The following is a 127,849-nucleotide window of genomic DNA, read 5'->3' on the forward strand; positions in this document are numbered from 1 at the left end:
CAGTGTACTCTTCTCTATGGGAGGCTAGCTCTTACAGCAGCTCCTCCAGCACCTGGAGCATCCCCAATATCGGCTGGCGTTGAGGGTAAATTTTTGCAACCGGAAGTACATGAAGAAATTTTCTCGTTTTGGGAATGTTATCTGTATTTCTGCTATTCAAGTTTTAACTTGACTTCCAGCTTTCGGGTTCATAATATTAGTTCGGCTTATTTTTGTGCTGAAAAGTCAGAAGAAAGTTTAATAATTAAAAACTTACTCAAACTTTTAGAAACTCACATTCACTGTTGTCAGATCCACCAAAGATACCGTCACTTCAAGATAAAGAAGTGGGCTTTGCCGCGAATATAAATTCTTCTATATGGATATTCGATGTTCGCAACGCCATCTAAAGAGTTGGGGCAACAAAACTCACCCATGTTACTAAGGATACCAAAGTGTGTCTTGGGAAAACAAATCGCATTCAAAGTTATTATGGTTGGCAGCCAGTACAATAGCGACATCTACATGCTTTACAAGCTGAAGAATATTTTTGATTATTTTGTTGAGTTAATTGAAAATCTGTTAATCAATTAAATTGAAATAAGATTGTCTGGATTAAAAACTATCATTAATCTTTTTCGAAACTATCGTGGTTTGTAGAAGAAGAAAAGTATTTTATTTTAGTAAATTTTGAAAAAGGCTAAAAATCATAAAATGATTGTCGTTGTTTCTTCGTACAAAAAAACTACCTACCCTTGGGAATGGTTGGATTTATTAAAAAAATCATCCTCTGAGAAATGATTCTCGCAGATTAAGTGGTGAGGCTTCATGTCTGGATTGCCGCTAAACTTTTTCCAGCACTCAAATGATCTGAAATGTTCGAGATCATTCAATGTAACCGAATCTTATCAATTTTGAAAATAGAACACTTACCTGCCTTTACCAGATGTACGAAAGAATGTTTTCTTTGCTATTCCGGACTTGGAAGCAAAACATCCTGCAACTGCATCCAAACAACTGCACAGTTTTTGCGGCCCATTTTGGTTGAATGACTTCTTGAAATTTATGCTACCAAAACGAATTCAAACATCGGCTACTTTGATTTTTTTAACCTTTTTTTAAGTTTACGCTATCAAAGACTCGAACTATTAGGTAGTAAAGAGGGTGTACAAGCTATTTTCGCCGCCTGTTATGATACCCCCACTCAGAAGGGAGCAGCACTGAGCGTATAGAAAGGATTTTCGATAAATTACATGGGTGTGGATCCACCATGAAACTTTTTTATGCACCGTTCTGTGAAATACAAATGTTTACATTTTTCATTGTTCTGCCTACTATGAAAAGGTAAATTCAAAAAATAATTCAAATTGATGTTTTGAAATCGCACAAACCAAGCACCGCCTATGGCTCAAAGGTAACGTGTTCAGCTCTCATCTGACGGATCCGGGTTCAAATCTTACAACAAAAAAGTTTTTCAAGTAAGTATAGTATTTATCAACAGTAGGAATATGAAAGATATATCAAATTTATAAATAAAGGGGAAGCTAGAGATAATTTATTTTTTTGTTTTTTTTTTTAAATCTCATGCATTGGCTGAATAGCCTTCTACTCAGCTTTGACTATGGAACTTGAAAGTATCGATAAGAACTTAAATTTCAAGCTTAGTAGAATGCTATACTGTCTTAAAACAGGGCTGAGTAAGCTTTTAAGAGAACGTTTTATGGAACTTTTGGTTACTTGGGATGTTTCGATGAAGCACAAACCAGACGATCCATGATTAAATGGAAATCATTTAAAATATCTAACCGGGAATTAATCAGAGAATTTTAGTTAGTGATAAGGGTATTAAAAAAATGAGAATTATATTTTGCATTTTGCAGCTTAAATCAAAGCTTTTATTTTTGAAAAATTTCTTAACTCTTCCGCAATGTTTGCAAGTGGTTTATCAACAGTTTTTATTTGAAGATCCCACAAACTATCTACTACGTACTCTCTGGGATAGAATTTGAAAAAAAAACGAATCATAGGGGCCCCCGAAAAAAATTGCCCCGCCCCCCCGATGGCTGCCCCTAACCCATCGTTGCACAGAATGACTTAAATTGTCAATATTTCAGCTGTTTTTAAACTTTTCCTCCAAAATTATAATGAATCATGTAATTCGAAATGTTTTCTGATGAAATGAGAAACATGTGCTAATTGTTTGCAAAAACCTTGACATTCCTTCTACACAGCAAAAAATTTCGAAAAGTACACGGAATCTAAAAAATGAGTGATCTTTTTTTTTCTTGAGTGTAATTACGAAAAGATGTAAATTTTAAACTCCTTTTGATGTAACATTAGTTTTAAAAATGGAATAGAAATAAACTGTTTTGATTTAATTTTACATTGCGTCATGCAAAAACTAACCGGTCAATGAAATTTATATCACAAACAGTGAAAAATTATATCTTTTTGATTTAAAATTGGATGGAAATATTTAAATTGTGCCTTTTCATATTTCAAGTTAGTTTGCGCGTCGGGCACAAAGTAAATAAGTCAGAAAATTATTCGGAAACGAGTCTCTCAAAAGCGTAGCTACAGTAGCACTTCTATAGAGCCTTTTAAAGCAGTAAGTTTACCGGAAATGAAAAATGTGGTTGAAACTGATAAGTTTTCTTTCCATTTCAGCAAGGTCAGATTTTTTGCAGTGGCTGGTATCTGGACAGTGATTATCCGGAGAAACTTTTGGTGATGCTGACCGAAAAATCATGATGTTCCAGAACCATTCGAGGATACTGATAACGCTGATCTGTAAACACATCTCCGTGATGAGAATCATCGGATGCAACAACAATTCCAGCCTGACGCTTTCTGTGATGGTTTTTTTATGTTCAGCTTCGGAAATAAATATTAATTAAAAATGAAACATGCGGCGCATTCATTCAAAGACAAATCCAAAAACCTGAATATTTAGCAAAAATATCAATATTTACGATAATAAATTTCAAAATTTACATCCCTGTGTATTTTTACACGACGGCTTTTGTGATCCGATCTCGTGCATTGATTTCGATCTAAATTTACACGCCTCAAAAATAACATCCCTGAAAAAAATACACCGTGATAGAATTTTACATCATAATCGATGTTCCGTTTTCGTGCATCGTTTTCGATCTAAATTTACACGATTTTTTTTTGCTGTGTACCGCAAATAAAGTTTTCCGTCAGAACAAAACATTTTTCGTATCAGTTTTCTATACGAAACGTTTGTTGGGTAATTTTAACACCATGATTTTGAAAAAAAAATTATGATCCATGCTTAATCAGAAAAAATGTTAGATCGTGCAACAATTAGTCCGCTCAATCTCCTCCTGCCCCATCGTTGTACATAATTCCGCTGCACAATTTGTTTGGAAATTTCAAATTTATAAATTCGTACACCTCCAATAGCTTTGATCAGTTGTTTTTACAGCCAAAAATAGCAATAAAATTTTTGGAAGCGATTGATTAAGTCCTGAATTAAGTAAGGAGGCTTGTACGGAAAAATCTATATTTTCATTCAAAAACCAACAGAGACGTACTGAAAGTTCAAAAAACATAATTTTGGATTTTTAAAATATTTCTTGGTTCTTACAATACATTTCACTAAACCTAACTTGTACCCCAGAAATGATATTCGTTGTTATACAAAAAATTCAAAAAAGGTAAATATTTTTTAATTTTAGTATTTTGACAGCTAATTTGAAAGCTGGTTAACCGTAGGATGGAAACAAGAACCGCATTATACTGCTTTGCAAAGCCAATAAGTGTGTTGATTTAAAACTTTCGCAAAAACGTGTCATGAAATTATTGAAAGCTCCAGAAAGCAAATCCTGCAATTTTACAATACTTTTTAATGGTTTCCGATTTTATTTATTTTGAAATCGTTATAACTATTTTCATGAAATACTTTGCTTCTTCTCATGTTGGCAAAAGTTAAGCTTAAGAATGGGCAAAATCAATAATTTAAAACAAACTTCATTTCAAACTTATTTGAATTTCTTAGATATGCGAAAATTTCTTCTTCCATACAAATTGTCATGCAGAATTGAACTCGTTCATTGACTACATGCAATTAAAATAACTCGAATTGTCTATTGATATGACATGTGTTTTCAGAATAAGTGGATATTTACGTTTAACTAGTAATTTTAGTAATTTCTGTACTCTAATTTCTATTATCCACTCAGAATTTTCATATTTTTTGCACTCAATGTTGATTTTTAATATTTTATTCAATGTTTCAAAAACACTTTATATTTCGATAAGTTTATTTTTTCCACCGTCAAATCCTCAAATTGAAGTTTTGAAATTATTAAACTCGTTGAAAAAACATATGAAAGTCGGGCAACTTGCATTGTCTGAAAAGTGTCAAAGTCACCTCAACTGCATTGGCTTTGAGGACTTTTTTTATCAGATTTATTTTGAATTCCTTTATCCCGACCATTTACTCAACATTTTATGCAAAGTATCTAAAAATTGTTCTGAAAAAAATCTGTTTCTCAAATTTCGCGACAACAAATCTTAAAGAACTGTATTCCATGTCAACAGCGGTCCCTTTGATATTGTTAATAATTTCGTCAAAATATTGTGCAGTAGGAAAACTACGACCCTTAATCCCAAAAAATCGAAGTCGAAGGATGGAAGACCCGAAATATCACTTATCTGATGTGCAATTTTCTCAGAAATTCGAATCTGCCGTCGAGTTGCTGTCACTGGAGACATCTAAGTTAAGCTTGCCAGATTGCCCGGTTTTATCCGGGTTTGCCCGGATATTTGATGCAAAATTTCGAGAAAGTCCGGTCCGGCCCGGTTGCCCGGATATCGTGAAAAAAGTTCGGATATTGCCCGGATTTTTCCACAATTTTTACAAAGAAACCAAAAAAAATCAAAGTTTTTGTGTAAGTTTCAGCAAAATCGATTAACGGTATGGACATTTTCAACGATTGTTTTAAATAATTTCGCTGATTTACTTTTATAAACCTTTAAATATTTAAGTGTTCCAAAAAGTTTTTGGAGTTCTGTTTGGCCCTTATCATCCATAAAAATGAACAGTCATAGCTTTGTGAAACTTAATTTGATCCATTTAATTTTTTCAGCCGGAAAATTCTTGGGTAACATTTCTATGTGATGTGATTGATTCCTGAAGATTGATGAAATGCTACTGAGGTTACATTAAATACAAATAAACCCACTTATATGAAAAAGATATTTAAATCAATTAACTTTTCGAAAAGATAAATTCTTATACAAAATTGTATATGATGAGCATAAATCAGTCATTTTCAAGTTTTAAATAGATTTTCGTTATGTAAAAATCGATCGACTTCCAAGTGAGTCCTAAAGCAATTGTTTTATAAAATCACATCTTCTTCAAAAGGTAATCTTCTTTAATCTTATCATCTGTAAATAGGCACTTAAAAATTAAACATTAAATACCTTTTAGTTCAATCTATGGGATTTTAAAGACATAAAATTTTATGTTGGTAGGACATATAAAGAAAAAAGCTGGGCAAATTAGGTCAAACCAATTAGGACACTCTACTCATATAGCTTCAGTTAAGTTTAGAGGTAGATTTGAATTTCTGAGAAAACTTCACGTGTGATAAATGCTATTCCAGATACTCAAACCGGCGGTTTGTGTTTTTATTAGATTTTGAGTCCTAATTTTCCAATTGTGCATTGGACGGTTTATATGGAAGACCCCCCCTCCTCAAGAGGGACCGTCTCCAAATTAGATTGCATTTGAACTAGAAGTTCTCAGAAAAAGCTCTCGTTACAAATATATTAAGCCTCTTCGACCACATGGTGCCTGAGCCTTAAGAAGATTTTTAAAATGTGCAACCATTGGATAAAAAATTGGACAACACTATGCACGACATAAAATTTGCCTGTGCAACTATTGGGCACAGACTAGCTGATTTTTCAAATTTTAATGTCACTTTTATCAAACACTTGAACTTTTGGATCTTGTTGACCAATCTTGCATGAGTGCATCGACAAAAAAATCGAGTGGATTTGATTGAAATGACTTAAATACAGCATAAAAACCAAAATCTTGTGCTTAGCTGTGCAATGATTGGCAAATCACCTACTTCATGATAGTGAACTATCACACAAATTAAAAAATCTGACATGAAATTAAGATGTTTCAAATTGAATTATCGCATTTCCGCAAGCCCGGATTTATTCAGTTTATTTGGAAAATCGAACAAAAAATTCCAATTGAGTTAATTTAATTTTTTGCGTTCAAAAACGATTTTTTTAAAAGAAATTTCATCAAAATAATCGTGGAGTTTGTTCAAAAGACTAAAATACAATTTCAATTCTACTGATGTGTTTTGATGGATAAATTTTGTAGTGTTTCACTACTTGATTTTTGTTGAATAATTCTTGGGTAGTTAGATATGAGGCCCTCAGAACCAAAGGGGTATAAGTGACAAAATGGTCGATTTCGAGTTAATGATGCCAAACGATTCTTCACATTTCGAACTATATATGATGATTTTTCCAGATTTTTAGAATTTTATTTTCATACTTTTACATTTGAAAGAAAAATACAAATTTACGAAAAATATATGAAAATGGCTAAACACAAAAACTTTAAAGCGTGTTTTCTCGAAGTATGGTTTTATGCACCTATACACCCTTGGCTCCAAGGACCTCATATGTTGATACCGGCAATACTTTGATGGAAAAGGTATCAGATTGAATCATACTCCAAGATTGAATTTGTTGATTGATTATAAAGATTTTATATGTAGATCAATAATGTGGCCGATATCACAACAACAAATACATGGAATATATTGAAAATAAAAGGAAACAAAATGATCTAAATAACACAAGGATTGACATCGAGGAAACCCTCAATCTACATCCCGGAGAATCCTGAAAGCAGCTGGGACCGCTGTACAGGAATTTCAAAGGAGTAATGTCTCGTTTTTTCAAGATCTGAAGTGGCAATAGGTTCCTATATCCCCCATGGTTGTCACTATCATCACAAAACATTGGTGAGCTCCTTCCATTTTGTTTGTTCATATGTAAACATTATATTTCTTTATTCATCAATCCTATCTGTCAAGTAGGATTTCCCATCAAAACAAATAACCCTTTCCTTTCCTGTCTGAAACAGCATCTTTAAAGGGTGATACGGCCAAAATTGGGCAATATAAACATGACGTATTTCTTTCAATTTTGCATTTAAAAAACCTGAACACCCCTCATTTTGAAGGTGTGTGTGTGTGTGTAGAATGTTGCTTCTATTTTGATGTTGGAATTCACTCTTCAGTTGTCAAAATGCCGTCCAAGGAAGAAGAGCAGCGTATCAAAAATTTTGCCCGCGCATCGCGAAAATCCGAGCTACTCGCACGCAAAGCTGGCAAAATCGCTAAAAGTTGCCAAATCAACCGTTACAAATGAAATTAAAGTGTTTGGGGAACGTTTGTCGACAGCTAGGAAGTCTGGATCGGGGGGAAATCGAATACCGGAAGCCGCTGAGACGACAAAGAGAGTTGCCGGTAGTTTCAAGCGAATCCCTAACCTCTCTTTCCGAGATGCCGCAAATAAGCTGGGTGTATCGTCTACAACCGTGCTTCGAGCCAAAAAAACGAGCCGGACTATCGACTTACAAGAAGGTAGTGACTCGAAATCGCGATGATAAAAAAAATACGACGGCCAAAGCGCGATCCCGGAGGCTGTACACGACGATGCTAACGGAGTTTGACTGCGTGGTAATGGACGACGAAACCTACGTCAAAGCCGACTACAAGCAGCTTCCGGGACAGGAGTTTTATACGGCAAAAGGAAGGGGAAGGGTAGCAGATATTTTCAAGCACATGAAACTGTCAAAGTCTGGTTTGGCAAGCCATCTGTACCTGTGACTTGAAAAGCAGCATTTCCATAGCTTCCGGGACTGTCAACCAAGAAATTTACGTGAAAGAGTGTTTGAATAAACGTCTGCTGCCTCGTCTGCCATTCTTTTTATTTCCTGAAGAAACACGGTTGTTCCGTACTGTTTTGGCTGGATTTGGCATCTTGCCATTACGGTGTAAAGGCCATGGAGAAGTACGCCGCCAACAACGTGCAAGTGGTTCCCAAGGACAAGAACCCTCCCAACACGCCAGAACTCCGCCAAATTGAGAAATACTGGGCTATTGTCAAGCGGAAACTAAAGAAGACCAAAAAAACTGCTAAGGGCGAGCAGCAGTTAAGCAGAAGGTGGACAAGGTGGCTGTACAAAATCTGATGGCAGGGGTTAAGCGTAAGGCCCGGCAATTCGGATTTGGAAAAGCGGAATATTATTCCAGAATTTTATACTAATTAAACTTGAAAAGGAAATTAAATTTGATTTTTTAAATAAACGATTTCACCGATTTACACGCGTTTTCCCTTGGCCAAATTTCGACCGTATCACCCTTTATGATAAAACACGTGGAAACTAGTTTGCAAGCTAGTAGCCGCAGCCCGTGGCGTAGAGGAAAACCTTCAAGTCTTCTAAGCCAGCGGGCATGAGATCAAATTCCGGTCACAGCATACATAGTACACTTTCAATGGAATTGTGGTTTTAGCATTTGTAAGATGCTAGCCATCATATTCTCGAAAGATGTACGCTTAGAGTTAAGAAAAAAGGAATCTCTTCGAGGAAACATCAAGTTTAGTTGAGATCCTGTATGTGTTTGTGTTCGTTGTATTAAAAAAAAAAAAGCTCGAAGAACCAAAAAAAACTTGTTTAAGTAGCAATTTGACCCATGTCGAAAATAGGTCCTACTTAATTCCTTGGGGACTTGTTTTGGACCACTCAACGTAACCTGGGTATAAAACTTACTGTTAAATGTTCATTGACGTAATAAGACGTTGTACGAAAACATGAAAAGAATCATACACACTATTTCAATAGCTTATTATAAATGAAATTTGAATTTTTGCCTTATTTTATTCAATAACCTCGTCAAAGCTCAAATCCGCGTTTAGACGGGATTAACTTCAATCGGCATAAAACCAAGCCGATCATTGTTTTAACTTACATCTTGTGCACTTTCCTACTTCAATCTAACAATTCACATTAATGGCAACTGTTTGATTAGCAGTTGTCAAAAGCTACAGCTTAAGAATCTTAAAAACATTTAAAAAACTGGACATGCATCAAATTTTATAAAGTCATTTATTTTAATACTGCATGAAAAATTAAAAACGGGTTTGTCTAAAAGTTACATCCATTCAGGGTTGATTTTCGGGGAAAAAATATATACTTGGTTAGGTAGAAGAGTCAGCATTTAAACTCTGTTTAAAGAAATGTTTAGGAAAAGACGACAACAAATCAGCAAGTAGGGGAGATGAGGGCATAACGAGCACCCAGGGCATAATGAGCACTTCTCTTTTCTACGAAAGTACGTATTTTCTTAAATAAATTTTCATGAGGATTTGTTTCGTACTTCCTATAGTATTAATTTTTCACAAAAAAAGGAATCTCCTTATCATCTTTACAGAGATATTTTAAAAAAACTAGCTTGGTTCTCAAGTTACGAAAATATTATAATTTTTGAGCACCAAGAAATAACCCTTATGATCTTAAAATAACCTTGATCTATACTGTACGCACTGCAACATGATGTACACATTGTTTCTCAATTTTAACCATCATAAAACTTTTGATTTTTCACATTTATCAATTTTAAAACACGTTTTTACTTAAATTTATTGACTAGGGGCATATAGAGCACCATATTATCGAGGCATATTGAGCATTTTCTGCCGTAGAATCTAGCAGCGAATTAAAATTGATCTATAGCGCCACACCTTGACTAGTTTTCATCCGACGATTTAGTCTATTGGTAAGGAGTCGGAGAGGTAATCAAAAGACTAGCGTTAGATTTCTGTTCGAGGTGATTTTTTTCCATTTATAATTCATGATCGATTTTTTATTGTTACATTATACGGCTAGTAGCATCATCCTCCGAACAAAGCACATAATGTATGAGCGTGCGTGAATTGTTTGTATTCTACAAACAGACCTAGATTATTTTGTTATTACTTTTTTTGATGAATCTACGACTCACCTGACTTCATTGAGTTGAATTCGCTGCTAGATTCCCCGGCAGAAAACGCACATCTTGCCCTGATTAATGGTGCTCATACTGCCTCAGGGTGGGTTCTCTTTATGCCTCCACAGTGGCTGGTTTTCAGCTTTTGGCAAAAAAATTTAAAAGGCATTTTTTAACGTTTTCTTCTAGTTTTTCACGTTTCAGCCCGTTGGGGAATAGGCTTTTCAAGTGTCTGAACACGAAACAATAAGGCAACCTCCATATTATAGCTATTTTCTATGGTTAAATAACCGTTTTCCTTAAGGGGGGGGGTAGGGTCTAACGGGTATAAAAAAAACACCATTTTCACGATTTTTTTCTAGAGCTATCGTTCAAAATAATGTATTCAAATTTTTTGCATTATACAAAGCATTGTTAAAAGAACATTTAGTAATTTTTTCGTAGAAAAATATTGAAAAATGAGCCGGTGACGGAGCATTTTCGAGGATGCCTTTTAGAAAACAGGATTTGCGGTGGACACTGTATCTCAGCACAGAATCGTCTGAAGTCAAAAAATCAAAGCAAAATATTTTAAATAGATGTTTTTCTGGACCTCAACGTTTTTATTTAACTTTAAAAAAATTTTATGAAATTTTTGTGGCTGTTTGAAGTAAAAACTACGATTTTTAACTTAAAAATCCGCCATTTTTCACCTCTAAAATCACCCCAAAGTAAAAAAAATCAAAACAGAAAAACGTTGGGGTCTGGTATTTTATATGTAGAAAATATGTTCCAAATTTGAAAAGAATCGGATAAGTAGTTTTCAAATGATGATGTCCACGGACTTTAAAAATGTGCTTTCGAGAAAAACGCGTTTGAAGTTTCTGCTCTTGCTTTCTTGCAGTATTAGATAGGAGGAGATAAAGGCCTATAACTTCTACAGTTTTGCTTCAATTGACTTGAAAATTTGACACAACATTCTTGAAATGTTTTACAATAAGAAAATAAAAAAATAAAAAAAACGATTTTTTGAAAGTGTTAGACCCTACCCCCTCCCCTTAAGGTGGCCATTATGCCCCCATCTCCCCTATGTAACGAGTTTAATTTTCTGTAACAGTTGATATCTCAGTTACTAGTAGAACAATTTTAACAAAAAATATATTCAACTTTAGCTATAAGATAATGCTAATATGTTTCTGCGATTTATTATTCAATTTTAGAAAAAAAAAAAAAACTGTTGAAAAATTTACTCCAACGATATTTTTTTTCGTATAAGAAAATTTGTTTTGAAGATAAAAATGAACTTTTGTGAATTTTTCAGCGAAAAAAATCTGGCTCTTAGATGGTTGAAAAAGCATAATTCTTGCATATGTTTATCTTTGGAAGTCAAAAGGCATAAGTCAACTGGCCAGTATTTAACACTGCAGAAAAAAAGTTTCGTCGAGATTGCAATGTGCTGTCGAAATTTTTAAAATATTTTAAACACACTGTATAACAAAGTAGTTTCTCTGCTTTTACTCTATTATTTTTGAAAATTACTGTTTTAAAGCATAGGAAGTTGTAGAAAAAAGGTTGTTGTAAGACATATTCAACAAACGAGTGTACCCAAAAAGAGGCTGCGATAAAAGTTGAAGAAAGTTAGTTCAGGAGAAAATTAACGTGAACAAACAAAACTAAGCTACAATAATACGAAAGAAAAAAAATTAACTGAATTATTCGTATAATTGCGTATCAATCGCTGTCGTAAATATAGCAAAATTCAAAAAAAAAACTTATTTAGTTAAAGGATGGTCAACGATAGGTCCAGCGGGTGGTCCAAAATATAAACCTGGTGGTCCAAAATACCGACCAGAGTAATGATTTTTTTAGGCTTAAATCTGGATACATTGCAACAAAAGACGATATGTATCGATATAAAAAGCCTTGATCTTCGTTATGAAAGGATGAAGCAGTAAAAAATTGTAACACGTACTTTTTTATTTCAGAAAATAGCATTGCCCCTTCCCAAAGCGGTCCAAAATAGGTCCGTTACCCTATATGTATATTTTTCACACTCTTAGTTATCACTGTGGTAAGCTCCAGAAGTTTTTTTAATGGAATTGATGACGAATAGTACCATCGGTTTAAAAAAGAATGTTTTATTAACGATCGTTAGTCAAGAAGTACTATTAAAATATGAGAGAATTTAAAAATGACAAAGCTTTAGTGATGTACCTTTTCAATATCGGGTATTTAAAAAGTTGTGTTGAATTTCTGTTTTTAAACATTTCCGTATAAAGAAGCAAATCTAAAATATGAGCTGAAATATTGAACCTCTATAAACATACTTTAAGCTATGTCCGCAAAGTTCAGATCGTTGGCATTAATATTCTTTTCATCAAGAAAAGCGTCATAATCCGTTTCTGAAGCGTCATTTTTATTTTCTATTCCAGCTCAAATCGTAAGATTCTTTACGGCAACAGCTCGACAACTTGCACAGATGACCGAACGGCTAGTAGTGTAGCGGAGGAATATGGTTTTCATGCTGAGTTAGCTCGAATAGAAAAGCTCCGGGAAGATGATGGCCGGGGACAAGAAATGAAACGGAGAAAAATGAAAACACTAAACGGCTCAAACGGGTGTAAATTTATGGCTTTCATTATATCTACTTGAATTCAGTTTCCTGCTGGTGAGAATATTTTTACACTAGATGCTCGATTTTTTAATGAGCAGTAAACCAGCTTCTACCGTTGTCGGATTGAAGAATGTATAGAAAGGATGACCTGGTTGAGAAATTTGCTGTCGATCGATAAGTTTGAATTATGTTCAGGATGGCAGAAACACATTTTCAAAATTGAATACACTTTGATTTTACTCCTTAGACCTAGAAACGATATTTCAAATTGACTTTGCTGATGCTACATACATATTAATCCTGATATTCCGATCAAAATTATACCATACCTTCGGGCAAGCTACATTTTTTTCACGATAATCCAAAGTAACCTTTTTTTTCAGTGTCTCTAAGTCGGTTATGTTTTCATTAAATAACTTTCCCCAAAGACGCAACTCAGGAAATTAACTGCAACGGACAATTCTACCGAAATAGACTTTATCAAAGTGATTATCCCCAATCCCATCTAAGCTTCTCGTTTACCATCCATTGGATAAAATCATTGCCAAGGGCCTAGAAAGGTTCCACGATGAACTAAAAAAAATAACTTCCAACCCGCTGACACCAAGTAGCGTAAATTTTTCCTTCCACTATATTTACCACCTTTGGGCACTTGTTTCATTTCCGGTTAAGCGACCGGGCGCCTTAAGAAAAAAAAACCCGGCCGGCAGTCGACACTTTTCCGTTCGGCCTTTCCGTCAGTTAGCTTTATCTGGATCTGGATATACTATTTTCCCACGCGCGTTTCCTTCCAAGGCCACGCTTTCCCGAGGCCACAAAGCGGAGTCTGTCCGTTCCCTAGACTAGTAAATTAAATCCGCTCGAGTTTCCGGATTTTTTCCTTACTTCACTGTATCAGCCATCAGCTTCCGCCAATGGCTTTCCTCGTGGCATTGTTGACAGAAAAAAAATGAACGGAAAATTTCTAACGCACTAGCACTTCTACCAAAGCCAGGGGAAAGTTTTCTGTGTGTAATTGTTGGAAGAGAGTTTTTCATCAACGCGTGTTGCGCTGACTTTGTTAGAGCCAATTTAACGCTGGACCAGCTAAACGGAGCCAATAGGACTTTTCACACTTCGGAGTGTAAACTAATATAGAGGCAACAAAAGCAAAGTAATACCTCCGGGGTGTGAAAAAAAACTTCAGTTTGCGAATCGACTTTCAATCTATGAGACGAATCAGAATGGGACATGATGCTTTTTTCGGGATTTTAACTCCACAGGAGGCATACGTCCCTGTTAGTTATTAATGTAGTATTTGGCCAGATGAATTCCTATGAGAATTTAAAAATATCTCAAATTAAGAGTTAGTTAACCAATAACTCAGCACAAGATTCTTCTTTTTTCACGATTTTCAAAACGTCACCTTTTTTTAAATCGCAATATTTCCTGACTTAGAAGTAAAAAAAAATCCAAATATTTATTTAATAAATACTCATAAAATCTTTTACGCATCATATCTCACTATCAAAACTGTCGGACCAAAGCTTTTAAGATTTCCTATCAAAAGAATTTATCCTTATTTTCAGTCGATTGCTTAACCCTTCATTTGATGATTTTTTATTTTACTCAAAAATCATTTTAAATAGTTGGAAATGATGTGTACATCAATAAAAAAATTAAAGTAAAATACGATTTTTCATTTTTTTCAATCATTAACTGTTGCAAATTTGTTACTTTATGAAACGAAGGGTTAACTAACTCATTCGTCTTGATTGACAATTTGCCACTATTAGAATATTGAAAGGAATTCAGGAAATTTTTAATCTTCAATTATGTATCATAATTCTAATTCTAATTTTCTTTATTTATAGAGGATTTTAACCATTGCAGTCATTCGTCCTCTGTTTGAATATTTTACATTACATCACATTCATTAGATTTTTCGAAGTAAGTTCGAGCTTATTAAAAATTTTAAAAGTATTTCTTCGTTCGCTGGATTTAAGGCTGCTTCCACGTTGTGTCCAATTTCGCTTCTTTGCCGCTCTGTTGCGTGTTCTCTGCATTCTCCGATGATTATGCATCATAATTTTTTAAGGCCGCCTGAAAGACCAGATAAAAATCTTTCTCTCGAGCTCTGGAGTGTCAGTTTGAGGCTACTTTCTGAAAACCGCTGAACCTCTCTTGTTTTCGAACATCTGTACAGATTTTATTGTGATGAACTCCTTGTACAGTATGTCCCATAAAAAATGCGAAAATTTTTTGGCAGTCTGTTTTGAGCTCTAACCTTCATCTGTCAAATGATGTAAACAATGCAGTAGCAGGGGAAAGTGCTCCTATATACGCCCATCAAGTTAAATGTGTCTAAAGCCGTTCGACGAAATGGCTCACAAAACAAGATATCTAATTGTGGGATATCGCAAGACGATCTTACTTCCGTAGCATAGATATTATATCTACAACATATCAGAATAGTCATCAGAACACCCCTCGTCAGTAAACGATGCGTTACCATCTGTCATCCGTCACTGTCAGGTCACAGGTCAGCAGTTGCGTCTCTCGCGCTTATGCCGTCTCGCTTTATCATCTTCAGTCGAGTTTAAACAGGTTTCCCGAACGCACGCGCGGCGCCCCACTTCGCACGCATCGTCACCGATTTCCGCCTTGACGACTAGCTTACTCGAGGTAAGAACCGAGTTTCCCTGATCGCATACTCTCTAACAGGATCAGGCCACACAATTAGCGCTCCTGCCAGGAGCTGTTACATTGACTAGAAACAGCGGAATTTTAAGAACCAATCGTGGCCGAGAGAAGGTATATTTTTTTCCGCATTCAGCAGCCATTTTTTTTCTATGCAACTCCACGCGCAAGCTATGCAGCTTTTGCAAAGTAGTGAAATATGCAGTTATCATTTATGGTTAATTTTTAAATTGTGTAAACTCGCTGTTCTATATTTATGGGCGTACGTCTTCGAATCACATTAAACAATAATAAAATCCAGTTCGATCAGATAATTTATTTGCTTGTTGTTGAATTATAGAGACTTTAAAATCAGCTAATTTGGATCGATCCAAATAAATGATAAAATTAAGTTCCAAATGACAGATGTTCCTGAGTTTAAAATGCTGACCACATATTTCAGCAGGGTGGAATATCTTTTGATGTCTATCATATTCAAACTAAGAGTTTTCGTGCCTCATGAATGGGAGACTGATTGTTTTCTTTGATAAGCACCGGTGATACACTTTTCAAAGTTCTATTGCTTATGGAGTTCCTTTGAATATTATCTGTTGAAGTGTCTCCATCGACACAAACCATACTTCTGTGCTTAAATTGAAAATGAGCTTAATGATGGTATGAGCTGTTGGGCGCGACGAAGACCTCCGCCTATTAGAACATGAAAATTTTGAATGATGGTGCGATGCAGACTTCCACCTGATATAACGCGAAATTTTCAGATTTGGCACGATGCAGACTTCCGTCTGAGAAAATTTGCCTTATTGATTCAGACTAGTGGCGCGATGCAAACTTTCGCCTGATATAATGCAAATCTGAGCGATGGCGCAATGCAGACTTCCACCTGATATAATGCGATATTTTCAGAGATGACGCGATGCAGATTTTCGCTTGAGAAAATAAGCTCAATTGATTCAGACAAGTGGCGCGATGCAGACTTCCGCCTGATATAATGCAAATCTTGAGCGATGGCGCAATGCAGACTTCCGCCTGACATAACGTAAAATTTTGAGTGATGGCGCGATACAGACTTCCGCCTGATATGATGCGTAATTTTCAGAGATGGCGCGATGCAGACTTCCACCTGAGAAAATAAGCTCAATTGATTCAGACTAGTGGCGCGATGCAGACTTCCGCCTGATAAAACGTAAAATTTCGAGTGATGGCGCGCCTGAGAAAATCAGCCTTAACCTGTCAGAACAAGAATGTTTCAAAGTTGGCGGATGTAGACTTCCGCCTTAAGTTGATTTAGGTTATCTGGCATGAAGCTGGTACGAAGCACGCTTCCGCCTACGAAAGGAATTTGTCTAAGTTTTAATTTGGGATAGAGTTAACAGGACGAATAAGTTTTGAATGATAAAATTTGCATAGTTGATTTAGCTTTGCTCAGGCGACTATTTTTTCTCTGCAGGTAGGATTACATCTTTACAAGACATGCCTTGGTGCACACTGCGTGCTAGAAAATGTTTATTTTGTCCGATAAATTCGACATGTATGATGCTGCCTTAGAACGATCTAGCTATATCAAAAAAGGCTATTCCTGACTTAAAACCGTAAAAAAATCCCTTGTTTCCCTTGAAGTCATTTTTTTTATCAGCACCATTAGCGAGTTCTGTGATATTCCAGTCGACCGGTCCACATTAAGAATAAATTAATCCAAAGATCAATTTAAAATTTCTTCGCTCAGATAACCTCATAAATAATGTCAAATTGTCCTGTGAGACTAAGAATTACTCTCCGATGAAACTTTTACTGGTAATGGAACGGAACATGCATTTATTTCTGTACAGCCTCAGAGAACTTTTGATACGGTTACACCTACGGTTTTGATCGGTTGCGATTCGGAGCGGTGAACGATTTGTTGTTTACCTAATTGGTCATTTGGCACAAAACTCGTTTTTATTTTTCTTTCCCTCCTGCAGTGTGGGGAGGGTCTACGAACTGCCATAACAACATTATTCGTAACCAAATCATATAGCATTTTACATATGGCTCTATTTGCTTGATAAGTTTTAGGAACTTTCCTTCTTCCCATTTCTTCTCTGGAAGAAGGAGAGGTCTTGGATCTTAAAAATACCCTTTCCTGTGAAATGTGGTTTCATTTGCTTGAAAATTTTTAAAAACCATGCAATAAAACCTTCCCAATTCTCAGCCCTGTTCTGTATGGAATATTACCTTTAAAAAAATAGAAATATGGTTCGTGCTCGATTGCGTTGGATAAGTTCTCTTTTTTCTCTCTCTTATTCCCCACTGGAAGGATAAAATGGTTTTTTTAAACCATAGAACCATTTTTTGTACCCTTATACTCTCCTTTGTAAAATTTGGTTGAATTTATTTGATGAGCTCTTGAATTTATCAAAACAAACGCATGATACCTTTTTTGTTTTTCCTATCGCGTGAGAGGGACAGAATCATCTTAGAAATATTTCTTGTATTTAAATACTCTTCCCAATTTGTTAAAATCTGCTAGAAATAGCACATTAATTTAAAAAAAATGTATGAAAGCTCCCCTTCCCCCTTACTATCGAATCAGTGGAAGGAGAAATAAGCCTTAAACTATCATAGAAAAATATATTCTACTCAAATACCCGTTGCTATTTAATTTGAATAATAAGTTCTAGCGTGGTCCAAAAGTATTGTATGAAAACCTAACTCTTTTTTCTCCTTTTCCCGTTGAAAAGAGGGAGGGGCCTTGAAACATAAAAAAAACATTTCTCGTACTTGAATAAACTTTGATGATGAATTTGATTTATTTTATAGATAAGTTCTCGAGTAATGCATACAAGAGAGACCCTCTCCCCCCTTCTTATCCACCCAGTGGAAGGACAGATATGTTTCAAACATCGTAGAAGCTTGGCTCATTGTCTTATGCCTTCCAATGTGAAATTTGGATTCATTTAGGTGATTAGTTATCGCATAATGCATTAAATTATATTATTTAACCCCCCCCCCCTTTGTATGTCCCCAATTGAAGAGAGTAGATATCGTTTCTCGAACCATAATAACCACCCAAATTTGGCTCCATTTTCCAGATAAGTTATCGAATTTTTCAAATAATTGTATGGGAAGCCCCTTCCCCTTTTCTATCTCCACACTGGAGGAAGAGAGGAGTCTCAAACCATCTTTAAAATATTCTTCCTACCCATATACCCAAGCATGAAAAATTTGGTTCAGCTTGCTCGAATTGTGCTGAAAATTGTATGGGAGCCCCCTCCCCGCTTACTAAAACCTTTTGGAAAAAGGGAGCGGTACCAAACCATCATAGAACCATTCCTAGTAGAAAAATACCCTCCCATGCCACGTATTGATACCATTTGCTTGATACCATTTGTCTTTTGTTTGCGAGACCCCCTTCCTCCTTCCCGTTAGGGGGAGGGATCTCAAACCATAATAAAAACCTTCCCCGGCTTCCAATTCTCCCACCTGCCAAGTTTCACGTTAATCGGTTCAGTAGTTTCCGAGTCTATAGGGAACAGACAGACAGACAGAAATCCATTTTTATATATAAAGATAAGAGCTTTCATTAATGAAAATTGGAAGCGTCTATCATTTCAATATATCAAAAATTTTGTTAAAACCTATTTGTCAATATCATTACGTCAAAAAGCTTACGTTTATCAATTTTTAACAAAAATCAATCGAAGTTGGTTTAATTTTGTATGGGAGCTCCCCTCCCTCTTGAATAATTGAAGAGTTTGGAAGTGTTTTTAAAACCATTCTCGGTCTTGAAAACGGCTAAACACAAAACTTCACGTTGATCAGTTCAGTAGTTTCCGTAAATTGTTTGAAATTTGTCATATTTCTGTTAATTTTGTATTGGAGCCCCCTCTTTACGGATTTGGAGCGGTTTGAAAGTAGTATCAAAAACATTCTCAGTTTCGAAAACGGCTACACACCCAAGTTCACGTGGATCAGTTCAGTAGCCTCCGAAAATTGTATGAATTTTGTCAAATTCCTGTTAATTTGGTATGGGAGCCCCCTCTTTTTGGATTCGAAGAGGTTAGAAAGCATAACAAAAACCATCCCTGGTCTTGAAAACGGCTGCACACCAAATTTCATATTGATCAGTTCAGTAGTTTCTGCAAATTGTTCAAATTGTGTCATATTTTTATTAATTTTGTATGGGAGCCCCAAACCTCCCCCCCGCCCCCCCCTAAAGTCGGAGCGCTGTGAAAGTATTTTAGAAATAATCTCCGACCCAAAAAACCGAATTTCACAATGGTCGATTCAGTGGTTTTCGAGTCTATAGGAAACAGACAAACAGACAGACAAACATTCATTTTTATAGATAAACCGATTCGCATGCCTACACTCATCCGAAAAGAAAACGTTAAATTCACCTGGATTTTCACGTAGGCGCTCATTACGTGAATTTTTGCTCGACTTACGTGAATCACTTATAAGCTAATACAAACTCGCATGATCCTTACGTGAAATTCACATAACCGTTTGCTGTCACAACCAAGGTCACATTTGATTCACGTGAAAATCCAGTGATCCACAAAGTACAAAGAGGTTTGGTGCATTCTATGTGACGTTCACGTAGCTGTGAATAGCTTATTCACGTAGATCTAAGCGAAAGAATACAGTACTCAATATGGCCTCCATCCAATCGTTTGTGATGGTTGTTACAGAAATTACGTGGTGATGGAGAAGCTGATTTTCCGTAAGTAATTAAAATTTTGTTGTGTGGTTGTTTTAATCATCTTTTCATTTTCAAACAGGATTTGGAATTAGGTAGCTTGTACGCAAAGGCAAGGCTAACAAGAGACATCAAAAGGAAATCTCCCGGCGATATTGATGTTAATGAAAATAAGTGAAATGTAGTGCTGTGTGAATTTTAAAAAGTTAGTGTGTTATGTTTTTAAATTGGTCAAAATAATAAAATGCCTCTGCTAATTCGAAACAATTTTATTTTTATACTGAAAAGAAACTCACTACCTTCATATTTTAATAAAATCTACGTGAATCGCATGTAGCAGAACGAATACCTTTCCACATCCGCTGTACGTTATTTTCACATACAACTCATATGAAAATTACGTGAATTCTGCTTGCTGTGCGAGCTCTGTTTGCTATACTTGAAATTCACGTAGGTTCCACGTGATTTTCATGGTGGCAAAAATCCATGTACATTTTCACGTAGCGTTCATGTGAAAAGTTTTTTCGGTGTACTGAATATTCTAAAAATAATTTCATTTGATTCTTTGGGTCATTTCGGAGGGGTAGTGCTACAAACACCGTTACAAGAGAATTTTATATAATAGATGTTAAATATTGTTTTTATGAAGCGCTGCTGTGCTCTAGCGGATAGACTGGCGCAAATCTAGTAACTCTAGCGTACTGGGTTCGATTTCCGGTATCGGCAAGAAAACCTTTGGGTTCGAATCCCATAAGTTTCCAAAAGGTAAGATGCGTTTTCAATGTTAAACTAAATAAATATAATAATTATTTCAGAGAGAATGCATTTGGAGTCAATCTGAAGAGACTATTGCAAGCCATCAATTGTAGTTTTCTGAGGGCTGGATGCCTTCCCTCGACGAACCATCGGCCGCGAAAGCCCTAGAAGCAATTCGAAAGCCAAGTCACACACACTTAAGCAGGACCTTGCTACCGATGGGGGAACCATACATACATACACACATACATACATGTTGAATACTGTTTTTATTTCAGGAATTAAACACATAAATTAAAATCCATAAAAATCGATCCCTATCGTACGAAAGTGACAGTTATGTTTTACAAAATATTGCATCTGAAGAGATATGATTAAACTCGCTCGAAACATCACGTGAGCAATGACTTTCCGAGCCTACGAGACCGATTGCTTACTTTGTGTTGTTGTACAAACAAGAGGTGATGATCTCTTAACTGGCGAGTTTTAAAGCAATTTCCTATCCATTATATCAGGATATTTTTTCAACCCTGCATTGTTTATTTCACTGTAATTCGAAATATGGAACCTTAAATCAAACTACAAACGTTGCACTTTTTCTCTTTATTCAAAGAAACTAACAATCACATGTTTTGATGATTAATCAAACCATCGATGCAAGCAACAAATTCCTGGCTCTTCCTTCCGGAGTAGCGGTCACTACATTGTCGATCAACTCGTTAGGATCACAGCAGTAGCTGTAGCCTCGCGCGTGATTGGCATAATCAGCATGGCCCCAGCCGGTCTCAGCGCAAATATCAGTACAGATGAATTCCATCGGATGAATGCTGGTTTCGAATGGATTATTCGAAGTAACGAAGGCAATTGCGGCGTCCAGTTTTGGTGATTTGATGATCTTCCAGAGCCATCGAGGAGCTTCCAACCCTCCGTCCTCTAAAGAAATTGGAATATCTCGTCCGTCTTCGTGGGGCAAATGAAGAACCCCATCAGTTCCCTGGATGATAATCAGATCTTCATGGAGACTAGCTGCCGTATCGCGTGTAACCCGTTCAATTCGAGCCCAGTTTCCGTTGTTGACCACTTGCCATTTGGGAACGGCATTGGTGAAGAAATAGGTCGTGAATTGCCAGCTTCGATAGATTCCGTCCGCATCGGGAGACATGTGACCACGAGCCATGAAAGAGTTAGGAAACACAAATCGAGCAGCTTGCTCAGCAGACCCCAGCAGATGAGTCAATCTTTCCAGCTGTGATGCCTGGGTGTAAGACGTGGCAGGCCTCACATGGGATGGCATACCTGCAACCTTCCATGCTGGTCGACTGGACTCAACCATTGATCCTCGAACGGCTGCCCCCGGAAGAATGTGTCTGGTCCACAGCAAAGCTGCTCGAACCATATCGAAACATGAGTGGATGTACGGAATAAATCCATAAACCTGGGAGTTGAATCCAAGATACAGTAACGTTCCTCGTCCACCGCACGATTGACCAGTGTTTATGGTATCACCAGTGATCTGATTGCGGCACTGTAACTCTTGAGAAGTCACTTGGACCGAATCCTCAACCAGGAAAGTAGTTGAATCGATGCACCTTTTATGGCTGGTTACTGCATTGGTTGCTACGAGAACGTTATTACTTCCGGAACAAACCAATGCCGTTACTTCCTGAGTTGAGTTCCAGATCAGTGCTGGGCCATCTGGAGCCCACAGGTGGGCCTGGCCATTCTCAACTCGTACATAAACAGGATCACGAGCAGGGATATCTGTACGTAGAACCACCGTACAGGGGCCTGCCAGACAAACTCCCACAGCGAGTGCAAAGATTAACCAAACTCGTCGCAGATTGACCATTGCGGCTGAACTTTACTAATCGAATAGCAATCAGCTTGTTTTAAGGCTACTTAAAGTAGCCAAAGTATGTTAAGATTGGTAATCTTATCGTCGCACTAGATCATTTTATGGCGGGCCACATATGTAGTCTGCTGAAGGCGTGAAACAATCGTCAGCAATGACGCTTTTTTGCAGACTATTCCTCATCAGGTTATCGGTAGGTGGCTATCGAACGGGTAACGCATGAATTATATACCTCATTATAAACATGTATAAGTTAGTTTTCAGCAGAATTGACTAAGTACAGTTTAGAAGTCCTGGAATGGGCACCTGAAGGCATTTTTAGGGATTGAAAAATACCGTCAACTGGGGCAACATGCAACATTTTTCAACCTCAGTGGCTACTAAAATCTTAATGTTTACAGATAATCATACTTCTGGTACATCAAAAGTTTTAAGGTTGATGAGACACCAAATTGACGTAGTCAGAAAAATTATTGTTTTTACCAGTTATTTTTAAATTAACAAAAACGTGCGTTTTTCACCTTACTAAGAAAAAGGGGTAAGTTGCAACAAACTCTGTAATTGATGAAAAGTCTAATGAAAACGTTTGAAAATTAAACGTTTTGGATGCCTTTTTTTATGAGAATCAAAAACTTTAAAAAACTCTTTCACGATGTTCAAAACTATGTCATCATCAATTTGTTATCATTCAATGAAAACTTTATTACAGTAAATTGAAATAACAATTGAATGAGTGTTCGGTATACAAATGTTGCATCTACCCCTGCTTTTGCATGATGCCCCGTTTGACGGTAACTATTAAACTTAATTTTACCATTTTACACGTATTTAATTACAGTCCATACGCCAATGCTTGCACCTTGGCCTTAACCCCGGCCATAAGATTCTGCACAACCTGTGAATCAACCGTTTTTTGCATGTAAACGCATACTTTCTTCAGTTCTTCGACTGTATTCACTACCTTAGGTCGTGCAAGAAGGTGCTGCTTCATAATCGCCCTGTACTTCTCGATGGGCGGAGCTCCTCAGAACGTCCTTGGAGTTGTGGCATGAGGCCAAATCCGGCCAGAAGATTGTTGGAACGTTGTGGGCCATCAGGACAGGAAGCAGCCGCTTCTGGAGGTACTCTTTCACGTACACCTGTCCGTTCATCATGTCCTGGGTCAAGAATAAATTCCTGGCTTACCAAACCAGGAATTTATTCGCAAATTTGCACATCATCTGAGTGCGGACATGCTCCGGAACGCTGAACTTATTCTTGGCCGCGAAAAACAGGTTGCCAAGGATCTATTTGAAGTCGGCCTTCACATATGTTTCGTCGTCCATGATGCAGCATTCAACTTTCGTCCGCATGTTGAGGTACAACTTCCTGGCACGAGTTTTGGTGGACTTGTTCTGCTTCTGGTCACGATTAGGGGCCTTTTGTACCTTGAACGTTCGACGCTCAGCGGTTGTGATTTTTGGTGTTTTACGGAATACTTTTTCCTTCACTTCTGGGCTTCCGATCGGTGGTCAATCGTTCCTAGAACCTGCTTAATCACTCGCGACATCGTGGAATTCGTGATTCCCAACGTTTTAGCGTAGGAACGATGCGGGAGATCCTTGTTCTCGTGATGAATGCGCAAGATTTTATCAAGCACGAGCTGTTCTTTCGACTCCATTTCTGCGAATGTTGATCGCAGGACTTTCAAACTTGCAGGATGTTAACAATACACTATGAATTAAATCCACCCAAATTTTCATTAAATTTTACCCCACGGTTAAAAAGTAAGAGCAATTTCATCGTAAGCCTTTAAGCTTACTTCACCCTTTAAGCTTACTTTGAGTGTTTATGTTTGTTTGAACCCAAACCTGCTACTACATTCAGTGAACCTGTGTAAAGCATATTTTGTGTGTCGAACAGGCAAGAACATTTTTAAATCATCGGCATATATCAAACCGACCACATCAGACAGCACTGCAAGATTACATCAGTGTTTAAAAGGAGGGGTCCCAAGAGAATTTCTTATGGTACAGTACTGTTGACCTAGAATGTTCTGGATCTCACGTTCTCTACACCCAAATAAGAGGTTGCCGAATTTCAATGCACTCGGCGCTTACTACGCCAAAATGCGCTGAAATATGCACTTATCCGAAGATGATATGAATGGTAAAGTACTACTGGCATAAAGACTTGAGCTCCTAAGCAAAATGACGCATGACCACTACATTTAAATGAAACAAGAAAAACATTTAATGGGATTTTCATCCTGTTGGATAATTCATCCCAAAAAAAAAATTAAATAAAGTGAATTGGGAATGGGAATGGGAATGGGAATGGGAATGGGAATTGGAATGGGAATGGGAATGGGAATGGGAATGGGAATGGGAATGGGAATGGGAATAGGAATGGGAATGAGAATGAGAATGGGAATGAGAATGAGAATGGGAATGGGAATGGGAATGGGAATGGGAATGGGAATGGGAATGGGAATGGGAATGGGAATGGGAATGGGAATGGGAATGGGAATGGGAATGGGAATGGGAATGGGAATGGGAATGGGAATGGGAATGGGAATGGGAATGGGAATGGGAATGGGAATGGGAATGGGAATGGGAATGGGAATGGGAATGGGAATGGGAATGGGAATGGGAATGGGAATGGGAATGGGAATGGGAATGGGAATGGGAATGGGAATGGGAATGGGAATGGGAATGGGAATGGGAATGGGAATGGGAATGGGAATGGGAATGGGAATGGGAATGGGAATGGGAGTGGGAATGGGGAAAAAAACGGTAATCAACAGAATCAACAAATTTTCGGAGAAAAACAACTTCATTTATAATTTGCAACATGGATTTAGAGCATGGTCTATCACCTTTATAGCAACCTGTTAACTAATGGACACACATAGAAAATTTTGACTCGAAAAAACTAGTAAAAACTAGTAGGAGCTTTGTTTTTAGATCTGAAGAAGGCGTTCCATACTTTGAACCACGATATTCTGTTGCGTAAACTTGAATTTTATGGGATTCAGGGTATTGCGAATGATGTCATTAGTAGATACCTAGCAAGTGGGAAACAATACATTTCTATTGGTAACACTTATTGTTCACTAAGACATATGGACACTGGAGTCCCTCAAGGGAGTAATATCGGCCCTTTGCTTTTCTTACTTTATATGAACGATGTACAAAAACTTCCTCCACATGGTGTCACAACGCTTTTTGCAGATGATACTGCACTCTTTTATCCAGCAAACAGTCCCTTGCATATCGTTAGGCAAATTGAAAATGACCTCGAAGTTCTCTCGAAAAATTTCAATGCTAATTTGCTCACCTTCAATTTCTTAAAGACAAAATATATAATAATACACTCTTCACGAAAAATTGTCCCTTCTCACGGAAATCCTGTAGTTGTTAACAACGTTATTGAAAAAGTGACAAATTTTAAATATCTTGGGCTTCTAACAATCTTAGATGCAACCTAATCTTAGAAAAATCATATCATGCATTTGGAGAGTGAGATTTCTTCCCTTTGTGGAATTCTCTGGCAGATTAAGCAATTCGTACCGCGTCACATTTTATTAAATTTTTATTACCTACGTGTTCACATACATTCTCTCTTTTCAATTACTTGATTGCGCTATGGGGACGCGCCTCGATATTACTCCTAACACGCCTTCAAACATTGCAAAATTGTTGCTTGAAAATTATGTTTAGCTTTCCGTTAAGTAACAAAATAATATTTTTTTCTGGGAGCTTATGGAGCTGTCAAATTTTGAACGTTTTTTTTCCTCGAATTAGTGATGTTGGCGCATTCGCCGTATTCAAAACTCGATACTGATTTGTTTTGCGAAGACCGGCTGTACGCCAATCCTCCACAAATCTCATAAGAATCACCTTGGTAAGCGATGTGTCCACAAAAAAAAACTATGCTCCTGAGCTTCTGAAACTTTCCTAACGAAACTCCTGTTGTGTACTATGATTCTAAAAAATACTTTGATTAGTAAAAGTTTTGAAATATTTTCGATTTTTTAAATTTGAGCCTTTCAACTGATTTACCTTTAAGCTATATCTCATATCATTACCATTATCATTATCATTGAAAATTCATTAGATTTAGCTCGCAAAATTTTATAAGCTTTTAAAAATTCTAATCGTGTATAATCAACCAAAGCCGTATTTAGTCCAGATCAGGGTTGATGCTGGTATTTCGTCCAATGCCAGAGAGCACAGCAATATTTTGAAAGACTTCTTCTCTGAATGCTGCCCTTCTATGCATCTGAGTCCCATGTGTAAAAACTGCAAACTCAGGAAAACGATCGAAAAGTTTGAAACTTGTGCATCTTTGTTGGTGAAATTTATTGATAGCTCAGTTAGTAAACATCTCAAAGAATAATTTTGATGTGGTTACGAACAAGCTGTTATGAAGAAATTAAAATAAAATACACATGTGACATGTGAATTTACGCATATATTTTTAACCTTGAGCAGAGATTTCTACGCAAATGGGTACCAAGTGTAAAAGTTATCGGCGATATGGCAAGAACTTTTTTAACATATTTTTACATTCATTTACCTTTCCTACTTATTAAAAAAGTAAATTTGAAAAAAGGTTCTGGTTACTAGTGGTAAAATTATAACATACTAGCTGATCCCATACGAACTCCGTTTCGCTTTCAACTTGGAATATGTCATGAACAGTTTGTATGAAAGTCAATTGCCAAGCATTTTCCAGATGCACTTCTGAATTCATTGTTAAGTAATAATTGCAAAAATATTGGACGATCACTTTGTCTGTCGTCTGCTGCTAAATTTGAAATCAGGAATCAATTGACCGTGTAAAAAAATCACGTGTATAAATTTCGACTAAATCATTGCATAACAACGCAATTATTGCCAAACAGCTAAACGAAATTCGGGGGCTCTTATACAATCTTTGATAACTGAAATCAATGGCTTTTCCCTTAAAACTCCCGAGTGCAAATTTTCATAGTAATCCATTGTATCATAACGTCAATATTGCTAGAAACAGCGAAAATTTAATTTAAATAGACGACCCCTTTCGTCGACCCCTGGCAAAACCGTTGGCATCTAAAATCGATTGCCCGTCCCTGAAAACTACCCTGTGCAAATTTTCATCCCAATCCTATGTATAATAACGACGATATTGCAAAAATATTGAAAGGTTAATATGGACGACCCCTTTTGCCGGCCCCTTACACTAAAATCTGCTCAGGAGACAACAGACTTGTCAACTGAGCTATATCACAAGCCCATTTTTACGATAATATTGAATAAAATATAAAACAGTATTTTTAAACACATCCTTTATATTGTCTATCAAACTATCAAACAATTATTGCAAATGCATGAAACATGATATGAAATCAGGATTTGTTTGCCTTTCTGTTAAATTCTCAAGAATAAATTTTTGTCTCGATCCGATGCATAAAAAAGAAATTACTGCAAAAGTTTTGAACAGGACGACCCCTTTTTCTGTCATTGATACAAAATTTGAAATCAGAAATAGATCATCCGTGCTGTGGAACTTGTATGAAACGTGTATGAATTTTCACATAGATCCGATGCTCAATAACAGAATTATGGATGAAAAAAAATTTATATGGATAATCCCTTTTTTTCGTTTGATTCAAAATTTGAATCCAGGAATCGATTGTCCATTTTGTAAAACTCGCGTGCATAAATTTCCGCCTCGATGCAATGCATAGTAATATAATTATTGCAAAAACATAGAACAATTAATAGGGACGATACCCTTTGCTGACCTCTGCCCAAATTGTGCCTTCTAAATACATTTGTCCATGCTGTAAACCTCTCATGTATCTACTTGTATTTATTACAACTAGATGTTCAATCACGACAATATTGCGAAAATAGTAAAAATTTCGTATGGATGATCCTCTTTTTCGAACCCTGATTCAATAATGGGCACCTGAATTCAATTGCCCTTCTCTCAAACCTACCCTGTGCAAAATTCGATCTCAATCGGATGCATAATCACGGCGAAATAGCAAAAACAGTGAACAGTATATATGGAAGACCTCTTTTGCCGACCCTTGTTCCAAAATTTGACCTCTGAAATTCATTACTCGTCCCTTAAAACTCCCATGTGCAAATTTTCATCACAATCCAATGTGTATTAGCGTCAATATCGCAGAATCAGTGAATAGTTCATATGGACGACCCCTTTGGCCGACCCCTCACCCAAAATTAGATTCCTGAAATCGATTGCTCGTTCCTCAAAACACTCATGTGCCAATTTTCATCGTAAACCGACCTATAATAACGCCAATATAGCCAAAACATTATTTGTGTTGTATGGACGACCCCTTTTGCTGACCCAATATACAAAATTTGATAGTTGAAATCGATTGCTCGTCACCTAAAACTGCTTTGTAGAAATTTTCATCTCAATCCAATGTATAATAACGTCAATATCGCAAAAGCAGCGAACAGTTAATATGGACGACCCCTTTGGCTACCCCTTACACAAAATTTGACACCTGAAATCGATTGCTCGTCATTCAAAACACTCATGTGCAAATTTTCAACACAATCCGACGAAAAATAACGTCAATATCGTGAAAACAATATTTGTCTTGTATGGACGACCCCCTTCAGAAAGGGTCATCGAAAAATCTGAAAACATTTTTCATCCTTCCTGGTCCTAATGAGTATCCATGCCAAATTTCAGCTCTCTAGCTGTTAAGACGGCTGAGTCTATAGAGGACAAACAAACAAACAAACAAACAAACAAACATACAGAAATTGCTTTTTATATATATAGATTTTTAGAAATGGAATCTTTGGGGAAATTGTTTATTCTTTCCTAAATTGTGGTTGATCGAGTTGAGAGCATGATTTAAAAAAAAAAAAAGCTGAATCAAAGCAATCAAAAGACTCCATTTAATTCAACCACGGTATCGTGGTCGAATTAAAAGGAATCTTTCGATTGCTTTGATTCAGTTGAATCATTCAACCAAGTAGGCTCACAACACAAATAGAGCAAAAAAAGCTATATGAATTCTGCAATACGGCTTAGATTGTATCAGTTTTGAACTCAATTAAATCGTGCTATGGATATGTGAATAGTTGTAACGAACGATTGCTGTATTGAAATACGAAATGAAAGTGATTCCAAGAACATCTTTCCAGGTGATTACTGAACACAGATTAGATATTATTACTGAATCACCAGTTGAATATAGTTAGACAGATTCTGATTCAGACTCTTATTTTCACAGTTTTTAAAATCGGCAGAAAATGTGACTGAAAAGTCTAATCATTTGAAAGTCACCGAAAAGCATTGAAGAATAATATTGTAAAAATATGAATCGTCAATTTACGTTTAATTTATATGTAAATCGATGTTTTCAACATAATATTATTGATTTTTGTAATTATTCTTCTTCAGATTTCTTTGGTTGTATTGAATAGCGCTAAGCGTGGCACATGGGATCCATATGCCAAAATTTCTTGCATGTGACCCACCATGGGTAACTTTTTTCAAAATTTTGTGAACAAACTTGGAACACGAATTTGTTTCAAAGATAATTTGAACCATAATAAGCGTTTTGGATCAAAAGACACATGGGCCTGTACTTGAAGTCTGTAAATGGCAGTTTCAAAAAGATTCCTGAAAATGTCATTATTGATTTTTTTTTTTGCAGCACCCTCCAGTCATAACCGTAAGTCTGAGATTTCTTTCTTCATGCCTCAACAATTTTTTGAGCTTCTTTGAGAATAAAGAAATAAACACATAGTAAAACTATGTTTAACGATTTAAAAAGCTAAAAATTTGTATGGTACATTGCCAAACGAATCAATTGCATTGCAATTGCCAAGCTATTCAAGGTCCAGGATCTCAAAATCAGAAACCAACGCTCTTTTTGTATCATTCTAATTTTTAATTTTAATTGTAAGTAAATAATTGAAGTGTAACATGTCGCTTCATTTGACTTCCGTATCCTGTTTAGTTTCGAGCAACAGGTTTAAGCTCCACCAAACTATACCAACACACTGAAATTTAAACTTGTTACTTATCAATTCTTCGAAATGGTTCCCGATTTTAAACCTGTGAGAAACTGTCACAAGAAGATTGATGTATCCCAGTTTTGAATGCTAGAAATAGAACGCCTACAGGAATATTTAGCAAATATGAAAACTAGACAAATAAGTTTCCCATCAGAAGAAACTTGTTTTCTAATCTACATTTTTCTGTTGTTAGCGCTATTTGACACCGTTTTAATAGTCGGGAACGTACCAGTGCAGAATATCTGCATAAAAATGAGTATATAAACCGCCTGTAACATGTGGTAGTTTGTCAGTTTTAAATTACAACTCTCTCCGCGACAATTGTAGAAATCATGAACGTATTCACCCGTTGCTTAATAGCTGGTACGAGGCTTAGCGCACCGGAATCGATGCAAGTGACTAATTAGTTGTTATTTTTTGTTCTCTCTCCCTGACGTTATCACCTTTTGTGACAGTTACGGTCCTAAGTGTCATCCTACTGGAACCGATCGCGGCCGAGGAATGTGACTGCGTAAAGCCCTGCCCGCATATCTACGATCCAGTTTGCGGCACAAAAGATGGACAAACTTACCGGCATTTCGCGAATCGTTGCATGATGGAAGCACAAAACGAATGCGACTGCAACACTGCCGGAGGTGAGTTTTGCGAAAGCTTAATAAGGTTTGTTTGTTATACTAAATAATTGTTTACTTGCTTAGAATACCTGGAAACATCGTACAGCAACTGTGGCAGTGAAGATGACAACTGGACTGAGCCAGACTATGAATAGTTAAATTTATTGAGTGATTCATAGGTAATAAAAGCTCTACAAACGCCAAACGTGGTGTCATCAGCGAGGAAAATCCGAACGTCAAGCCAGACTCTTTGAACGAAAACAATAAAAATCGTCTGTCATTAAAGAGAAAATTACTTAAAAATCACACTAGACTGAATCTAACACGTGCAACTAGCGATTACGAGCTCGTTTGTTTTTCGTCTAGGCCTAGCTTCGGAATAATCAGCTTCAGTCGTAGTTTTTTAAAGAGCTTAATGGCACCAAATATTGTGACAGCTGAAAATGAACATACATACGTGGGTACATTTTAGTCGTGTTTCAGATAGTTTTGAGTTAGAGTCTGCATGTATACGCTCGCCAACTACGCTCAGAAAGTTTTTTTGATTATACCGATTTTTTTACGCACTTTGGAATTGAAGTTTGTATTAATTTTAAAATAATCATTACATAAGTTGGTTGGTCTGCTCAGAAAAAGATTCATTTTCCTGTAAAAGCCATCGGAACTAAGAGCTTTATTATTTGTTCACCCTTTTTAGGGCGCGATTGAATCCGGTAAGAATGTGAACAAGCAAGTTTCCGTAAATGTTCATAAACTTCAAGCTAAAAACCATCAGAAAGATATTTTTAAAGATAAATTAATTGAAAGTATGTTTCAAATAAGCCAGGAGCTGGGATTAGATACAAAAGGCTAAAAACCATAGCGGTTCAGCAAGAGATAATTCTTTTAAATCTTAGTTTTTTTCATTAAAAAAATAATGGATCTCTTAAAAGGAATTTCTTCCACTGAGATTCATTTTAAAAAATATTGTTATATTCCCTCATTACATTTCCTCGCATTAACTAATCACTTTGAAAGTTCTCAGCATTATTAAAACTTTGCTCGCGTTTTCAAGTACATATTAGGTTTTTTCTTGTTTTGCTGCCAGACATGCTGAGAACAGTTAGCGTCTATTACCAGGGGGCTCAAATCGAGCTTTTTGGTGTGGGGGAGTGTGGTGGGCCGCTAAAAAAACAGATGAACTAACTGGAAGTTTACAACCAGTAACTGCCGAATTCAGCCAGATGTTTGTGGCCTAGAGGATAGCATCCTTGTCTACTAAGCCAATGGTCATGATATCGAATCCCGGTCTTGGAATAACCTGGCACACATAGTATGATGAAGGTTGGCGGTTTTAGCATTAGTGCCGGTTGTACTTTGGAATTGTACGCTTCAATGATGCAGCACCTGCATTTAGATGGTCGTAGTGGACTTCTCCCCCAACAGGAAAAAAACTGACGAATTTTTCGAGATGGCTAAAAATCTATGTTTCTATCATCCATAGCAAAGTTAGATGAAATCGGTTAAAAGAATGAATTTGGCCAACAAAGACCATTGGTTCAATATGTTGACAGATTTGATTACTTTTCATTCAGTATACAATTTGTTCATTTAAGACGCTCTAATCACCTCAAATTCGCTCAAAATTCATTGATAAGCTCATAACTCTAGAACAAGGTAAACCACCAAAAAACGAGCATGAATATGGACGACTTCTGATGAATAACTTTCGGATAAAGAACACTCAAAACGTCAAAGCAAAGTGCAGTGTAATGGTGTGAGGTGCTTTTCTTGTTCCAGACATCTATAACCCTTAAAAAAATTATGGATAATATGAAAGCAGATTCAAAAATCAGTAATCTGAAAATAAATTGAGACAAATATTCGAAGAAGTTATAACGTGAGGCCCCACACGCTTCCGTAATTAAGTGGGTGGCTTAAGCGCCACTTCCGTATGGAAGACCACCTACCCTGTCTTAATATGTCCAGCTGATGAGACTCGGTCGCTCGGTCGTTTCGATTCCCTATTTTGGGGAAGAAACTGAAGGGTCTCCAGAAAGGGATTCGTACTTCGACCCTTGTGAGGTTGCCCCGGAGACGAGACAAAACCTGGAAGAAATTCGTGGAACGTGGAGTTAGCTGTTGTGCGGTACGAATGAAAACTACCAGAGTACAAGCCGTCGTACAGGACTTCGTCCTTTTACCCTGGTTCTGAAAAGGAATGATCGTGACTGGATTCGCGGCCAGTAAAAAAAATTTAGCTGGAAAAACGCAAATAAAAAGAACAACTTTGTAACTCCCTTTCCCAGCACCCCAGTTATTTACTCATTACTGTTTCTTTCGAGATTTATTGGAGACGAATTTCATTTATGCTGAAAAATTCCGTTCTGGTCTCTGTTGCACACCGTTTTACAATTGAAGTGTGAGTTAGGCCTAACTGAAGCGTTTCGTTACCCTCCTCTGGTAGTGCATGCGGTAGAGAAGCTAGGTATCTCGTATCGTGGCTGATTCTTCCCGATTTCAGCCCATTCTACTGAATGTTTTCATTCCGAAAAATGCAAATTATGCGAAAAGGGACACTTTGGCTCGCCAGTTCGACAAATTTATGGTCCGCCGATTTAAAGATGTTGACCAAATGCTCGTGCTCGCGCAACATAAATTTTGCAAATGTTGCGGGCCGAAGAAAAAGCGGTTGAAAAGCGATCGCTACAACAACATGTCGTTTATATATGTCTAGTACTTACATTTGCCGGAAACTTGTTATGGTGGTAGCTTTGCTGCTATGCTAAGCGATGGTTGATGTCGATGCGATGTCGAATTTTTGAACGGCGGATAACGGCGCAGCTAGAGAGGATAGTCGTCGTTGTCTGCTGTTGCTGATGGAGGTCGAAAATCGCGGGCAATCCGTGAATGCTGTCGGCGTGTGAACCACCTGTTAGAGTAACGGACTTATTTTATACCAGCGGACCTATTTTGGACCATCTTGTCTAGCGCTCTTACAAAGCAACTAATTATGAAAAAAAAATTAGTGCATTAGAATAAGTGCCCGGGCTTTAACTATATTTGTTGAAAAATTTCATGAATAGTTGCTTTATAAGAGAGCGAGACGAAGTGGTCCAAGATAGGACTGCTGGTACAACGTAAGTCCTTTACGCGGCGGGAATGGATGCTCGCCTACGCTTAGGAGTGGTGAAGTGGGTAAATCTGGTGGCGTTAACCGTGGTTTGATGACCTCGGATGCTGCTTGTGGAGAATGCCGACGGGGGTTGACTTTCTTCGGGTTAGCTGCAGTGGGCGTGTGGTGGAATCTTTCAGGGCTCTACAAACCTTGCAGTTTGTCGCACTGCACTACCACTATCCTACTCTTTGGATCTAGTAATGACAAGTCAACTTTACTCTACTTTGAATCGCGATGATAAGATTTAAAAGTAAATAAATGTAGGTATCGATAAGAATAAAACTAATATCAAATCCACAAAACTATAAAACTAAGCACCATCACCAAAACACAACATTAATCTCGAATTCAAAACATAAATCACAAGTTCAAGACATATTTTAACTTTAACGATAGCATAGTTTAGTGGGTTTTGTGTTGGTCGCCAATGAAACAAGTTGAGCACCACTGACTTTCAGTTTGTGCTGCACGGCTAACTTTTACCAAAAACACAAACACTCAAAACCCAAAACTTTGTAGCAATAACCACAATTTACTCTTACGACATTCTCAAAGCCTAAGCTAGCTTAACATAATTTCTACTCACGGGCCCGTTTCCTGCCTTGACATCCATCCATGTTGTTATTAATCATATCACAGCTCGGACGGCACAGGTTTATCACAGCTGAAAATCACGGGAACATCTGGCAACCCTGCCTGGTTGCACTGCTCCACGGGCACGCATCACTTCACAGAGCACCTCCGCTGTCTGCTTCCTGTTGGTTCTGTTCCGGCCTGGCCAAAAGAATGAGCTGGGCACCATAGTGCGTTAAGTTCCCGAACAACGGCCCTGCCCGCATGCTAAAAAACTATATCTTGAACAGTCAGTACGATACATCTACAGTTCTAGAAAAAGTGACTGTCTTTGTAAACGTAGCTGTTGTATCAAACTCCATTTCGATAACGATTAAAACCAAATTATCACGTTAATGAGAAAAGTAATGATCTCAGAAAAGGTGGATGAATAATACGAACGATTAACTTCAGAAACAGCAGTAAGAGGTGCCAGTGTTATTTTGATCTGCAAAAAAAATCGGCAAAGTTTTTTTTAGCAAAATGATAGAACTACTATAATCAATCCAGCTTCCAAAAAAAAACTTCAAGTTTGTCTATGGAGTTTGTTTTCTATCTAAATTCATTAGATGTAACATAATAAAATGAAATGCTACAAATTATTGCAGTTATGTACGTTTAATTATGTCAACTTAAAAGAAGTTATTTGGACTACAGTTAGTTTATAACATATTGCTTTTGCTTGTAAAAGCCCATATGAACTCATTAAGTAATTACATGTGGGGCACGTATTTTTCTTTGGTATAAATTTAATTTTTTGCATATAATATTTATTGTGCAAAAAAACACAGAAAAAAATCGGTTGTTAATTGGCTACCTACTTGCCAAAAATACTAAAACTTTATTTAGACAACAATAAATTTCCGAAAAAAAAGATTACATTTTTTTAAGTTGCACGAATTAAATTACTGGTACGCTTGGCAACCCTGTTAAAAGAAGCGAAAAAAGGAGTAACAAAAACTAGCGTGTTGTTAAGTTTTTGCGACGCATTCGGTTTTTCTAAGTTTTTATTTACGCGTAAATAGATTTCGAAAAACTTCGACAAATCGGCAATGAACGAGGAATATGGATTTTGGCGGCCACCACCCTCATCGGCAGCACATCCAAATGGAATCATACCCGTTCAACATCATGAATTTGGACCACCCCTGGGAAAAGCTGCTTCCGGCTTTTCTTGCATAACGAGCATCGAGTATTCCGGTAATTTGTTCGCCATCTCGTCGTGTCCTTTCAAACAGCATGCGGTGCTGAAAATCGCCCAAAACACCAAAGAAAATCCGTTCCCGGACTTCAACGAACTACGACTGCTGAGCGAGACGAATCACCAGCACCAGTACGTCAACATACCTTCTGCAACCCCGATTTACCACTGACCATACTGACTGGACACTCGATTTCGATTTCTGGATAATTTTTCCAGAAAAAAAAACCAAAAAAATCATTTTTCCAACAGTACGCAATGTCGATTTCAGAGTGCGCATCGATCGATTTGAAGAAATGCTATCCCAGTTAGGAAATGCCACCCAACTTTAAAAATAAAACACGCAATTTCTACGATAAAATCGGGCTAAACAGGACCATTTTTCCTACAGGGCATTTTTTGTCAAATTTTTCAGGTTCGCCACCTGCCGTCGGTATTGCGAACCTGCAAAAGCTGACAACAAAAAAATAGACAGAAAATGGTTGAATTTTTGTTCCAAGAGTCAAGTCAGTGTGGTCAGTGGATTTACCACGGTAAGTTCAGTCTGGATCGGTGGGACGTCAAGCCGGATGTGTTTAATCGTAATCCGGAGGATGCCGAGAAGAAACAGACTGTCCTGGAAGCCGTCCGTTCGCCGTTGATCTGTACCCGGAGGAACCGTTTGCTTCGCTGTTGGACAAATCCATCTGGGCCGGCACGATGGCCGTTGGCTCCGATTGCCAAATATGTGTAAACAAAAGAGAATCTAGTAAACTATAGTTTACTATAGGCTCGTTAGTGTAAACTAATAAGGTGATGAATAAAAATAAAATTTCAGCAAATTATAAAAATAAATACATATGGATACTGGAACCGAAAGCGTAATTATTTTGGCCTTAATATGACTGTTCGTATTAAGGTAATTAAAACCATTTCTATAAAGATCTGCTTATAGTTTTTAATGGTTAGAGCTACAAATTGAACCGTTAGAAAAACAGTATTTAAGATACAAACGATAAGTGTCTCTGTTCTCTATCGTTCTGTTTACCGTATGCTAAACATAAGAATAACGCTACATAAAATCATCAATTTTAACGCAAACCTGAACAGTTCGAAAAGCTGAAAACGTTGTTGATTAGCGTTTCATGAACTTAAAGCAAACTGTCTATAGAACAGTCTTCCCATACATTAGTTTTAACAGTTCTAAACAGTAACATAACTTAACGCCATATTCAACAGACCGTCGTTTTGGAATTCAAGATAAGTGCAATGTTTTTTATGATTTCAGATATCATTTTCTAAACGTTATTTTACGCTGTTTCTAATCGTTTTATAACTACAACAGGAACTGTTGTGTTACAATATTTTGTATTCGGGTGTAGAAAACAAACATTGTTTCTCCTTTTCTCAAAGGTTTCCTTCGCTATTTTGTAGCTCACCCTGTCGAGGCCGTTTGCAATGGTAAACCGGTTCTACCAGCACCATCTGAAACCTTCGGCTCTGTTTGGCTTGACGTGTTCATCGTCGGGGCTTGATGTAAAGCTAACCGTTGCCTGGGTGTTAAAATAAACGAATGTTTATCCGATCTGTTTTTATCCGAAATGTTTTCGCTCACCTGTCGCCGATGCGGACCGACCTGGTCCTTTATAGGTTACATCTTCGGGATGCAACACGACACCAACAGAAATGGTGAATTGTTTAGCTGTGAAATGTTGTACTGTTTTTTTCTTTTTTAACGTTAACACATGTGTTTTCGTTTGACTGGTTACATTTTTAATTATAAACATCAAATGTTGGCTCGGTTTAACCCAATAATTATACGCTCAAAATTAAACAACTATAAATACTTAATTATAACGCTACAATAGTTTTGGTCCAAACTTTGTATGGAGTTTTTACGTAGATTCCTGAGCAAAGTATAAAGATTCCCTAAATATATATTCACTCGCATGAAGGTCCAGTTGCTAAAATAAAAACAAACTATTCGTTAGGGTCTTTTTCTGTTGATTCTCAGAACTGAGTTGCAACGTTTAATCATAAAACTCACTTGCAACATTTAATCATAAATCTTAACGCTGAAGGAGTTGAGTATTTTTCCAGAGAAAATGCGCAAACAAATTTGGCACCCTTTCTTTTTGAGTGACTCTAATTTTTTTCAACTAACAAAATACTGAAAAAAATTCATTGTAAACTGGACACTTTCAGCTACTTTTATGCAAATTTTCCAGCAAAAATTCCCAATGAGTTATTTTCTACAGCCATTGCAAAGTTATGCAATTTGATGTGCGACACCCTTTGAAACCCTTAATGTCGACGGATTTTGCATGGAATTGAATCCTTTTTGGCATACAGGAAGCCGAAACAGTTTTCAAAGCAGAAAAATAGCGATCTGTTAAAGTTATTATGAGTGCGTACTTTATTTTGTCCATGCGAAAACTGACTTTGACTAAAACGACGCTTAAAAGTCTGAAGATCGTTTCAAATTTTCTGACAATTTTTTTTCATCATTCGTTGGTGTATTAAAAATACTACAGTTCATCAGAATATTTTAAGTCGATTTTCCTTATATTAAAATAGAAACAGTGATTTGAAAACGTTGATAGCAAATGCGTATTTCATTTTGTCACGTAATATACCAGATACGCTCTGAGCTCAAAAACGATGAATTTTAAGAAAACTTTTTTTTGTATCTATTTCCTGCATATTTTTAAATGGGTCTGTCATTCAATTCAAATACAACAATAGATTAAAAATAAATCACTATACAAAAAAAAAATCTAAATAAAATATTGGTAAACTTTTTAAACTTAAGAGTCGCAGTAAATCCAACGAGGAGTGTCTGGCTCAAAAACACTAATCTTTTTATCGCTACTTATTTAATACCTTTTGGTTAGCGAACGAAAAGTTTTCTAGTTAAATAAGAATGTTTTGCCAATTTTTAGTTCTGCTAAATGAAGAGAACTAAATAGTAGATTTGCAGGTTTCATTCGCTCTACCTGAATGCATGGACCTGTACAAGAGTTTTTTTCTTATTCCCATGAGAAAATCACTCAAGAAGGGCGACAAATTGGACTGTGAGAACTACCGAGCGATCACTGTTCTCAATGCCACCTTTAAAGTGTTGTCCCGAATCCCACTCCGCCGCCTAACGTCACAAGCAAACAGATTGGTGAGAAGTCATCAGGCCGGCTTCATGGAGGGACGGTCCATGATGAACCAGATCTCTACACTACGGCAAATCCCCCAAAACTACCTTGAATACCAAGTCCATACCCACCACCTTTTCATCGACTTCAAAACCGCATACGATACGATCGACCGTAACGAGCTATTGAAAATCATGGACGAGAACGGCTTTTCCGGGAAGCTGACCAGACTTATCAAGGCGAGATCAAGGGTGGATGGAACGCAGTGCTCTGTGCAGATTTCGGGTGAATTGTCGAGTTCATTCGAATCGCGCAGGGAGCTTCGACAAGGCGATGGTCTATCCTTCATCATGTACAGCGTGGCGATAGAAGATGTTATTCGACGAGCGGTGGGAGAAATGCGGGCACAATTTTCAACAGATCCAGTCAACTTATCCGCTTTGCCGATGACATTGATATAGTCGGCAGATCATCTGCGACGGTGGAGGAGATCTACCGCAAACTGGAACGCGAAGTAGGAAGGATTGGGTAGATGATTAATACGTCCAAAACGAAGTACATGCTGGCCTACGGATCCGAGACCGACCGAACCCGCTTGTCCAGTTATAACAAGGTCACGATCGACGGCGACGAGCTAGAGATAGTAGAAGACTTTGTCTAACTCGGCTGCGTACACTCGGAGTATTCGATCGACGAGTGTTAAGAACCATCTATGGCGGCGTGCAGGAGAACGGAGTGTGAAGGCGAAGGATGAACCACAAGCTCGCGCGACTCTACGGCGAACCCAGTATTCAGAAGGTGGTGAAGGCTGGCCGGATACGGTGGGCAGGACATGTTGCGAGAATACCGGACGACTGTCCTGCAAAACAGGTGTTCGCTGCCAATTCGGTAGGAATGAGACAAGCAGGGGCGCAACGAGTGAGATGGCTAGACCAAGTGGAGCGTGATCTGGCGAATGTGGAATGCCCGAGAAGTTGGAGAACGGTTGCGTGGACCGAGTGAATTGGATAAATATTGTTCATCAGGTTATGTATGTCGTGAGACGGAACATCAAATACATTAATAACCGGTCAGAACATAGCATGTAAGTATTGTTTGTAATACGTGTCTAGTTTTATGTTCACTTGAAACTTTTTTTTTATCGAAAACACCACTATCTGTATACGTACCCTTGGATAGAAATGACTCTCGCAACATAAATACTTTCTTCGAGAGAGTCTGAAACAATAGTGTAAAAAAGCCATTTTAGAGTAAGAATAGAGCAGAACGTTAAACAAACCACACGGATGTATCTATATCTATAGGGGAGATGAGGGCATAACGAGCACCCAGGGCATAATGAGCACTACTCTTTTCTACGAAAGTACGTATTTTCTTAAATAAATTTTCATGAGAATTTGTTTCGCACTTCCTATAGTATTAATTTTTCACAAAAAAAGGAATCTACTTATCATCTTTACAGAGATATTTAAAAAAAACTAGCTTGGTTCTCAAGTTACGAAAATATTATAATTTTTGAGCACTACGAAATAAGCTCTTATGATCTTAAAAAAAAAACCTTGATCTATAATGTACGCACTGCAACATGATGTACACATTGTTTCTCAATTTTTACCATCATAAAAATTTTGATTTATCACTTTTATCAATTTTAAAGCACGTTTTTACTTAAATTTATTGACTAGGGGCATATAGAGCACCATATTATCGAGGCATAATGAGCATTTTCTGCCGTAGAATCTAGCAGCGAATTAAAATTGATTTATAGCGCCACACCTTGACTAGTTTTCATCCGACGATTTAGCCTATTGGTAAGGTGTCGGAGAGGTAATCAAAAGACTAGCGTTAGATTTCTGTTCGAGGTGTTTTTTTTGCATTTACAATTCATGATCGATTTTTTTTTATTGTTACATTATACGGCTAGTAGCATCCTCCGAACAAAGCACATAATGTATGAGCGTGCGTGAATTGTTTGTATTCTACAAACAGACCTAGATTATTTTGTTATTGCTTTGTTTGATGAATCTACGACTCACCTGACTTCATTGAGTTGAATTCGCTGCTAGATTCCCCGGCAGAAAACGCACATCTTGCCCTGATTAATGGTGCTCATACTGCCTCAGGGTGGGTTCTCTTTATGCCTCCACAGTGGCTGGTTTTCAGCTTTTGGCAAAATTTTTTAAAATGCATTTTTTTAACGTTTTCATCTAGTTTTTCACGTTTCAGCCCATTAGGGAATAGGCTTTTCAAGTGTCTAAACACGAAACAATAATGTAACTTCCATATAAAAGCTATTTTCTATGGTTAAATAACCGTTTTCCTTAAGGTGGCCATTATGCCCCCATCTCCCCTACCTCGTCTATTAATAAACTCAAAGTCAAGTTCAAACAAGTGACGTTTTGAAACTACTTCGAAAATCGGGCCAGACAAACTATATCGTGTTGGGCACATGCAAACTTACCCAAAATCTGCCACCGAAAATGCAAACAAAATCTCTACCAACTCTCATTTGAAATCTATCTATTACCTCCCATTCAATCAATGAAATGGTTTTTTCCTAGATATTCTAGTTTCAGGTATACAAAGCATTACAGAATCAAATTCAACCATAAACAGAAATTTCAATAACTTGCATTTGTATTGCATAGTTGCATAATTGCATTTTCGGATTCTCCGCACCCAAATTAACTAATAGTCTGCTCCTAAATCCATTGCACCTTGGAAAACCGTGAATTCTGTTGACTTGATTAAAAGCAAAATCTTATTTTTATTTCATCATTTCATTCATTATTTATCTTATCCTTCATGCATTAAAACTATCTTCATGTCGTTTTGTGGTTCGCCTCGTCAGCCCACTAGGTCAGATGTCGTCTTCATAACTTCAATTAATTTCCCATGGTTTGTTACTTTTTTTCAACCCGCAGCTGACCATTTTCCGCGATATCAAACTTGACATCACGCAAGTTGGTTCCGTCAAGGAAAAGATCCTCTTTCCGCATCCCAACGATGATACTGGTGCGCACCGTATCCGGATAGTTGTTGGTTGAGTTGTACAGCTCCTTGGAAAAACTCACGTACGACTTAAGTGCTGGTCTTGAAACGGGTTCGACCTCATTGATTATTTCTGGTTTTCGTTCAATAACTTCTGGGGAGCTAATGCTGCGAATCGATTCCTGTCGATCAGTTTCTTTCGGGTTGGTTGGAAGTGCAATAACTGGCTTATTTTCCTGCTGAGGAGATGTTGATGCTGTCCCACTGTTACTTCGTGAAATTGTAAAATTTGCTTTAGGATGAGATATAAGTAACTTTTTTGGTATGGAGTTAGAATCCATTCTTGATGACGATCTCAGAATATTCGCGAATTTTGTATCACCTGGAATAGTTTGAGAAGATGGAACAGGGCTCTTTAGGTTGTTACGAACTTGTTCTACATTATCTTCCATTTCGTGACTCTTAAGGAATTAAGAAATTTTGCAATTATACGAGTTGAGACCGATTGACCTTCGCTACACGGGGTTTTGACTGGAACTACTGAACCATTTTCTGATATCTCAAGTTCATGTTTCGATTCAAGTTTGCATTCAAGTGGCAGACTGCCTTATCGATGAAGCCACTTATCCTCTTATCAGATGGTGGGTGATTTACAGCTCAATTGAAGTGTGATTCAGAATCACATAGGTGTTTTCGTTACTATTATTTATCTACAGTTGGTATTATCTTTACTCTCATCATCTCACTCTAAATATCGTCCTTTTTCTACTTTTTTCACTATAATGTAGGTATGTATATTTGAATGATCCATTAGCAATCAAAACTTTGGGAAAACAATTTTTCCCGGTGACACGCCATCTTTAAGCTTATTTTGTCAACTCTTCGATAAACTAGACTCAAGTTTGTATAGGATTTTTGGTGCAATTTGTTCTGTCAAAAGTGCATAATCACTGATTAACTTTTGTTTACATGTGTCATGGAATCAATTGTTCTATAAATGATATTTCCTGAAACTGATCTTAAATTTTACCTACAATTAGGACATTAAGTTGCAAAACACAGAAAAACTCTTCATCTACAATAGCTATCAGTAATCATTTTTTATTACCAGCAAATCAAAATTGAAAACTGGACAGTCGAAAAAATGCATCACTTTGGGTACCCAATTAGAAAATCCTACATAGTTGTGACTGATTTCGGCCGCCGGGTCCGTGAATTCCAAAAACGGTGAACTTTCGCCGTCTCTCGTCAATCTTACCGTTCCATCTTTGACGAATTCGGCGGTAAAGATGAACGGCTCCACTTCCGAAAGAATATCCGGAGTTTGAATCCTCTTCAACACGTGATTCGCGTGAGCCGCCACGTTGTGTCGAGTCTGGCGACGAATTTCCGTGAAACGATTAGGTCCGGCTCCAAGCACTGTGAATAAATATTTTAGCAGTTGAAAACATTTTGAAGGCAAACTTTATTTCAATGTTGCACACCTATTTCGTGGATAATGTTCTTGTTGTAGGGCATCGGCACTTTCGAGAATCGGATAACGGCGTCACTTTTTCCTACAACTCCAAACCGATAGAACGTTGAGTTCTGTACAGCACCTACGTTTTCAAAACGGTCCATCGGGATGAATTCCACCGGATGGTTGTAATTGTTCAAAGCATTCGTCTGCTTACAACCGTATATATTGTTAAATTTATTAACATATTTGTTCCCAAACACGAAAATGGAATTTGAAATAGCTAAAATTAAAACTAAAGTCACTGATAACATCACTGATCGCTGCATATTGAATGTTTTCAGCTAGAACGTTGAGTCTCAAATAAATTTAGAATATGAACCTCATCAGAAAAATCACCCAGGGATTGGTTCTTAAATCAAGGTCACTTCGTGGCATTGAAAATTAGACAAGTACTGATAACGCAATACATTCCGGTTTTTGAACCAAATTCTATAATACCAATATTATGTCTTATCAACCTTTTCCAACGGCACGTGATTTGTAGAGGAATCTCATGTTTCGCTCATAAAGTCCGGATCCAGAAAAGGAACAATACTTTTAATCTCAACAAGTTTGTGGGGTATTGACATTAGAAAACGAATTTCAAAAATAGCCGGCACATTTATTATTGCCTGTCATACATATCAAGAAAGCCTTCATTCATAGGGTTTATGATACTTTTGATGCCAACTAAAAATTTTGTTCCATCAGAACTGGTTTTCTAAAAAAGTTTATTTTTAGACGAAAACAACTCTTATGAGGAAACTTCTTTAAAATACATATCTATTAAAAATAGTCTTTCTCCAGTAGTTTCTGAAGAGATCATTATTAAATATTGTACAATAGGGTGTGTTCAACCCTCATTCTTCCAAGAAATTTTTAACTGTTAGAATGTCAATTTGAATTATATATTTAAAATCCAGTGAAAACTTATATTCAAGTGTCATAAAATCTGAGAAAACGCAAACTGACAAAAAACTACCATTGAAATTCTTCAAAATTCTGTGTTTATATTTAAGAATTCTTAAGATGCGAAAATGTCCTAAATCACTTCAACTTCCAATCCTTTGTTTCAAAATTAATCTGGTGTGACTTAACCCTCCAAAGCTGATCGGCTCAATATGACCCCAAGCGCACATTTCAAACCTCTTTATTGTCATTCCAATATTCTGAAGAACTGGGAATTTTGACAGACCAAGTATGTTCTATGAAAATAATGATCAAATTAACGACAAAAAATTAAAATTTGAGTTTTGAAAATCGGATCATGGGGAAGTAAAATACAGCTAAGCAAAGCCAAAATTTGATGTCGTTTTTTCAAAGTAAGATTTTTTTATACCGGAAGATCTGAGATAGCGGTCAAAACTTTCATTGGACCTTGACGATTTCAAACATCAATGAAACACTAAAATACAAAAAAGCTGTCAGAAGTTAAGAGTATTTTAGAAATAAAATTGATTTTTCAGAATTTTTACTTTCTGAACCAGTTTCTGATAACCTGGTAATACATATCAATTTTATTTTGAAATGTTGAGTTATTAGAATAAATTACCTACATAATGAATATAATAGGGGAGAATGAGCATAGTTGATCCCTGGGGATACTTGATTCCTTAGCTATATCTCCAAACTGGAATTTCGTAAAAAGATCAAATGTTCTAGAAAAATGTGCCAAATGGAACTAAACAGCAATGGTTGAAGCTCAAAAATTTTTAACACAATAAGTTTTTGGGTTATTGAACTTTGTTTGAAAAATTTCACAAAATGTGACGTGAAGATCTTTTTTCATCATTTTGAAATGTTCCTTACATGGAAATATTATAACAAAAGTATTTATTCCGATACATCAATATTTCGAGTGTAAAATGAACTTCAAAATATAATATTTTCAAAGCGATGGAAAACTCCCAACTTTTTTCAGCAAAAGTTTTCTAAATTGTTGATTTTGGGTACAATTGATCCCTAATATATGGGTACAAATGATTCCGGTATATTCTTCTTCTCAATGGATCGTGGTCATTGCTGATTACGAGATTACTAATATTTATCCAATAGCTAATATTCATCCATCAATTATCTGAAGAAAAGGGCTAAAATAATTGATTTTCTCTTGTCTATAAAAAATTGCGCCCGTAAGTATGCAATGTAATAAGGGTTTAGAATAAGCTATAGAATTTTTTTCTGACAATTATAGATTGTGGAATGAGAACAAACATGACCAAAATAGTCAATTAACATTCTATCTTGGGGTTTTGTTTGGTTTTTTTCCATGGGTTAGGGCTTCCTGCATAAAGGATCAAGTCTCCCTTAACTTCAAAAATATCGCAATTTTTTTACTCCCACGAAAATGCTTCTAGATCATCTACGGGTTGAAGTATCGTTCTAATTTTAGGAGCATAGAAACTTGAAGTTACACGCTGCCAGAAAATGTAAAAGAGTGCGAGTTCTTGATTTTCAATTCAAATATTCATAAGAAATTAGTAATGAAAAGCTGCTTTGAAATACTGTTTCAAATTGGGTTTGGCATTTCGTATCCTATTTGAATCATGTTTTTCGAGATCAAATGTATTTTCAATATTTTTATAATAGTTTTGGGAACATAAAAAGAGATAGTTTTTTTTTTATATATTTAAATTCGAAGTTCTTGAACTTTATTCTTACACAGAATTCAAAAAATTAAAGCTTCGAAATCCAAAATTTAAAAGTAAGATTCAGATCTTTGTAAATTTATATTTTTATCTTATTCACAATACAGACAAAAAAATAAGTAATTTAAATAGTGAATTTAAATTAAACCTGAACTACAGAATTTTAACAATAGATTTATGAATGAGGGCTCTATAAAATGGCTCATAAAATTCTGATCTGGAATCAGATTCGAAAATCGTTTTTTTAACACTTCAGATATCGTATAGAACTTCGAATACCAATTCAAAGCGCAACTTTTGAGTGTGCTACACTTCGAAATACAACTCGAATGGACTGAATTTTAGCGTTATACTTTATTTAACAAAATTGAACACAACTTTTTCTGTTATTTTAAAATACGTAGTCCAGGGGTTTCTGAGATATAGAATGCCGAATTTCGGTGTTTCTCGTCATAGATTTTTGGTGATTCTTAATGTGTTATGGCTGTCCCAACGGTAGATGCAAAACACGGTTTTCGACCACGCTAAAACATTTCGGCTGGCACCGGTGGCGTATAGCACAGTAGCACTGTTTTAGCACAGTTATCGATTTCAAAATTCCCAACAGTTATACGGCTTTGTTCCAAATTCATGCAAATTTGGAACAGGATTTCAAAATATTCAACAGACCGATTTAGTTCACGGTGAGAAAATTTTAGCCAACAATGATTTCTTTCACACATGTTTGGGTAACATTGGGTGATATAATAGTTTCTTTTTGAGATATTATTTGAATGTTTTTTTTCGCTTCAACCAGCCTATACGTAACATCAATTGAGAATAGATGTTAATAAAAACCATATCAAGTATAAATAATAGATGTCACATTATTCTCGATTTAATATCTATATATATAAAAATGAATTTCTGTCTGTCTGTCTGTCTGTCTGTCTGTCTGTCTGTCTGTCTGTCTGTCTGTCTGTCTGTCTGTCTGTTCCCTATAGACTCAGAAACTACTGAACCGATTTACGTGAAACTTGGCAAGTGGGGGTATTGGAGGCCGGGGAAGGTTCCTATTATGGTTTGGGACCCCTCCCCCAAACAGGAAGGTAGGGAGGGGCCTCCCAAACAAAAGACTATTTTTTGCATAACTCGAGAACCAATCAAGCAAATGGTATCAAACTTGGTATGGGGTGGTATTTGGGAACGGGGAATATTTCTATAAATATAAGATACCCCTCTCTCCTCTCAGTGTGATGATAGGAAGGGGGGAGGGGGGCTACCTTACAATTTTTCATATAACTCGAACACTAATCAAGATATTGGAACCAAATTTGGCATGGGAAGGTAATTTGATACGAAAAATATTTCAATGATTATTTGAGACCCTTCCCTCTTTCCAGTTGAAAGGGGGAGGGGCCTTTTTCATAGTTTTTTACATAACTCAAAAACTAATAAAGCAAATGGAACCAAATTTGGCATGGGAAGGTATTTGGATACAAAAAATATTTCTATGATTATTTCAGAAACCTCCCTCTTTCCAATAGGGAGATATAAAGGGGGGAGGGGCTCTCTTTTTAATTTTTTACATATCTCAAAAACTAATTAAGCAAATGGAACCAAATGTGGAATGGGTGGATATTTGGAAACGTGACATATACTAATGATTGTTTGAGAGTTTGAGGCCCCATCCTTCTTCCAGCGGGGAGAAAGGAAAGAGGGATGGAAGTTTCATACAATTTTTATTGCATAAATCAAGAACTACAACAGCAAATGGAACCAAATTTGTCATGGAACGATATTTGGGTACGTGGTGCTTCTATGAATATTTGGTATCCCTCACTCCTTCAAAAAGGTTGATGAAAAGGGGGAGAAGAGGTCTCCCTTACAATTTTCAGTATAACTGGAGTGCTGATCAAGCAAATTGAACCATATTTGGCATATGAGGGTATTTTAATATGAAAAGTGTTTCTATTATAAAATTGACGCCCCACCTTTTTTCAGCGAAAAGATATAAAGGGGGGCTTCCATACATTTTTTTTTTGCATAACTCGAGAATGATTAGAGCAAATGAAATAAAATATGGCATCAAAAAGTATTTTAGTACAAAAAATACTTTTATGAATATTAAAATCTCACCCTTCCATTCAATGGAAAGATCGGAAGGGGTAATGGTACTTCCTTTCAAGTTTATGCATAACTCAAGAATTTAGAACGTAAATAAAACCAAATTTGGCATTCAATGGTATTTCGATAAACATCATTTTGGTTTGATTTTATGATTATCTGACACACCATCCTCCTTTCAGTGAGTAGGTACATAGGAGGAGGGAGGTGAGTCCAATACAATTTTGTTAGAATAAGTTCTCAATTTATGGTAACGAAGCCAACAAATGGAAACAAATATGGCATGGAAAGGTAATTGGTTACGAGATATGTTTCTACGATTGTTATAGACCCTTACGCCTTGCAGTGTAGAGAGGAGAAGAAAGGAGGGGGTTCCATATAAATTTTGTTGTAGAGCTTAAAAACTTATCAACCAATATTTGATACAAGAGGATTTTTGGGAACTAAAAAAAATGGGTATGGTTATTAAAGATTACGATCTTCATTCAGCAGGTGGGTGAGGGAAGGACCGGGAGGGGGGGGGGGGGTTGTTTCCTATAAGTTTTTTTAGCATAAATCCAGAACATATCAAGCAAAAACAACCATATTTTATAAGTTGGATTGTTTGCGTACGATTAATTTGAGACCCTTCTTTTTAGGGCGAAGCTTAAAGAAACAGATTAAAATTATCAGATCTTTAACACAAATTTATAGATCAACATTCAGAATATAAGTTTAAGTTATTTTTGTGTTGCAATACGAAACTCCAGCTGCAACTCTCATATTATAGCGGTTGCTTATGAATTACGTCTTAATTTGATTTAAAATAATGCCAACAAAACAATAAAAATTTGAATAAATTCTGAAAATATCATTCGATTTTGAAAGGTGTTGCAAAGCACACCGGGTCAGCTAGTAATTAAATAAAAAGCTTTTCATTTGGGCTCGACAAATTAGTGAATCCAGTCAGCGTTCTAAAATTTAAAAAAAATAAACGAAAAGAAAATTTTAATACTTTTTTGATGAGGTAAATTAAATATATAATTGTTTATGTTTATTGTTTGTTCTATAATTTTTGTTTTATTTGAGATATTGAGAGATTTTTAGTTTCGTATAGATTGCTCGAAGTTTTCGTCAATAGCAGCATATTTTTCTGTATCCATACATAAATTTAGAAAGTGAAACAAGTTTTTGTCAAACAAAAATGTCGACAAATCAAAGGAAAATTTACTTTGACTTTGGGATAAACATTTCTCATTTCCTTTATCAATGTCAGCAATAACTTGAAAAAAAAATGCTTTTTCATTTCATTTTAACAAAACCTTTTTAAATTAATGTAATCCTGGTAGAATAGTTGAAATCATTGTTCGAAGAATATTCGTAGAATTAATTTTAAGACAATTAACCGTGAAACTCAAAACTTGCAATTTTTCTAATAAAATGGGTTTTTTCTTCTCAATTATTGAGTGTCTGCAATGAAAGTGTTTCCATTTTAAATTTGCTCCTACACCGGTAAGGAGTGGGTGTTTTAGCGGATTCTAAAATTTCAAATTGTGCTTAAACTGGTATACTTAAAACCAATATTTACGCCTGAACCGTTGCAGGTGCTCTTAAGATTGCTTGTCAATTCAACTTCCAGATTTCAATTTTATAAACAAAATTAGTTTGTAAACATAATTTAGCTATAAATCACAAATAAAAGGTAAAATTTGTGTTTTTTATATTTTATCCGCAAGACATTTTTTATTCAAAATTATCCACAGGAATTCTCACAGGAATGGAATTGATTCTTTACAAGAAATAGGGGAGAGTGGGGATACTTGATCCCCTTTTCTTATGTTCACCATATCTTTTTGGAAAAATTTTGCAACTCGCCGTCTTTGACATTTTCTGACAGCTTGTAACTTCAAGTGTCTATGCTCTAAAAATTAGAACGATACTTGAACCCGTTGATGAACTAGAAGCATTTTCGTGGGAGTAAAAAAATTGCGATTTTTCTAAAGTTAGGGGAGACTTGATCCCCTTTTGAAGAAGACTTGATCTTTTATTCAGGAAGCCCTAATCATTGTATAAAAATCAAACAAAACCCCAAGATAGAATGTTAATTGACTATTTTGGTCATGTTTGTTCTCATTTCACAATTTATAGCAGACTTAAGAAGAAAATTCTATAACTTTGTCTCAACGCTAATAACATTGCATACTTAAAGGCGCTATTTTTATAATAAAGAGAAAATTAATTATTTTTGTTCTTTTCTTCATACAAATGTTTGATAAATATTATTTTTTGGATAAATATTAGTAATTTCGTAATCAGCAATCATAATGATCAATTCAGAAGAAGAATATGCCGTTTGGAAGGGGGATCAATTGTACCCAATTCTAGGGGATCAATTGTACCCATAATCAACATTTTAGAAAACTTTTTTTGAAAAAAGTTGAGAGTTTTCCATTGCTTTGAAAATATGGCATTATGAAGTTCATTTTACGCTCGAACGATTGATACATTGGAACAAATATTTTGTTTATAATTTTCCCATGTAAGGAACATTATAAAGTGATGAAAAAAGATCTTCAAGTTACATGTTGTGAAATTTTTCAAACAAAGTTCAATTACTCAAACAATTATTTTGTTAAAAAATTTTTAACTACAAGCATTGTTATTTTGCTCATTTTGGCACATTTTTCTAGAACATTTGATCTTTGTAAGACATTCCAGTTTCGAGATATAGCTAAGGAATCAAGTATCCCCAGGGATCAAGTATCCTCATTCTCCCCTATTTACTGGTAAAGAAAAATCATCACTTGAAAATCCTGCACAGATTTCTATATTTTCCTATTGTATTGTTTGACATTTTTCACACATTAAGGGCACCAAAAACTGGCATTTTATGTTTCAGAAGCCAATAGACCAAATTCAGCTAATTTAATATAGATTTTGGAGTAACGGGAAGGTTTGTATTCCATTTTGTAAAATGAGGTTTCATTATTATTATTATCTCATATGAATTATGCTTTTTAATGGAGCATACTAGCGGCTAGCGAAAACACAAAATATCTCGTATTTGGTTCGCAATGTGATATTATTGCAGTTTTTTAGAATCAAACTTTAAACAAATATCATTAATTTTGTTCAAGATTGCATCAAGAAAATTTGACCCGAAAATCTGATGATTTTTATCTTTTAAAATTTTTGAAAATTTGATTCATTTTCATCAAAGGTTAAATTCTTTGAATTTGAAGTCTAGTTTGAACTTGTTTGATTTGAGTATAGGATAATTTTTTTTTCAGAATTGGAAGACTTTCCTAAAAAAAGCTTGTTTTATGCTCAAATCAACTAAGTTTGATCTACCAGACTTTTAAACAAATTCAAAGATTTTAGCCATTGATGAAACGAATTTTGCTCACCTCTTAGTTCAAGGACCAATTTTATAAAGTTACGATTTAATACGAAAACTTTTAATGTCAAAGTACTTGAAAATGAATAATCATATAGCAAGAAACATAATTTGTTTTAATTTTTTTTTTCGTATTGGTGCATTGTTGGGCAAAAAATCATAGATAAAAATCAGTCACCAAACCCCCAACAACCCCCCCCCCCTCCCCATGAGTCGGTTCTTCCTACGGCCCTGTTCTCAATGATCAAAACTGGTGCTTTCTCTTGAAACATCAATAGCGGCGCCGGCCACGTCCTAGTAGTCAATAGATAGAAAAAAAAATAAGAGAAAAGGATGAAAGAAAATAAACTTATGCTTTAGGACCGAGGTCACCTCTGCATCCTAGCAAAACACTTTTGGTGCGGAGGTGGGGAAAGGGATATGATCAAGAGACAATTTTGACAAGTGTAAAGCTATTATTGTTGAAACCTATTTCCCTATGCTTCTATTGTTTACTATCAGAATCCTATTTTTTTTAGAAAAACCTATAAAAATGTGATTGATTTAGTTTTTAGTTTTTAGCGCTTGCATCTTATTTCTGTGGCTTGCATCTTATTTCTATGAATTGTACTGTATGTATTCATGTATTAAAACTAGGGGTTTTCAAAGTTTCTTAAATGTTCCGCTTTTTTGGCTGTGTCACGCTTTTTTTTTCGAAAAATGTCCCGCTTTTTTCGAAACTATATGGCAAGCCCAGTTTAACCATCTTTGTGGCGTTCGTTACTTTGTATCAACAGACTTGCCATCTAAGCCATTCAAGATTATTTATTAACAATTCATTATTCAAAACTGCTACAAAAGAAAACTCTTTAATGATTTCACGTATCACTACAGAAGGGATACAATAGTTGAAATTTACAACTGTGTTCGTTAGTTTTATTCTTACACCTAAAGAAGAGTTGGCATAATTTCAATGCCGATGGGAGGAAACTTTATGCCAAAAAATGTATTGAAACGTGCATTGCGCCTAAGATGACATGATTGCCATGTGACTACCGACACAAATATTAGAGCTCAAATTCATCCCAAAAACCATAAATAAAAAAAATTGACAAAGGCAGAATGATCATCGAACTCAAAACAACTTTCTTAACTCCTCCGGGGTCGGATACCTTTACCTGGATATCGCTTAGTCGATTCATTTCATTTTGTTCTCGTCTGCATTCTGCCGCTTGGTCGATCTGGACGAATCTCCTATGCCTTGTGGTGGGATGGGGAGGATCGAAAAACAATGTTTTGTTTGGTTTCTTTGAGTCCTATGCAATGCGATTTCGCTTATCTTATCCATCGGTTACAAAGCTTACTATCGCAAATTTGGTATAGCATCTTGCGCCAATTTTTCAACACCCCAAAGATGTCATAATTGGAGTAGAGTCTGATTTGTGTATATTCTAAGAGCATTCTAAGACTTGGATTTTATCTATCAGAATTCAAATCTCGAGAAACTGATACATAAATAATATGTGAATGTTACTGAATCTTAACGACAATTGGAAACGTACGAATTAAGACAGATTTTTAAATTTTTAGTCAGTCGAAAATGGTTGTTGTGATTTTGGGAACAAGCAGTCTCTGGTTATCAGCACTCGCTACTCTCTATCATCATTATGTTTCATACACAGTAGCGCATAATAAATTGCGGATTATTTCGCAAAAACGATTGCACTTTCAACAGCAGCTTTCATTCGATTCGGTTGTGTTGCCGTGAAAAGTATCAAAAATGCATACTGCTCTCATTTTGATAGTTATATCACTGACGCTCGGAAGTTGTATCGTTTCTGGTGATAAATATTCCAATAAATTCAACACTATCTATGGCTGCAAGCAGACCGTTGCCGTGAATAATTACAACCATGCTGTGGAGTACATTCCAACGGAATATTTTGAATACACTGGCACCGGGACGAATTCCAGCTTTTTTCGATTCGGTATCGTGGGACCAAGTGATGGCGTAATTCGATTTTCCAAAGTGCCCATGCCCTACAACAAAAATGTTGTCCATGAAATCGGTAGGTTTAAGAATATTTTTTCAACATTCACTTTGAAAAGGTAACATTTCATTTCAGTGCTAGGACTTGCCAACAATCAATTCACGGAAATTCGTCGCCAGACACGATTCAATGCCGCTTCGTTTGTGAACCATCAGTTAACACAAATACCGACGCCGAATATTCTCTCGGAAACGGAACCTTTCGTGTTTGTCATCGAATTTGGGAAGAATGGAATCGTGCGGCTGATCAGAGACGGTGAAAAGGAACCATTTGTGGAATTTTCGGACCCAACCGAGGAAATCAGCTTCGCCTATGTGGGATTCTCCAACTGGGTTGCTAAAGTGATCTACTTCTTCGACTGCCCTGTTGCGAGTTTTGATTTGCTAGTGATTAGTAACGACCTGGGAATTCTGTAACATCAGTTGGAATACAATGTTAGATGAAGTTTGATTTTGTGAATATTTATAAATATGCTAATCTGGAGGGGAATAAAAACAACTCAAACCAAACCATCTCTATGCGTTTGCTAAACTAATAAAAGTTGTATTATGATTAATTATCGACCGTCATCATCACGCTGTAAAAGGCTTTTCGCCCTATTGTCCATTCGACATTAATTAAGCATGCGGCTGGCGAATTCTAAGAGCAAGCTGTAAGCTATCCGGAGAATTCTTAAGACCAAACGGCATCAGTTTAAATTATTATTTTTTTTGTAGAATCCAGAGGTAAAATGTAATGCACTGATATACTGAAACCTGTCTATTTTAACCAACACACTGAACTGTCTGGACTATATTCAAACGTCTTTTGAGTTATAACTCGTATAGGTGCTGACACTACGGGAATTTATCGAAACTAATGATGTTCTGATTAAATATCTATAGACTATTTATGGAGTGGCTTTTTCCTGGGCTTGAACCAATAACTATCAGCTCAGATGACTAGTGGTGTACCGGTTGAGCTATGGCTAAACCTCACTTTTTCCTAGCGGATGAGTTTTTTGTTTATAAATACACGGTTAAGCACAATCCAAAATATCGAAAAATGTTTTGGATCGTGTAAGTTCAAAAACTTATAATTAAAAATTAATATCTTACAAGTCGAATTCAATGAACAAATAAAAAACAAGCTTTTTTCCTGAATCCTTAGTGGACAAGAAATGTATTGTTCCAAAATACCATTTACAGTCAATTGTTAGTTATACAATGTTCTGTAAAAATACTGTTGTTAATTGTCTCACAACTTTTCTCTAGGACCTAAGTTCAGAATTTCCTAAAATAAGCTATCTAAATACCAAAACGATAACCATTAAAAGTGCTAACTTCAGCCCTCTTGCTAGTGCTTCGGCACCCGAGTCCATCACCATTCCCGAAGTCAACACATTCCGCACCATAGCCTCATACGGAGCGTGGGGTACGAATCTCAGAATCTCGTTAGGATCGCAGCACTGAGTGTAGCCCTGGGTAAAGTTCGTAAACTCAGCCTTAGCCCAGCCCGTTTTGGTGCAAATATTCTTCAGGCAGGGTGGCCTCAAATCGTCCAACTTGGCGACGAACGGATTGTTTAGCGTCACGAATGCAATACCGGCATCAAGTTTGGTTGATTTGATGATTTTCCAGTGCCACAGCGGAACCTGTGCCACTTTGTCTGCGAGAGATAAGGGTTGTTGCTTTTTATCTTTGTCGGGTAGGGTCATAACTTCAACGCCAGAGCCCTGGTAGGAATCCAGATCTTCTTTCAGCACCGCAGATATCCAGCGGGACAATTTTTCTACCTCGTTCCAGTTTCCCTCGTTGACAGTCTGAAAGAAGGAAAAAAAGGTAATTATCTAGCTTTACAGAGTGGTGGTATAGCTTTGATTAGTAAAATGCCCAGAATATAGAGATACAGGAGAAAATTGACGCTACACTCCGAAGGCAACAAGCGGAATTCTGTACCGAGCGATCATTTAGGAACACAAAATAACGCTACAAATAACACTAGAACAATCCAATGGATCCCAGGACTCGCTTCTGCTGGCGTTTGTGATTTCGAAAAGCATTTGACCATCTCAACGATTAAAACATCTGGACTGCACGCAATCCTAAAGAAAGTAGTCCATCTTATCAAAGCTCACTACGCGACATTTTCGTGCAAGATTTCGTACGATGGTAACTTGTCCAAACCAGTTACAATAACTAGTGTAGTGAGCCAATTATGTATTTTATTACCGCTACTTTGTCTCATCGTGATGGGCGAGATCTTAACTGGTTCAATCAACTGTAGACGGAACCGAGGATTCCCACGGAATCCATCGGCAATGCACCCTTCACCCAGTGCAGCCGCAGCCCGTGGCGTAGAGGATAGCCTTCAAGTCTTCTAAACCAGCGGGCATGAGATCGAATCCCGGTCACGGCATACATAGTACACTTTCCATAGGTTGATGGTTTTAGCATTTGTAAAATGCTAGCCATCATATCCTCGAAAGATGTACGCTTAGAGTTAAGAAAAAAGGAATCTCTTCGAGGAAACATCAAGTTTCATTGAGATCCTGTATGTGTTTGTGTTTTGCATCCTCAAGGGAGCAAGTTGAGATAGTGAAGTGCTTCCAGTATCTTGGTAGCCAATTTACGCCTGATGGTGGTACCAAAAAAGGACATCGCTAAAACTTCAAATGCGTGTTGTGGCGACGACCTGGAAACTCCAAATGACCTGCGGAATATGACCCACGCTTGGTAACCTGGCTGGCAAAAGGTGGATAATGTGCAACACGAGGCCCCATAGTGGTCATATCACTTCTTAACCACAACTCCTATCTCGAACTCCCCGTAGTACCGGCTGGGATGCAAGTAACCTAAGCGGAGATCGGGTATCCAACCTCGGCTTTTGTCGCATGCACACTGAGAAGGTGGCCTCACGCATCTGTTGCCCAGGTCAGGGGCGGCATGCAACAACAACCAAGCGTCTGTTCTCCAAGTCAGGGTCTATCTCGCAGCGAGCGGCTGAATTTGTGAAATGCGGCTAAGTCCAAGATGGCAGCCCTATCGCGGGATACGGACCTTAGGCTTGCAACCTACTGCTCCCGATTTATAAGATATATAACACACAAATTGGAACTTGGAACGTTTTAACCTTCGCCCAACAAAGCAAGCTGGCTCAACTTGCTTTAGAAGCTAGCCGCCTCAAGCTTGAAGTTCTGGGACTGAAAGAAGTCCGTTGGCCTAACACTGAAGAACACCTCACACAGTCCGGGCAAGTCCTGCTTTACTCTAGCATACACGAGGAGAAAACGCTACTCGGGAACGAGGAGTTGGTTTCCTGTTAAACCCGCAGGCCCATGCGGCCTTTATTAGATAAGAACCGATAAACGAAAGAATAATCGTAGCCAGATTTAGAACACGGGTTAGAAACCTTACAATCGTCCAGTGTTATGAGCCAACTGACGTTGCCGATTTGTAGGAGAAAGAGCGGTTTTACAGTCCACAGTGGTGTAGAATCAAGAATGCCTTTATCACGACGAGCCATAGTACTCTCGGTAATGTTTGTGGAAGAAGAAGTATATGGATTTCGGATGAAACCTGGAGGATGATCGATGATCGGAGAAAGGCGAAAGTCGGAATTGAGCAGGCATATACCGGGTCAGCCAAAGCAGCCGCCCTCGTTGGCTGAAATAGAAGCGGCAATCAAGAACATGAAATCCAACAAAGCGCCTGGAATCGATTGCATTCCTGCTGAAATGCTCAAAGCCGACCCTGCCTTGTCAGCACAAATGTTGCACCGTCTTTTCGCTGACATTTGTGATACTGCAACATTCCCGGCAGACTGGATGCTAGGTATCCTTGTAAAGGTCCCGGAGAAAGGAAACCTGACCGAGTGCGGTAACTGGGGAGGCATAACTTTGATATGTACAACCCTTGAAAGTACTCTGCAAAGTGATCCTGAACAGAATCCAGGAGAAAATCGACGCTACACTCCGACGTCAACAAGCTGGATTCCGATCCGGACGATCCTGTGTGGACCACATCACAACGCTACGATTCATACTGGAACAAATCAACGAATTCCAGGACTCTCTTCTGCTGGTGTTCGTTGATTTCAAAAAAGCATTTGACCGACTGAATCACGAAAACATCTGGGAGGCTGTACGGCGACGAGGACTCCTAGGGGAACTAGTCCATCTCATCGAAGCACAGTACAAGGCATTTTCGTGCAAGGTCTTGTACGACGATGTCTTGTCCAATCCAATCCCAGTAACTAATGGAGTGAGACAGGGATGTATCCGCTACTTTTTCTAATCGTAATGGATGAGATATTGACTGGTTCGATTGACTGCGATCGAGGAATGCTGTGGAATTTTTCAACAATGGAGCAACTGAACGACCTTGACCTGACAGACGATATTGTTTTGCTCGCCCAAACACACCCGGATTGCAGAGCAAATTCGACGACCTCACCGAAAGCTCTAAGGCAGCAGGTCTAAAACTCAATGTCGGAAAGACCAAGTCAATGGAGATCAAAACAGGAAATCCCTCCAGTTTTATGGTAGCTGGGCAACAAGTTGAGAAAGTTGAGTGCTTCCAGTATCTTGGTAGCCAGATTACACCTGATGGTGGTACCAAGAAAGTCATCGAAACCCGGATCATAAAAGCCCGATTTGCTCGATTTGCGAGTCTCCGGAACATCAAGCGCTTACGTCTACGAACGAAAATCCGAATCTTCAACTCAAACGTCAAATCCGTGTTGTTGTACGGTTGCGAAACTTGGTGCACATATGCGGTAACGACGCGAAAACTGCGAGTATTTGAAAAACGCTGCCTGCGGAATATCATCCGCGCTTGGTGGCCTGGCAACTGGATCTCAAATGAGGAACTACATCGCCGGTGTCGTCAAAAGGCGCTAGAAATCAAGATTCAGGAACATCAGTGGAGATTGATTGGGCACACGCTGCGAAAAGATGAAAACGAGATTTGCAGAGAAGCGCTTGAATGGATTCAGAAGGACATCGAAGAAGAGGCAGACCCAAAAACTTGTGGCAGCGAAGCCTAGCCGCTGTCGACTGTCGACTGTCGACAAGAGTCTTGACTGGGACCAAGTGCAGACGCTAACTCCGAATCATCAACCGCGGAGGTCTTTTACCACGGCCCTATGCACCGGAGGTTCGACGCGGGAACATTAAGTAAGTAAGTAAGTTGGTAACCTGGTAAAGCGTAGTTCTTTTAGAAATGGGACAGTTACGAATGCGCGTATCTCAAAAACCGTTCGTTTGATCAAAATACTTTCTATGAAAAAAATGAAGGTAATGTTATGATATTTCATGAAAAAATTTCAAAAAAATTATTTATCGTTTTTTGTTAGAGAAATTTTCATTTTATTCTTGGTATCTCCCATTGGCCGGCGCACACTTTTTTCAGTCATGGTATTGATCAGTTTTTCCAACTTATATTTCGTCAAATCTATATTTGAGGTGGCTTCACCCTCCTTCTTCAATTTCTGAAACTTTTCGGTCCAATACTTCTCTTTTAAAAAAAACTGGAAGCATTTTAGTGGATACAGTAGTTTCGAAATGATCAAATTTGATTATTTTTGACCACATTTTTGAACGGTTTTAACGGAATTTCTTCTGGCAAAATCTGACAATAACGAAGTAAAACCATCATAAGATTGAACTTGAAGTAAAATCGGTTAGTATAAATCGTAGGTTGCGGATGGTACATACAAAATGACTCTTTTTAGGCTTTTAAAAACAGCGAAAACCAAAGTTTTGTTTTGAAAATTTTTGTTTTTTTTTTCGCAGGAGCAGAATTTTAGCAAATCATTATAATTTTAACAAAATAACTAGCAAATACATACTTTTATATACTCGGGATCTTGCAACGAGCAGACATGGTATAGGATTCAAACGCTGGAATTTGTTAAAAATAGGATATTTCATAAGTTTTGTCGTTCATCAGAATTCATCTGTCCCATAGCCTCGGTACCGGCTTTACAGCTTAAGAGCTCTGGAACTAGCAAAAATTGGTTGTTTGAGGTTAAGTTTGAATGAGTCATCACTAGGCAACACTTTCAGCTTATCGGAGAAAATTGTTTTGGACATTTCACCGATCTACCCTTAGTTTTTCGCTTAGTGAAAATTAAAAATGCTGGTATGAGACTTGACTTCCCTGATGACCCTCAACCGTAGTTGCCGATCATGTGCTTCACTCCAATGCTTGATTTGAACTTTGTGGACACTATTGACAGTATTTGCATACTTATCCACCACAAAAACTCAGTAATTATTTGAATAATGAACGGTTTTGTCAGCTAACAATTTAATAATGACGAATTTTAAAGGAAACTGTGCAAAATTATTTTTTTCTTTTTCTCTTGCATCGTACATAATTCAAAAACGCGTAAATTTTAAATTTTGAAAAAAATAGGTCGAATAGTACTTTTTACAGGCAAAAAAATGGTGTCAAAATTTTGAATATCCGATAACTAGCAAACGAGCTATTAGCAAATGAAAGTGTCCCATTTCTAAAAGAACTAAGCTTTAACTGTATTTTGAATGTGGACTCGCTGAAGTCATCAAAAGGAGATTTTAATCAGAAGTGAAGATGGATAGATAGATAGAAGATAGAAATCTGTTAGATGTCGAAGAAGAGACAGGCCAAGAAGCTTTTTATGACGTAGTCTAGATGATGAAATATGAAATTATGTTGATAACCTTGAAGACGCTGGTTTTGGATCGTCAACAGTGAGATTTTTCATTTGGCTATATGCTTAGGACAATCAGTAGTAGTGTTAGCGACCTACCTTCCATTGTGGTACCGCATTCATGTAAAAAAAGCTAGCTCGTTTCCAGCTACGGAACACACCATCACCCTTGGGGGTCATGTGCCCCTTCGAAAGATACTGCACATCCTGTATTAGATACTTGTTTGCTTCTTCCTCACTACCTAGGAGAGCAGTCAAGCGAGTCTTTTGATCTGCCTGTTTGTATATGGCGTCGAAGTCAGGTACCAAATCTCCTTTTTTCCATACTGCGTTATCTACCGTTACTGTAGCTAAAATTTAAATCACATTAGAATTCAGGTGCAGATTAATATAATGTATTAAACTTACTTTGTTGAGCACCACTTGGAATTATGTGTTTCGTATACAACAGAGACTGTGTATCACTATGGAAACATGCATCAAAATACGTAATAAAGCGGTTGCCAAACACGGTTTTGAATCCCAGTTGATAAGAAATGCCTCGGCCCTCAGCACAAGTCCCAAGGTTTTGAAAATCACCGTCCACTTCCGATTTACATGTCAGATCTTTGGCTTCGTACGATTTATCTCCGATTTTGAACTTTCCATCCGACCCACACTGGCCGCTTGCAAGATCATTCGCTCCATCCAGTACAGTGTTGCCGGTACCGGCGCAAAGCAGAGAGAAATCTAGGCTGCTACGGGTCCACTCAAGCAGAGGGCCTTCCGGGTACCAGAGCTCATTCAGACCGTTTGCGATCCGAAGATAAACGGGTTCTCGATCAGGCAGATCACTGGTTATGTTCACCAAACATTGTGGTTTCTGGAAGCAAATGCACAAAATAGAAAAAAGTAACAAAAATTGCACTTCAAAAAATTCATTGACTTTTGACATTCTTTATTCTGAATCACGTTATTCTATAGAGACAGACAAACTTCAACTTTGAAATCGATAAACTAGTTTCCATTGATTGTAGTTCTCACCCTCCACTCGTCAGTCGCCTTTACAGTTAAGGCTCATTTACAGTTCTCGTGAAATTAAACGTGAAAAATCTTATTTCGCCAATAACTTAACAACGCGTCGAAACTAGGTTTTAAGGCATGGGGGAATCGATGAGGAATAGTTACAACTGATGTTTAACTTCCCAGAACTGTTTCTATTCTGATTTCCCCGCCATGGTGAATCGAAATAAAAACAGTTCTAGAACGGTCTGACTGGAATAATCATCTTTCAACTATTCCCCATCCGTTCCACCATGTTACAAACGCAAGTTGTGTCATGTCTTGGAGTTATTGACCAAAAAAGATTTTGTTCACCTTCATTTTCACGAGAACTATAAATGGGCCTTTAGGATTTATCGCGCTTGTAGATTCATAGGCACTCACCTTGCTATTTATCAGGTCCGCTTCACATTGTCGAATAGCATTCTTCTTGCGCTGATTGGATCCGGCAAGAGCAATCGTGGAAATCACAAATGCGAAAAGAACGATACTCAAAATGGTTACCGCCTTGTTGTTCAAGATAATATCTGCAATTTCAGGATGGAGACAGATGTCGTCATGTAGGTATTTGATATATGACAATGTAAATCACAATCAAGACACGTTTTAAAATTTGAAAACTTTCACGTTTGAAACACTCGTTTTTTTTTTATTTTGTGTCCTTTTAAATAATATACCAGCACATCAACGAAACGCTTACGAAGGAAACATTTACAAAAAAAACTCTTTCAAAAACATCTAAAAGTTGAACGTTAAAAAAAAACAAAATAAAAACTACCTTTAAGCTGTCCACAAGCTGCCATTATTGAGCTTTTAACCTAGTAAAATGTAGTACTTTAACAAATCCACACCCACGTAACACCATCGATGGATCGATTGCCTAAACTTTCCGATTTCTACTGATTGGCTCATCGCGCTGCTACACTTTTTCAGATCGCGCTCTCAATGGACCGTTCATTAGATACAAATATTGTCGATAAGAAATGAAGAATAAAACCAATAATATGGTTCAATAGATACTTGGCACACCGTTATCAGGGCACATATAACGATGTAGATTACGGTGCGTCAAATCTGCTTGTTGTGGGGTGATAAATGTGAACGTTACACGAATACTCATGTAAATCTTCAATGAACGATTTCATTTTTTTTATTTGGATTTTGAACCAACTGGTTTATTCATCTTCAGAATTAACGATTTAAACGTTTTTCAATGAAAGCAATACAAGGCTGAAAATGTGCCACTTACTCAAAAAAATGTTTGGAAGTCTACAGAAGGTATTTGGAGCTATTTTTGTATTTTTTTTCGGTTCAACTTGATAGCTAAGATTCCAAGGAATGCTACAATTGGATTCGATTTGAATTCATATAAAAAAAGTTCTATTTAGTTTGTTGAAGAATTTATAAATTGGATAAAAATGACGTCCAAGAAAGACGACCAACGTATCAATATCTAAAGTCAAAATCCAAAAAAAAAACACCTTTCTACACACACCTACAAAATTAGGGGTGTCAGGTTTTATAAATGAATGATTAGAAAAAATACGGCGAATTTAAGTTGACCACTTTTCGATCCAAACATCCTTAAGTGTCAAATATTTGGTTTGGCATTGAGTCAATTAGAGTATCCAAAGTTTTCTTTGTTCTTGTCGAATTAAAAATTGTAAATCTTTAAGATCCTGCGTTTCTTCACATGTTTGCAGCTCATGGACGGATCAAAACTTCTGATTAGCACTCTAGACACATCTAGCAAAGGTATTCCTAATATTTAAGAAGGATTCAGTGCTATATTAAGACCAAGCCATTCCGGAAAATGAATCCTTCTTTTCGAAAACTCTTCCATCCAGAATTTATTCCTCCACAATTCTTCTATTTAAGCAGAGTAAGTTTAGTTCCAGATTGAAATCATTCCGAGCTTAAACATATTTACATAAGAATAAACAAGCCTGCAATGCGTGAGATTTCACAAAATTAATTTTTCCCATACAAAGTTAGAGTACTCTAGTCTGTGTACTCGTGTCAAGAAAAAAATCCAATCAAAATTCATATTTCACAGTAGTATTGAGTGAGTGATACAAAAATAGTACCACTCTGTTATTTTCTTCGACTGTCATAAATGTTTTCTTCTACAATTTGTTTTGAATGTTTTAACGGATAATTAAAGCATAATTATACTTTTTTCAATGAACCATTTGGCTTTGAGGACCAAAAATATAGAAACGGGTTGCGAAACAAAAATTCCATTTATGTATTTCTATAAAACAAAAAAATAATCAAAGTTTTCTATGTAAAAGTGAATAATAATGCCTCTACAAACTATTTGAAGAGATGGCTGCAATTTTAGTTTTTATCAGGTTTTAATGTGTATTTTCGATTTTAATGTGTGTATGCGAGAAGAAATTCTCGCATACACGAAGTTGATATTTCCACTGTCATACTTCATCAAATTGCTTAGTATATTCATAAAATTGCTTAAAATGATGAAACATAGATTTTGGGTTTGAAGTTTAATCCGAAAAAAGAATCTGTCCATTCAAAAATGGAAATTTTTTATTAAGTAAAACATACTTTAAATATAAGTAAAATGCCTTAATAAAACCATTGGTAAATAAATAAATATTTTTTTCAGTTTCAAAAAGGGCTTGTGATATAGCTCTGTTGGCAAGTCAGTTGCTTCCTGAGCCGATGTCCGTGAGTTCGAGCCCAAGAGTAAACATCGATCACAGTTGTACTGGATATGTTTTTCAATGACTGTCCGCCAACTGCATCGTTGATATAAGTCGCGAACGACATAAAAATATTAAAACGACTATAATCGAAACAAAAAAAAAATCAAGTTTCAAGCCGTAGTTGGTGTGGCATCTTGTATGTTGTCTTTGCGTTCCCACCCTTCAATAATACCGTATTCGTTTTCACCACCCGAAAGTGTTGCACCATCCACGCTGAAAACGAGCATGAATCGAGTTTTGCACTCACCTTTGTAGGTGTGCGTGAAATCGGCAGTGTCAACAGAAAACATCAAGCTGTCAAAAATCCATTACAGCTGGTATTTGTTTTCGTTTGACTTCGAAAATTGAAATGAAATTTACTTTAGTTGATCATTGTCTTTTAAATAATATGAAAATTTTAGCATGAATTTATATATTATGTTGAATTGTGAAGATTTCAGATTTATTTTGCTTGGTAGATTCGCCTCTGGCTCTGATGATAACTGCAATACCGGCTGATTCTGGGCGGTCTATGCTTGCTGCTGCTGCTAGACTGCAGTTACCCCAGCTTGAAGGTTTCGGTATTTTTAACGTTTATTCCTCGCAAATCTCATCTTCGTTCGAGTACCTATTTCCGTTTTCAGATTACAAAAAAAATTCTTGGAAGTCAAAATGGCGAACTCGAATCACGGAAGTCAAGCTCCCAATGCGGGTGTAGTCTCGAACTACCGTTTTTGAAGAGCAACGGGTGGGAATCCGGGACTTGGTGCAACCGAGCATCGTCGCCCTAAGGCACAGCTCGAAGCTGGCTTGTAGCAGAGTAGCTTCGATGCAGCTGAACGCTTCCAACTTATAGGACCCTCCCGAACAAGAAAACTTTTCCGAAACGATTCCACCAAATCTTTGGATTGGCCTTTTTGCACTCGGATTTGCTCCTCTTTTTCGGCATCGCCTGGAACCGATTGCAGCAAGCCTTCTGGGCACATTTCTTCTTGGGAGCGTTGTTTGCTTTGGAACGTGCCATCCAGGTGAAATTCTCCGCCTCTGTTGGAAACGGCACTGGTATTGAATCCGGAACAAGTTTCCGTTCTTCGAAATAATAAAGAGAAAAAAACAGCACGAACGCAGGGGGATGACAATCCGGTTCTTCTTGCGAACAAGAATCTTTTTCTTTTTTCTATCCATCGGGAGAAACGTTTATGGTGTTTTCCTCTCAAAGCAGTACAGAGTTTAAAAAGTCAAAATTTCAACCAATGAGGAACCAGAATTATTGTTGTGTTAGTGTGCAATCATTCATAATTCTCTAGGATTTGACATCTAGTCCGGTTCCTTGTCAGGTTTGTTATGGGCCCACAAAATCGTGGGCCCGTAATTTTGATGGTTGTCAAAATCAATGACAAAGGATAGGGATGTCACCCCCCTGCTCGAACGCAATTTTGCGGTATAGAAATAAACCAACCAGCTGATATTTGTTTACATCGGGAAGCACGTGCTGTCAAAATTCATGATAGTATTGGTGAGAGCGCAAGCAACACCGAATATTTTCAGAGTGTTCCACCGTCCACTATATGGTGCACTACCAGTGGACTACTCTTCGTGAAAACGAGCATGAAAACAGCAAAAAGTGCACTACCGGTAGTGCCCCGGTGCACCACCACTTGAAAACGAATTCTCTATAAGTGTATGAGAACCCAACTCAATCAACGATGATGAGCAATCGCTAACACAACCGACGTTTGAAGAATCTAGTCAGCATTCAGGACAGTAATGCGAGAGTCTGGATTTGGATCTCAATAGGGTCAAGACCCGGGACTACACATTGTCGATCCATGCCCAATAGAGTGCCCCAAATGACCCGACTTTTGAAAAAGTTATGCGCTGCAGGCTAAAATTGATCCTAGGCCTAGTACAAGATCTCATGCCAAATTTGGGCCAGATCGGATCACGGGAAGGGGTCGCTCAACGAGCCTGAAGTTTGTATGGGATTTTGAGACATTTTGTTCGGGAGAAACATGAAAAACCAGTTTTTCATCAATAACTTTGGTTTCCGTCGGCCGATTTCTTTCAAAAACGGGTTTTCTTAAAGCCTAAATTATGAAAAACATTTCATCCGAAGACTGCATATCGATAAGAGTTAAGTCAAAAAAGTTATTGGACTTCCAAAATCGGCTAACTTTTTTTACGGTGGTATTCATCACTGCTGATGAGGCGTCAATAAGTTCGACCGCCCCGACTCATTTACAGTGATGAATACCATCCTTAAAAAAGTTAGCCCATTTTGGAAGCCTAATAACTTTTTTGTCTTAACTCTTATCGATATGCAGTCTTCGGATGAAATGTTTTTCATAATTTAGGCTTTAAGAAAACCCGTTTTTGAAAGAAATCGGCAGACGGGAACCAAAGTTATTGATGAAAAACTGGTTTTTCATGTTTCTCCCGAACAAAATGTCTCAAAATCCCATACAAACTTCAGGCTCGTTGAGCGACCCCTTCCCGTGATCCGATCTGGCCCAAATTTTGCATGAGATCTTGTACTAGGCCTAGGATCAATTTTAGCCTGCAGCGCATAACATTTCACAGGTTTTGAATTTCCCATACAAATTTGGGGCAGTCTAATGTCCAAGCACTGATCATTTAAAACCGTAAGGGCAAAGAGGTATTCGACTGCCCGATAGGACATTGCCTAATAAGGCAAATGTGTTTTTATACTTGAGATCAAAACTCCAAATTGTAAAAAAAAATACTGAATCGATAGTAAGCCTTGTTTTAGCCCACACAGAAATTTTTTTTGACTATTACGTGTCACTGAAACTGCAACTTTTAAAATGAATCAAGCCGTAATTAACAAAACCTGTAATTTTAAATTGTTTTCCTTGAAAGTTAAGGAAGATTCATTTATTATTACAGCAAATGTCCTGTAAAAAAGTTGTACACTGAAAATTAAACGTCACGTAATTTGTTTTTCGACCTGTAAAATAACGGTAAATGTCCTGCTCCTTTTAGTTACAGGACATTTGCGTAATTTTACAGGAAATAATTTTTGCTGTGCATGACCGTCGAGAGAAAATTAAGAATATATAGATAAATTAACATGGCCGGGTCTCAGTCCATGGCAACCGTTAGTAAGCCGGGTTTTAGACCATGACCATCAGTAAAAAAAAATAAGAGCCGGGTTCAGCCCATGGCATTAGAAGAAAATAATAGTAATAATGAATGATAATAAATAAAAAAAAAATAATAGAAAACAATTATTGAAAACGGGGAGAATGTGGCATCTTGATATAAGTTGTCTTTGCGCCCCCACCCTATAATAAGTGTATGAGAACCCAACTCAACCAACGATGATGGGCAATCGTTAACACAACTAACCTTTGAAGAGTCAAGTCAGCAATCAGGTCAGTTATGCGAGAGTATGGATTTGAACCTCAGTAGGGTCTAGACCAAGGACTCCACAGTTGGTAGAACAACTTGAAACTGGAAAAATAAACGGGGAAAATAGTGTTTCACTAGATTAACCTTCCCATCAGGTTAGGGTCTAATGACCCGAACTGTACCTTATCGATTCGATCTTAGGAAAAATTTTTCCTTATTAGATTTTAAAATAGGGTTACCAGAGTTACCCAGCAAAAAAGAAAAATTAGCCGGTTAGGGTTATATAGACTCAAATTTTGGTCAAAACTATTCAACCGATTTTCGTAAACTATACCATTTTCGATTTCGAGCCAATTTGATTTTTGCTTTACTCTTGTCGTTGCACTGACAATTAGATGAAATTCGAATTTGAGCAAGATACCTGCAAATAGTTGTTTAAAAGAACTATGATTTTAAGCATACCTTACTTTATAGCACACGGTCGGATCAAAAGGTGTTTAAAAATAAGTGTTAACAAGCAAGTCAGAAATTTGGAATTTTCTTTTAAAACTCAAGACTAGACATTCAATTTTACGACACTACATGACGTTCATGAATTGATACTTATTTTTAATAGTAAATTTTGATTAATCTTTTGTATTGAAACTATAAACTTGAATTACAACCCTACCTCGTCTTTAGTGTGGAAGTGTAACTAAACAAGAACAGAGCTTGAAACGAACCATTTTAATTTCAAAATTAATTAATCGAACACTTATCTTATACATCGACAAGTTCAAAACCGTGTAATAAGCGTTTTACTCACACAAAATTAGCAAAAAAAAATCTAAAATCTAATACTCTTTACCTTATTACTAAACATTTAATTGAAATAGAATCATCTATGTCTTTCAGCGCTAGCGAAGTAGACAATGTGCAACTCGAGACCCCATACACCCAACCTTTGGGTAGTGGTCATATCACCTCTTGTCTGCAACTCCGATTCTCTACCTCCCCGTGGTGCTAGCTGGGGTGCGAGCAACCTTAGCGGAGATCGGGTACCCAACCCCGGTGGATGCTTTGGTCGCATGAAGACTGAGTTAGGGGGCTTCGTACGCGTCTGTTCTCCATGTCAGGGGCGGCGTGCGGAGTGCAACAGCGTCCTGGTGGTGTTCGGGACCCAAAACAGCAACATCACGACGGTCTTCCTGCGAGATAGTGGGGTTAGCGGCGGGCCTTGCGAGCCTGTGACTACAAAAAACATAAGCAACGAACAACGAACAACAAATTTCGGATGGAAATCGGCAAAGACCCACGCGACGAAAAGGGACTAGCGATTGGAAACTTGGAACATGGAACTGCCGATCTCTAAATTTTGTGGGCAGTACCCACGTGCTCTCCAACGAATTGAAGAGCCGCAAATTCGACATCGTAGCGCTGCAGGAGGTATGCTGGAAGGGCTCCACGGTACGAACGTATCCAGGTAGTCGTGCCATCTACCAGAGCTGCGGCAACACACACGAGCTTGGAGCAGCTTTTATAGTGATGGGAAAGATGCAAAAGCGCGTGATCGGGTGGTGGCCGATCAACTCACGAATGTGCCGGTTGAGAATCAAGGGCCGGTTCTTCAACATCAGCATCATCAACGTGCACAGCCCTCACCTCGGAAGAACCGGTAACGACAAAGACGAATTCTACGCGCAGCTGGAGCGTGAATACGACCGTTGCCCAAAACATGATATCAAGATCGTCATCGGGGATTTCAATGCTCAGGTCGGCCAGGAGGAGGAATTCAAACCGACAATTGGAAGGTTCAGTGCACACCAGCTGACCAACGAAAACGGCCTCAGACTTATTGATTTCGCCGCCTCCAAACGAATGGCCGTACGTAGTACCTTTTTCCAGCACCGCCTCCCACACAAGTACACCTGGAGATCACCGTACCAAACTCAATCACAGATCGACCACGTTTTGATCGACAGCCGGCACTTCTCGGACATCATCGACGTCAGATCCTGTCGGGGCGCCAACATCGAGTCGGACCATTATCTGGTGATGGTGAAGATGCGCCCAAAACTCTCCGTAGTGAACAACACGCGAAACTGGCGCCCGCCTCGGTTAAATATCGCGCGACTGAAGCAACCTGAGGTCGCGGCAGACTACGCGCAATCGGTCGAAGCAGCGCTGCCGGCAGAGGGCGAGCTTGACGAAGCCCCTCTCGAGGACTGTTGGGATACCATCAAAACAGCCATCAACAGTGCTGCGGAGAACGTCATCGGTTACGTGGAGCGATCTCGACGGAACGACTGGTTCGACGAGGAGTGTAGGAGGGTGATGAACGAAGAGAATGCCGCGCGGGCGGCAGTAGTGCAAAGAGGCACCCGTCAAAATGTGGAAAATCACCGACAGCGGAAGAGGCAGCGAGTCCGACTTTTCCAGGAGAAAAAGCGCCGCCTGGAGGAGGAGGAGCTCGAGGAGCTGGAGCAGCTGCATCGTTCCCAAGAAACACGAAAGTTCTATCAGAAACTCAACGCATCCCGCAAAGGCTTCGTGCCGCAAGCCGAAATGTGCCGGGATAAGGACGGGGGTATCCTGACGGACAATCGTGAGGTGCTGAAAAGGTGGAAGCAGCACTTCGATGAACACCTGAACGGCGCACATGCAGGAGATCAAGACGGTGGGGGAAGGTACATCGCCGGCGTAGCCAACGACGAAGACGAGCCACTCCCAACGATGAGTGAGGTTAAGGAAGCCATTCGCCAGCTGAATAGAAACAAGTCGGCTGGGAAGGATGGCATCGCAGCTGAACTCATCAAAATGGGCCCGGACAGGTTGGCCGATTGCCTACACCGGTTGATAATCCGGATCTGGGACATTGAAAAGCTACCGGAGGAGTGGAAGGAGGGGGTAATATGCCCCATCTACAAGAAGGGCGACAAATTGGACTGTGAGAACTACCGAGCGATCACTGTCCTCAATGCCGCCTACAAAGTGTTGTCCCGAATCCTACTCCGCCGCCTAACGCCACAAGCAAACAGATTCGTGGGAAATCATCAGGCCGGCTTTATGGAGGGACGGTCTACGACGGACCAGATATTCACATTACGGCAAATCCTCCAAAAATGCCGTGAACACCAAGTCCCTACGCACCATCTATTCATCGACTTCAAAGCCGCATACGACACGATCGACCGTAACGAGCTATGGAAAATCATGGACGAGAACGGCTTTTCCGGGAAGCTGATCAGACTGATCAAGGCGACGATGGATGGAACGCAGTGCTGTGTGCGGATTTCGGGTGAATTGTCGAGTTCATTCGAATCGCGCAGGGGGCTTCGACAAGGTGATGGTCTATCCTGCATGATGTTCAACGTGGCGCTAGAAGGTGTTATTCGACGAGCGGTGGGCGAAATGCGGGGCACGATTTTCAACAGATCCAGTCAACTTATCTGCTTTGCCGATGACATTGATATAGTCGGCAGATCATCTGCGGCGGTGGAGGAGATCTACCGCAAACTGAAACGCGAAGCAGGAAGGATTGGGTTGATGATTAATTCGTCCAAGACGAAGTACATACTGGCCTGCGGATCCGAGACCGGCCGAACCCGCTGGTCCAGTAATATCAAGGTCACGATCGACGGCGACGAGCTGGAGATAGTCGAAGACTTTGTCTATCTCGGCTCACTGGTGACCGCAGACAATGACACCAGCCGTGAGATCCGGAGGCGAATTATCAGCGGAAGTCGTGCCTACTATGGACTCCACAAGCAACTGCGGTCGAGAAGACTTAGCCCTCGCACGAAGTGTAACCTGTATACGACGCTTATTAGACCGGTTGTTCTCTACGGGCACGAGACATGGATATTGCTCGAGGAGGACCTGCGTACACTCGGAGTATCCGAGCGACGAGTGTTAAGAACCATCTTTGGCGGCGTACAGGAGAACGTTGTGTGGAGGCGAAGGATGAACCACGAGCTCGCGCGACTCTACGGCGAACCCAGTATCCAGAAGGTGGTTAAGGCTGGCCGGATACGCTGGGCGGGACATGTTGCGAGAATGCCGGACGACTGTCCTGCAAAACAGGTGTTCGCTACGAATCCGGTAGGAACAAGACGAGCGGGGGCGCAACGAGCGAGGTGGTTAGACCAAGTGGAGCGTGATCTGGCGAACGTGGGGTGCCCGAGAAATTGGAGAACGGTTGCCATGGACCGAGTGAATTTTAGGAATTATGTTCGTCAAGTTATGTCGTAAGACGGAATACTATGTAAATAAAATAAAATAATGTCTTTCAAAATGTTATGCAGATATGAAATTTTGACCAAGAAACCAATTTCAGGACGCTAAAATCTACCAAATCAATCTTGAAAACATAAGCACTAAAATGCTGTTCCCTTGGGTTATCAATTAAATTCTTTAAATAAGTTTTTATAATGGTAAGCCGTGTTTAGTGAAAGAAAATCCTTCTTTAATGTTAAAAACCCCATTGTTTTCAACTTCATATTTCTTAAATTTTCAAATTATTTAACCAAATTTCATAGTACAGTTTTTTTTTATTTTGAACTAAATTTATCGAATGTTAAAGACAAGCTATTTTAATTTTAAATAATATTTTCGATAAGTTTGTCTATGTTTTTCAATTAAGATTTTTTAATTCTAAAAACATGAACTTATTTTTTTTCCTAATCAAAAATTAGCATTTCAAATCGCGATTAATTTTTTTCAAATTCAAAACACTACAGCGGAATTTTTCAATCAACCCTTCAGTTGAAAATGAAGAAAAGAAATCTCAATTAAGATGAATTGTAAATACAATTATTGTCATTTTCCTAATAATTTATCATGGTTAATGTTTTACCTGATCTGACATTTATTTTAGGATTCAGATTTTTTTTTAAATCTTTGTTATGGAAATATTTATTTCAAATTTGAAAACTAAAATGCTTAAACATAATTTTAAAAAAAATTTCTAGTTCAGCTTAAGGAACATCATTTTGAAAAATTTATCAATGACTTTCCGAAAATAAAATTCATTTGAAACTTTCATTGCAATTTGTTTTGAAAAATTTTGATATTTTTATCAGTAAAATTTATTATTTTTTTGGAGTTTGTGTGAATATCATGAGTAAGAAAATGGTTACAAATTCTGTTTCTTTGAATTTCGAAGAATTTTTTGTAGTATTTTTTACCCCCAAATGTAAGCAGCACCTTTAGGTTTTTTCTTTTAAAACATTTTGAACCGAAAAAATATAAAATTCAATTTAAACAAAACAAAAAAAATACTGCAATTGGTAGGTTATGCGTTATGACATCACAAATATATCCAAAAGTCTATATTTTCAAACGTTTTCATTTGACTTTTCATTAAAAACAAAGTGTCAATCAACAATCGCATTTTTTTTGCAATATTAAAATAAACTGGTGAAACATATAATTTTTCTGACTATGTCAATTTGATGTCTCATCTACCTTAAAGCTTTTGATGTACAAGCGGTTTGATTATCTATGGACATAAAGAAGCCGTTAAAGTTGAAAAGTGTTGCATAATGCCCCAGTTGACGGTATTATCTAGAATTCTAGACAAAGTATTGTTGAAAAAAACTGACGAAAAAAGTGTGCGCATACTGCAGGGAGAAACCAAGCATAAGAATATTTCCCATAATAAAAAAGAAAAAAAATCTGATTTTTTCGTGAAACATTGTGAGATTATCATCATTTCCATCTTAGAAAGTATTTTGATTTAATGAATGGCTTTCCACATACACGCATGCATTCAAAACAGTCCCATTTCTTAATGAATTACCAACGCTTTATTTCTTTTACGAGTTGATTTAGTCAGCACACTGTCAACAACGAAATCTTTCGGAATATGGTCAATCGCATCTCTCAAACTGTTAACGGTACAGCAATAAGTGTAACCCTTCTCGAAACTGGCAAACCTCTTATCGCTCCATCCATATTTATCACACACATCTTCACACAAGAGCTCATCGGCAGAGATTTTCTTCCGGAATGGATCATTATTTGATACGAACGCAACCCCCGATTTCGTGCTAGGTACGTAGAGGATTTTCCAGTACCACTTGGGAGCAGGAATTCCTCCCGCTTCAAGCGTAATGGGAATCATAGTTCCATTGACATGCGGCAAGCTCATCACTCCATGTATTCCGTCATAAACAACGACGTCTTGCTTGAGTTGACCAGCTTTGGCACGAGCCGTATTCTCCACAACCAACCAATTGCCAGCATTCATAATTTGCCACTGGGGAGCCACATTGACGTAGAAGAACGTAGCCCACTGCCAAGGTCGGTAGATTCCATCGGCGTCCGGTGCCAGATGACCACGTGCCATGTAGTACGAACCACCGGAAATGAATTTTCTGGCCTGTTCCTCCGATCCGAGCAGTTCCGCGACTCGAGCTATCTGGGCTTCCTGGGTGTACGAAGTTGCTGGGTTTACGTGACCTGCTGTACCGGTTACTTTAAAGCTTGGTCGGTAGGATTCCTTGATGGCGTCTTTAAAGTTATACAAAGATATCATTATACAGTTAATTTACTCGAAATTAGTAATGCTAATTACGTACGATCGATAGCTGCCCCAGGAATGACGTGTTTAGTGTAGATAACCGAAGCCAGCGCTTTGTCGTAACAGGACTCAATATAAGTAATAAAACCGACATCTTGAACATCGAAACCGATGTTCAATAAAGATCCTCCAACTCCGCAGCTCTTGCCAGTTTCTTGCAGGTCTCCGGTTATTCGACCGGAGCATTGGAGATCCGTAGAACTGATCGGTATACCATTCACCAAAAAGTTTTGCCCGGATACACAACCCAAATTTGCAGTATTGCTATTGGCTGTCGAAACAATTAAAATCAGTTAAACCTGTTAACATCTTTAAACATTCAAACCGATAGCTTACTTGCAGTGAGGGTGGTCTTGGAGCAGGCAACTGTAGTTATTTCACCTGCAGCCCATGCCAGCTTAGGCCCATTAGGAGCCCACAGCTGACCATCTCTTATGAACAACGGCTCCAGAGAACCCAACTGGTCTTGAATGTGAACTTGGCATTCTACAAAAAATTAACACCAATTTTATAATCATTCTTCTAACACAAATAACCCAATAACTCACGCGAGCTCACAACCTGGATGGTCACCAGCAAAACACCTCCCACTATCAACGGATGCATTTCGAGAAAGCACTTGCAAATGCATCGTGTGACACATTTGCCACTAATTTTATACCGTTATTCCCATTCTGTGGGCAGTTGTTGTCGTAAATCTGAACCCCTTCTTTGTTTGAAGTGTTTTCGTAGGTACTTGAATGGCTAATTTGATGCTTAGAATTTATAATCCAGTTACACCTGGCTGTTGTGAATGATGAAAGATAACGGCATCAATTTGTTGTGGGGAAAGCCGTTTCTGGAGCTTGTCTCAAGTGGAGTTTCCGCGGCTCATGTTTAGATTTATTTTAAGCTTTCACTTCTACACATTCATTAGCTTCACGAGATGGACTTTCTTGAATGACCTTTGGTAGGTGAATGATCTGAGCTTCAGGTTGTTATTTTAGTTCAACAAACACATTTTCCAGATTTAAATTATTCGCATCATTCTAGTGTTCAGATCTTCAAGAAATATGATATTTAAGTTGATTCAACGTTGGATTCAGATTTGGAAAGCATGAACATGAAATGGCTTTGCAAAACTAAACGCTATCCAAATTAGGCCTCTTCAGGCTTCTTTCAAGTCTGAAATAACTAGGTATAATTTCACAGTGTTCTCAAGCAAAGCAAGTTTAAAGGCTGCCACACAAAACCGCGTCGGACGTCGCGTCGAGTCAGCTGTCAACGCCGTCGTTGAGTACTCAAACGCTGACGCGACGCACTCTACAATTTTCGCACCACAATACAGCGTCTACTGACAGGGCTGACAGAGAAATTTTGAGGCAAATCTCGGCAAACTCCAACACAAAATGTTTTATTGAATTTATTTTTATTTTTTTAAAACGGGAACTTGAAAATCAAGCTCATATTTATAATTAATCCTTTTTTATTTCATCATTATGTCAAATGTATTTGAATGTTAAAAATAAATTTCAATGACGTTATTCAACAAATTTGTATAATCGAGAAGACAAAATGACAATGATATGATTTTCAAATCCATTTGTGTCAAACATTGACGAAAAACATTAAAAAGGAATAGTTCAAACCTTTTTGACGCGCTAACATTTTGAATTATTTCAAAACCAAAACGTCGACGCTGGAGAACGCTGCCGTTTAGAACAAGTTTAGCGTTTTAGTACAATGACTTCACTGACGCGACGCACCATTGTGATGACTCAAACGGAAAATGGCATCCCCAAAATCAACTGTCAACGCGACGCGACGACGGACGCGCTATTGTACGGCCGCCTTAAGTTTCTAGATAAAATCTTCGCATAAATGATGGTTTTTGTTAGTATATTTTGATTATATTATGTTGTGGCGGACCATTTCGGAAAGCAGAAAAAGAGGAATTTTATTTTGTCTCCATTTAAAGTTTTAACTTTTCCCGCGAATTAAAACAATACATACACACAAAACTTTCGGGGCTCCACTTAGCAAAATTTCGCTGTTACTTTTCGTTAGCAAAAATATTTTTTTACTGTTGAGTTAGCAGATAGCTAAATTTACTTGATTTTAGCAATATAATAGTTCATTTTGCTTGATTTTAGTAAAATGAAGTTTTTATAGCCGCTTTGTGCACAGTCAGCAGCCGTCGCGCCGGTTGGAGGAAAAATAACTAACTGACAAGATTGCGCGCGCTTCCGAAAGTTCGATGCTAGTCGTTCTAGAGTGGTGACTAAGTTAAAAACAAAATACTAGCCAAATCTACACCGGATGCGTACAGGTAAGGGCCGATTATGAATTGTACAGATTTATCAATTTTTAAATTCAAAATTGTTTGTTTGTTTTTCTTTCTACCAGGTTACAACTGAAACAAGAAACCCGCAAAAGAACGGAAATGAAGGAAACCACAACTGAAATTTGAACGAGCTGCTAGCCGGCACACTCCGGCGCATTCGTTGATGAAGATGGCTTGGCATTTCGCTCGCCGGAAGATGCGTTTTCAGGATCAAAACTTCCGTTGTACGAAAAGTGTGAAATGAAATTCAAAAAAATGTGTAAAATAAATTGAAAGTAAAGGAAAATTTGTGTATTCTGTTTCATAAGCAATCATTCTCACTGATTCTCCAGAGAAAAAAACTATAAATTTTGAAATTTCAGATCCCGGCAATCTTTTCCTCCGGTTTTTGCTAAAAATTTTAGTAAAAATTGCGGCGGCTAACTTTTTTTCTCGTTTGCTAAAAATATAGTTAAAAAATATTGCTAAATTGATTGCTAAGTTTCTAGCTGGTCAAATTTGAGCAAAATTTTGCTAAATTCCGACCTCGAAAGTTTTGTGTGTACACTTAACAATAGAACAAACAACTTGGCAACATTATGGCAGTGGTTAAATGCTCCTGTTGGAAAGTATACTTTCAGGCGTTTAAGTATCGCATCAGGGTGACCAACAGTACCGAGATCGATCATACCGGCCACCTAAAACGATTTTTTTATCACTAGTAGCCCTACACACAAAATTTTCGAGGCCGAAAATTAGCAAAATTTTGCTCAAATTTGACCAGCTAGAATCTTAGCAATCAATTTAGCAATTTTTTAGAACTAAAATTTTAGCAAACGAGAGAAAAGTTTAGCCGCCGCAATTTTTGCTCACTTTTCTAGCAAAAAACCGGAGGAAAAGATCGCCCCGGACCTGAAATTTCAATATTTATTGTTTTACTTTGCAATTTCGGAGGGAATGTTCGATTATTTAATAGAATACAAAAATAAGTTCACTTTCAATTGATGTTTTTCTTTATTTCGACACTTCGTAAAATGGAAATTATTTAGTTAAGATCCTGGGAACGCGAAATGCCAAGCGATCGGCACCGTGGTCGTGCCGGATTCACCGCATTGAAATTCCAGCTGTGGTCCCTTTTGATTTTCGGACTGTTGCACTAAAAATCCGGAACCCCGTCGGCAGCAGCAACCTGATAGAAAAAAAAACATCAATTAAAAAATCGGGAAAATTATAAGTACACTTCTTTATGGACTCTTACTTGTACGCATCCACTATCGATTTGGCTACCATTTTGTCGTGAACTTAACCACTAAAAAAACCGCCAGCATCGAATTTCCGGAACGGCACTGAATCACGTCGGTTTGTTTTTTTGTCTCTATCGGCAGCGGCTACTATCTAGAAATAAGGCGGCTAGAAAACCTTCGTTTTACTAGATTCGAGCAAGATAAACTTTCTGATAACTAAAATCAAGTAAATTTAGCTTTTTGCTAAATCGATAGTAAAAAAATATTTTTGCTAACGGAAAGTAACAGCGAATTTTTGCTAAGTGGAGCCCCGAAAATTTTGTGTGTAACTTTGTTTTGAATCAAATGTTGACTTGCAATGTTGGAACAATGAATCACATGACTGGACAAAAAGTACGAAGGATTTTTGCGGGAACATTTTCTGAATCCACATTAACTAGTTCGTGGTGGAATTGGATCACTTGAACAGGACGACTGCTGCTAGACTGGGCTGGTACGTGCACACATTGGATTATTGGTTTCTGGAACGGTTACACTGGACTCCAGGCCTGGACGTGGGACTAATAGAAATGCTGTGATGGGCTGATGCTGAGCCATAACAGATGCGGCTAAGCAATTAAAATTCGGTGTAGGATCACTTGGTGAGTTTTGGGTCGAATTGGATTCCGAATTGGATAGTAACAGCGGCTTATTGTCAAATGCAGTACACTAGGTGTGATCGAGGCTAGGTTAGGTTACAGGATGGGGTAGCTTAACGCTGCAAGAAAAACGAAATCTTGGCGAAAGCTTTCCCATCCTGGTCACGGCACCAAATGTTGTGGCGGACCATTTCGGAAGATAAAAAAACACTTGTTGTTTCGCGAACAGCTAGCAGAAAAAGATGAATTTTATTTTGTCCCCATTTAAAATTTTAACTTTTCCCGCGAATTAAAACAATACATACACTTAACAATAGAACAAACAACTTGGCAACATTATGGCAGTGGTTAAATGCTCCTGTTGGAAAGTATACTTTCAGGCGTTTAAGTATCGCATCAGGGTGACCAATAGTACCGAGATCGATCATATTAAAAAAAAATCATGGCTCTGTCAATTCACAATTAACACACGACGTAAATATTACAGGACACGACAGCAGGGCAGGATCATTAGCGATTTTTCGGAGGTACTGATTGTAGTGATTATAGGAGCTTATAGATAGATTGGAATTCTGGAAATTTTTAATTTATATTTACACGTTGTATATATTGTAGAAATAAATCACCATACCCAATTTAACGTGTAGAATTTGACGAAACTTTTGAAAGAGCGAGAGAACCGTATATTTTCTTAGGAAAAGAAAAAAGTTGTACATCGTGCTCAGTCTATTAACGATTCTTTGCAAGTAAGGTTGGTTTCGAAGAAAGGTTAGCAAAAATAAAGTGAAATGAAATGGAAAAGTACGACAATGGCGTGGTGGTAGGAGTTAACAACGAACAAGCTTCTAGAAGGCGTTGAAAATATACCGGGATAATGATTTTTTCACAGTAGTTTTTGCCAGGTTAGCTGGTAGGTGGTGTGTTAGTGATTTGAGAGTTTTTTTTTATGTAAAAGTATAACTCGGCTAAATACTCATTGATTCTGGATGTGAAAAGTGTTGATGCGAATGTTGAAGTCTTTCAAAGAATCATAAATACTAGGCATTTAAGACTGTAAAATATTTCAGATAAAATTCCGTTGAAAGACTCGGATAATTTTGGAATGCCGATGAAAGACTCGGCTTATCTTTGAAATTCCGATGAAAGACTCGGATAATTATGGAATGCCGATGAAAGACTCGGTTTACCTTTGAAATTCCGATGAAAGACTCGGATAATTTGGGAATGCCGATGAAAGACTCGGATTATCTTAGAAATTCCGATGAAAAACTCGGATAATTTGGGAATGCCGATGAAAGACTCGGATTATCTTTGAAGTTCCGATAAAAGACTCGGATAATTTGGGAATGCCGATGAAAGACTCGGATTATCTTGAAATTCCGATGAAAGACTCGGATTATTATGGAATGCCGATGGAAGACTCGGCTTATCTTTAGAATTCCGATGAAAGACTCGGATAATTTTGAATGCCGATTAAAGACTCGGATTATCTTTGAAATTCCGATGAAAGACTCGGATCAGTTTTTCTTTTTTTCCGATGAAAGACTTCGATAATTTTGGAATTCCGATTAAAGGCTCCAATCATTTTCGATGGAAGATTCTAATCATTATTGGAAAATCCGATGAAAGACTAGGAAAATCCGATGAAAGACTAGGAAAATCCGATAGAGGACTTGGTTCACTTGATCATTGGTTAACGTTCCGATGGAATTCTTGGATATTTTTTTATATTGTCCCCACTTATCCAAGACTAAGAATACTTATTAGTTGATGTGATCAAATTTATTGAGAGAATTGGCAAGTTCCAAAATGGCGATAAAGACCTGGATTTAAACTATTAGAATTTCAGATAGACGAACTCTGATATTCTAATGTTGTTCCCGTACTAATTGGAAGATTGAATAAAAGAATCATACCTCTTTGGAGTTATCATCCGATTACGAATTGGATTGAAACAAAATTTGAAATTGAGAGGATGAGGAAGAGAAAATTGTCAAAAAGATGGTAAAAACAACGAGTAAAAAAGTAGCATATTAAAAGAGCGTAATAGGAGAGAAAACATGGAAATGATTAAGAAAAGAAAAGAGAGAAGAACAAAAAAAGTATTGAATGGATTAAAATAGATCCGATAACAGCTAGAATGAAAAAAAAAGAAAAATATTAAGCTAACTGAAATAATATGATGAAAAAGAGGATACGATAGGATAAACGATCTACTAATGACTAGAAGTAAAAAAAAACAATATGAGAAAAAGGAAGAGAGAAATAGTTGTGAAGAAAACAGCAAAAAAAAAGAGCTTATCAGAAACGAGGAAGAAAGATAAAAGCAGAGAAAATAAAACAGCAGGGAAATGAAAAAGCGAAGAAAGATGGAGATGAGAAAATAAATGCGAAAAATAAACACAGATATTATTAGAAATGGTTCAAGAAAGAAGAGTGGGAAAAAAAGAAATAAAAAAGTAGAAAAATAAGCATAAAACTTAAAAAAAAAGTAAAAAGAATTATAAAAACGATAAAAGAGTGAACAATATGAACAATGATAGAATGAATAAATCGGTTTGATAGATAAAAAATAAGAAGAAGAGAAAAGGACAGCAAAATGACAAGAGAGTATGTGAAACAGGTTAAGAGCTAACAGAGAAAATATTAGAACAATAAATATGCAAAGAAAATCAAAAAAGATCTAAGTGATTATTTAGATAATAGAGTGATAAAACACTAAAGTTGTGAACAAAAAAAAATAAAAAAAAGGATTAATATAGCAAAAAAAAGGAGATAAAAAAGAGCAAGACAAGCTGGTTCAAAAAAAAAGAATAGACCAATAATAAACCAAAAAAAATGAAGATAATTTCAAAAAATGTGGAAGATTCAGTACATATTATCTCTGATCTCTTTGATTAGAATCGGATAGATATATTAAGTTCACTTACATATATTAAGATAGATATATTAAGTTCACTTACAAAATTCAAGAATAGAGACGGGTAGTAATGTAGTGATTATAGGAGCTTATAGATAGATTGGAATTCTGGAAATTTTTAATTTATATTTACACGTTGTATATATTGTAGAAATAAACCACCATACCCAATTTAACGTGTAGAATTTGACGAAACTTTTGAAAGAGCGAGAGAACCGTATATTTTCTTAGGAAAAGAAAAAAGTTGTACATCGTGCTCAGTCTATTAACGATTCTTTGCAAGTAAGGTTGGTTTCGAAGAAAGGTTAGCAAAAATAAAGTGAAATGAAATGGAAAAGTACGACACTGATGAACATTGAATCCCATGCCTTCAAATGTGAAGCTTTTCTCACACATTTCTTGAAGATCTCTTTTTTCCCAATGAGATAACGCTCCTGTACCGTTTGTAAGAATGTTAAGTGTCGTGTCCTGTAATACGTCTTGTGTTAGTTGTGCAGTGAAGTTCTTACGTTGGCACAAATCCGCTTGAAAATTAGTGCAATGTCAATTCTTGTAAATCTACAAATATTTTTTTTAATAGTTTGCTTAACTAAAAGATTTTAGGGATAGAACAATTGAGGCGCTTAGGATCAGAGGGGTGCAAGTGCCGAAATGATGATTTCGAGAAAACGGGCCTCAAAGTTTTTTTTCTAAATCAAAATTATCGAATCAATTTTTCTACTAAATTTTCGATGGAGCGTGTCTCATGAGGTCTAAAATGAACGATTCTGAAAGAAAAACCAAAGTTTTTGCGATATTTATGTTAAAACGGCGAACTACTTTTATTGGTATTTTTCACTTGCACCCTTCTGATCCCAAGAATGACTCTTGCACCCCTCTGACTCCAAACAATATGATAGCATCCTTTTAGAACCTGTATGTAACGAGTATTTTCAGTATGATACTAGATGTTTTGTTTTTGTTCACACATTTAATTTTCTGCGTTTCTATTTTCAAATTTCAAATTTCTATGCAACTCATAATGAACGAGGTTTGCAAGTTCCACTATCCTAATCTCTAGAATTTGTTGAAAACTTTCAATCTCTCTTTTTATTAATGGATACACAAGAATATCTGCATATGTGTTCATTGATTGGAATCAACTGTTTAGCTGGTCGCTTTTTCCGGTAGAACCAACGTACGCTTCCCCTTGGTTTCGTAGCTTTTTTCGCAAGGTGAGTTTCCAGACTGCCTGATTTCCTGATTGCCAGTTGACTCTCCATGAATAGATTCATTCTCGCTAGCAACTGCAGCAGCAACTTCTGATTCTCCAGAAGAACCGTGAATGTTTAATTTTTTTATTTTTTTTGGTCTAATTATACCAATTCTCTTTCCTAAAAAGTTATGTAAATATTCCTTAAAAGTTAAAAGACTTAATGTAATTTTTTGTAAACTACCTGTCGCAACGACTCATCTGAACTTTTCGAAGTTTCATTTTGTTCCGTGGGATAGTATGTGACATCATGATCAGAGCCTGTCGAAAACTCTGAATCCTCTGAGCTTTCATCCGAGAGATTTTTCTTAGATATATTTGCCAAAAAATTATTGTTAAGTGCGTTTTGTATTTGCCTTTTATTCCTATTAGCATTAGCTAAATTTGCCATAAAAAAAATATTTTAGAATTTTTTGTATACATAACAATAAGATTTTCATGCCGACGAAGTTACACCTGAATCTATTTTCATCACTTCTCTATCTGGGGACTTTGGATTATCCTGGTCAGAACCAGTAGAAAATCCTAGTCGGGGCTAGATGATGTTGTTTTCAACTGACAAAAATGTATACGTTCTAATTATTATTTAAATTACTTTATTTGAAAAATATACGTTCTAATGAAATCAGCCTAAAAGTATAACAGGATTTTCATTGACACGGTTTTTTATAAATAGCTTAAAAATATCTAAATAATTTTCCTTTTGAGCTGTGTCTTCTACAGAATGTTAATCTTTACTTTAACTATTCAAAAAACCGTTTATCTAAGTTTTGATAAAAAATCACTTGCACCCCTCTGATCCTAAGTGCCTCAATTAAAATGTCGATATTTCTCCTTTGTACTATCTTGAGCTTTAACTTTGATACTGTCAACCAGTGATGCGAATGTCATCCAAAAAACAGTCGGGATCGTGCAAGTCGCATAACATTTTCCAATGACATTCAAAAATGTCTCAATGACATTGACGGTCATCCAAAAATATGTTAATAACGACAGGAGAAAATGTTACTCAGTTTTGCAATGACAGTCGCTCCGAAAAATGTCATCGAACTATTTATCTCGATAACATTTTTGACTTGTGGCAGTCGAAGATTCTGCTGGTCCTCTGACTGTCGGAATGACACTTTTGAATTTTGGATTCCGTGACTGCCATGGAAAATTTAAAAAATGTAATGATTTTGCCAGTCAGGAAGTTCATTGGCCACGGCCAATCTGACCGGTTCCGGAATCCGAAAAATCAAATTGCGACACATGAATAGAAAGCTCTTGGCCTGTAAATACATGATGAAAATTGATAGAAAAAGTGGTTCGGGGCAATCTGGTCCTAGCCACGGTCAATCTGGCCGGTTCCGGAATGCGAAAAATCAAAATGATCAGACTTTAACTTGCGACTCATGAATAGAAAGCTCTTGACCTGTACAAAAAAGGACTTTAATTCTTAGAATAATAAGGTTTCATGGAATCTGCGTGAAACTTGTTATTTTGCATGGTTTATATGTATACCTATATATGATAAACCTGCCTGCGAAGTCTGATGCAACTACAGCTTAGCGTTTTCACACTCGTATGCACTTTCGGAAAACTTTAAATGTTTTAATGTATTTTACTAACTTCCCACAAATTTTAACTAAAATCAATCAAAATTGGGGCAGAATGCCTGCCAGACCATGTGTTTTTCGCTCAAATTTAGAATGCTGTTAACCTTTGAGCAAAACCGAATATCAAAGCGAAATGTCATTCTTTTAACATGTTGTCTCCCAAATTACAATAAGAATGCATAATTATATTAAATTTCGTCCTTTTATATATACCAATCCATCATACTGGGCAATGTTTTTTAAGGCATTGAAAAATGTAGAAATTAGTAAATTTATGCTAGATATTCTTTAAATTTTCAATGAGGATCAAAAACTTTATAAAACTATCTCACGATGTGAGAAACGAAGTCATCGTCATTTTGTTTTATTAAATGATAACTTAATAAGATGCTATTGAAGTTAAAATAGAATAAGTGTTGTGCTCTACAAATATTGCATCTAACCCTAGTGTTGCCCCGTTTGACGGTATGTTTAGTACAAGATCTAAATTCAGCTACATAGAAACTAAAATTTGGCTTAAAATTAAGTTACAGTGAATCCCCGATTTTGTCACGCACCGATTATGTCTGCCCCCTATTTTGTCACCTTTTTTAACCGATTTTGTCACCTTATTTTATTCAATGTAAACATACCCAGATTTTAACCTTCTCCTTTAGGGTTGATTATTAATTGATATCGCGTTCAAACCGGCCTGAGGTTCAGTTCAACAAAAAATATATTAATCGAAAACTGTCTAAAATCTAGAAATACAACACTCGACCCACCGCTGCTTCACTCGGAACTGTAGCTACGGCTTTCATTAAATCCGGAACCGTACAGCAATAGGAATATCCTTGGCCAATGTTGGCAAAGTTAACATTTGCCCATCCGTAGCTTGCACAAACATCCGGACACAACATCTCGGCGGTAGGCATGCTAGTTCGAAAAGGGTCATTATTCGTGATCAGAGCAATACCTGCATTCAATTTCGGCGATTTGATGATCTTCCAATACCACTTGGGAGCTGGGATGCCTCCGTCTTCCAAAGTTATAGGCACCTGCTGACCGTTGACGTGAGGTAACGTCATAACGTCATGAATTCCGTCGAATATAAGGACGTCTTCTTGTAGCCGACCCGCTATATTGCGAGCAGCGTTCTCGATGTCCAACCAATTTCCTGCATTGACCACCTTTGATATAAAAATTAATGAAGAATAATTTTAAAAAATAGATAATTATCATTTACCTGCCATTGAGGAGCCACATTGACGTAGAAATAGGTAGCCCACTGCGAGGACCGGAAAATCCCATCGGCATCCGGAGCCAAGTGCCCACGGGACATAAAAGAGCTGGACGTAATGAATCGATCAGCCTGAGCACGAGATCCTAGCAGCACGGTCAGCCGATCCGTTTGCTGCGTCGTAGTGTACGAGGTTGCCGGAACTACGTTGTTGGACGTTCCACTTGTTCGAAAAGCCGGACGGTAGACTTCGTTGATTTTATCTAGAGAAATTTGTTTTATGCTTTATTTATTCTAGTTGCATGACCAAGCGAGAATCTTACAATTCACTGCTTTTCCTGGAATAATGTGCTTCGTGTAGATTGCTGAAGCCTTGTTGACGTTATAGCACGCTTCAATATAAGTCACAAAAACACCTTGTTGAGTTGTAAACCCAATGTTTCTCAACAGTCCTAACCCATTGGCACAAGGAGTGCTTGTGATGGAAATCTCGCCCAACGGCCTTTGTGAACAAACTAATGCCGTTGAGTCTACGGACGCTCCATTGATCAAAAAAGTTGTACCAGAAATACAGGTGATGGATGCATAAGAAACTCCGTCTAAATAGAAGAATAAAGCTCAGATTAACACGCGAAAATTTCAAGGACTATCTTCTTACATCCATTCAGAGCACCACTTCCGCATGATGGAAATCTCGCCCAACGGCCTTTGTGAACAAACTAATGCCGTTGAGTCTACGGACGCTCCATTGATCAAAAAAGTTGTACCAGAAATACAGGTGATGGATGCATAAGAAACTCCGTCTAAATAGAAGAATAAAGCTCAGATTAACACGCGAAAATTTCAAGGACTATCTTCTTACATCCATTCAGAGCACCACTTCCGCATGAAACATCAGTTGTTTCTCCGGCTGCCCAACGTAGAGAACCGTTGTCCGGATACCATAGGCTGTTGCCTTTGAAAAATATCGGTTCCGGCGATGTCAAATCGGTGCGGATGTTAACGGAACATTCTGCAATGTAGATTTTGGAACAAATTAGCCAAGGTCCACTCGTTATAATTATTTTTACACATTTCAAAAACTTACGTCCCCATACTAATTTAGTAGTAAAGGAAAACAAAAACGCACAAATAAAATGCCTCATTATTCCCTGCTGGGTCGACACTCCAAAACTGTCTGGAATATATCGATACCGAACAAAAGCTTATAAAAAAAATTGCACATCTCTCAGCTATACAAAAATATAGACAGAACAATCATTGTTAGATTGTGAACGCATCTAAATGGAACAGCTCTGTTATTGATTGATTAAACAACATTTTTGTAAATAACATTATTCTGTTCATCATCTTGGTTGAAACATTAGTATTCAGAGAAGTGTGAGTAGAGATAAGTGGGGTAATTCCGAATAAACGTCGTGAGCGCCTATTAAAATGTCCTATTAAAATGTCAATGATTCTATTGGTAAGTTGCAGGTAAATTTTGCCAGCCTAACTAGGTATATACATTTTTCCATCACAGTCGTCTACTAAACCTGTGTCACTGAGAGGCGAAAATCGATTCTAAGAATTGCACGATAGACTGTAAAAATAAACCTCGAAAAAATTCAATATCTTCCCTCCTACAGGAAAATACACTTTCCTTCAGTGAAAATGTCCGGAGAATCGGTTGGACATATTTTATAGACATCGCATGAGCTTACGAACGAAGATATAGTGCCTTTTAACCCCAAATTTGCCTATATTTTGAAAACAATCCAGAAAAACATTGGACTAAAAAATTTTGAACAAAAATACACCCTAGTGTGATTTTTTCCGAGGAATCAAATGAAAGCTGTTTGGCATCACACTCATCGCAAAATGGATGTATGGCAGTTTTGCCCTCAATTCTCCTACATTTTTAATATAGTTAAGAAAAAGCACGTTCGGACTTGAAAATTTCGAACCAAACTAGACTTATCGTAAGTGATTTTTTCGAGGAATCTAATGAAGGCTATTTGAGCCATATCGCACGCATCGGAACCCTCGATTCCTCTATATTCCTCAATTTATTCAGAAAAAAAACATGTTCGGACTTGAGAACTTTGAACCTATTTTGTGTATTTTTTTTTTTTTCGAGGAATCGAATTAAGCCTTTTTAAGGCACCGCTATCGAAAAATGGAGTTATCGATGTTTTAACCACACAGCAAAAATTATTTCCTGTAAAATTACGCAAATGCCTGTAACAAAAAGGAGCAGGACATTTACCGTAATTTTACAGGTCGAAAACATAATAACGTGACATTTAATTTTCCGTGTACAACTTTTTTACAGGACATTTGCTGTAATAATAAATGAATCTTCGTTAACTTTCAAGGAAAACAATTTAAAATTACAGGTATTGTTAATTACAGGTGATTTATTTTAAATGTTGCAGTTTTCAGTGACACGTAATAGTCAAAATTTTTTTCTGTACATAACCCTACACAAAATTTTGAAAAAAAATAATCAGAAAATCATATTCGGACCTGAGAGTTTGAAACCAAAAGAGACCTGTTTTGTGTGATTTTTTACGATGAATCGAACGAAGTTTCAAGTCGTACGGACTGCATTTTTCTGAAATATTTAAAAACTGTAGGGGAATTGGGAGTTAAAGAGCCATAACTCAAGTTTCCGATTATTGCGGAGCTTGAATAGCCTCTATTCGATTCCTCGAAAAATCAAACAAGATAGGTCTCATTTTTTTCAAAATTTTCAAGTCCGAACATGCCTTTTTATGAATTTATTGAAAAGTGTAGGGAGATTGAAATAAAAAATAAAATAGCCAAAACTCCTGTTTTCGAGGCGTGCAGTGGCTCAACTAGCCTTCGTTCGATTCATCGTAAAAACCATACAAAATCAATCTCCTTTGGTTCAAAATATTCAAGTCCGGACATGCTTTTTCTAAATTAATTGAATAATGTAGGGGGATTAAGAGTAAAAACAACAATAACTCTATTTACCGTTGCGTGCGGTGGCTGAAATAGCCTTCATTCGATTCCTCGGAAAAATCACACAATATAAGTCTCATTTTGCTCAAATTTTTCAAATCCAAATTTACTTTTTAATAAATTAATTGAATAACATAGAGGAATTGAGGGTAAAATCAGCCATAACTCCATTTTGCGATGCGATCAGTGTCTTTCTGGATAGTTTTCAACATATAGGGAAATTAGGGGTTCAAAGGCACTAAATCTCCGTTTGTAAGCTCATGCGGCGTCTGAAATCTATGTCCAATCGATTTTCTGAATATTTTCACTAAAGGAAATTATTTTTTCATAGATTTGTATAGGAGGGAAGATATTGAATTTCTTCTTGGTTTATACACTTTTTTCCCCACTGTGCATCGTCAGCACGGTAAATTTTATTTTGTCGTTAATTCTTGATTGTTGGCCTGATTTTTTTTAAATATAAGGCACAAAAATAAAATTTTACAATTTTAGTTGACATTTTTGGGAAAAAAATCCCTAGATCGGATTGCTTTGCGATTCATAAACCAATTTGAACCGTTTCAGCTAACAAGCTCATCATTTTTCAAAAGCAAAAGCTTACGTTTTCACGAGACAAAAAACGAAAAGAGCTTTCTTGAAAACTAGCTCTTGCATTGTTATCTCTTTTTTTATTATTATTTTATGATCATTCTGTAATATATTTTGGATTTCTTACAAAAAGGCAGATTTACTTAGTTCTTCCAAAAGAAAATGTATAAGAAAAATAAGCGCACGATGGCCAAATAAGTCAAGGTGGGAATTTTCTATTTTGGAAAAACTCTGTATTTTTTCATCTTTTTTCGAAGCACACCTCTTTTAGAGCTCATTTCTTATTTATTTCCGTGTAAACTATTCTGGTTTTAATTCCAAACAAGCTCTCTCAAGGATTCGAACAAATTGAACCAGTATGTTCTACAACCAATATTTTTTTAATATTTATCACTGGCAAAACACTTGAATTTAATTTGTTTTTTATAGTTAAAATTATTGAGAACATTTTTTCAGCTTATTTTATTTCATACGTACCGTAGACTGGGGGAACTTTGATCACTGTTTTTTACGTTTGAAATCCTATAGTTTGAGTTACAAAATGGGGTAAATTTGGTTTTTAGTTGGAGATTTTTTTTATATTACTTAAAATGTAGTTTTGAAGTTTTAAAATATTTGTTTTTTCATAGACTCACAAATAAACACCTCTTCTGATAAAATAATAGGATTTAGAAGCATATGGGTTGTTTTGTATGAAAGTAGATATAACGTTTTTCCTTTGTGTTTTTATTGTTTTAAAGTTATTTTTATGGTCATTTTGTGATTTTTATGGATATTAAAAAACGGTGAGTTTTTGTCAAGGATGTAATTTTTTTTGTTAATAGTTTATTGACGTTTTAACCTCAGAGGATTTTCGCGTCCCATGTAATTTTTGAGAAATGTAAATTAAGATCAAAATCAATGCACGAGATCGGATCACAAATGCCGATGTGTAAATACACACGGGATGTAAGCTTCAATATGTATTATCCTTAATATTGATATTTTGCTAAATATTCAGGGTTTTGCTTTTGACTTTGAATGGATACGTCACATGTATCATTAGGGTGTCCCAAAATTGCATAACTTCTGGGAATCTGGGGGCTCACCCTCCAAATGGTAGATTAGGATGTGCAGAACAAACTTTTGTATGGGGCCGACTAAAAAAAATCATGTTTAGAGGTTCCGCAAGCGCGATCTTTGAAAAAAGTCCACTTTCAAAAGATTTGATTTTAAATAAATTCTGGGTCCAAAAATTATTATGAAACTTATATATTTTATATTTTTTTAATTTTGTTTGAGTTAAATACCACACGTAAAAAATGAAAAATGAACCAAATTTGTATCAAAATGTAAAACAAGCAAGCTATTTCCAAGAAAAAAATTCTTTTTGGTCCAAAAATTTCGAATTCAACTGACCAAAATAAAAGCATAAAATATTTTCGATACCAATGCCATCAAAAGATGCGGATTTTTATGCAATTAAACTTTGCTGAACAAAACATGTTGTTTGTATCATCGTGTAAAGAGCTATTCACGGTTTAATCTATATATATATATAAAAATGAATTTCTGTCTGTCTGTCTGTCTGTCTGTCTGTCTGTTCCCTATAGACTCGGAAACTACTGAGCCGATTTGCGTGAAACTTGGCAGGTGGGGGTATTGGAAGCAGGAGAAGGTTCCTATTATGGTTTGAGACCCCTCCCTTTCTCAATAAGGGGGGAGGGGCCTCCCAAACAATAGACAATTTTTCGCATAACTCGAGAACCCAACAAGCAAATGGTATTATACTTGACATCAGGTGGTATTTGGGAACGAGGAATATTTTTATGAATATAAGGTACCCCTCCCACCTCTCAGTGGGGAGAAAGGAAGGGGGAGAGGGACTATCTTACTATATTTCATATAACTCGGAAACTAATGAAGATATTGGAACCAAATTTGGCATGGGAAGGTATTTGGATACGAAAAATATTTCAATGATTATTTGAGACCCCTCCCTCTTTCCAGTAGGGAGATATAAAGGAGGGAGGTACCCTCTTTTATTATTTTTTTATAGCTCAAAAACTAATAATGCAAATGGAAACAAATTTGGCGCCCATTTGGGAACGTGACATGTTCTAATGATTGTTTGAGAACCCTTCCTTCATCCAGCGGGGAGAAAGGAAATAGGGAGGGGAGTTTCATACAATTTTTACTGCATAACTCAAGAAAAACAACAGTAAATGAAACCAAATTTTGGCATGGAACAATATTTGAGTGCGAGAAATACTTCTATGATTATTTGGTATCCCTCACTCCTTCGAAGGGGTGGATGAACAGGGGTAGGAGAGGTCTTCAATACATTTTTTTGCATAACTCGAGAATTAATCGAGCAAATCAAACCAAATTTGGCATCAAAAAGAATTTGAGTACGAAAAATACTTTTTCTATGTGAAACAATTCCTTTCTTGCCGCTCATAGCAAGTCCGTCCCATTTGCGTTTTTGTTGAAATCAGAAAAACGGCTCTGAAAAATCGTAAAAAGTTCAACGTTAATTCAGCACTTGTGTGCGTTTTCAATCAAAGGAATCAACAGAATCTGTCACTGCAACGGCTAATGAAAGATTTTCGCTTTATAAGGATTATTTTTCTGTTTTGATTTTGTTGAAAATCTTTTGCTGGGCTCTTATGGCAGTGGGACCGACATGCGATGATTTATGCCATATGGGACCGACTTGCGATCATTTGTTCAATGGGACAAAATTACTTGAGGTTTTTTTCAATGTTCATTAGAACAAAGTACTGAAAACAAAGTTTTCTCTTGAAACTACAGATAAAATTACAATGATTCCAGCGATAAACTGAAAAATGATGAAAACGCAAGTGGGACGGACTTGCTATGAGCGGCAGTGCAGTAGGATGATAGAATTGGGAATATAGGAAGAGAAGAGGAGGCTTACATTTAACTTCTTTTTTTACAAACTTCGAGAAATGGACAAAATTTAACTTGGAAAATCATTTTTGTTTGATTCTATGATTATCTGACAAACCATCCTCCTTTCAAGGAGTAGGTATATAGGAGTAGGGAGGTTAGCGCAATACAATTTTGTTAGCATTAGTTAGGGATTTTTTTTTATTATCTGACAATTTGCGCCGGGGGTCTTCAGATTTTCCCCAAAATTGAAAATTTGGTTCATTTTTGCGACTTAAAAACACATCTATTTTTTCAGATTTCTAACGTTTTTATTTTTTGAGTTAGCTTCGGTTAGATTTTTTTGTAAATAAAAAATAACCATTTTTCAAAGCTACATAACTCTGTTGTTTCTCAACGGAAATTATAAAATAGCACATCAAAATGCATTAAAATTTTATCAGCTTTCCAAATAGAATAGTTGAAAAAAATTAAATAATGACCTTCAACATGAAAAGTTGTAAATAAACTTTAAATGGCGTCTAAAAGTACCGTCTGTACCACCGAATATTTTGCAAAAAATACCATTGTATAGCTCGATTCATGATGCAACTTTCATCTGAAGACACCAAAGTGGGCCATTAACACCTTGAAGAGTTATGAAAGAAATAATGACAATAAATCTCTTTTTTTGCATCGAAAACAAACAATGGTGGAACAACTGCACTCACATATGGAGATAGCAAGCACTTCTAACAACATGGAAACAAAAGAACTTACCAAAGCAGGTAAAAAACACTACTTTTTCGTGCTTTGTAGAGTGTTTGCAGCATACCTGACTTTAAATTTAAACCAAAATTCTGAGTATCGTATTGTTTATGTGATATAACTAATAATGGGAATGTTGCTTTTACAACCTGGTCATATACTATATAACTTATTAATTTTTCGATCAAAGATAATTGTGAAGCATAATCAATGCCAATAGTAGAAGGTTTAGTCCCTGTGTTTGGGATCACAAAAATGTGATTAAAAAAATGAAATATAGACGTGCATTACATAGTTTTTATATCGGGAGCTAAGCACTGGACACCAAAATCCTCTCCCATTGATCAAAAAAGTATGAGAAAGTGGCACAAATGTTGTAGAAATAATCAGAGAGCTCAGTATGGCCAGCCCAGGCTGTAAAATGATGAAAATATGATACTTTTACCGTATTCTTTTTCTACATTCGCCCAGTTTTGAGGTTTACCATACTAGAACGAACATAATTCGTCGTCAGTGTTTTGCTACCTCGATCGCTCACACACGAATCTTCAGTGTTCCACCGTCCATTTTAAATCAAATCTGGGGAATTATGGATGCAAAACTTAGCGCATAAACTTCTAAAAATGACAGTAAAATGTGCATAACTTGTTGTGACCTGGTGCAAAACTGGGTATTAACGAATACGTTATTAGATTTTTTGATATAACATGAAGTCAGTTAAGCTGCAACAATCTACCGCCCCTTCTTTCATAACAGTCCCATATACAAAAATAAACAAGCGAGACAATCAGCTTTTTCTGTTTTGGAATATATTTTTAAATTGTGACCACCACTTTCAGCATAAACGAAAATCGTTTCTAGGTTGTCATAATAAATCGTTAGGCCTGAAATTTTCGAAATTGGGTTATTGGTAAGGTCGAGAGCACCATTTTTATTCATTATGGGACTGTTAATCGACCATATTTGAAACCTTTTTCGAATCTACTAGCATAACAGTCCCATACAAAATATATTTTTCTCATCAAGCTACTTTCTAAGACTTAAATTTGATCATTTTTGAACTTCTAAATGCAATTGTCAGAAAAAAACATACTTTTGCAAAAAAATATCATGAATTCCACATTGTAAGTTGAATCTTTTTACGATTTTTGATTGCATCCGATAGTTTTTCGCTCAGAAAGTCATTCCTAAGAAAGTCAGACCTGCCTTCGAAAACTAGTGTGCATCATTCGACATCAAGTGAGTTAAAAAAATGTTTAAATGATTCAAAGCAATAAACCAAAGACTATTTCGCCGAAAGAAACATTGAAAAGTAACCAAATCCGTGGTATTTCACATATGTGACTGTTATTCAGGTATATTTTATATAGGACTGCCCCGAATTGATATTTTTTTTCGAAATTTCTAGAACAAAACCTCTTTTTTTAGTCTTTTATGTTGAAGCCTTATGTTGACCTAAAATGACGAAAATTCATATGGGACTGTTATGCGAGTAGGGGCAGTCTGAAAAGGACGAAAAAGTAGTGTTTTTTACCTGCTTTGGTAAGTTCTTTTGTTTCCATGTTGTTAGAAGTGCTTGCTATCTCCATATGTGAGTGCAGTTGTTCCACCATTGTTTGTTTTCGATGCAAAAAAAGAGATTTATTGTCATTATTTCTTTCATAACTCTTCAAGGTGTTAATGGCCCACTTTGGTGTCTTCAGATGAAAGTTGCATCATGAATCGAGCTATACAATGGTATTTTTTGCAAAATATTCGGTGGTACAGACGGTACTTTTAGACGCCATTTAAAGTTTATTTACAACTTTTCATGTTGAAGGTCATTATTTAATTTTTTTCAACTATTCTATTTGGAAAGCTGATAAAATTTTAATGCATTTTGATGTGCTATTTTATAATTTCCGTTGAGAAACAACAGAGTTATGTAGCTTTGAAAAATGGTTATTTTTTATTTACAAAAAAATCTAACCGAAGCTAACTCAAAAAATAAAAATGTTAGAAATTTGAAAAAATACATGTGTTTTTAATTCGCAAAAATGAACCAAATTTTCAATTTTGGGGAAAATCTGAAGACCCCCGGCGCAAACCCGTCAGATAATAAAAAAAAATCCCCAGTTCTCAATTTATGCTTACGAAGCCAACAAATGGAAACAAATATGGCATGGAAAGGTAGATGGTTACGAGATATGTTTCTACGATTGTTATAGACCCTTACGTTTTACAATGTAGAGAGGGGAAGAAAGGAGGAGGCTCCATTTACAATTTGTTGTAAAGCTTTAAAACTTATCAACCAATGGAACTATATTTGATATAAGAAGATTTTGGGAACGAAAAAAAATGGATATGATTATTAAAGATCACGACCTCTATTAAGCAGGAAGTGAAGGGAAGGACAGGGGGGCTCTCTTATCAGTTTTATAGCATAAATCCAAGCATAAATATCAAGCAAAAACAACCATATTTTATAAGTTAGATTGTTTGCGTAAGATTAATTTGAGACCCTCCAGACAGATTAAAATTATCAGATCTTTAACACAAATTTATAGAGCATTATCCAGAATATTAGTTTAAGTTATCTTGCAATTGAAAATGTTGCAATTCAAAACTCCAGCTGCAACTCTCATTTTATAGCGGTTGCTTATGAATTATGTTATAATTTGATTTAAAATGATGCCAATAAAACAATAAAAATTTGAATAATTTTTGAAAGTATGATTTGATTCTGAAAGGTGTAGCAATGCACACCGGGTCAGCTAGTACTCAATAAAAATTAAAATTTAGGATATTTTTTATTCAATTTATTAAATTTGTCTTAATGAATACCTACTTTAAAATCAAAATACTTGCAAAAAAAGACTTTGATGGTTTAAGGGATTCATCAGAAGGCCATATGCCAAATTTGAGCGGAATCGAACAACAGGAAGGGGTTGCACTGAATCTCAAGTGTGAAAGGGATTCTGAGACATAGTGTTCAAAAGAAGCATAAAAAACTGGTTTTTCATCATACATTTTTTTTCCTTATCAATCGATTGCTTGATTATGAAGATTTTATTAAAATTTCAGTTAAGACTAATATTCCACCTGAAGACTGCAACTCCAATGGACTTAAAACAAAAAAGTTATGGCTGTTCAAAGACTGTGTTTTGGTTACAAATTGTCCTGTAAAACGTAATGAGTAAAATGTACTCATTGTGTGTTAAACGACAAAAGTTTGTTCTGCACATCCTAATCTACCATTTGGAGGGTGAGCCCCCAGATTCCCAGAAGTTATGCAATTTTGGGACACCCTAATTCATGTGAATTTCCAAAACTGAACATAAAAAAAACTATCACGGAAAGCGTAAGGCTGGAATTGTTGTTGCATCCGATGATTCCCAGCAGATGTTTTTACAGATCAGCGTCATCAGTATCCTTGAATGGTTCCGGAACATCATGATTTTTTGGTCAGCATCAACAAAAGTTTCTCCGGATAATCACAGCCCGGATATCAACCACTGCGAAAAAGCTGACCTTTCTGTAATGGAAAGGAAACTAATCAGTTTCAACCGCATTCTTCATTTCACGTAAACTTACTACTTTAGAAGGCTATAGAAGTGCTGATGTAGCTACGTCTATGAAAGATTATTTTCCGAATAATTTTTTGACTTGTGTACTTTGTGCCCGACGCACAAACTAACTTGAAGTATAAAATGGCACAAGTTAAATACTTCCATTCAATTTTAAATCAAACAGATATAATTTTACGCTGTTTGTGATATAAATTTAATTGACCGGTTGATTTTTACACGACGCAATGTAAAATTAAATCGAAACAGTTTCTTTCAATTCAATATTTGAAAATAGACCAATATTACATCAAAAGGAGTTTAAAATTGCATCTTTTTGTAATTACACTCAATAAAAAATAGATCACTCTTTTTTTCAGATTCCGTAAACTTTTAGAAATTTTTGCTGTGTACGAACAGTGGGAGGACCAAGGGAATTACATGAAGGTAAAATTTCATTTGTTTTTGAAGTAAAAAAATATTGAGAAATATTTATAAGTTTTACCCCTAAAGGTATGCAGCAACATTGAAAACGTTGAAAAATTCAATTGAGTAAAAAAATGACTGTTATTGATGTTTTAAGCGTTCTGTGCTAATTGACATCAAAACAATAATTTTAAAGATGTTGAGATACGTTAAAACCACAGTGATCAAAGTTATCCCAAAACATGAAATCTGGTTTTGTAACAAACATATAGTATAGCCACTAAAATCGTTTTAATATTCTAAGGGGATGAATAACAAAAATTGTTAAAATCCCAGAAAAAAAAAACAAATAAAAAGTCTGAATATTCTGCTATCAAGGATCATGCTTTATACTTCTTACCTCAGTAAGTATTTTAAAACTTTTAAGTGTTACAAAAAAGCAACCCCTTCCAAAATATTCCAAAATGAATTAAAAAAGTGATCAATGTTCCCTTAGTTTACGGTAATGAACGAATATTAAAGAAAATAAAAAAGTTGAAAAATTTCTGCAACTGGTGCTTTTATTCTTTGATTATTAAATGACATAATTTGAGTTTAGACGAAATGATTCCATTTTAAGTGCTCCAGTTTTCAAATCCCTCATTTACGTCTATATCAGCAAATAAACAACCTACTGCATTTTGGAAATGCGTACTCCCGCAGACAGACATTGGGTAAACAAGAATTTCGAGGCAAATGAATGAAACGATCTATTAAAAATGTCATCGAATAAAAAAAAACACTCTTTATTGAAAGAAAAACCTTTTAGAAACGTAGCACGTGCGCCACGGCAGCCTCACTCGGAATATGTGGGATGGCACGCATCAAGTCAGCAACGGTGCAGCAGTAGGAGTATCCACGACCGAAATTGGCGAAATTGGCATTAGCCCACCCATAGACGGCACACACATCGGCACACAACATTTCGGCTGCCGGCATGCTAGTTCGGAATGGGTCGTTGTTGGTGATCAGAGCAATACCGGAGTTGGTGTTCGGTGACTTGATGATTTTCCAGTACCATTTGGGAGCCTGAATGCCGCCAGCTTCCAGCGTGATGGGAACCTGTTGACCATTTACGTGTGGCAACGTCATGACGTCGTGGGCTCCGTTGAAAATTAGCACATCCTCCTGCAGCCGTCCGGAAATGGCGCGGGCAGCATTTTCAAAAATCAACCAGTTTCCGGCATTTACTACCTGCAATGAATTTATAGTTTTTCTGAGATAAGTTTCATTTATGAAATGTAATACAATTTTCAGAAAATATGTCTGAAGATGTAACTTTCAATTTTTGAACAAAACAGAGCAAAAAATATCATAAACAAGGTTAATTCAATTAGGTAATAAATGTATCTTGATTCAAACATGTTTTCATATTTCCTAGATATCAAGATTAAATTCTTTAAAAAACATGGCTCAACAAGGTATTAAAAATTCATATTATAAATAGTTGGAGGCTTAAATTTATTCGTGATATTAGAGGTATTTTTTTATTAAATACTCCTTATTCTAAAAAACAAGGGTTAACAAACGAATCGAAGACTAGCGTAACACAGCCAAAAAAAACTAACAATCTCTGAGAAAGTTGGTTCCTAATTTGAAACTTTCAAATCAAATTTCGTTAAAATTTTTTATTCTCAAAGTTGCTAGACATAACCACTTATTTGTGATGGAATTTTACCTATTTTCAACCCTCTATTTCATTAAAATCCATGCAAACAATTGACAAAGATGATTATAAAAACATTTTTTGCACTTTTTCTGGTACCTTTTATATGTGGTAAATTATTTTTTTATAAAATGGAAGTTTTAACGTCAACTCTAGATCTAAAAATAGGAACAGTTTGAGTGCATTGCAAATGTAAGTTAAGTTAATTGATGCGATTTTATTTGCATACTTACTTATCACTCGCAAACATCAAATTACCCGACAAGCTATGATCGTTAGAATAACTAACAACATCCCGCAAAATTTTCGATAGCCTGACCTCTCTGAGTGATTTAAAAAATAATATTGAATTGAAATTTTAGAAAGAATCCGAAAACGAATTCTAAAATTGATTTCAATTTTATTATCGAACGAATTCTTAACGAAAGAGTTCCTTACGAATAACGGATACTTTTTTTGTTTTCACAGCAAACGTTCAATCTGTTTTACTCAAAACTCAGTTAAGCCGTGTGCCGTTGTTTTTTATTTTTTGGTTCCAATTAGAATCGTTTTAACATCTAAGTGTAATCCGCGACTTTATGCCAACGATGCAGTTAGCAAACAGCTATTGAAGAAAAATTATGCGGTATGACTGTGTTCGATGTTTGCTCTTGGGTTCGAAATCACGGACATCGGCTCTGGAGCAACTAATTTGCCAACTGAGATATATCATGAGCCCAGTTTCTTGCCGATAATCAACGTTTAATAATATGAACAAACCAAACTGATCAGTATCAATTGGAATCCCCTTTGCTTATTTTCATCATATCTTTTTGGGAAAATTTAGCAACTCGCTGTTTTTTGCATTTTCTGACAGCGTGTAATTTCTAGTTTATATGCTCCACAAGTTAGAACGAAACTTGAACCCGTAGATGAACTAGAAACATTTTCGTGAGACTAAAAATTTTTTGATATTTTTTAAGTTAAAGGAGACTTGATCCTTTACTAATGGAGACTTGATCTTTAATTCAGGGTACCCAGACCCTAGGCAAAAATCTAGTAATATCCGAAGATTAAAGGTCCGTTGACTATTTTTTGCCATATCAGTTCTCATTTCACAGTTTGTAAGTATCAGACAAACGGATTTCTATAACTTTAGTCTACTACTGTTTAGTCATTGCATACTTTAAGGCGCAATTTTCTCGTTTCTAGATAAATGCAGTATTTTTAGTTCTTTCTAACAGATAATTACTGGATTAACATGAGTTATTGAACAGATATTATTAATTTCATGATAACCAATGATCACGATCCATTCAGAAGAAAAATATATTATTAAGAAGAGAAATCACCGTGAATTTGTTTTTTATGAAATGAATTTGCGGCTTTATCGGTGAGGGTTAAAGAGTTAAAATGAAAGACGGATAGAAGATCAGAAGAAAATTCTGAGGTGGTGAAAAGAGCGAAGAGCATTTGAAATGGAAGCTTGACCACATACTAAATTCTTTGTCCCGCACCAATTAACTGTATTGAAGAAGTAATCATAGGATTGCCATATCTAAATTCTTTCGACTTGGCATATATGGGTCTGCACTTCAGTGGCTTGAATCCTACCTCTCTAATAGAAGCATGTCTGTAAAGATTGGAGATCATACTTCCACACCTTTCCACGTTACATATCTGGTGTCCCCCAAAGCTCTCATTTAGGGCCTTTTATATTTTTAATGTACCTAAACGACGTGAATCTTCTACTGAAATGCATGCACATTTCTTACGCGGATGATTTTAAACTCTATTACACCATACGCTCTCCCAAAGATGCGGAATTCCAACAAATCCAACTAGACGCCTTCTCAAATTGGTGTCATGACAACCGTATGGTCCTCAATGCTACAAAATGTTCGGTCATATCGTTCACACGCAAACACACAACATTTCAATTCGACTATTGCATTCAACAGATACCTCTCACACGCGTCGGCGTAGTTAAAGATCTAGGTGTTATGTTCGATCAGCAATTATCATTTAGAGACCATATTTCTTATGTCGTCACCAAAGCTTCCAAATGTCTAGGATTCCTTTTCAGAATAACCAAGCATTTCAGAGATATTCAATGCCTTAAAACCCTTTTCTGCGCACTGGTTCGCTCTAATTTAGAGTACTGCTCAATCGTTTGGAATCCCCACTATAACAACTCAATTAAACGTATCGAGAAGATCCAACGCAAATTTTTACGCTTCGCTCTCCGCAACTTACCTTGGAACGATCCCATCAACCTTCCTGCATATGAAGACAGATGCAATCTTATAGGACTTGATACTCTGTTTTCTCGTCGAGCTGTCTTAGATGCATCCTTCACATTCGACATCATTCTCGGTAATGTAGAAAGTTTAAATTTTAATGTAAGGCCCAGAAACCTTCGTTCTCAATCTTACCTGGTCCTTCCACATGCTTCTACAAACTACGGTCAAAATGCACCACTTGTTAGAATATTTAGAACATTCAATCGCGTATCATCAGCTTTTGATTTTCATTTATCCCGCAACACATTAAAACGTAAATTTCGCAGAGAGCTTTTGTAATTTAGGCTTATCTATACTTAAATGTGCAAACATTGCTAGATTGTAAGGTGTGTTAATTTTAAGTACTCGATGTATCATTTGGATTTAAATTGTAATCTGTTGATGCAAAAGATGAAGGTTTTTACGCGCATATGAGAGGGATCCAACCCAACTTATATGGGCTTTTTCCCCTCCAATAAAGAATAAAGAAAGTACCCAATAGAGAGTACCCAAAATAGGCACTACGTTTTTCGATACAGTTAATTATGGATGGTTCGACCGCCATGTGAATGCACATGTGTCTAACGTACAAAAAATTTAGCATGTGGTTGCTCTGTTAAGTCTTCTATTGTGCGATATCGGTCGATCGATGGCTAAGTAGATTTCTTATTTTCGTTTTGTGCGCAAGTTCCAACTGGATTGAGTTGTCGCCTACGGTCAACGGTCAGAAATCTTGGCCTAACTATTTTCGATTATTTGAACGATGTTTTGTAATTGATTTTTTTTTTATAGCCGAATTATTTTTATTATTAAGAAGAACCATCCATAATTAACTGTATCGAAAAACGTAATGCTCCCTCTATTGGGTACTACTTCTTCAATACAGTTAATTGGTGCGGGACAAAGAATTTAGCACGTGGTCAAGCTTCTATTTCAAATGCTCTTCGCTCTTTTCACCACCTCAGAATTTTCTTCTGATCGTCTATCCGTCTTTCATTTCAACTCTTTAACCCTCACCGATAAAGCCGCAAATTCATTTCTTAAAAATATATCTTTTCGACTCTAGGGATCAACTATATCCATAACATACTGTTTGGAAAACTTTTTCTTAAAAAAAGCTCCATAACTCGAAAATGAAAATTTTAAAATTTGTGAGATAAAAGGACTGTTGTTTTGTTCTATTTGGCACATTTTTTAGAATAATTGATATTTGTAAGACATTCCTGTTTTGAGATATAGCGAAGGAATCAAGTGTCCCCAAGGATCATGTATCCTCATTCTCCCCTACACTTAATGGCTTCACTTTAAAACTTAATGGTGGCTCCAGAGAGCATGGCCTTTTCACCAATTACACTAGTTTACAGCATTTTTTGACTAAATCAACTGAAGATCACTTTCAATATGAAATTGCGCGCTGAATCCAAAAATGAAATTAAAAAATCTCAGTATAAAGTGAATAAATTTGCTATCGATCATCTGAAATTCAATTTATGTATGTATGTATGGTTCCCCCATCGGTAGCAAGGTCCAGCCTATGGCTGTGTGGCTTGGCCTTCGAATTGCTTCTCAGGCTTCCACGGCCGATGGTTCGTCGATGGAAGTCATCCAACCTTCAGAGACCTACAATGGTTGGCAATCCACTCCGCTTGCAATAGTCTCTTTAGATTTACCCCAGATGCATTCCCTCTGAAATACATAATTATTTATACAATGAAACACATCTTACCTGTCGGCAACTTATGGAATTCGAACCCAAAAGTTTTTCTTGCCGATACCGGGAATCGAACCCAGCACGTTTGGGTTACCACACTCGCGCCAGCCTATCTACTAGACCACATAAGCGCTCTTACATCTGAAATTCAATTTATAATTGAAAAAAAAATTATAAAAAACCCATTTTCTAGATAAAATAATGTTTCATCGACAGTGCTAAACAATATTTTTTCTTAGGCTTTTAAATTTCAATTCAAAACCAAGACTTCAAGTGGTTATTTATCGAAATCGGTAGAAAATTGAAGAAGTTATAATTACTTTATCATAACAGAAATTTTAGAATTTTAGAATAGTTTAACAAACCGCAGTATACTTATCTTCATATGTATCGAAAAAATTAAACATGGTAAATTTCACTCACTCTAAGTTGAAATTCATCATTAGCTTGCCAGAAGGTCACATGCTAAATTTCAAAAAGATCTGACCATGGAGAAGGGTTGCTTGAGTCTCAAGCATGAATGCGATTTTAAGGTATTTTGCTCATTAATAACTATTTTCTTCAGCAGCCGATTGCTTTTTATGAATAATTTCCTTAATGTTTGAATTGGATTTTATATTTCATCGGAAGACAGCAACACGATTGGATTTAACACAACAAAGTTATTGCGGATCAAAGATTGCTTTTTTGCCGAAAATGGTCGTATAAAACGCAACACGTAAAATGTACTCATTGCGTGTTAGACGACAATTTGCGGCAAAATTCAATTTTTGAACCGCAATAACTGTTCTGTTTCCAGTCAAATCGTTTTGCGGTCTTCGGAAGAAATATTTGTCTCAACTAGGACTTTAAAGAAATTATTCACAAAAGGCAATCGGCTAGTTGAAAAAAATAATTATTAATGAAAAACCAGTATTTTTGTCTCCTTCCGAGCAAAATACCTTGAAATTACGCTTGAGACTCAAGTAACCGTTCCCTTTAGTCAGATCTTGCTCAAATTTGGCATGTGACCTTCTGGTAAGCTAATGATAAATTTTAGCTTGGAGTGAGTGAGATTTATCATGTTCAATTCTTCCTATATTACCTAAGATTAGTACACCGCGGTTCGTTAAATTATTCAAAAAATTCAAAAAATAACTGTTATGGTAAAGTAACAATAACTTCTTCAGTTTTTAAAAGATTTTGATAAATAACCACTAGAAATCTTGGTTTTGAATTGACATTCTAGGTCCATAGAAAAAAGATTTTTTAAATGTCACCATCGATTTCAAATTATTGTTATGCAGTGCGAGATATCAAAATCAAAGTACAAGTACCTTTTTATTTTTCCAAAATTTCATATTTGGAGCATACCTCAAAACCTGTTCTACTGAGATTTTTTGAAATTCATTTTCGGATTCAGCGCCCAATTTTTCATTTAAAGTATAGGTTGGTTAACAAAGTTCACGATTTTTTTTTGGAATTTTGTAAACTAGTGTTATCAATGTGATTTTCAGTTCTTTCAGTTATTGGTGGCTCCAGAGAGTATGGCCAATATCAACAATGAATTTTAACAATTTCCACCCATGCATTCAAAAGTTATTCACTTAACAAAGTGTTGCATTTTTTTTTTCAAATACACTCCTTAAGAGAACGTCATTAAGCCTGCATAAAAGCTACAAGTCCACTCGAAGATGAGACAATATCATCTCGCCCAAACAGGACTGAAGGTTTCATCTACCAACACTCTAAAAAAATCAAGAATATGGCTACCTACCTGCCACTGGGGAGCAACATTGACATAGAAATAAGTGGCCCACTGCCAGGGTCGGAAGATTCCATCGGCATCCGGTGACAAATGACCACGGGACATGTACGAACTGGTGGTAATGAAGCGATCGGCCTGGGCTCGAGAACCCAACAGGACAGTTAAGCGCTCCGCCTGTTGAGCCGTAGTGTAGGATGTGGCCGGGCTCACGTGGCCTGCTGTGCCAGTGGTCCGGAACGATGGTCGATAAGATTCGTTGATCTTATCTGAGAAATAACGTAAGATTATTTCATCCTCAAGTGCTGCGAGGATTTTATGGTGCTACTTACGATCAACGGCTCTTCCAGGGATAATGTGCCTGGTGTAGATTACGGAGGCTGTGTTGACATTATAGCATGATTGGATATATGTAACGAAGGCACCCTGTTGGGTTGTAAATCCAAGATTACGGATTTGACCCAGTCCGTTGGCACATGAAGTACTAGTGATGGCGAGCTCTCCCAAAGGTCTCTGAGAACATTGCAAAGCCGTTGAAAGGACGGAAGTTCCTCCAATAGTGAATGTTCTACCCGACACACAGGTGATAGACGCGTGGGAGACTCCAACTGTTGAAATGAATAAGTTACAGGAAGTTCTTCGTAATAGCCTACCAAAATAGTAGATTTTTGCTTACACCCATTCAACACTCCATTTCCACATGAAATTGTCGTCGTTTCTCCGGCAGCCCAACGCAACTCAGGACCATCTGGAGCCCACAGAGTGTTGCCACGGAAAAAGATCGGCTCAAAGGTTGGGAGGTCGTTACGGATATTGACAGCACATTCTATTGGAAGTATTTAGGGGAAAATCACTCGTCATGATATCATAACTCGAAAAATAACATTTGAACTATTTTAACAACTTTTGTGAAGTAAATGTTCCACCACCTGCTACAAATCACACGCAAATTCACAATTTTCACATTTCTTTGACCCACATCTGACACATCATCTAACATTTGTCTCGTGCGTCACAGCACATTAACTGATTTCCTTCCATCCCTTAGGTCACTTACGCCCCCACACGAGCTCCACGCAAAGCGCCAGACAGGCTAGATACGCCAACCGCTTCATGATTTCCTATCGATTGGACCACCGAAAATCGTTTGACTTATTTGGCAAAATTGGCTCCCGTTTTAAAAGCAGACCCACTATCGAGCCGACCAATTAAATGGTCCTATCACGGTGCTCTCTTATCAATGTCATATATCATGGAACAGCGTGTTTTGTTTTTTACTTATTTGGTAATTTAGAACCGATATTCAAAGTACACGAAATAAACAATCACGAATTAAAATAAAACTTACGATTTTGTCGCAACGTGTCTGGGATTATCCGGGTTCAGACAAGCCTTCGCGAAATCTTTCTTCTCAGTTAAGCGTTTCCTCATCTTAGCTTAAATTGGGTGCTTCTAAAAAAAAACCAAACTGTGACACTTCGGTATAGCACACGGGTCGGTGCTTCACGCTTGCGCTGGGTGATTCCCCCGTGTGCTATACCGAAGTGTCACACAAACCTGTATGCAAAAATGAATGAAAAAAACTACAAAACTTTGATTAGCAACTTGTATTACAATATATTCTGAGAAAAAGTTTAACTGCGTTTTCTTTCAAACATCTGATCTAATCATTAAGCTTAGTGTGCGACAATAAATTGCCTAGTCAACCGATTTTCTCCAGCCTTTCGTCACTTACAGACCCACACGAGGCCCACGCATCTGTATTACAACAGAGCTTATTTTAATCTTTAGATATGCCTATCGTCTCGTGATGCCTGATGGCTGTTGGCAAAAATTAATCCTCCCAAACCTGGACGCGGAAGGCTTGTTCCCTTTGCTCACGGTTAAAGTATTTCGAATGGAAAAATTGTCGATGCACTTCTTTGACAAACTTTTTGGGCAACTCGGCAAGAAGAAGAGAACGGTTGCTGTCAAAACTTCATTCAAATCGGACTCACAGTTTGCGTCTCAGTTGTGTGTGGTACGATGGCGACCGTCAAAATTAGGCTTGAAGAATTCTAATGTAAATGCACATTACTTATTGACGTTCTTAATTGATGAAGTGCATGACTGAAGTGAAGTGATGAGAACATCCTGTAATGTCAAAAATATTTTAAACCTAAAACTAAAAACTATCCTTAAATTAAACTAATTATAAAGAGAACGAATATTTGCGATGGAAGACTGCATCGATTTGCCTCTGAAGTAAGAGATGATTTTGTTGGCCATCTCTTCGATCGATTCAATGTCCGCAATCCGATGAAGATCTTCTGTGCTGTGCCATATAACGAGAGCCCCGACACGCTTCCTGTTTCTAAGCAGGTGGCTTAAGCGCCACTTCCAATCGGAAGACCACCCACCCTTTCTCTGTTTGCCCAGCTGAATGAGACTCGGTCGCGAGTTCCTTTTGATTCCCGTTTTGGGAAAGAAGCGGATGGGTATCTGAAAAATGGATCCGTACTTCGGCCCTTTTGAGGCCGCCCCGATGACGAGAAGAACCCCGAGAAAAGTCGCGAAAGGAGAGTTAGTCGTTGTTCGGTGCCAATGAGCGGCCAGGTGATTTCTAACCGTCGGACGAGCTTCCGCCCCGTTAAACTGTGAACAAGAAAGTTCGTGATTGGATTCGCGGCCAATCTCCGCAGTAAATTATTTCGCTAAAACGTAAGAAAAGGAACAACTCATAACCCCCTTCCCAGAGCCCCAATCAATTAATCATTTTGGATTGTTCAATTAGACAGTTTCATTCAGTTTCGCATCTTACAATGTTCCGTTTATTTCTCGTTGGGTGCAGTTATAATCACGTGTGGGGTTCAACTGTCGTTTGCTTTATCCGCTTACATTGGGTGTGTACGCCGACGATGGAGACGCATGGTATCGCGTTCAAATCGGAAAATCGCAATCAGTCACAACTATTTATGCATTCTTGAAAACTTTCAAATATCGGTTTTCCTTTTAGAGGGTGGTAACGGAAAAAGGCTACTTTAATGGGCTCGCCTGTCCGGAAAATTCAGTTGTCCGCTCGGAAAAGCGGAATAACATTCGTTCGTGCAACGAAACGGCTAAAGTTGCGTGCCGTAGAAAAAAAAGCTTTGCTGATCAGGCAATCGCTAAACTTCTAAGTCTGGCCATATATGAGTACTCACATGATTTCTTATACGTTGGTGGGGCGTTGAGGAAACTCTTGCCCTGCCAATTTTTGAAGCGCTGCTAACCTTGCCGCATGCTCTCCCGGCCAAAGATGCTGGTCGAAGAGTATGGTGGTAGCTATGATGGTAGCTATGATGGTCGGTATGATGCTTGGGTATGACACTGGTGGGTTCGCTGGTGGAGATAATTTTTGATCGGCGGATAACTGGCGCAATCTGGACTGATTGCGTCGAAGTGGTCCGTTGTTAACTAGGAGTTCTTGACTTCGTCCTCCTGGACAGATGGTTACGGTGGCTTGAAAGAAACGATAGCGTAGCGCGCGGCCAGTGCGCGCGCTGTTGTGGTCGGCTGCTGTGAACGGTGGGTTTGGCGGGTTCTCACGTCGTGGGTAATGTTGGCGTTCTCGTCAGGTTGCAGCGGTGACGCGGGATGTCCTCTGTTACCCACCACGGTTCTAAAGGCCTTCCGACGCAGCTACTGTCGTCGTCTTCGTGACTAGCGTGAAAATGAGCTGACTTATTAACGGGTTCTCCCGCACCATGCTTCCACAACCTACCTCTACGATTCTGGTAGATTTTTATCTCTCCCTCTGCACGCACTGCACGCACTGCCTTAGCTTGCCTAGTAAGTCTAGTTTAAACTGAACTACGATTAAAATAATTAAAAACTCTGTTGGGGGATCACAAGATTGTACCTGCTGTTAACTTTTCCAAAAAAAAACTACTTCTACGCGAGCTGAAACGACGATGTTGCCTGTTCTATTCACCAGTTGTAATTGGGCCAGGAAGTCTTCGGAGCCCTCCGATTAACCTGTACTAGCTGATTTTGTACCGGAACTACCCGATACGAACGAGTCGAATCGTGAAGTTAAACAATAAACCCCTCGATCGCGAATTTCTGGGATGGGTCTTGTCTTCCCCTTCCAAAACCAATTTCCAGAGGCCCATCTTTTGCTCTCCCAAAATCTCGGTGCACAAAGGCATCACGAAAGAGGTCGTTCACCCTGATGCACAACAAGAACGTGGTCGATGGCCTAATTGTAAGCAAGCTTAAGCCACGCTTCCAGAAATTGTGTCGGGTGATTGAATACATCTACATACGCGCTTCTGATCTTGATGACGAACAAGTTAATGATTATTTTAGGGTGGCAACAGGCAGGCAGATTTAATCGCTTAACTTTTTTTTGTTGAATCTAGTTCTCGGAATCTTAAATTTAATTTTATATTTTCATTCAAGGTAATTTATAAATAGTTATTTTTATTATTATTGCTTCATTTTATTTGGTTTATAAGTGGCTCTAATTAATTAATTTAAAAGTTTTCCAGAAGTTTTTGTTGTTGGTTTTACAAGTAAATGGTGTACCCGTTACATCATTCCGTGCTAAAGTTACGAAAAATTTGATTGGCTTGAATCGGAGATTCAAAGTCAATCAAATTTTTCGTAGGTTCGATTCTGTCAATTCGAACTATTTTATGGGTTTTCGGGGTCATAGGGATTCAACGTTAACTTAATAACTCCTCGCTGTTTACAGGAGCTCCTTATCGGGCCTGCCACTGACCATCAACGACGTGAGTCTCCGGTCTCCAGCGAAAATCGCAAAGAAAATCGATTGAAGAGTTAAATCTCAAACCTCAAACTAAAGCACTTTGAACTAGTAACCATATGAAGAAAAAAATGGAATAAGAAAAACTAATAATACGTGTTTTATAGAAACTGAAACTAATTTACAAAAGAAAGAAGAAAAAAAAGTTTAAAATAGAATTAAGTTAGGGAAAGGAAATTGTCAAAACAACTAAACTATTGATTCGAGGTGAATGTGAATGAGCTGCCAAAATAACGACCGGTAAAGGAGGAGCTTGTTTTGAAAAAAAATAAATTGGAAAAAAGGTTTTGATCTGAGTTAAAAAAAAATGTTAAAAACAACTTGAGAAAAAAAACTTATCTATTGACTTAGATAAATGAGATTGATCTGAATGTGGGCGAAGATGTTTAAGAAAGAGTGTTCCATTTTTAGCTTGACGTTCTGGAATTGTGGGTACCCCTTTCATACAAAAAAAAACTTATTAAAACTTAACTAACTCTCTTCATTCAGAGTTTTATAGTAGCTGAATTCTAAGCCGAATGAAATCATTTGCTCCAATACCAAGACGTACCGATTGCGGAGTTCAAATGATCCTATGCTGCAAAAAAAACCATCTAAGGTTTGAACGAAGTATCCTCCCCTGTGTTGAACGAGCCAGCGGATATCCGTTCATTCCTTTGAAAACGAAAACCGAATTGCTCCCTGTTCGCGTTGTAAGGAAAACCTTATTTTATGCTCACAGAAAGTCAATTCTTAAAGTCAGATTCTCTTATGAGAATCTGAGGTACCACCTTAAACTAAAAATTAACTCATTCATTCGAATCCATTCATACGCCCACCATCCATTCATGCTGCAGAATCCATCTCTGCGAACTCCGACACTCATACTAAAAAAAAAAAAAACAAACTAACTGGCAACCACAACTCAAAACGTCAAACCAAAACCAAAACAAACTCGCGAAAGTTCGACGCGTGGATTTGCGGTTCCGGCTTCCGCTGCTGTTCCGGCTGAAAACTGATCGATCCTGGTACGGTGGCCAATAAATCGACTTGTGAACGGATGGACTGGAGTTCGAGGCAGCATCAAATAGTGGAACTAAGGACCGTCAATTATTTTCTTCGTTCCAACCATCGGATGTAAGTTTGTTTCGTTTCTTGTTTTTTTTTTTTTCAGCTGGCTGCAACGACTACTGTGCTACTGCGGGACGGGTTAAACTTTGCGTGAAGATCCGGAATCGATTGTGTAGGATACATCGGGCTGAATTGAAAACGGTGATGTAGGTTTAGCTGTTCGATAAAGATCCGGCCTGGATGTGACGGAACTAGAGGAAGGTCCATTCAAATCGATTACCCTGGCTTCTAGTACCGGCTTGATAGTATCGAGACAGGTGAGTAAATGGTACTATCAGACATTAATTTCGTGTTTCCCCTCTCCCAGATGCAACGTCTACAGCCTTGACGGTTCCTACGATTCTTGTGCCTGAGATGAGCCATAGAAGAAGCTTCGAAATTGGTGGTCTGTTCGATATCCAGAAGCCGTTCGTTTGAAGAAGACGCTTGCCCCCCTGCTTAAGTCGATGAAGGCTGACAAACCATCTGAAAGGAAATGTGAGTTTTAACTTTTTGGTTTTACTAATCTAGCTTAAACTAATCTTAATGATAAGTGCTAGGGAACTAGGAAACTAATACTATCTAAAACTAACTATTTACAACTTCGCGTTTGATTTGTCCGATTGCTCGGTTCTTTGTCGCGACTCGCGTTGTCGCTTTTCGAGGTCGGCGGGTACTGTTGATGAATTTCCCGCTCGTTTCGGTACTCTTCTCGCCGATTAACGGTTTCCCCCTCCCCTCGTGGGTGTGTTGAGGAGTCGATTTTTTTCCTATCGGTGTTTTTGTTCCTAAGATTCGTTCGTTTTCATAGCTGGAATAGTCGTCGTCGGTAGGTTTGTTTGTCGGTTCCCTCAGCTCGAAAGAGACTTAGTCCCTCCCCGCGAGTCCTTCGATATCGTTGTTTCCCCGTTTGGTGTTTTTTTTTTGTTTGTTTGTGGAAATAAGGTACATAGCTGGAATAAAAGTAGTTTTGGAGTTTATTCATGACTGGTTCGGTACCCTCAGCTCAGATAGGAAACAGTCCTTCTTCGCGAGTCCTTCGAAAACGGTAGTTTTACCCTGCAGGTTTGTTGTGTTGTTCTCGTCTCTTCTTTAGAAGGAGCATAGCTGTAAAATCGGTTTATTTGGGTGAGTGTAGGCGTTTTAGATTCGTGCTGTGAAAGACACCTAAACGTTTTCCGTTCAGATCTTCCAGTTCGTAGGTGTTAGCACTAAGAACCTTTCGGACCACGGCTTGTTCGTACTTAGGCGCTAGCTTTTTGCAGAAGCCTTTCCCTTTATCTGACAGCTCGAAGGTTTGTTTCAGAATCTTCTCTCCAGATGTGTATTTAGGATAGTTGGCGTTTGAACGTAAATTGTAGCTTTTAGAGTGCTTCTCACATGCATGCGTTAGGTTTTGCTTTATTTCTTTGAATAACGTGTCTATTCGTTCTGCGTGTAACTTCGGATCGACAGCTGTTGCTTGGGGAACTTCTCTCATTACGGCGTATTCATTTCCGTCAGAAATTCTGTTTCTTCCGAACATGATGAAGTACGGACTGTACTTCGTGGATACGTGTACTGCATCGCGGATGGCGCTAGCTATGGCTTGCAGATTTTCAGTCCAATTCGTATGTGCTTTCTTCAATGTGGCCCTGATTGCTGTTACGACTACCCGGTTGACCCTCTCGGTGTTGTTTACCTGTGGGTGATAGGCTGGCGTGAGCCAATGTGACACATGGTAGGTGTCGAGCAAGTTTTTGAAAGCTTTAGATATAAATTGTGACCCGTTGTCGGTGAGTACTATTTCGGGTACTCCAAACAACTGAAATATGTTGTTCTCCACAAATTCTACTAATGAATGAGCCTTTGCTTCCCTAAACGGCTGAATCATAACGAATTTTGTGAACACGTCCGTGGCAACTAGCAGACAAGTGTTACGGTTCTTTCCTGAGGGAGGTAGAGGTCCGATATAATCCAGCGTTACGAATTGCCATGGGTGCTCGGCTGGTTTTTGTGATCCCATGGGTGGTGTGATGTTTGAGTTGCCGGATTTGCTGACTTGGCATGTCATGCATTCCTGGCAAAACGTTTTCACGTCTCGGTTCATCTTGGGCCAATAAAACTTTTCCTTCACAGCTGCTAAAGTTTTTTCCACGCCAAAATGCGCTTTCTCGTGGATTGTCTTGATGATTTCAACTGTATCGGTGGATTTCGGGAACATTTTCCATTCAAACCTGGGATCTTGTAACTTTGACTTCTGAGCGACGTAGCGGTAAAGATTGTCATCTATGATACGGTAATCAGGATGTTTATTCGGGTGTTGACGTACTCGTTCCATTAGTTCTTCGTGTACGATGTCTACTGTGGAAACCGAGATGCATTCGACTGGAATGGACCTCGAAAGGCAGTCGGCCGTGATGTTCGATTTACCCTTTCTATATTCCAATTCGAAATCATATGCTTGTATCCGTAAGGCCCAACGCAGAAGTTTTGCATTCCCAGTCTCGGTGCCCATGTTAAACAGCCACAGTAGGCTTCTTGCGTCTGTTACTACCCTGAATTTTACCCCTTCCACATAATGGCGAAAATTTTGGATAGCTAACAGTACCCCGAGACATTCTTTCTCTACGGCTGAGTATCGTCTTTGAGTTCGATTCAATTTTTTGCTGAAGTAAGCTATGATTCTCGTTACCCCACCTTGCTCTTGCACTAGGGCTGCACCTACCGCTCTATCTGATGCGTCGGATTCGATCGTGAATATCTTGGAAAAATCGGGGTTTCCTAGTACTGGTGCCGATGTAAGAACCGATTTAAGTTCTCGGAACGCTACTTCGGCCTCTTTTGTCCACGTCATCTTTTTATGTTCCTTTGATAAAAGATCTGTGATTGGCGCAGTGATTTGACTGTAATTTTTGATGAATTTTTGATAAAATCCTGCTAGCCCTAAGAGTCTCCGGATGTCTTCTTGGTTTTTGGGTTGAGCATAGTCGAGAATAGGCTGGATTCGGGCAGAGTCTATTGCCACCCCTGACTCGTTTAGCAAGTAGCCCAGATAGACAACCTGTTTCCGGCAGAATCTCGATTTCTCCAGGGAAATTGTGAGTCTTGCGTTCTTCAATCTTCTCGCAACTTCTTTCAATAGTTTTAAGTGTTCTTCGAATGTACACGACGCAATAACTATGTCGTCTAGGTAGACAAACACGTTAGGTTCCATGTCGTAACCTAACGCCCTGGCCATCAGACGCTGCATGCTAAAAGAAGCATTTTGTATTCCGAAAGGAAGAACTTTAAATCTCCAGACTCCTTCTGGTGTTCGAAAAGCGGTAAAATTTCGGCTGCTCTCTTTCAGTGGGATTTGAAAGTATGCATCCTTTAAGTCAATGACTGAAAAGAATTTTGCTTTACCCAAGCGACAAAAAATGTCTTGCATATTCCGCATTGGGAAACTGTCTTTTACAGTCAGTTTATTAAGTTTCCTGGAATCGAGGCAGACCCTCACTTTTTCATTTTTCTTCAGGACTGGCACTAGTGGGTTAGTCCATTCGCTAAAACACTCTTCTATCGCATCCAATTTCTTGAATCTTTCTACTTCCGCTCTTATTGCTTCTTGCATATACGGTGAGCATCTGTACATGGGTGGATTCTTCAGAACTGCCCCCTCCTTTAGAATTATTTCGTGCTCTATAAGGTGTGTTTTGCCCAGATTTCCCGTCGATGTGAGTTCAAAGCTTTTGATAATATCGGTTAGTCGTTTTCTATCTTGCGCTGATAAGTCGTGCTCGATTTCGATGCCTTCAGGGTCCGGTGTGGTTTCTGTTGGGCCCTCGTAGATCGGTATGTCCAGTGTGTCGTCCTCTTCTGGTTCCTCTATCTTCGGTAGGTTATGTATTGGTTCGATGGCGAAGCATAGGTGCTCTGATTGTTCCTCTGTCGTTTCCAAGATTTCGGGACCATGTCCTAAGTCGATCATGGGCTTGATCTTGAAGGAATCCCAGAAGTCGGCACCTAGAATCAGTGTTCTGGCGATTTCCGGGACGATGATAGTGGGTACCACTTTCGTAAGACCTTTATAGGAAAACGGTATGTTGATGTAACCTAGGCATTCATACCTGGTCCCATCTGCGGTGGATACCTGGTAGTTTGCCGGATGTACTTTGAGGCCGTATTTATGTACTAGCTCGATCGAATTCAGGATACTGATACCTGCCCCTGAGTCCAGGAGGGCTTCTATTTCGGTGTCGAAAACTTTAATTTTTATATGAGGACATTTATTTGAATGTATTTTTACGTGGTAAATTTGTAAAAACGGATTATAATTTTCTGTGTTGGATTTGGTGGGAATGATGTTTGTTCGGAGAGTGTTAGATTTCCCCCGCTCACACCCTTCTGTTAGTTTCCCTGGACGTTGTTGACAGTGGGAACCTGTGGCGTTTTTGGACATCTCTCACAGGTTCTCAGAGTCCTCCCTAGATTTCCGCATCCGAAACAAAAAACGACTCGCGGTTTCGTGCATTGTCTCCAACTGTGGTTTCCATCTCTGCAGTTCCAACATCCTCCTAACCGCGTAGGCCGTTCCTCGGTGGGTCCGTTTGCCCTCCTTTCTGGATGCTGCGGGTTTACGCTCTGAACGCCCGCGGGATTTCCTGTCGTTGGATTAAAAGATGTGGTCTGATTTTGTTGTCTTCTAAAGGGTTGTTGAATTTGCGAGTTTGAAAAATGGTTCTGCTGCCGCGACGGGTGCTGATCCGTGTAGCGTGATCGGTTCGGCATGTTTTCTCCGTACGCCTGGTGTGATCTGTAAGTAGGAGTGGGTGTTGACGGTCCTCTTATGGCATTCACAGGATGAGTATCGTCTGATAGGTGTCCAAAATCGTCAAAATCTTCAACTTCGATATTATTAAGCGATCTTCGATTTGGGTGCTCAGGTAACTGATTTTGAAGTTGGAAGTTGGTGGCATCTATTCGATGATTGAGAATCATTAGGTGTTCCAGATCTTTAACCTGAATGGTTGAGATTCTAGAGAGATAATACGGGTGCATGTTGTCCCAAATTGTTTCAAATTTTCTTCTTCTTGAAAGAGGACGGGAAAGCATACGTTCAAGCTTCTCGATCTCTGATACAAACGCTACAAAAGTCTCTCCTCTTAGTTGTTTTCGTTCCTGTATTTTTGACCTTATCCCTTGGTCCATGTTTGGGTTCCCGAAACGATGGGTAATCTTTTGCTGGAAGATCTCCCACGTGTCCAAGTCGTCCACGTACGTAAAGAACCAGTCTGCTGCTGTACCCTCTAATAGCATGTGTATGTCCCGAAGTAGAGTCTGTTTTGGAACTCCTTCTCGCTCTGCTAATTTGTTGATCTTGTATAGGAAGTTTTCAACAGAAATAGCTTTCGCATCCCCATTGAAACGGAGTTTCCATTTCTCAACCCTACCGATATGTTCTCGACGATATCTGTACGGGGAGAAGGCGTGCTCGTCTCTGAGAAGTACTGAGCCTGAAGATTCGAGACTACGTCTGGATTCCTGAAATGGGGTTTGAAAATTTCTTCTACTAATTCTACTCGGTGAACTGTCCGATGATTCGCTTCTGTCTCGTGGATTTCTGAGAGGTCTATTATTCACTCCAAATGTCTCGTTATCTGAGTCTGACCCTGATCTGCGATGAGGTTGGCGAGGTTTATGTGAGCTCCGGTGTGCTCGTTCTGCCTGTGAGTTGTACAGTTGAGAAATCAGTTCTTCTTTCTCATTCAAGCTTTTTCTCAAAGAGTGTACTTCCCGCTCGAATGTTTCCTGTAATTTTCTACTGTTTTCCTGCCACAATCTATTGAATTCTTGTCGTGTTATTGTATCTGCTTCCGGTTGGTCTGTGATCTTTTTCTTGGTTCCTGTTCTGGTGTTGTTGCCTTCTTTTGAGCCTGACTCGTGATGATGTTTGGATTCCCAGGGTTGATCAGAATGAAGTTCTAACGGCCTCCAACCTTTGGTCGCCCTTGTTTCTTTTTGCTGGGCTTCCGTTGTGCCTTCGTTTTCCTCGTGATTTTTCCCTAGATCCTTTTCTATCGAATTGTTTCCCAACTTGTATATTGTTATCAACTTCTCAATCTTGTCTAGTAAACTGTTTTTCATACTGTCCTGTTCCTCGTTAGTCGATACTGACCGATTTACCCTCGTCCAATAGTGTAGGACTCTCGATTCAAATTTGGCCTCTACCTTCTTTTCTAACGATTTTTTCAAGTTTTCGATCCTTCCCTCAATGTGGGGTGCTTCCTCAATGATATTAACCCCAGAAGCATAATCTACCTTTTCTTTTTTTGTCGTCATGGAATAGCTTCCTCAAACGCCTTTGCTTGCCACACAAATCTAACCTCATTACTGAATCAGCCTGATTTCTAATAACTAATTCGTAATTAACTTCTTCCTCATTCAGATCCTCCGGTCGTGGAAAAAATCGAATCATTTTGATGCCGTGAACGGAACTCTTTCCCGGACCCGATTACAGTTATAGAGATGTATTGGAGAGAAATGGAGAGAACGATATTGAAATATTGAAATAAGCAGAAAATAACGAATACTGTAAAACCAACAGAGCCCAAATTCTGATGAAATTTATTCCAAAATGATGTTTAAAAAAAAAAAAATAAGAAAAGCGAAACTACTGGCTAGATAATAAGAGAAAAAAAACTGTGCAGTAACTAATAAGATTGGTAAAAAAAATTCAAAAATATTGGAAATTTTAAATGATATATATGTACAATGAAAGGCCACGCCTAAATTAGAAAATTGAATAAGGAAATCAAACGCTTAGTAATACTAATTGAAATAGTAAAAAAAATGTATCTGTTTATAGTAAAGAAAATGTCAACAATTTATGAACACGAGGTTCTGTGTGTATCCTTATGAGCGATTTATTTATAAAAAAGATCAATCAGTATTAAAATTTTGATTCTATGAATGATTATTTGAAATCTGAATATCCGAAAAACGATCTACTAAACTAAGTTTCTAGAATAACTTAATTTTAGGTTCGGATTCAGAATTAAAAAAAAATGCCTTGTATTGTTGGGCGCCAAATATAACGAGAGCCCCGACACGCTTCCTGTTTCTAAGCAGGTGGCTTAAACGCCACTTCCAATCGGAAGACCACCCACCCTTTCTCTGTTTGCCCAGCTGAATGAGACTCGGTCGCGAGTTCCTTTTGATTCCCGTTTTGGGAAAGAAGCGGATGGGTATCTGAAAAATGGATCCGTACTTCGGCCCTTTTGAGGCCGCCCCGATGACGAGAAGAACCCCGAGAAAAGTCGCGAAAGGAGAGTTAGTCGTTGTTCGGTGCCAATGAGCGGCCAGGTGATTTCTAACCGTCGGACGAGCTTCCGCCCCGTTAAACTGTGAACAAGAAAGTTCGTGATTGGATTCGCGGCCAATCTCCGCAGTAAATTATTTCGCTAAAACGTAAGAAAAGGAACAACTCATAACCCCCTTCCCAGAGCCCCAATCAATTAATCATTTTGGATTGTTCAATTAGACAGTTTCATTCAGTTTCGCATCTTACAATGTTCCGTTTATTTCTCGTTGGGTGCAGTTATAATCACGTGTGGGGTTCAACTGTCGTTTGCTTTATCCGCTTACATTGGGTGTGTACGCCGACGATGGAGACGCATGGTATCGCGTTCAAATCGGAAAATCGCAATCAGTCACAACTATTTATGCATTCTTGAAAACTTTCAAATATCGGTTTTCCTTTTAGAGGGTGGTAACGGAAAAAGGCTACTTTAATGGGCTCGCCTGTCCGGAAAATTCAGTTGTCCGCTCGGAAAAGCGGAATAACATTCGTTCGTGCAACGAAACGGCTAAAGTTGCGTGCCGTAGAAAAAAAAGCTTTGCTGATCAGGCAATCGCTAAACTTCTAAGTCTGGCCATATATGAGTACTCACATGATTTCTTATACGTTGGTGGGTAGGGAAGAATGACACTCCGTGTTAAACTCCCATAAAAAAAAAAAAAAAAAAAAAAAAAATATATACGTTGGTGGGGCGTTGAGGAAACTCTTGCCCTGCCAATTTTTGAAGCGCTGCTAACCTTGCCGCATGCTCTCCCGGCCAAAGATGCTGGTCGAAGAGTATGGTGGTAGCTATGATGGTAGCTATGATGGTCGGTATGATGCTTGGGTATGACACTGGTGGGTTCGCTGGTGGAGATAATTTTTGATCGGCGGATAACTGGCGCAATCTGGACTGATTGCGTCGAAGTGGTCCGTTGTTAACAGGAGTTCTTGATTTCGTCCTCCTGGGCAGATGGTTACGGTGGCTTGAAAGAAACGATAGCGTAGCGCGCGGCCAGTGCGCGCGCTGTTGTGGTCGGCTGCTGTGAACGGTGGGTTTGGCGGGTTCTCACGTCGTAGGTAATGTTGGCGTTCTCGTCAGGTTGCAGCGGTGACGCGGGATGTCCTCTGTTACCCACCACGGTTCTAAAGGCCTTCCGACGCAGCTACTGTCGTCGTCTTCGTGACTAGCGTGAAAATGAGCTGACTTATTAACGGGTTCTCCCGCACCATGCTTCCACAACCTACCTCTACGATTCTGGTAGATTTTTATCTCTCCCTCTGCACGCACTGCACGCACTGCCTTAGCTTGCCTAGTAAGTCTAGTTTAAACTGAACTACGATTAAAATAATTAAAAACTCTGTTGGGGGATCACAAGATTGTACCTGCTGTTAACTTTTCCAAAAAAAAACTACTTCTACGCGAGCTGAAACGACGATCTTGCCTGTTCTATTCACCAGATGTAATTGGGCCAGGAAGTCTTCGGAGCCCTCCGATTAACCTGTACTAGCTGATTTTGTACCGGAACTACCCGATACGAACGAGTCGAATCGTGAAGTTAAACAATAAACCCCTCGATCGCGAATTTCTGGGATGGGTCTTGTCTTCCCCTTCCAAAACCAAATTCCAGAGGCCCATCTTTTGCTCTCCCAAAATCTCGGTGCACAAAGGCATCACGAAAGAGGTCGTTCACCCTGATGCACAACAAGAACGTGGTCGATGGCCTAATTGTAAGCAAGCTTAAGCCACGCTTCCAGAAATTGTGTCGGGTGATTGAATACATCTACATACGCGCTTCTGATCTTGATGACGAACAAGTAAATGATTATTTTAGGGTGGCAACAGGCAGGCAGATTTAATCGCTTAACTTTTTTTTGTTGAATCTAGTTCTCGGAATCTTAAATTTAATTTTATATTTTCATTCAAGGTAATTTATAAATAGTTATTTTTATTATTATTGCTTCATTTTATTTGGTTTATAAGTGGCTCTAATTAATTAATTTAAAAGTTTTCCAGAAGTTTTTGTTGTTGGTTTTACAAGTAAATGGTGTACCCGTTACAGCCAAGGCGGAAGCCGACAAATCATTTTCAGAACTTTGTTCTGAATACTCTCTGGATGGCTTTCTTCCTCGTAGCGCAGAAGCTAGACCAAATCGAAACTGCATACATAATCGTTGGTCGGAACACCTGTTTGTAGATGAGCATCTTATTTCTTAGGCACAATCTGAATTTCCTGTTGATGAGAGAATAAAGAGATTTAGAGTATTTATTACATTTAGATTGAATATCTTCAATGTGATATTTTAAAGTAAGATTCCGATCAAATGTGAGTCCCAAGTATTTCACATGATCAGAACATTCTAATGAAACCCCATTAAAAGTTAAGGAATGATTTTCATTAGGTTTTCAAAATTCAGCTCTTGGCTTATGGGTGTATCAAATAAATAAGTAAAGTTTTAGAAGCGTTAGGAAAATTTTTCCACATGTCAAGTAATTCAAAAAGGAATTTAAATTTTGTTGCAATCTACTGCGTACTACCCGTAAATTTCGACCTTTGGCTGAAAGCAAAGTATCGTCAGTAAATAATCTTCTTCCTTTTCCTTCTGATACATCAAGAAGATCAGAAGTAAAAATATTTTATAAAATTGCTGCTTTGAGGGACACCAGCTGTAATGGCATTCCCTTCAGAGCATGAATTTTTAAAACTTACTTGCAAAGTTCGGTTAGTCAAATAATTTTAGAAAGATACATAGGAAAATCAAATCGAACAAATTTAGCTACTAAACCTTTGTGCCAAAAACTGTCAAAAGCTTTTTCACTGAAAAGCAACACCAGTTGAATAACCTTCAGATTTGCTATATAGCGTTAATCATATTAGTTACACTCAAAAGTTGATGTGTATGAATGTCCATGACGAAAACCACATTATTCATCAGGGAAAATAGAATTCAGATTAATATGAATCATCGTTCAAATCAAAATAACTCTCTCAAATAGTTAACTTAAAGAAGGAAGGAAATTTATTGGTCGATAACTTGAAGGCCCTGCAACACTAGGTTTCAACGTTAGCGTTTTTTCATTTATTGGGAAAATAAGCCAAGTGAAAACATTTATTGAAAATTTCAACTGAAAAATTTAAAATGTGTTCAGGCAATAAGAATGTAAAAAATCCCATCTTCCTCTGGAGCTTAAATGTTTTTAATTTGCTTTAAAAAAGTTTGAGTGATGACAGCAATATGCATGTTTTGAGTTTTCAAAAAAATCATTTTGGTTAGCCAGCAAAGATCTAGCGTTCCAATTCATAATATTTAAACATCAATTTGGATCCATGAGGGAATCGTTAAGTCATAATAATTTTGTGAGCATAATTAAAAGAAGTTTGGGAAGCTTCAAACAGTGAATTTGCTTTCAACTTAAGAAAATTTCACCCAAATCAACAAAATTTTTGGGAACAAAAAACCAAATGAGAAGAGAAGTTTTTTGAATTTTTGGGACTTTTGACGAGAAAGAGGAAAGAGGAGAAGAAACTTTTCTGACTTTGGGACCTAGAAGCAATAATTTTTGCCTTATGGGACATTCAATGGAATCGGAAGAATGATAACCTGTGTAATTCACACACTTGAAGAATTCAGATTATGGTTTATCAAAAGGCATTTAGAGTGTTCATGATCGAATGAGCCGCAAGGCATGCATCTGGCATTCATTCTAGAAATTTTATTGCATTGACAACGATGACATTGAGTTATATTTGGAAGGAAATTGGTAGATGTTCTAATCGGTTCAAGTTTGACTCGTCAATGAAACATTCCGGCCTTTTAAAGAATTTGCAAATTATAGACTTGATCCTTTCTAAAAATGGATCTAATAAAGCTCAGGTGCAAAACTAACACTACTGGTATTATTCGTGTTGGTTCATTTCTTCATTTGAATTACTTGAATCGGAGAAAAACCTAACAAAAAATTTAATTCGGTTGTGATCTCATCCGGTGTCTAATCGCCGGTGAGACCATGAAATACAACTTTAAATATTGTCATTGAAGTTGAAATCCGAAGTTTTCGCGCTGGTGATCGGCAACCTTGCCAACTAGCGACGTTGTGAAATATCATTACTGGCAACGCTTTTGTAGTAATAACCAGCGTGCCTATACAGCTACGGGTGGTTGCATATTGAGCAACAGTAGGCAAGGAGTACCAAAAGTTTCTCATTGGTGGGGGGTGGACACGGAGCGCTTTTTGACAGCGAATTGTTCGCCTACCATGCCTATGATTACGATTGCCTGTCACAAGATGGACGATTCCGTGTATTCACGCAGAGTAAACTGGAATTTTGGAACGAATTAAATCTGACTTGATTCAAAATATTCATTTTTTTGAATCCAGCTCCTGTTTTCTTTGAATCAATGAATTAAAGTTTTGATTGAAAAGAATAATTTTTGAAAGAAAGAATGAATTTTTTGAATTGAATAACTTTGGACTTTGATTTCAAACAAATTCTTTGATTCAAAAGAAATTTGTTCAATTGCATATTTCTTTAGAAACAAAGTAAATTTTCTTTCAACCGAAGAAAAATGTTTAAAACTGAAAAGAATAATTTTTTGAAACAAAAACTTCAAACTTAGAAGATATTTTGCATTGACTTGCAAGAAGAACAGAAAACCGAAAGATCGAATAAAGTTCGGCCGCTCGTTTTAAAAATCAAACCAGTGAATCGGAGTAAACTATAAATAAGGAGGATTCAGGATGCAAAATGGTAAGTGTAAGTTAATAAATACTGAATATTTAAGTGAATTCAAGATTTTCTAAAACGCTTGTATAGTTACAGGACCACGGCCGACGGATAGATTTCCAAGTCTCTCGAACATGGAGAAAGCTGCGCAAAGTAACACCTCCCCAAATCCCGCGGTCGTATTTTTTCGGCCCAATCTTCACCGGCAATCACCAGTCGGACCAGCCAGCAGCTGGAGTGGCTTTCGGAAGTTTATTGACCGGCCCACGGAGAATGCGAAACTTTGTCAACGATATCAAGGACCCTACTCGGTTATAGTGAACCAGTGTTTTATGTGTTTGTGAATAAAAAAGAATTTAAAAACTAAAATTGTATCTTTTTATTATTCAAACTCCTAATAGGAACTTCGAAACAACAGGGTAAAAATCTTCCAATTGGAATAAATGGAAAATGGTTCAATGAATAAATGCTTTTAAATCTATATCTAAATTACCTTTGAGCAAAGATAATAACTTTAAATCAAATGAAACTGGTTTTTGTATCAAAGCATTAATATTTTGAATCTAAGATTTTTCAAAAGAAAAAATCTTTGAAACAGAGGAAAATGCATTTGAACCAAAGGATTTTTTATTTATACCAAAACCAAAGGAAAAAATCCTTTGTTTTTGCGGCACTTTCCTTTGAAATAAAAAATCTTTGGTATAAGAACACACCCGAAGTTGTACACGTCCTGATAATAACTTGTCGCCAGTGAGCACGCTAGAAATTATTAAACCATTTACGATTCAAAAATAACCATTTTTGACCTTTTCCCGGGAAATGTCATTTTATGAGTTCTCCATGAGAAGTCATTAAATGACTTCTAGGGGAGAAGTTCGAATATGGTTATTTTTCAACCGAATGGTATTCTGGAGGAGAAGGTGAAAAATGGTTATTTTTCAACCGAATTTCAAATGAGCTGCTTTTTTAGATTCATGAGGATTTGTTATGAAATTTTCGATAAAAATTGTCATTTTTCGTTCAATCGATTGCAAAATCGCAAAACCAAAGAAACCGAAGAAAGATTATGATAGTATTTAGTATATTTTTATTCTAAAAAATTCTTGTTCCCAACGGGAGTGCTTGTTTGATTGCCCTCGGAGTCTTCTTGGCAGGGACACATGATTTTGTTGCGGTCTTTAATGCATGCAGTTAAAGCTCCAGGAAATATTTTACCCGATTCGATGGAATTGTCGGAATGAAAATTCATCCTTTCCCGCAAGGCATCGAAACCTTGAAAGTATCCGGAGTGGTAGTCATATTTAAATGGTTCTGTTCTGCCGACATTTAATCGAATTTTAGAAGGGTGGCATCAGGGTGACGGCAAACAAATATATCACGTCAGAATTTCCGCAATTCCGTATCCAGCTGCTCGTCCGGAAGTTATCCTGATTTGCCATCCTGAAATGGCATAAGCAAGTTTTTCTTTCCAACTTATCGCGGAGTTTACTTCCGTTACAAGCGGAACTGTCAACGATCCACATATTGAAAAGAAAACAAACCTCATGGTTTTTCCGGCCTGCCAGCGGTAGCCTGCTGTTGGATGTACCTGGTGGAATTTTTATGATCCTAAACATGCAGGATGGTCATAGTACTTGATAGCTGACTATGAGAGCAGGAAGAATGGTATTTAAAATTGGCCATAAGTTTCCTACAAATAAATTTTGTTACCTGTCGAATTCAAGGATAGCATTAATTAGCAATCAATTACCTTCCAGCAGCGAGTGTGCTTGGTTATTTGATCCCACAATTGAAATACTTTTAACCCTTCCGGGGAAATCCATCCGATATCGAATAAAAAAACTTGCGAAGAACGCGTACAACTTTGCCATTATCAATATTTGTTTCAATTGAGGTTAAATTTTCATTCTTTTTCCGGTTAATAACCGAAAACTTGGAATATGGTTAAAATTGTATCATGAAATATTGATGAAAAATAACCATATTGGCAGTTCTGCAGAAAAAACTAAAAAATGGTTATTTTTCATTAAAAAATGGTTAAATGAAAATGAGCGTGAGTGTCGCCAGTAAATGTCGCCAGCGCTCATTGACGATAACTCCGGTTTGGGGATTCAGCGACAATTCGCTGTTTCGAAGCTGCGCTGCTGCCATCTGGAGTAGTACGATGATGCGTGAGCAACATTCTGGGTAAACGATAAACTATAGAAGACTTTATAATATTTCTAGTAAAATTTTCATAAATCCAAATGATTATTAAAAAAACACTCCTTTGAAGATTTTAGTTTATTTTTCCACTTAGATCATAATAAATTTGCCCGGTTGAAGAGTCAATTTTATGTGATTAATCCATTTTAAACTAGTCAGTCGGTGAGAAAAAACCAACATGTAAACTAATTGTTTGCGTCTATTTTCAAGACTTTCTTTTTTTTCAAATTTGTTATCTATATTTTTATATTATATCTTTATATTGAACTTCATGTCATTTTGGCTGGTATGTATGCATGAACGATTTGTTCGGTGTTACTATCAACTAACTGTTGGATTAAGTTTAGATATAACATTTCATAAATAAGTTAGATATATAAATGTATGAAGTTTCAGCTTAAGACAGTATAAAATGTTATATTCTTAATTGAAATTCTTTACGGCTTGTGGTTGCATTAATTAAATTTTCAATAAGTTTCGCTAAAAAAAATATCAGACCATAAGGTTCGATAAAACGACAGAACATGATAATAGCCATTGAACGATGTCAATTGAATAGCTTAAAAGTAATCTAAAATTGTGTAGTAATTCGAGCATCTTGTTTTTATTCACTTAAACCACCATCAAATATCAAAATTCACCCTCCAGCTTTCAAATTATTACGCCTGATTGTATGCAGCTGCAGAAGAAAACTTAGTAGAAAATAGCAAAAATCTATGGATTTTTGAATAGAAATTTCTAGCTTATCAATTTTTGGGGCTTTTCCAAATTTTGAAGAAATGTTAATTGACTTCTCTTTTAACAAATTGCAATTGAAAATGTGCACTTGGCTTTATTTTTCATTCAAAAATATGTGAAATACTCCGAGAGGTTTTTGGAATAGTAAAAAAATCACATTTTTTGTCGTCGATTTACGATGCATCACGGCACATACAGATTTTCTGCTATAGCTCACAATAATCTCTGAACCTTTTACTTTAAGCATGTACTCACAATTTTTTGAAAATCCTTACCAAATCAGAGAAAATCATAATTTATTACAGGCTAGTATTTCCACCCATTTGTTTACAACTTCTTGCACACACACGATCTGTCAAAAATTAGCTTCGAAATCGCGGATATACGATCACTTTTAGTGTCGTAGGTAAAAAATTAGTGCTTTAAATATTCAAATAATTTAAATTTTTATGAAAATTATCAAAAGATTCCGCCAATATACGGGCAGTTCCCCTTCGACCGATTTGAAAAGAAATTTTCACATCCTTGATGGAAGTGACGATTCCTTTCCGAAAGGCATTGAAGTCAGTAATCATGACCGTAATTGGTGGAATCTTTTCATATATAAAAGTATAAGAAGAAGAAGGTCTCTTAACAGAATTAAATATGAATATTTCCTTAGCACCGATCATAGTACTTTGAAATATACAAGGTAGGCTATTCCGCTCTCTTTCAACGTATTGGTAGGAGGCCCCGAAAAATAGTTATGGGAATAACTGGCAAATGTATGGAATTTATCAGAAAATCATATTTTTTTAAAATTGACAAGCATTAAAATTATGTGAAAAATATGCACTTATGCATTTAAATGCAACAAACAATATTTGGCTTTTCAACATCTCTAGAAGCAATATGCAATGGGCTTTTTGTCGATTTCAAACTAAAATCTGGTGATATTTTTGCCTTGTGTGGCCTTTTTCTTGTGCGATTTGAATAAAAATTCAAACAAATTGACTTTTTGTCAGAGAAACATGAAGTATTTTAGATCATTTATCAAATTTTTAACATGGACAGAAGAAAACATTACATTGCTTGCTCTCAAAAAATAGGGACGGCGATGAAAATTTTTTTTGAATGCTCATTATTTATGGTTCAGATCCAAAAGTCCGAAGCAAAAAATAGTTTCCGATGACCCTGAAGAAACAACCTGTAATCTGAAGCATTTTCGAAAGAATCGAATGGCTATCGACGGAGAAATTAATAATTTTGTTGCGTGAGCGACAGACAGAGGAATAGAGTTTTCCGATTTGTTAAAACGACCTTTATTTGACAATATCTTGTTTTATTCGGTGGCGTTAATAAATTCCTTCAATAATAATTACAAAGAAAATTCCTACATTAATTGCCACATTGTTCATGACTAAGTTCGAAGGGTTTTTATAGTTTAATGAAATAAATGACTTACGTTTAGTTTCCTTCTGCCTAATCTGTGCTCGCAACTATGGTAGCACGTGTTGTGTATGCTTTCGTGCAGCACGTGAGCTGGGAAGGTTAGTTTAGGTTAGGTAACAATTTATCTATGCTATTGAATCATTTACCTGTTTGGTAGGTCATATAATAATTATGGTTAAACGATTGTTCCTACCACTCACAACTGCTTCTAGCTAAACTAACTCACTAAATTAGGAAAAATTAGGATTTACAAACAATATTTGCTTAAACGTTTCACATTTTTACCTCGGCACACAATTCACTCGCACACTTGCTCTGCTTATGATTCTTCGTTAGTAAAGACCTGCGGTTACTTTGATCACATTTCGTGATTCAAAATTCTGATTGACGGCAAGTGGCAAGGTGGCTATTAGTGAAAGGTGCTTCACTCCGGATGGTTGTGACAAATTTTGTTTGCCATTCTATATAAAATTTCCAAATTCTCATAACTATTTTTATTGGTATGCAAGCATGCTGTGTACATACACGGAGCTTTGAAGTGAGGTTAAGCGCAATGGCCTACCTGTTATTTTCCATGTACTATGAGCACCGATAGTAATAATTCATTACTTATGAAGGACATATTGGAAATTTCAACTTTTTTGGCCGATGGACCTGAATTAGGTTCGGAAATTCGTTTTCTTCCGGCTTTTGCGCCGGCGGAAGAGTTTCCCATGCAATGGAAACAAAAGAAAAAAAATATTAATAAAAGAAAATGAAATGAAGGAAAATAATTTTTATGGGATGAATAAACCCAAGAGGCTTAAAATCCCAAATAAAACAACAACAAGAAAATAATTTTAGCACTGAAAAGTGCTGAATGAAAACCAGGTAAGAAAAAAAAATAATGTAAAAAGTTGCTGCAGGTACACAGCAACGATACGATGCTCCGGCGCAACGTGGCTCAACTGTGATCAGTGGCTCAATGGTACAGATGGAAGTGAACGGCCCCAATGAAAAGGTCAACTTGTGTTTTTTTAAAATAATTTTCAAATAATTATTTTTATCATCCTAGTGCGGGATTCGTGATGATGGGTTTATAGCCATACGGCTTGGTGCGAATAAAAAAAATCAAATTTTCGATAAATTGCACAAAACTGGACACAGGTTTGTATGCAACAATATTGCATATTATCTACTTTCCACAAAATCGAAAAATCGAGTTATTCCAGACCGAAAATTTGGCAAAAGACGAATTTGATATTTTCCCGACATAACCAATTAAAAAAGAGTGAAAATTGTTGAATGAAGCATAAAAATACTACTAGCGATGCTTCTTTTTCACAGCTCAAAAATGCATTCAATACAGTGACCGGGATTCGAACTCATGACCGTTGCTTAGAAGACTTCAAGGCTATCCTCTACGCCACGGGCTGCGACGAGAAGCGAGAAATTGTAAAATATTGCCAAAAATTA

General features: G+C 37.4%; 7 protein-coding genes across 7 annotated transcripts; 2 read left to right on the top strand and 5 right to left on the bottom strand.

Annotated features, from left to right (window-relative positions):
• Positions 1-21,317: 21,317 nt before the first annotated feature.
• On the bottom strand, positions 21,318-22,601 carry LOC129748985 (uncharacterized). The gene has a single exon (XM_055743802.1). It carries the CDS (start codon positions 22,593-22,595, stop codon positions 21,390-21,392), a length of 1,206 nt encoding a protein of 401 aa, XP_055599777.1. The 5' UTR covers positions 22,596-22,601; the 3' UTR covers positions 21,318-21,389.
• An 8,286-nt stretch (positions 22,602-30,887) lies between these two features.
• LOC129750174 (enhancer of split M1 protein) lies at positions 30,888-31,456 on the top strand. Its single transcript, XM_055745428.1, has 3 exons — positions 30,888-31,000; positions 31,093-31,272; positions 31,336-31,456. The coding sequence occupies exons 1-3, from the start codon at positions 30,970-30,972 to the stop codon at positions 31,404-31,406; spliced, it is 282 nt and encodes a 93-aa protein (XP_055601403.1). The 5' UTR covers positions 30,888-30,969; the 3' UTR covers positions 31,407-31,456.
• Positions 31,457-53,688: 22,232 nt separating this feature from the next.
• On the top strand, positions 53,689-54,518 carry LOC129747460 (uncharacterized). Its single transcript, XM_055741699.1, has 2 exons — positions 53,689-54,013; positions 54,071-54,518. The coding sequence occupies exons 1-2, from the start codon at positions 53,725-53,727 to the stop codon at positions 54,409-54,411; spliced, it is 630 nt and encodes a 209-aa protein (XP_055597674.1). The 5' UTR covers positions 53,689-53,724; the 3' UTR covers positions 54,412-54,518.
• A 104-nt stretch (positions 54,519-54,622) lies between these two features.
• On the bottom strand, positions 54,623-62,626 carry LOC129747459 (uncharacterized). The gene is made up of 5 exons (XM_055741697.1): positions 62,490-62,626; positions 62,096-62,238; positions 61,079-61,532; positions 60,770-61,020; positions 54,623-55,796 (listed from the first exon to the last, which is right to left on the bottom strand). Exons 1-5 carry the CDS (start codon positions 62,512-62,514, stop codon positions 55,278-55,280), a joined length of 1,392 nt encoding a protein of 463 aa, XP_055597672.1. The 5' UTR covers positions 62,515-62,626; the 3' UTR covers positions 54,623-55,277.
• A 10,928-nt stretch (positions 62,627-73,554) lies between these two features.
• Positions 73,555-85,775, bottom strand: LOC129742854 (uncharacterized). The gene is made up of 6 exons (XM_055734798.1): positions 85,533-85,775; positions 85,058-85,476; positions 74,902-75,002; positions 74,690-74,839; positions 74,352-74,624; positions 73,555-74,283 (listed from the first exon to the last, which is right to left on the bottom strand). The coding sequence occupies exons 1-6, from the start codon at positions 85,626-85,628 to the stop codon at positions 73,559-73,561; spliced, it is 1,764 nt and encodes a 587-aa protein (XP_055590773.1). The 5' UTR covers positions 85,629-85,775; the 3' UTR covers positions 73,555-73,558.
• Positions 85,776-86,094: 319 nt separating this feature from the next.
• On the bottom strand, positions 86,095-86,680 carry LOC129746513 (uncharacterized). The gene is made up of 3 exons (XM_055740189.1): positions 86,614-86,680; positions 86,389-86,538; positions 86,095-86,329 (listed from the first exon to the last, which is right to left on the bottom strand). Exons 1-3 carry the CDS (start codon positions 86,669-86,671, stop codon positions 86,181-86,183), a joined length of 357 nt encoding a protein of 118 aa, XP_055596164.1. The 5' UTR covers positions 86,672-86,680; the 3' UTR covers positions 86,095-86,180.
• A 10,783-nt stretch (positions 86,681-97,463) lies between these two features.
• On the bottom strand, positions 97,464-105,283 carry LOC129749196 (uncharacterized). The gene is made up of 5 exons (XM_055744122.1): positions 105,173-105,283; positions 104,792-104,941; positions 104,448-104,723; positions 104,124-104,384; positions 97,464-97,923 (listed from the first exon to the last, which is right to left on the bottom strand). The coding sequence occupies exons 1-5, from the start codon at positions 105,228-105,230 to the stop codon at positions 97,499-97,501; spliced, it is 1,170 nt and encodes a 389-aa protein (XP_055600097.1). The 5' UTR covers positions 105,231-105,283; the 3' UTR covers positions 97,464-97,498.
• Positions 105,284-127,849: the final 22,566 nt, after the last annotated feature.

The sequence above is a fragment of the Uranotaenia lowii genome, chromosome 2 (assembly GCF_029784155.1).
Source record: "Uranotaenia lowii strain MFRU-FL chromosome 2, ASM2978415v1, whole genome shotgun sequence".
Lineage (NCBI taxonomy): Eukaryota > Metazoa > Arthropoda > Insecta > Diptera > Culicidae > Uranotaenia > Uranotaenia lowii.

Bases quoted from the DNA above. Each gene is read 5' to 3' on its own strand.
- LOC129742854 (XM_055734798.1), bottom strand. From the start codon at position 85,628: ATGTCCCGTGGGCACTTGGCTCCGGATGCCGATGGGATTTTCCGGTCC. The intron at 85,477-85,532 runs GTAAATGATAAT...TTTATATCAAAG, and splicing joins ATGTGGCTCCTCAATGGCAG to GTGGTCAATGCAGGAAATTG. The intron at 74,625-74,689 runs GTAAGCTATCGG...TTGTTTCGACAG, and splicing joins CAAGACCACCCTCACTGCAA to CCAATAGCAATACTGCAAAT.
- LOC129747459 (XM_055741697.1), bottom strand. From the start codon at position 62,514: ATGGCAGCTTGTGGACAGCTTAAAG. The intron at 61,533-62,095 runs GTGAGTGCCTAT...ATTTGCTTCCAG, and splicing joins CGGACCTGATAAATAGCAAG to AAACCACAATGTTTGGTGAA. The intron at 55,797-60,769 runs GTAGGTCGCTAA...TCCTTCTTTCAG, and splicing joins ATGCGGTACCACAATGGAAG to ACTGTCAACGAGGGAAACTG.
- LOC129746513 (XM_055740189.1), bottom strand. From the start codon at position 86,671: ATGAGGCATTTTATTTGTGCGTTTTTGTTTTCCTTTACTACTAAATTA. The intron at 86,539-86,613 runs GTAAGTTTTTGA...TCTACATTGCAG, and splicing joins TACTAAATTAGTATGGGGAC to AATGTTCCGTTAACATCCGC. The intron at 86,330-86,388 runs GTAAGAAGATAG...TCTTCTATTTAG, and splicing joins AAGTGGTGCTCTGAATGGAT to ACGGAGTTTCTTATGCATCC.
- LOC129747460 (XM_055741699.1), top strand. From the start codon at position 53,725: ATGCATACTGCTCTCATTTTGATAGTTATATCACTGACGCTCGGAAGT. The intron at 54,014-54,070 runs GTAGGTTTAAGA...ATTTCATTTCAG, and splicing joins AAATGTTGTCCATGAAATCG to TGCTAGGACTTGCCAACAAT.
- LOC129749196 (XM_055744122.1), bottom strand. From the start codon at position 105,230: ATGAAGCGGTTGGCGTATCTAGCCTGTCTGGCGCTTTGCGTGGAGCTC. The intron at 104,385-104,447 runs GTAAGTAGCACC...GTTATTTCTCAG, and splicing joins CCCTGGAAGAGCCGTTGATC to ATAAGATCAACGAATCTTAT. The intron at 97,924-104,123 runs GTAGCCATATTC...CATTGCAGGTAG, and splicing joins TGCTCCCCAGTGGCAGGTAG to TAAATGCCGGAAACTGGTTG.
- LOC129748985 (XM_055743802.1), bottom strand. From the start codon at position 22,595: ATGGTCAATCTGCGACGAGTTTGGTTAATCTTTGCACTCGCTGTGGGA.
- LOC129750174 (XM_055745428.1), top strand. From the start codon at position 30,970: ATGAACGTATTCACCCGTTGCTTAATAGCTG. The intron at 31,001-31,092 runs GTACGAGGCTTA...CTTTTGTGACAG, and splicing joins CACCCGTTGCTTAATAGCTG to TTACGGTCCTAAGTGTCATC. The intron at 31,273-31,335 runs GTGAGTTTTGCG...TTACTTGCTTAG, and splicing joins CGACTGCAACACTGCCGGAG to AATACCTGGAAACATCGTAC.